The sequence below is a fragment of the Gigantopelta aegis genome, chromosome 9 (genome assembly GCF_016097555.1).
Source record: "Gigantopelta aegis isolate Gae_Host chromosome 9, Gae_host_genome, whole genome shotgun sequence".
NCBI lineage: Eukaryota > Metazoa > Mollusca > Gastropoda > Neomphalida > Peltospiridae > Gigantopelta > Gigantopelta aegis.
In genome coordinates this window covers 37,475,586-37,619,764 of record NC_054707.1, presented here as the reverse complement: position 1 = coordinate 37,619,764, position 144,179 = coordinate 37,475,586, and the positions used below count along the sequence as shown (strand labels likewise).

Sequence of the window (144,179 nt, the reverse complement as noted above, 5' to 3'; positions counted from 1 at the left end):
GTTAACGTCAGCGAAGCGCTCCCCAGGACGTCTGTAGACACGAACCCGACCGTCGTTGAACTGGAGACTAAACCTGGACTCATCAGTGAACATCACTCGACCCCACTGAACACGTTGCCACCGCAGATGAAGCGTGCACCAGTGACGTCTGGTCGTTCTGTGACGTGGTAGGAGTGGTGGTCGAACAGCCTGGCGACGGCAGCGTAGATTATTGGCTCTCAGACGATTGCGTATGGTTTGATCAGACACTCGAGTTCCAGTCGCAGTCCGCAGATTGTCACGTAATCGGCGTGCAGCGGTTGTGCGTTGACGTAGAGCCATATTGGTGATGTAGCGGTCCTATCTATTTGTAGTGCTTCGGGGTCTTCCCGAACGTGGATGATTTCGAACAGAATTCGTTGCTTGGTACCGTTGCCGTTACCGACACCAAGTCTCAGAGCAACATTTCTTTGCGTATTGCCATCCTGAAGCCAAGCAATAGCCCTTCCTCGATCTTCGATAGTCAGTTGAAGTCGTACCATTGTCGAATTTGGAGTGTGCACCGTACACGAACGCAAGCTCCAATTATATGGAAATTCAGCATTGGGAACATGGAATACACGTGCAAAGCGTGCAAATGAAGCGCTTTGTGAAAAAGCAAGTTATGGGCACTTAGCAGACCTTTCGCTTTCGCCCTAATTTACGTGCAAATGTAAGCATGTTTTCGCCATTAGAACTAGTCGACAGTGTCAATGACAGTGGATTTTAATTCATTTATGGGTTGCTTAGACCCACTTTCGTCAAAATGGAACAATACCATGCGTGACATTATGGTCTAGCTAATATAATTGACATTCAGAAAATAATGTCGAAAATATCGTCTGACCCTTAAATTCTTTTGAGTAGTATATATATACATAAATTTTACGACAGTAATGTATTTTTGTAATTTAAATATGAACAGAAATAAATATTAAAAGAGAAAGAAGAAAGAATAAAAGAAACAGAAAAAAAGACGCACTATAATAAAACAGCAGGTTTGCTAAAGGAAAACACAAAACAAACAAGGCCTCGCAATGATTACGTAATGGCTACCAAAATAATAATAATAATAGCAATAAAATAAATAAATAGTAATAATTTTAAAGATCCATACTTTTTTTTACTAATTAAGGAAAACGTTTTGTTTCATTTATATACTTCTGCACATGAAGAAAAATCTTTATTGTCTTCTTCACTTAGAGCATTTTTACCATTTAGAACTAGTTGTAAATTTATTGGCTGAAATGTTTGCAATGAATTCCAAAGAGTGCGTCTTTGCCTTTCACAGAAAAAAAGATAATTGTTTTCAAAACTGCACGAAGAATCGGTGCTAAGACCACCTCGATATAAGTCTACTTTTAAATCACTACACCTGTGTCTTAACATGAAATGCAATACATTTTCTTTTCTGTTACCAAATGAATAGTATGGCGCAACGCATGGAACATCTGGTTTTATTGCTTTTTTAAACGAATATGTTTTTGGCAATTTCGAATTTCAGCTCGTAGGTTGTTCCAAACTTTTATTGTCGAGTTGATAAATGAAGATTGAAGTAAATTAGTCTAGCAGGGGGTAAAGAAATATCATTCCGATTTCTTATAAAAGTAAAGCGAAGTAAACAACACAAACTGGATGGGGGGGGGGGGGGTTACCTTACATTAAATTTATAATTTTTGTGAAGTCTTTAATCATGTAATTAGAATTAGATAATGTGTCCATGTATCTAATATATAGATTATCTCTATGTTTATCCATGCAGACTGACATATGCCGATATAAAGTGTATTGCGTACATTTTTATGGCATCGGACGTACACGTCGGAATTGGCAAATGGTTTCGTTAAAAACTATTAACGTTATGTCAAATATACATGATATCTATACAGTAAATATTAACTTACAATACAGTATGAACGTTGCAGAAGTACACATTCTTTGCAAAACGGTAATACATTTTTGATAATGGAAATGGAACAGTTAATTATAAACTTTATTAATTGTGGCACTATGTAAATGAAATTCGATTATTTTCAAAGTTGAAAGTGACCCTAACGTTACTAATACGCATCTCAACGGGAATTTTTTTTTTTTTTTTTTTTTTAAACCCTGACGTTTCTCGTGGTCCTTTGATTTACGCAACATGCAACACTAAAGTTTACCTCTCTAAACCAACACCTCTCTAAACTGAACACAGGAAAAATAATACTCACTCAAACTCTTTATTTAGTGCAAATTGTACCTCAGAATACCGGACGATCAGACCCATAACAATCATTATGCTGGCACTAATTGTTTCGTGGGGCGGGATGTAGCCAGTAGTAAAGCGCTCACCTGATGCGCGGACGGTCTAGGATCTATCCCCGTCAGTGGGCAGATTGGGCTATTTCTCGTCCAAGCCAGTGCACCACAACTTGTATACCAAAGGCCGTGCTATGTGCTATCTTTTCAGTCGAATAGTGCATATAAGAGATCCCTTGCAAAATGTCAGAATTACCAAAAGTTTGACATCCAATAGCCGATGATTAATAATCAATGTGTTCCATTTGTGTCGTTAAACAGAACAAACTATAACGTTTTTATGGTTTCGTTTTTGTCATCTCGCCATATTCGTTCCGATTACCTCACAGCAAACATAACTAGTACAATATACACATACTAACATTAGCCACTAGATATGTAAACACCGTTACATATGGCTGGATACGATTGGTAAAGTGTCCGAATCTAAAACGCAGCGTATATTTATATTTGCATTACTACAAATAAGCTATACAGGATTGCAAACAAATCATTTTACACTTTTACATGGATTACAACTAATATTGTGAATAGAATGATGGAAATACATGGTGAAGGTTTCACGCCAGCTAATTTTTCCCGACCGTATCCATCGTTTCTCCAACTCAGCACGGGGGGGGGGGGGGGGGGGGGGGGGGGTCCCCCCCCCCCCCCCCCCTAAACCCCATCCCAACCCCGTCTCGTACGCTTATGGTGTTTCCAACGACCAGGTATAATAATAGAGACCCTTTTCCCCCACTCGTCTCTTATGTCTATGATAGTCAAAACTGCCATAGGCAGTCAGTGATAATCAATTTCAAGTGATTTCATGCTATTTGTAATTGTACATCTGTAAAAGGCAATTTCTCATGCTTATGATACGTATTATTTTTATATTATAGTAACTGGACATTGTAGTACTAGTTATTAGTTCTAACTGCTAGAACGAAGTACAGTTTTCAAAGTTTTATTTCAGGGTTTTTCATGAATCATATGTAATAAGCAAAATAACAGGAATAAAATTCCAGCGGACTAGGGATACTAGGATTTAAAGTCCTGTGGACTAGGAGTACCAGCAATGAAAGTCCCAGGGACTAAAATTCCTAGGAATACAGGTCCCACAGATTTGAATTCCGAGGAATGGAAGTTCGATCGGACAAAGATCAAGAAAATCACAAGTTCATCGGATTGTGACTTACTGTCAAACTATAAATTTATAAAACATATTATTGAAAAATTATGTTGGTGTACTTAGAAATTGGTTTTTGATGTTCGGCAAATGGTATGTTTTTGGAGTTACCAGTTTACAACTTTGGGCTCCATGGTTTTTTTTTTAATGTTTCTTTGTGTTGAACGCATGGACATATAGCCTACTTTATATCTGTAGTTGCATCATATACTTTTGAAAAACAAGTTAGATACTCTTCTTATTTCAGTATTCCAACAAAAATGCAAGACAATTACAAAAATTCACTTACGAGTCTATGGCGTAAAAAATAATTAACTTGATACTCAAGCTGAAAATTTTGCAAATTGCAGAGTACAGCAAACGGACATCTATATTAATTTGCTGGACTAATATATTTACCTCACTACTGTAAAATAAATTTAATGGTAGGAATATAACCAGCTGTGAATGTTTGGGTAGGACTATGGTTCGTACGAAATGTTCCTGCGTTCCGCTTACACCGGCTCTCATATTTGAGCATTAATTTGGTATAAACACGAAAATAAATTTAAATGAATTAACATTTTTATCCCCAGTCTTGGACAGTTTTTGACGGGAAATCATACGGTGTGCTAAAACAGACTGCTTGAACATTTAGTGGATATATCAATGTGCTCTAGTCCTGTAGTTAAACAGAAAGCACTTGAACGTTTTAGTGGATGTAATCACGTGTCAGCTGGTTGATTGATTGCTTTTTTATTTTGTATTTTTTTCAACAGTGCAATCGATCCGATGTGTTCCTAGACCTACGGAGATTCAGAGTTGTGTTTTGCCTTAGTGGCTTTTGAACCAACGATCATCGTGATATTCCTCTACACACGAACATGCTGACTACTACACACAAACTGTATCCTAATGCAATATTTATCGTGCCACTTTGTCGCCTTCATATACAGATTAACATAGACTCGGTTGATATTTTCCATATAACAAATACTCGTGGCGAATCATGTAATATATAATAAAATATACACAATAAAAACAACAAAACACAGTAGAATAGCCCAAGCGATTTTAGTTATTCTTAATATATTCAGGGCAATAAAATATCATTAGAAAACTTTACATATGTACAATCAATATGACGTCAAGGATGTCTTCACTAGAATAAAATTGTAACATGCTGAGACTCATTATTTTGTACTATTTTGAGAAGGAATTAGTAAATGAATTCAACCGTTCTCTTTCCCCTCTACAATATTATTTTCAGAAAACACTTTGTAGAGAAGAAACACTACAAATTAGTTTTTGAAACAATAATGAAACTGTTAATGTTTGTGGATGGGTTTTTTTCTCCAGTTTTAAGGGTAAATGATTGACTTTCTTATATAATTTTGCAAGTAACACATTGACTAGTTTCGCATTTTGAGACTGTTTTATTGTTATTCAATTCAAACTTAGATGTGTATAAAAGTATTTGTTTGTGTACTTTTAATTTCCATTGTAAATTACAGAGAAGGATATAATAAAGTAAGTTCATTATTAAATGTACATACATCGACTGTGGATGTCCACATGATAAGGTAGTAAACGCATAATTTACAAATTTGTTTACAGCAGTTTAAATAATTATACTGATGGGAAGAAATATACAGGGGTTGAGATTGGCTGAAATTCCTGCTAGACGTTCGATCCGACAAGATGCTAATTTTCTCTGCTGAATAAAAATTTCCCTGATCAATCATGATTTTTTTTTAATAAATAAAAATTAAAAAAGAATAAAGAATATGTATAAACAATATTTCAACATATGCTACTAATAATGTGTGTTTTTTTAGAATTGTGGGTACATTGATTTTACACCGAGTACCATATACATGGATGGGGCGTAACGTTGGAAGTTACCCATAAGCCAACCTCTGTGTTTGGTATTTATGGGTTGAATGTGCACTAATGAACACGTCTATCATATGATAAACATTCCATGTTTAGTTTCGGAATTGTGGGTATATCGATTTTACACTGTGTACCTTATATATGCACGACGGAACACTTGTTCATCATATGATAAACATTGTATGTTAAGTTCCAGAATTGCGAGTCCAATCTAATTATTGAGCTGAAATCCGAATTTCGACCTTTAACAGGGCGTGACGTTCAGATTGAGCCCTAAGCCAACCTAGGTTCTTCTCTTTTCCAAAGAACAAGTACTAGAGTATGGATCTGTAGAATTTCATCAACTTTCTATGTTTAGTTCCTGTAAACGAGTGTCGTGTAGTTATACTGTGTACCATACATTTGACGGGGCGTTACCTTCGACGTTGCGCCTGAGCCACCAAGTGTTTGTTATATGTGGGTTGTATGTTCACCACTAAACACATCTCTATGATAAACATTTTATGTTGAGTTTCAGAATTGTGGATCTAATCTTAATATTGAGCGGTTATCGAATATCGATTTGTAGAATTTCATAAACTTTTTTAGTTCCAGAATTGTGTGTTTATAAACGAGCGTTTTTTAGTTCCAGAATTGTGTGTTTATAAACGAGCGTTTTTTAGTTCCAGAATTGTGTGTTTATAAACGAGCGTTTTTTAGTTCCAGAATTGTGTGTTTATAAACGAGCGTTTTTTAGTTCCAGAATGTCGATCTTTAGAATTTACTTTTATTTTGTTATCATTTACAAGTATGTATGTATACACAGCATCTAATACTAAAATGTAAATACCAGAATTCTGCTTAGTTTAGTAACTGGTTTAACGTGTCAATATACTACTAGGGTTTCGAACACGCCTATCCTGAGTCCGGCCTCCGATAGGATCGGGGGTCTGACTCGGGACAGGGATAACCTAACAAATACGGTCAATTTTGAAATTTTGAATATTAACACCAAAAGTATAAAAAGGGGAAAATTGGGGTTAATAAATTTTGACTCCCGCCCTCAAAGAGAAATATCAACATTCTTATCCTATATAAATTATTAATATAATATAATTTCGGCGCATAATATTATTAGGGGGCCGGGCGGCGGAATATATTCTAATATAAAATTAAATGTATAAATATAGGGTTATCTTAACGGTAAATATATAAACAAGTTAATTCTCTTATATGAAGCCAACAGCCAACGGCTGTGGCATAAATAACTACAGAGAAAAAAAAAATAATAATAATAATATTTAACAAATTAATTAATTATATACTATTTTAACAAATGAAATAATTTAACTAATTAAATTGATCAACATATATTATTTAACACAGTGGTAGTCAGGCCGCCGAGGCGAGTAATTGGATGAAAAGAAATATTATTACTATTATTATTAATATTAATTTAATATTGCCGCAACCGCAGCCACTGCACAGCGCAGCCCCTGTCGGTAGTTGCGCAATGGAACTACGGCAACGGCAGCAACTAATATAACATTTAATATAAAATTATTAATTTACATTAATCATTAACTCAATAGTTAATTAATAATAAATGAATATTTATAAATACCTTAAATTAAATTTAAAGGGACATTCCTGAGTTTGCCGCATTGTAAGATGTTTCCGACTAATAAAATAGTTCTACGATTAAACTTACATATTAAATATATTTTCTTGTTTAGAATATCGGTGTCTGTATATTCAATGTGTTTCTGGTCGTCTTAATATTTGTAACAAGCCAAACTGGATTCTGTCTTCAAATAATTTCGTACGTACGAAAAAACAATATTTTAGGAAATAAAATGAAATTTTATCTAGTACAAATATCAGAACGGTCAAAAACACGTTTAATATGAAGCCACTAATATTTTATGCAGAAAAATATATTTGATATCTAATTACAATCGTTAAAAAGTCTTTGTTAGTCGATAACATCTTAACAATTGCAGCAAACTCAGGAATGTCCCTTTAAATATTAGCAATCTGTCTGTAGCAGGTTTTAATTGTTTATTTGGTTTTAATAAATTATTTGGAGTAAATGGAATATTATGTTTATCAAAACATTTAATTAATTTAATTATATTGTTTTTATATTTATTGCAGAAGAATAAGTAATGACTTACATCTACCATGTTACAATGGGTGCAATTCGGGCTGTTAACTTTTCTTATTTTAAATTTTATTTGATTAAGTCCTACTGAAACACCCATTCTTAATCTTGCTATTACTTTAGTGGCTTTTATATTAAATGAGGTCGGACCCAGTGTGGAGACCTTTGGTTTAATATTAGCATGCCATGCTCTCGTCCTATGGTTTTAGTCTGTTTGCCACAGGCGATCAATGCATGTCACGATAATTGAATTTATTTCTTTATAATTATATTTGATATTTATTTTGACTTTATCATCCAATAAGGGTGTTTTAGCATATTGGTCAGCAGTCTGTTTCTGTATATGCCCACATGTGCTGGTACCCACTCAAAGACGACCTCAACTCCGCTTTGAATTATTTTATTATAGAAGCTAATTATATTTTTGAGTTCAGACCTGACATTGTGGGAGCTGTCAATAGCGTTAAGAGCACTAAGGCTGTCAGAAAGAATAATAAATTTATTTTGGTCGTCCATTTTTTAAAATAGTTATTTAGTATCCACACCAGGGCATATTGTATAGCCAATAGCTCCGTGGTGTAGACAGAAACAGTATCAGTCAGTCTGGCACTGAACTGACTATATCAATTTAATTCTTTGACGGCGAAGGCCATACCCGTCCTACCAGTTATGGGGTCTTTGGAGCCGTCGGTGAAAATGTGTAGATAACTTTGATACCTTTCCCCTATAATGATCCTAAATAAAGTATTTTTAAAAACTGGTAGGTCTATTTTAGATAGTTCATTCTTAACATAACAATTTACTTTTGGGGGTATAAGAGCCCATGGGGCTTTGAATCTAGCACTACAATCGCTTATAGGAAGATTCGCCACCCCAAAAGCATTTGCAAATCTCATTAAATAAGAATAAATGGATATATTAGAGTCCCTGACTGAGTGTAGAGGGAAATGAGGTTATTTATGGGATTATCTCTAACTAGATTTTTAGCTTTAAATAAATGTTTCAGTCCCTAATGTATACGTCTAAGGGTAAGTGGTACGACACCCAGCTCAGCCAAAACACTATGATGGGGCATGCACACAGAGGCCCTAGTCAAAATACATAGTGCCTTGTTGTACACGCTCTCAAGTTTTTTAAGCTGGGTGTTACTGGCACAGCCAAATGCCTGCGCCCCATATTGCAATTTTGAGACTATGAACGCCTCAAAAATCGTGAGCAGAGTTTTCCTATCGTTACCCCATAGCACAAGTGCCAACTACATTGGCTATATGCACCACAAAGGTGAGTTTCTGGTTGAAGGTTATTCCTAAAAAGCGGACTGATTTGACTTGTGTGATTAATTCATTATTATAAAACAGTTCTAATTTAGGTGCCGGTTGTCCGATACGGCCCAAGAAAGAAATGCAACAGGTTTTCGATTGGGAAATGGTAACACCCCCCCCCCCCCCCCCCCCCCCCCCCCCCCCCCCCCCCCCCCCCCCCCCCCCCCCCCCCCCCCCCCCCCCCCCCCCCCCCCCGTTAACTGACCAATTTTGTAATACATGTAAATCCGACTGGAGGTCTTTTTTAAACCAGATCAAAAGTATTTCCAACTCTCCAGTAGGCAGTATCATCTGTAAAGAGACCGATACTTAATTGTGAATCGTTAGATTTATCATTGTCAGTGAGTGCTTGTGCCAAATCGTTTATAAAAATTCCAAAAAGTGTCGGTGCGATCACGGACCCCTGGGGGATACCATTTTTGTTTCCAACCAGGGTGAAGAGTATCCTTTATAATTAACATTAAAACTTCTATTATTTATAAACCGATCGATAAAATAAAACATTTAACCTCTTACACCCATCTTATAAATGTTTTTGTAGTAGTCCATGCCTCCAAACCATGTCGTACGCCTTTTCGATATCCACAAATACACCCGCCACCTTGTGTTTCTTCTGATAGGCATTTTAAACTTCGGTTTGCAAACGTACAAGGTGGTCGGTTGTGGAGTGTTTTTTTCTAAACCCACTTTGAAACTTTGTAAATAATTTGTTTAATTCCAAAAAGTGGGAAAGGCGAGTGTTAACCATATACTCCATGGTTTTGCAGACGCTGGACGTAAGAGAAATCGGCCGGTAATTTTTGGGATCGGTAAGGTCCTCCCCCTCTTAGGGAGAGCAAACACTTCTGCATGTTTCCAATGAGGGAGAGATAACCCTGTTTCCAAATAAGATTGGATAACTCCAAGAAAAGCTCAAGTATTTTAGTGGGCATACTAGTATGTTTAAAAAAGAGATAACTAAATTTATCAGGGCCTGGAGCCGAGCCTTTACGGTGTTGAAAAGCTTTGAGCATTTCTTGGAGTGTAAATGGCATGTCATACTCATTGCCGCTTACACGGAAGTTAGAATCAAGGGACATTTTTTGATGTTTTTCTACAAATATTTTACGTTTTTGAAATTCTTTGGAAAAATTAGAGGTGGCCGAATTTTGTTTAAACGAAGCTCCAAGAATATCTTCTTTAGATTGATTAGTTTTATAAACTTTACTCTTTTTTAAAATATTTGTAATACTGCCCGGTTTCCCCTGTATTTTTTTTAATCTTCTACCAGACCTCCCATCCAGTGGTGCTTTCACCAATGGAGCTGACAGATTTTTCCCATGAAGCTCTTTTTTCTTTAGCTATTGTATAAACTAATTTATATTTAGCATGTTTAAAAATGTGTTATATTAATATCATTTCTGAATTCTGCTGTGAATGAATTGACAGAACAACTAAATTTGAGTGTTTCGTGTTTTAAACTTTTATTTACGGTTATATGGCGTCAGACATATGGTTAAGGACCACACAGATTTTAAGAGGAAACCCGCTGTCGCCACTACATGGGCTACTCTTCCGATTAGCAGCAAGGGATCTTTTATTTGTGCTTCCCACAGGCAGGATAGCACAAACCATGGCCTTTGTTGAACCAGTTATGGATCACTGGTCGGTGCAAGTGGTTTACACCTACCCATTAAGCCTTGCGGAGCACTCACTCAGGGTTTGGAGCCGGTATCTGGATTAAAAATCCCATGCCTCGACTGGGATCCGAACCCAGTACCTACCAGCCTGTAGACCGATGGCCTACCACGACGCCACCTAGGCCGGTTTGAAGAATCAATAATAGTTATAAGTGCCTTCAGTTACAAGGATAATGTATTCTTTCTCTTTTTATTTTCTGATGTATTCTGGTAGCCATTTGCTGTATGATGTTTACTTTTCGCATTTTACCTGCTATATTTATACTTAAATGTGCATAAATGAAAAAAAAAACCCCACATTGCATGATCAAAATCGTATCCCTACACAGGGTAGAGACGAAAGTATGTTAGGCAAAATCGTGATTGCTAGCATGATCCACTATCAGGTGCCTGTCCCTAGGAGGACCGCCACCTACTTAGGAGATGCGTAACATGTTTCATCCTCTCCACCGCGGGCGGAATGTAGCCCACTGGTAAAACGCTCGCTTGATCCGTGGTCGGTTTGGGATCGATCCCCGTCGGTGGGCCCATTGGACTATTTCTCGTCCCAGCCAATGCTCCACGACTGGTGTAAAAAGGCCGTGGTATGTACCATTCTGTCTGTGGGATGGTGTATATGAAAGATCCCTTGCTGCTAATCCAAAAGAGTAGCCCATGAAGTGGCGACAACGGGTTTCCTCTCTCAATATCTGTGTGGTCCATATGTTAAACATATGTCCGACACCATATAACCGTAAATATAATATGATGAGTGCGTCGTTAAAAAAACAATTCTTTCCTTCCCCTCCACCGCGTGTATGATGACTGCCACTCCCAACACTAGCTTAGAAATGTGTTTTGTTAAACGACACCACTAGAGCACATTGGTTAATTAAGCATCGACTATTGGATATCAGACATCATAGTAGTCATCAGAGGAAACCCGCTACACTTTTCCTAATGCACTTTTCCCACAGACATGAAACCACATGCCACGGCCTTGGACCAGTTGTGGTACACTGGCAGAATGAGAAAAACACAATAATCTGAATGGATCCACTGAGGTGGTTCGATCCTGCGACGCAAGCACCTCAAGCGAGCACTCGACCGACTGAGCTAAATCCCATAGAGAAGTGAACACCACACGTCCTGAGGTTGGTGATAAATGTGAGTGTGTTGGTTGTAAAAACAATAGTTTCATCTGGCAAAAAATGTATGCAATTTTATTGCATCTAGTACCACTGTGTCAAGTAGCCTTGTGCTTGAAACATGTATGGGGTACCTGTAAATATTTTATGCGGAACTAGGGTAGTCATAGACGCTACCCATCATCTAAAAAATGAGCAGCTTGACTACCAATTTTGTCGGATTCACGTTACGGGTGAGAGGTGGTAGTATTTATATCCGTGGCGTTGATGTCGATTGATAGGCTGCAGGTAGGAGTTTTAGCCACATATGTTACTATTGTCGTCTATGGGATTTGATTTGGTAGTATACACCCTATAGCACATGTTCAGTGTATAATATAAAATATTATGATTTTGTCATTTCATTTAATTAAACTATACTCTTGATTAATTAGCAGTCATTCGACCATGCAAGTTCACAATGACCTTGACCTTGAAAATAATCACTGTACATGACTCTGAATGGAGTTTGAATTAAAGTTAGCACTGAGGAAAAGTTGGTATTGGTCTATAATTCATACTGTAAAGATTTCAATAATTTCTTTTCACATGACATTTGACTGTTCTTAAATATGGTATTATATATAATCAACCTGAACTAAGATTTTAATAGAAATTTATTTTTATATTAAAAATAGCATGTGTCAATAGTGGGTTAATGTCTTTAGTTTCCATTAACATAGTTAATTTTTCACGTATGAAATTCTGAAAACTCAAATTTGTAAAGAACTTGATTTTTGACTCTTTTTTTTTGTAATTTAGACATATTTATAGGGTACTAAGTTGTATTTTAGACAAATTTGTAGTTTTATACAAAATTGTAAGTAAATTTGTAGAAAAACTTTACCAAAGACATAATTAAATTTGTTTTCACTAATGTGCCTTCTACTCTTATTTATACATAACAATAACTTTGTTAAATATATATTTAGATCTCCAGATAAATGTTTTAAAGAACATTTTAAGTTTATACTAGATTCAGAACCAATGTTTTTCAGATTTGATTATCTGCCTTGGAGTAAGTTGATAATTTATTTTATTGTTAAAGCAGTATTACCCAATGTGACTAGCTAAATAAAATGCTTGATTACAGATTGTAGGAATACATCCAGTGTACATATTGTAGTCATCTGGATTAAAAACTAATGCAAAAAAATAGATGTTCGGGTATTTATGTCATTTAAAAATAATATTAAAACATCCAACTACAGTTGACTATAAATAAAATATAGTCAGGAATATCGGTGGCTGCCAATGGTTTTGATGGTTCATTATGAAAAATCAGCATGACCGATGGATTTGAAATTCCCACACCTGGTATCTCGAAGACACCCACACCCAGCATACAGGATTTCCTGCCAACACTAATGGTCAGGACTTTAAATCATTTCTTCATTCAGGTACAGTCATGTTGTTGTTTCCTTCCTCAGACAGTGCATTTTATTAATACTGATATTTCTTTGATGTGCCCGTTAAGGTCTTCATAATCCAGGGTGAGTCAAGTGCTTGTGTCTTAATTGAATTCTTTATTGGGGTACAGGTACTCTGACTATATTTGTTGTCTCTACATATATACCTGAGAAAACAAACCACCTGACAGTAAATATCTTAAGGACTTTTATTTTAAAACATTTTGTTGTTTAACATGGCATATTGCATTTGTACAAAACTGTATGCAATATATATGCAGTATGAGATGTACATTATATTAGGTTGCACTGTAGAAACAACCGTTTCAGTGAGGTTGTCAGATTATGTCAGTATACAACAGATCCTGGTTGTCATAAAACACATAGCTAGACACTTTTTAAAAAATGTATGTTATTAGTATAGGTAGTACTAAACCAAATAACTTCCGGCTGGGTCAAAGTTCGAGGTGCATCGAACTTTTGATAGAGAAGTGAACACCACAAGTCCTGTGAGTGGTGATAACTGTGAGTGTGTTGGTTGTCAAGTGTGTCAAGTAGCCTTGTGCTTGAAACATGTATAGTGTACCTGTCAAAAAAAAGGTACTCAAATTTTGTGCGTAACTAGGATAGTCATAAACGCTACCCGTTATCTCAGAAATGAGCAGCTTGACCCCCAATTATTATTTTTTGATTCACTTTAAGGGTGAGGGGTGGTAGTATTTATATCCGTGGCGTTTATATCGACTGATACGCTGCAGATAGGAGATTTAGCCACATATTATATTATTGTCGTCTATGGGATTTGATTGGGTAGTATACACTCTTTACTGGATCCTTATAAATTATTCCTGCACCGCTCAATATAGCTCTGCCACTCCCAGGCTAGATGTCAGAACACGTATACCAATGCTTTCATCACTATAGTGTTTTCTTCTATGGCGGTAATTGCCTCATATACTAACTTCCAGAAAGGGTTCTGATATTTATAGTGTGGAGGAGACCCTGTGTGAGTGGTCCCTATCCATTATGTACCAAAAACTTTGTTTATTCGACTACTTACTGTACGGCAAAAATCAATTTTGGAAAATTCGGCCCCAAAATTATTTTTTTCACTTATTCACCAAATATCTGGGCCAAGGACTAAAATAAATGTGCCTATAATTTGCCCACGCTGTGCGTACATACCATACATGCATTTGCCTTTAGATGTACACATTTTATTTGAAGGGGTGGGGTGAAGTAGTAATGAATGAATGAATGTTTAATGACACCCCAGCACAAAAAATACATCGGCTATTGGGTGTCAAACTATGGTAAATGGGAAAAACTAAAGTGATGATCAACATCAATATAAAAAAAAATCAACAGTTAAATATAAACACAGTGTAAAGGACTGTAAAAATAGAAATATCACAGATAGATATAATTAAAATGTAGGATAAAACTCAGTATCACGTAAAAAATTACAATAAAGGTTCTGGATGGAATCGAAAGGATTCCATCACAGTTTGTGGTCCAAATATATCTTTTTGAATTTCTTTCAGAAACTGACACTCCACCAAAATGTGACGCACATTCCGAGTACACTGACAGTGCTCACACTGAGGTGGAGGATCTTTCTTTAAGATAAATAAATGGGTCAAGTAAGTATGACCGATCCGGGCACGACACAAGACTATTTCATCCTTCCTGCACTGTCTATAGGAGGACTGCCACTCTCCCAAGACTGGCTTGATAGCATGAAGCTTGTTTGCAACCTCACCGCCCCAATCACGTTGCCAAGTCCAAAAGATAAATTGATTGATACTATATTTAAAATCAGCATAAGGTACACCAACCTTGGCATGAGGCAAATCCAAAGCAGACTTGGCAGCACAATCTGCCTTTTCATTACCCCTGATGCCAACATGACTGGGCACCCAACAAAATACAACATCTTTATTGGCAATAGATAAAAATACCCACTTTCGTATTACGATCCCAATTAAGGGATGGTCCAGCTTCATATTGCGCAAGGCTTGGAGACACGAAAGTGAGTATGTAAAAATAATAAATTTGGGTGGTATTGAATCTTTGATTTCTTCTAAGGCTTTAATGACTGCCCAAACTTCAGCACTAAAGATTGATGCCGAGTCAGGCAGTCTCATGGAAATGATAGTGTCTGATGGAAAAACTGTAGCACAAGCCACAGAATTCCCATCCCGTGATCCATTTGTATACACAGGAATGTAATCACGGTTCTTGTCCTGCATTTCCAGGAAGAACTGTTTATACACAACAGCATCTGTACGATCTTTCTTTAGATGCGAAAGATCAAACACAATTTTAGGTGGTGTAACACACCATGGTGGTAAAACAAAATATGAAGGAGTTTCCAAAGTGTCTGATAAATCAATGTTGGAAAGCGACAAAAATCACTTAATGCGAAGACCAAATGTACGAATAGCATTTGGCCTTGCATGAAACAACCTCATATATTTGTTGTCAAACACCGCATTATGTGTAGGATGTTTTGGTAAAGATTTAATCTTGGTACGATACTGCAGAGAAAGTTTTGCACGTCTAGCGCCCAAACAAGGTTCGTGTACATCAACGTACAAGCTCTCTATAGGAGATGTTCTAAACGCACCATGACAAAGCCAAAGTCCCTGATTGTGTATAAGATCTAGCATCTTGAAGTAAGAATTGCGTGCCGACCCATACACAATGCATCCATAATCAAGTTTTGACCTCACAAGAGATCGATACAGACGGAACATAACCTTGCGGTCTGCTCCCCATTCTGTATTACCAATAACTTTTAAAATATTGAGAGCTTTTAAGCCCTTCTTTTTAACATATTTAAGATGGGGCACAAAAGATAGCTTCGTGTCAAATATAACCCCTATAACTCCTCCACAACCGGAATCGGATTTTTGTCCAAAAACAGCTGTGGATCTATGTGGAGACCTCTTTTCTGGCAGATATGCATACAAACCGTTTTTGCCTTTGAGAATCTAAAGCCATTGTCAGTTGCCCATTGATGAAGTTTATTCAAACAAAGCTGCAACTTACGTTCAGTGATACTCATATTGGACGATCTATAGCAAATCTGAAAATCATCGACATATAACGAGCAATCCACACCAGGAGTTAAACACTGGGTGATGCTGTTAATTTTCACAGAAAATAGAGTTACAGACAGGATACTACGTTGAGGCACACCCATCTCCTGTGGGTGAATGTCAGACAAAGTCGACCCCACCCGGACTTTAAAAGATCTATCTTTTAAAAATTGAGAAATAAAAACAGGAAGTCGACTTCTAAGGCCCATGCCATGGAGGTCGTTTAAAATCCCATACTTCCACGTGGTATCGTAAGCTTTCTCCAAATCAAAAAACACTGAAACCAAGTGCTGATTATGGATGAAACCTTCCCTACAAAACGTTTCAAAGCGAACAAGATGATCAACCATGCTACGTCTAGATCTGAACCTTCATTGTACGTTAGTAAGCAATTTGTGGGATTCAAGATATCAGACAAGTCTACGATTGATCATTCGTTCCACGGTTTTACAAATGCAACTTGTCAAAGCGAAAGGGCGATAACTAATAGGATTAGTTGGATCCTTACCAGGCTTGGGAATAGGAATAAAAATTGCTTTCCTCCAATCAGAAGGAAAGTCTCCAGAAAACCAGATGTTATTAAAAAATATTCAAAAGAACCATCAAAGATGATTCAGGTAAATGTTTTACTAACTGATAATGAATTTCATCTGGTCCTACTGAAGTATCATGGGCTCTACGAAGAGCATCCTGCAATTCCTCCATAGAGAAACGCCTGTTGTACACTTCAGCATTTTCAGATGAAAAATTAATGGACTGTTTTTCAGCTTTAGTTCTGACAGATGTAAAAGCATCTGTCCTGAAAGCAGAAGATGAGTTATGAGAAATGTTGTCTGCCAAGGCATTGGCAATATCACGATGAGACGTGACATCCGTATCATTGACAGACAAATGATGAACTGTATTACTGGATTCTTTACCTTTGATTTTACGGATTCTATTCCAGACAGATTTCACTGATGTTTGTGAATTCAACTTGGAGACAAAAGTTCTCCAAGATTATTTCTTACTCTGTCTAATCTCTCTGTGATCCTTAGCCCTATCAATACGAAATGCATCCAGGTTATCCCCAGTAGGTTCAAGGAGCCTGTTTCGCTCTTTGAATGCATCTTTGCACATATCATTAAACTATGGTTTATTGAAACGCTTTGGCACTGCCGAAGTCTTAGGAATAGTTTCATCTGCAATGTCCTTCAAGATGGAAGTAAACAAAGACATGGGATCATCAGCATCAGTAATGGCAAATTGTTGCAGTCGAGTGCTGCAGAGACGCTGAAACTGACAACAATTTGCCTTCGCCAACTTCCACCTTTGAACCCTTTCAAGTGATGGAGGTCCATCATTCTCCAAAATAATGGGAAAGTGGTCACTACCACAAGGATCTGAACCAACTTTCCAGGAGAAATCGAGAAAAAGTGAAGGACTACAAAGGGTTAAATCTATAGAAGTGAAAGAACCACTTGCAGAATGAAAATATGTACAACTTTTATCATTGAATGAAAGTAAGTCATTTTTGAGAATTAAGTCTTCTAATTGTTTTCATTCTCGCATCCCCACAAAGTGTGGTGACCGTTCAATCCCCCATTATGACAAAGGGAGTAGGGAGCTGGTCAAGAAGATCTTGAATGTCCCTAGAATTAAAATTAAAATTATTACGAGGAGGTAAATAAACTGAACACAGAGTAATAGTTTTATGAGCCGTGACTTTTAAAGCCACAGCTTGTAAATTTGTATTTAATGTTACTATACTTTGAGGAATGTTTTCATTAACAAGAATGGAAACACCCCCAGATGCACTATTTTCAGTTTCTTGAAACTTATGATAGAGGTTAAATCCTCTCATGGTAATATGATCAGTGTCCTTCAAGAAAGTTTCCTGAAGACACACTGCAAGAGGATTATGTTTTATAATTAAAATACTTAATTGATCAAAATTGGGCCTAAGCCCACGGCAGTTCCACTGAATGCCTGAATTAGTCATCAGGGGGACGTATGGGATTCATCTTTGTTTTTTTCCTTTGACTTAGATCGTGAGTGATTTTGAGGCAAATCATCCATCTCATCACCCACGTCCATCGCCAAATAATCAAACGAATTACTTATCGGGACAGAACGCATTTCAATTTTGTTCAAACGTCCCGAAGAGTACTCCTTATTGGCTTTCTTTCCTTTTACTGACTGAGGAGGACCACTAGGGCCTGGCACCATAGTAGTCGACCTACCTGATTGATTCTGCGAATCCAGTGACACTTGTGTAACTTTTGTAAATGTTTTAGGTGTTTGGGAAGCTTCCTGCTGCTTCTGTGAAACTTCATTGTGTTTCTGGGCTGCTTTATCAGCCTGTTTAGCAGCTTTTTCAATATCAGAAAGCTTTCGATATTTAGCCTCATCATATCTCCAAGTAATGTCAGTATTAGTTGAAATACCTCTTGTGGAAACCTTGACTGCCATAGCATACGATTTACTTGCTACGACAGGTGTTTCTGTTTCCACAAGTTTCCTAGCCTCAGGAAATGGCAAGTTTTTGTCAACTTTAATCTGTTGTACCCTTTTTGTCGAATTTCCATCTGACACATTCTCACGAATATGCGAAATGGTTCCCCTTACAGTTGATATAAAGAATGTGATTAGTACATGTTTTGCTGTCATGGTCAAACTGGCCACAACGAGCACATGTCAACTTGTTTCGACATGCAGTTTGACCATGACCAAACTTATGACACTTAAAACAGCGTAAGGGATTCGGTATAAATGGCACAACAGAATATGCTGAGATATCCGGTTTTGACTGATTGAGAAAGGACTGGTGTATTGAAAGTTAAGGTCAAAGTTAATCCTTTTCACCGATGTCTCTCCCTGTGATGACAAATTTTCAGTTATTTCATGTTCAGTGACTCGTTCCAGATCTCTTGACCGGATTACCCCCTTTGATGAATTAAGGGAGGCGTGAGGCGATACCTTTACTGGCACATTACACAATGAAGTGGACTTGAGAAGACACGATGGATCCTCTCAGTCATACATTCTACAAGTAGCGAACTACTTCTGAATAGCAAATGGAGATAATTTGCTCAAGGCCCCATCAACAGACGAACTGATGACCAGGAACCTCGGCCAGGATTCAGAAGTAATAACTTTTGACTTTTGACTTAGTCCTGGACTCATCAGATGACGAGGAATCCGCAACCTCGGTGTGGACCCTTTGCAGGGTCCCATCTGAAGTTTGAGAGTTATTTTTACCCATATGATAGAGACATGAATTCATCAACCATGCCCCCACCCATCACAAGTCCAACAAGGGGACATGAACCTGCGGATAACCACCAGACAATCATGCCAGGGATACATGGTTGATATACTCAGGCACAAAAACCACAAGAAATCACCTGATTGACCCTAGCCACAGCCCCAAGAGCAACATATGCACATGGTCATTCAAGGAATGGTTGTTCTTGGAAAGTATAACAAAAAATGTTTGTTTGATCTTGAGCATGGCGTGACCACCCGTCTGGCTGAATTCCAGGCGAAAGTGGTGTGCTGCCAGAAAACATACCCCTAGATATGCCCCCAATTCAACCACCAGGATCCCATCATCCAGCATTACGAGATGCACCTCACAGCTAACAAGGTGCCCCAAAAGGGGTGGGGTGAAGTACATGTCAGAACATGTATATCAATGCTTTCACCACTATAGTGCGTTCTTGTATACCGATAATTGCCTCATATACTGACTTCCAGAAAAGGTTCTCATATTTATAGAGAGGAGGAGACCCTGTGCGAGTGATCACTATCCATTATGTACCAAAAACTTTGTTTATTCGACTACTTATGACTCACCGTTCGGCAAAACTCAATTTTGGAAAATTCGGCCCCAAAAAAAAAAAATTCACTTATTCACCAAATATTTGGGCCAAGGACTAAAATAAATGTGCCTATAATTCACCCACGCAGTTCGTACATACGATACATACATTTGCCTTTAGATGTACACATTTTATTTCATGGGGTGGGGTGAAGAAGATGTCAGAACAGGTCAATCAATGCTTTCATCACTATAATGTTTTCATGTATGGCGGTAATTGCCTCATATACTGACTTCCAGAAAGGGTTCTGATATTTATAGTGTGGAGGAGACACTATTTGAGTGGTCCCTATCCATTATGTACCAAAAACTCTGTTTATTCGACTAGTTATGACTCACCGTTCGGCAAAAATCAATTTAGGAAAATTCGCCCCCAAAATTATTATTTTCTCTTATTCTCCAAATATTTGGGCCAAGGACTAAAATAAATGTCCGAATAATTCACCCACACACTGCGTACATACGATACATACATTTACCTTTAGATGTACATATTTTATTTGAAGGGGTGGGGTGAAGTAGATGTCAGAACACGTATATCAATTCTTTCAGCACTATAGTGCGTTGTTGTATGGCGGTAATTGCCTCACATACTGACTTCCAGAAAGGGTTCTGATATTTACAGAGTGGTGGAGAGCCTGTGCGAGTGATCCCTATCCATTATGTACCAAAAATATGTTTATTCGACTTCTTATGACTCATTGTTCGGCAAAATTCAATTTTAGAAAATTAGGCCCCAAAACAATTTGTTCACTTATTCACCAAATATTTGGGCCAAGGACTAAAATCAATGTTTCTATACTTTACCCACGCAGTCCGTGCATACGATACATACATTTGCCTTGAGATGTACACATTTTATTTGAAGGGGTGGGGTGAAGTAGATCTCAGAACACATATATCAATTCTTTCAGCACTATAGTTTGTTCTTGTATGGCGGTAATTGGCTCATATACTGACTTACACAAAGGGTTCTGATATTTACAGAGTGGAGGAGAACATGTGCGAGTGATCCCTATCCATTATGTACCAAAAACTTTGTTTATTCGACTACTTATGGCTCACCTTTCGACAAAAATCGATTTTGCAAACTTCGGCCCCAAAACACAAAAATTCACTTATTCACCAAATATTTGGGCCAAAAACTAAAATAAATGTCTCTATAATTTGCCCACGCCGTGCATACATACGATACATACACCTGCCTTTAGATGGACACATTTTGTTTCAAGGGGTGGGGTGAAGTAGATGTCAAAACACGTGTAACAATGCTTTCACTACTATAGTGCGTTCTGGAATGGCGGTAATTGCCTCATATACTGACTTCCTTAAAGGGTTCTGATATTTATAGTGCGGAGGAGAGCCTGTGCGAGTGATCCCTATCTATTATGTACCAATTTTTTTTTTATTCGACTACTTATGACTCAATGTTCGGCAAAAATCAATTTTGGAAAATTCGGCCCCAAAACTATTTTTTCATTTATTCACCAAATATTTGGGCCAAGGACTAAAATCAATGTGTCTATACTTTACCCACGCAGTGCGTACATACGATACATACATTTGCCTTGAGATGTACACATATTATTTGAAAGGGTGGGGTGAAGTAGATCTCAGAACACATATATCAATTCTTTCAGCACTATAGTTCCTTCTTGAATGGCGGTAATTGCCTCATATACTGACTTCCAGAAAGGGTTCTGATATTTACAGAGTGGAGGAGAAGCTGTGCGAGTGATCCATATCCATTATCTACCAAAAACTTAAATTTTTCGACTAATTATGACTCACAGTTCGGCAAAAATCTATTTTGGAAAACTTGGCCCTAAAAAACAAATTTCACTTATTCACCAAATATTTGGGCCAAGGACTAAAATAAATGTGCCTATAATTTGCCCACGGAGTGCGTACATACGATACATACATTTGCCTTTAGATGTACACATTTTATTTGAAGGGCTGGGGTGAAGTAGATGTTAAAACACGTATATCAATGATTTCACTACTATAGTGCCTTCTGGTATGGCGGTAATTGCCTCATATACTGACTTCCAGAAAGGGTTCCGATATTTATAGTGTGAAGGATACCCTGTCACTATCCATTATGTACCAAAAATATTGTTTATTCGACTACATATGACTAACCGTTCGGCAAAAATCAATTTTGGAAAATACGGCTCCAAAATTATTTTTTTCACTTATTCACCAAATATTTGGGCCAAGGACTAAAATAAATGTGCGTATAATTCACCCACGCAGTGCACACATATGATACATACATTTGCCTTTAGATGGACACATTTTGTTTCATGGGGTGGGGTGAAGTAGATGTCAGAACAAGTATATCAATGGTTTCACTACTATTGTGTGTTCTTGTATGGCGGTAATTGCCGCATATACAGACTTCCAGAAATGGTTCTGATATTTATAGTGTGGAGGAGACCCTGTGTGAGTGTTCCGTATCCATTATGTACCAAAAACTTTGTTTATTCGACTACTTATGGCCCCAAATTTATTTTGTTCACTTATTCACCAAATATTTGGGCCAAGGACTAAAATAAATGTGCCTATAATTCGCCCACGCATTGCGTATATACGATATATGCATTTGCCTTTAGATGTACTCATTTTATTTCATGGGGTGGGGTGAAGTAGATGTAAGAACACGTATATCAATGCTTTCACTACTATAGTGCCTCCTTTTATGGCGGTAATTGCCTCATATACTGACTTCCAGAAATTGTTCTGATATTTATAGAGCGGAGGAGACACTGTGCGAGTGATCCCTATCCATTATGTACCAAAAACTTTCTTTATTCGACTACTTATGACTCACCGTTCGGTAAAAATCGATTTTGGAAACTTCGGCCCCCCCCAAAAAAAATTCACTTATTCACCAAATATTTGGGCCAAGAACTAAAATAAATGTGTCTATAATTTGCCCACGCCGTGCATACATACGATACATACATCTGCCTTTAGATATACACATTTTGTTTGAATGGGTGGGGTGAAGTAGATGTCAAAACACGTGTAACAATGCTTTCACTACTATAGTGCGTTCTGGTATGGCTGTAGTTGCCTCATATACTGACTTCCTTAAAGGGTATTTATAGTGTGGAGGAGACGCTATATGAGTGTTCCCTATCCATTATGTACCAAAAACGTTGTTTATTCGACTACTTATGACTCAACGTTCGGTAAAAATCAACTTTGGAAAATTCGGCCCCAAAATTATTTTTTTCACTTATTCACCAAATATTTGGGCCAAGGACTAAAATAAATGTGCCTATAATTTGTCCACGCAGTGCGTACATACGATACATACATTTCCCTTTAGTTGTACACATTTTATTTCATGGGGTGGGATGAAGTAGATGTCAGAACACTTTCAGCACTATAGGTAGTTGTTGTATGGCGGTAATGGCCTCACATACTGACTTCCAGAAAGGGTTCTGATATTTACAGAGTGGATGAGAGCCTGTGCGAGTGATCCCTATCCATTATGTACCAAAAATTTGTTTATTCGACTACTTATAACTCACTGTTTGGTAAAAATCAATTTTGGAAAATTCGGCCCAAAAATTATTAAAAAAAATTATTCCTCAAATATTTGGGCCAAGGACTAAAATAAATGTCCCAATAATTCACCCACAAAGTGCGTACATACGATACATACATATACCTTAAGATGTACACATTTTATTTGAAGGGGTGGGGTGAGGTAGATGTCAGAACAAGCATACCAATGCTTTCACCACTATAGTGCGTTCTTGTATAGCGGTAATTACCTGATATACTGACTTCCAGAAAAGGTTCTGATATTTATAGAGAGGAGGAGGCCCTGTGCGAGTGATCCCTATCCGTTATGTACCAAAAACTTTGTTTATTCGACTACTTATGACTCACCGTTCGGGAAAAATCAATTTTGGAAAATTCGGCCACAACGTTATTTTTTTCACTTATTCACCAAATATTTGGTCCAATGACAAAAATAAATGTGCCTATAATTTGCCCACAAAAAGCGTACATACCATACATACATTTGCCTTTAGATGTACACATTTCATTTCATGGGGATGGGTGAAGTAGATGTCAGAACACGTATATCAATGCTTTCACTACTATAGTGTCTTCTGGTATGGCGGTAATTGCCTCATATACTGACTTCCAGAAAGGGTTCTGATATATATAGAGAGGAGGAGACCCTGTGCGAATGATCCCTATCCATTATGTACCAAAAATTTTGTTTATACGACTACTTATGACTCACCGTTCGGCAAAAATCAATTTTGGAAAATTCGGACCAAAAATTATTTGTTTCACTTATTCACCAAATATTTGGCCACGGACTAAAATAAATGTGCGTATAATTCACCCACGCAGTGCACACATACGATACATACATTTGCCTTTAGATGGACACATTTTGTTTGAAAGGGTGGGGTGAAGTAGATGTCAGAACACGTATATCAATGGTTTAACTACTATTGTGTGTTCTTGTATGGCGGTAATTGCCTCATATACTGACTTCCAGAAAGGGTTCTGATATATATAGAGAGGAGGAGACCCTGTGCGAATGATCCCTATCCATTATGTACCAAAAATTTTGTTTATACGACTACTTATGACTCACCGTTCGGCAAAAATCAATTTTGGAAAATTCGGACCAAAAATTATTTGTTTCACTTATTCACCAAATATTTGGCCACGGACTAAAATAAATGTGCGTATAATTCACCCACGCAGTGCACACATACGATACATACATTTGCCTTTAGATGGACACATTTTGTTTGAAAGGGTGGGGTGAAGTAGATGTCAGAACACGTATATCAATGGTTTAACTACTATTGTGTGTTCTTGTATGGCGGTAATTGCCGCATATACAGACTTCCAGAAATGGTTCTGATATTTATAGTGTGGAGGAGACCCTGTGTGAGTGTTCCCTATCCATTATGTACCAAAAACTTTGTTTATTCGACTACTTATGGCCCCAAATTTATTTGTTTCACTTATTCACCAAATATTTGACCACGGACTAAAATAAATGTGTCTATAATTTGCCCACGCAGTTCGTACATACGATACATACATTTGCCTTTAGATGTACTCATTTTATTTCATGGGGTGAGATGAAGTAGATGTCAGAACACGTATATCAATGCTTTCATTACTATAGTGTCTTCTGGTATGGCGGTAATTGCCTCATATACTGACTTCCAGAAAGGGTTCTGTTATTTATAGAGTAGAGGAGACCCTGTGGGAGTAATCTGTATCCATTATGTACCAAAAACATTGTTTATTCCACTACTTATGACTCACCGTTCGGCAAATATAAATTTTGGAAAATTCGGCTCCAAAATAAAACATTTCACTTATTCACCAAACATTTGGGCCAAGGACAAAAATAAATGTGCCTATAATTTGCCCACGGAGTGCGTACATACGATACATACATTTACCTTCAGATGTACACATGTTATTTGAAGGGGTGAGGTGAAGTAGATGTCAGAACATGTATATCAATTCTTTCACCACTATATTGCGTTCTTGTATGGCGGTAATTGCCTCATATACTGACTTCCAGAAAGGGTTCTGATATTTATAGTGTGGAGGAGACCCTATATGAGTGTTCCCTATCCATTATGTACCAAAAACTTTATTCGACTACTTATGACTCACAATTCGGCAAAAAATCAATTTTGGAAAATTCGGCCCCAAAATTATTTGTTTCACTTATTCACCAAATATTTGGGCCAAAAACTAAAATAAATGTCTCTATAATTTGCCCACGCCGTGCATACATACGATACATACACCTGCCTTTAGATGGACACATTTTGTTTCAAGGGGTGGGGTGAAGTAGATGTCAAAACACGTGTAACAATGCTTTCACTACTATAGTGCGTTCTGGAATGGCGGTAATTGCCTCATATACTGACTTCCTTAAAGGGTTCTGATATTTATAGTGCGGAGGAGAGCCTGTGCGAGTGATCCCTATCTATTATGTACCAATTTTTTTTTTATTCGACTACTTATGACTCAATGTTCGGCAAAAATCAATTTTGGAAAATTCGGCCCCAAAACTATTTTTTCATTTATTCACCAAATATGGGCCAAGGACTAAAATCAATGTGTCTATACTTTACCCACGCAGTGCGTACATACGATACATACATTTGCCTTGAGATGTACACATATTATTTGAAAGGGTGGGGTGAAGTAGATCTCAGAACACATATATCAATTCTTTCAGCACTATAGTTCCTTCTTGAATGGCGGTAATTGCCTCATATACTGACTTCCAGAAAGGGTTCTGATATTTACAGAGTGGAGGAGAAGCTGTGCGAGTGATCCATATCCATTATCTACCAAAAACTTAAATTTTTCGACTAATTATGACTCACAGTTCGGCAAAAATCTATTTTGGAAAACTTGGCCCTAAAAAACAAATTTCACTTATTCACCAAATATTTGGGCCAAGGACTAAAATAAATGTGCCTATAATTTGCCCACGGAGTGCGTACATACGATACATACATTTGCCTTTAGATGTACACATTTTATTTGAAGGGCTGGGGTGAAGTAGATGTTAAAACACGTATATCAATGATTTCACTACTATAGTGCCTTCTGGTATGGCGGTAATTGCCTCATATACTGACTTCCAGAAAGGGTTCCGATATTTATAGTGTGAAGGATACCCTGTCACTATCCATTATGTACCAAAAATATTGTATTCGACTACATATGACTAACCGTTCGGCAAAAATCAATTTTGGAAAATACGGCTCCAAAATTATTTTTTTCACTTATTCACCAAATATTTGGGCCAAGGACTAAAATATATGTGCGTATAATTCACCCACGCAGTGCACACATATGATACATACATTTGCCTTTAGATGGACACATTTTGTTTCATGGGGTGGGGTGAAGTAGATGTCAGAACAAGTATATCAATGGTTTCACTACTATTGTGTGTTCTTGTATGGCGGTAATTGCCGCATATACAGACTTCCAGAAATGGTTCTGATATTTATAGTGTGGAGGAGACCCTGTGTGAGTGTTCCGTATCCATTATGTACCAAAAACTTTGTTTATTCGACTACTTATGGCCCCAAATTTATTTTGTTCACTTATTCACCAAATATTTGGGCCAAGGACTAAAATAAATGTGCCTATAATTCGCCCACGCATTGCGTATATACGATATATGCATTTGCCTTTAGATGTACTCATTTTATTTCATGGGGTGGGGTGAAGTAGATGTAAGAACACGTATATCAATGCTTTCACTACTATAGTGCCTCCTTTTATGGCGGTAATTGCCTCATATACTGACTTCCAGAAACTGATATTTATAGAGCGGAGGAGACACTGTGCGAGTGATCCCTATCCATTATGTACCAAAAACTTTCTTTATTCGACTACTTATGACTCACCGTTCGGTAAAAATCGATTTTGGAAACTTCGGCCCCCCCCAAAAAAAAAATTCACTTATTCACCAAATATTTGGGCCAAGAACTAAAATAAATGTGTCTATAATTTGCCCACGCCGTGCATACATACGATACATACATCTGCCTTTAGATATACACATTTTGTTTGAAGGGGTGGGTGAAGTAGATGTCAAAACACGTGTAACAATGCTTTCACTACTATAGTGCGTTCTGGTATGGCTGTAGTTGCCTCATATACTGACTTCCTTAAAGGGTATTTATAGTGTGGAGGAGACGCTATATGAGTGTTCCCTATCCATTATGTACCAAAAACGTTGTTTATTCGACTACTTATGACTCAACGTTCGGTAAAAATCAACTTTGGAAAATTCGGCCCCAAAATTATTTTTTTCACTTATTCACCAAATATTTGGGCCAAGGACTAAAATAAATGTGCCTATAATTTGTCCAGTGCGCAGTGCGTACATACGATACATACATTTCCCTTTAGTTGTACACATTTTATTTCATGGGGTGGGATGAAGTAGATGTCAGAACACTTTCAGCACTATAGGTAGTTGTTGTATGGCGGTAATGGCCTCACATACTGACTTCCAGAAAGGGTTCTGATATTTACAGAGTGGATGAGAGCCTGTGCGAGTGATCCCTATCCATTATGTACCAAAATTTGTTTATTCGACTACTTATAACTCACTGTTTGGTAAAAATCAATTTTGGAAAATTCGGCCCAAAAATTATAAAAAAAATTATTCCTCAAATATTTGGGCCAAGGACTAAAATAAATGTCCCAATAATTCACCCACAAAGTGCGTACATACGATACATACATATACCTTAAGATGTACACATTTTATTTGAAGGGTGGGGTGAGGTAGATGTCAGAACAAGCATACCAATGCTTTCACCACTATAGTGCGTTCTTGTATAGCGGTAATTACCTGATATACTGACTTCCAGAAAAGGTTCTGATATTTATAGAGAGGAGGAGGCCCTGTGCGAGTGATCCCTATCCGTTATGTACCAAAAACTTTGTTATTCGACTACTTATGACTCACCGTTCGGGAAAAATCAATTTTGGAAAATTCGGCCACAACGTTATTTTTTTCACTTATTCACCAATATTTGGTCCAATGACAAAAATAAATGTGCCTATAATTTGCCCACAAAAAGCGTACATACCATACATACATTTGCCTTTAGATGTACACATTTCATTTCATGGGGATGGGTGAAGTAGATGTCAGAACACGTATATCAATGCTTTCACTACTATAGTGTCTTCTGGTATGGCGGTAATTGCCTCATATACTGACTTCCAGAAAGGGTTCTGATATATATAGAGAGGAGGAGACCCTGTGCGAATGATCCCTATCCATTATGTACCAAAAATTTTGTTTATACGACTACTTATGACTCACCGTTCGGCAAAAATCAATTTTGGAAAATTCGGACCAAAAATTATTTGTTTCACTTATTCACCAAATATTTGGCCACGGACTAAAATAAATGTGCGTATAATTCACCCACGCAGTGCACACATACGATACATACATTTGCCTTTAGATGGACACATTTTGTTTGAAAGGGTGGGGTGAAGTAGATGTCAGAACACGTATATCAATGGTTTAACTACTATTGTGTGTTCTTGTATGGCGGTAATTGCCTCATATACTGACTTCCAGAAAGGGTTCTGATATATATAGAGAGGAGGAGACCCTGTGCGAATGATCCCTATCCATTATGTACCAAAAATTTTGTTTATACGACTACTTATGACTCACCGTTCGGCAAAAATCAATTTTGGAAAATTCGGACCAAAAATTATTTGTTTCACTTATTCACCAAATATTTGGCCACGGACTAAAATAAATGTGCGTATAATTCACCCACGCAGTGCACACATACGATACATACATTTGCCTTTAGATGGACACATTTTGTTTGAAAGGGTGGGGTGAAGTAGATGTCAGAACACGTATATCAATGGTTTAACTACTATTGTGTGTTCTTGTATGGCGGTAATTGCCGCATATACAGACTTCCAGAAATGGTTCTGATATTTATAGTGTGGAGGAGACCCTGTGTGAGTGTTCCCTATCCATTATGTACCAAAAACTTTGTTTATTCGACTACTTATGGCCCCAAATTTATTTGTTTCACTTATTCACCAAATATTTGGCCACGGACTAAAATAAATGTGTCTATAATTTGCCCACGCAGTTCGTACATACGATACATACATTTGCCTTTAGATGTACACATGTTATTTCATGGGGTGAGATGAAGTAGATCTCAGAACACGTATATCAATGCTTTCATTACTATAGTGTCTTCTGGTATGGCGGTAATTGCCTCATATACTGACTTCCAGAAAGGGTTCTGTTATTTATAGAGTAGAGGAGACCCTGTGGGAGTAATCTGTATCCATTATGTACCAAAAACATTGTTTATTCCACTACTTATGACTCACCGTTCGGCAAATATAAATTTTGGAAAATTCGGCTCCAAAATAAAACATTTCACTTATTCACCAAACATTTGGGCCAAGGACAAAAATAAATGTGCCTATAATTTGCCCACGGAGTGCGTACATACGATACATACATTTACCTTCAGATGTACACATGTTATTTGAAGGGGTGAGGTGAAGTAGATGTCAGAACATGTATATCAATTCTTTCACCACTATATTGCGTTCTTGTATGGCGGTAATTGCCTCATATACTGACTTCCAGAAAGGGTTCTGATATTTATAGTGTGGAGGAGACCCTATATGAGTGTTCCCTATCCATTATGTACCAAAAACTTTATTCGACTACTTATGACTCACAATTCGGCAAAAAATCAATTTTGGAAAATTCGGCCCCAAAATTATTTGTTTCACTTATTCACCAAATATTTGGGCCAAGAACTAAAATAAATGTGCCTATAATTTTCCACGCAGTGGATACATACGATACATACATTTGCCTTTAGATGTACACATGTTATTTGAAGGCGTGAGGTGAAGTAGATGTCAGAACAAGTATATCAAAGCTTTCAGCACTATAGTACGTTCTGGTATAGCGGTAATTGCCTCATATACTGACTTCCAGAAAGGGTTCTGATATTTATAGAGTGGAGAATACCCTGTGCGAGTGATCACTATCCATTATGTACCAAAAATATTGTTTATTCGACTAAATATGACTAACCGTTCGGCAAAAATCAATTTTGGAAAATGCGGCTCCAAAATTATTTTTTTCACTTATTCACCAAATATTTGGGCCAAGGACTAAAATAAATGTGCGTATAATTCACCCACGCAGTGCACACATACGATACATACATTTGCCTTTAGATGGACACATTTTGTTTGAAAGGGTGGGGTGAAGTAGATGTCAGAACACGTATATCAATGGTTTAACTACTATTGTGTGTTCTTGTATGGCGGTAATTGCCGCATATACAGACTTCCAGAAATGGTTCTGATATTTATAGTGTGGAGGAGACCCTGTGTGAGTGTTCCCTATCCATTATGTACCAAAAACTTTGTTTATTCGACTACTTATGGCCCCAAATTTATTTGTTTCACTTATTCACCAAATATTTGGGCCAAGGACTAAAATAAATGTGCCTATAATTTGCCCACGCAGTGCGTACATACGATACATACATTTGCCTTTAGATGTACACATTTTATTTCATGGGGTGGGGTGAAGTAGATGTCAGAACACGTATATCAATGCTTTCACTACTATAGTGCCTTCTGGTATGGCGGTAATTGCCTCATATACTGACTTCCAGAAAGGGTTCTGATATTTATAGTGTAGAGGAGACCCTGTGGGAGTATCTGTATCCATTATGTACCAAAAACATTGTTTATTCGACTACTTATGACTCACCGTTCGGCAAATATAAATTTTGGAAAATTCGGCTCCAAAATAAAACATTTCACTTATTCACCAAACATTTGGGCCAAGGACAAAAATAAATGTGCCTATAATTTGCCCACGGAGTGCGTACATACGATACATACATTTACCTTTAGATGTACACATGTTATTTGAAGGCGTGAGGTGAAGTAGATGTCAGAACAAGTATATCAAAAGTTTTAAGCACTATAGTACGTTCTGGTGTAGCGGTAATTGCCTCATATACTGACTTCCAGAAAGGGTTCTGATATTTATAGAGTGGAGGAGACACTGTGCGAGTGATCCCTATCCATTATGTACCAAAAAAATTGTTTATTCGACTACTTATGACTCACCGTTCGGTAAAAATCGATTTTGGAAACTTCGGCCCCAAAATAAAAATGTTCACTTATTCACCAAAAATTTGGGCCAAGAACTAAAATAAATGTGTCTATAATTTGCCCACGCCGTGCATACATACGATACATACATCTGCCTTTAGATGTACACATTTTGTTTGAAGGGGTTCGGTGAAGTAGATGTCAAAACACGTGTAACAATGCTTTCACTACTATTGTGCGTTCTGGTATGGCGGTAATTGCCTCATATACTGACTTCCTTAAAGGGTTCTGATATATATAGTGTGGAGGAGACCCTATATGAGTGTTCCCTATCCATTATGTACCAAAAACTTTATTCGACTACTTATGACTCACCATTCGGCAAAAATCTATTTTGGAAAATTCGGCCCCAAAATTATTTGTTTTACTTATTCACCAAATATTTGGGCCAAGAACTAAAATAAATGTGCCTATAATTTTCCACGCAGTGGATACATACGATACATACATTTGCCTTTAGATGTACACATGTTATTTGAAGGCGTGAGGTGAAGTAGATGTCAGAACAAGTATATCAAAGCTTTCAGCACTATAGTACGTTCTGGTATAGCGGTAATTGCCTCATCTACTGACTTCCAGAAAGGGTTCTGATATTTATAGAGTGGATGATACCCTGTGCGAGTGATCACTATCCATTGTGTACCAAAAATATTGTTTATTCGACTAATATGACTCACCGTTCGGCAAAAATCAATTTTGGAAAATTCGGCTCCAAAATTATTTTTTCACTTATTCACCAAATATTTGGGCCAAGGACTAAAATAAATGTGCGTATAATTCACCCACGCAGTGCACACATACGATACATACATTTGCCTTTAGATGGACACATTTTGTTTGAAAGGGTGGGGTGAAGTAGATGTCAGAACACGTATATCAATGGTTTAACTAGTATTGTGTGTTCTTGTATGGCGGTAATTGCCGCATATACAGACTTCCAGAAATGGTTCTGATATTTATAGTGTGGAGGAGACCCTGTGTGAGTGTTCCCTATCCATTATGTACCAAAAACTTTGTTTATTCGACTACTTATGGCCCCAAATTTATTTGTTTCACTTATTCACCAAATATTTGGCCACGGACTAAAATAAATGTGTCTGTAATTTGCCCACGCAGTTCGTACATACGATACATACATTTGCCTTTAGATATACACATGTTATTTCATGGGGTGAGATGAAGTAGATCTCAGAACACGTATATCAATGCTTTCACTACTATAGTGTCTTCTGGTATGGCGGTAATTGCCTCATATACTGACTTCCAGAAAGGGTTCTGATATTTATAGAGTAGAGGAGACCCTGTGGGAGTAATCTGTATCCATTATGTACCAAAAACATTGTTTATTCCACTACTTATGACTCACCGTTCGGCAAATATCAATTTTGGAAAATTCGGCTCCAAAAAAAATTTTTCACTTATTCACCAAATATTTGGGCCAAGGACTAAAATAAATGTGCCTATAATTTGCCCACGGAGTGCGTACATACGATACATACATTTGCCTTTAGATGTACACATTTTATTTGAAAGGGTGGGGTGAAGTAGATGTCAGAACATGTATATCAATTCTTTCACCACTATATGTGCGTTCTTGTATGGCGGTAATTGCCTCATATACTGACTTCCAGAAAGGGTTCTGATATTTATAGAGAGGAGGAGACCCTGTGCGAATGATCCCTATCCATTATGTACCAAAATTTTGTTTATTCGACTACTTATGACTCACAATTCGGCAAAAATCAATTTTGGAAAATTCGGCCCCAAAATTATTTGTTTCACTTATTCACCAAATATTTGGCCACGGACTAAAATAAATGTGCGTATAATTCACCCACGCAGTGGACACATACGATACATACATTTGCCTTTAGATGGACACATTTTGTTTGAAAGGCGTGAGGTGAAGTAGATGTCAGAACAAGTATATCAAAGGTTTCAGCACTATAGTACGTTCTTGTATAGCGGTAATTGCCTCATATACTGACTTCCAGAAAGGGTTCTGATATTTATAGAGTGGAGGAGACCCTGTGCGAGTGATCCCTATCCATTATGTACCAAAAACTTTGTTTATTCGACTAAATATGACTAACCGTTCGGCAAAAATCAATTTTGGAAAATGCGGCCCAAAATTATTTTTTTCACTTATTCACCAAATATTTGGGCCAAGGACTAAAATAAATGTGCGTATAATTCACCCACGCAGTGCACACATACGATACATACATTTGCCTTTAGATGGACACATTTTGTTTGAAAGGGTGGGGTGAAGTAGATGTCAGAACACGTATATCAATGGTTTAACTACTATTGTGTGTTCTTGTATGGCGGTAATTGCCGCATATACAGACTTCCAGAAATGGTTCTGATATTTATAGTGTGGAGGAGACCCTGTGTGAGTGTTCCCTATCCATTATGTACCAAAAACTTTGTTTATTCGACTACTTATGGCCCCAAATTTATTTGTTTCACTTATTCACCAAATATTTGGCCACGGACTAAAATAAATGTGTCTATAATTTGCCCACGCAGTTCGTACATACGATACATACATTTGCCTTTAGATGTACACATGTTATTTCATGGGGTGAGATGAAGTAGATCTCAGAACACGTATATCAATGCTTTCATTACTATAGTGTCTTCTGGTATGGCGGTAATTGCCTCATATACTGACTTCCAGAAAGGGTTCTGTTATTTATAGAGTAGAGGAGACCCTGTGGGAGTAATCTGTATCCATTATGTACCAAAAACATTGTTTATTCCACTACTTATGACTCACCGTTCGGCAAATATAAATTTTGGAAAATTCGGCTCCAAAATAAAACATTTCACTTATTCACCAAACATTTGGGCCAAGGACAAAAATAAATGTGCCTATAATTTGCCCACGGAGTGCGTACATACGATACATACATTTACCTTTAGATGTACACATGTTATTTGAAGGCGTGAGGTGAAGTAGATGTCAGAACAAGTATATCAAAGCTTTCAGCACTATAGTACGTTCTGGTATAGCGGTAATTGCCTCATATACTGACTTCCAGAAAGGGTTCTGATATTTATAGAGTGGAGAATACCCTGTGCGAGTGATCACTATCCATTGTGTACCAAAAATATTGTTTATTCGACTAAATATGACTAACCGTTCGGCAAAAATCAATTTTGGAAAATGCGGCTCCAAAATTATTTTTTTCACTTATTCACCAAATATTTGGGCCAAGGACTAAACTAAATGTGCGTATAATTCACCCACGCAGTGCTCACATACGATACATACATTTGCCTTTAGATGGACACATTTTGTTTCATGGGGTGGGGTGAAGTAGATGTCAGAACAAGTATATCAATGCTTTCAGCTTTTTAATGTGTTCTTGTATGGCGGTAATTGCCTCATATACTGACTTCCAGAAAGGGTTCTGATATTTATAGAGTGGAGGAGACACTGTGCGAGTGATCCCTATCCATTATGTACCAAAAACTTTGTTTATTCGACTACTTATGACTCACCGTTCGGCAAAAATCAACTTTGGAAAATTCGGCCCAAACATTATTTTGTTCACTTATTAAACTAATATTTGGGCCAAGGATTAAAATAGATGTGCCTATAATTTGCTTACGCACTGCCTACATACGATACATACATTTGCCTTTAGATGTACACATTTTATTTGAAAGGGTGGGGTGAAGTAAATGTCAGAACACGTATATCAATGGTTTCACTACTATTGTGTGTTCTTGTATGGCGGTAATTGCCGCATATACAGACTTCCAGAAATCGTTCTGATATTTATAGTGTGGAGGAGACCCTGTGTGAGTGTTCCGTATCCATTATGTACCAAAAACTTTGTTTATTCGACTACTTATGACCCCAAATTTATTTTGTTCACTTATTCACCAAATATTTGGGCCAAGGACTAAAATAAATGTGCCTATAATTCGCCCACGCATTGCGTATATACGATATATGCATTTGCCTTTAGATGTACTCATTTTATTTCATGGGGTGGGGTGAAGTAGATGTAAGAACACGTATATCAATGCTTTCACTACTATAGTGCCTCCTTTTATGGCGGTAATTGCCTCATATACTGACTTCCAGAAAGGGTTCTGATATTTATAGAGTGGAGGAGACCCTGCGTGAGTGGTGCCCATGATTCACCCACGTAATGAGTACACACGATATATGCATTTTTGTTTATATGTGCACAGTGTATTTGAAGGGGTGGGGTGATCTATATGTCAAAATATATAAGTGTTTTCACGACTATAGTGATTTCTTATATTTCGGTCTTGCCTCATATTTTGACTTCCAAAAATAGTTCTGATATTGATAGAGTGGAGGATACCTTGCAGGAGTGGTCGCTACCCGTAATATACCAAAAACTGTGTTTATTCAGCTACTTATGACTCGCCATTCCTGAACAATCCTTCTGGGAGTATTCGGCCCCCAAAAAATAATTTCATTTATTTTCCAAATATTTGGGCCAAGGACTAAAATAAATGTGCCCATGATTCGCCCACGCAGTGAGTACGTACAATATATGCATTTGTATTTATATGTACACATTGTATTTGAAGGGGTGGGGTTATCTGTATGTCAGAACACATATATCAGTGTTTTCACCACTGTAATACTTTCTTGTATGGTGGTCATTGGCTCATATTTTGACTTCCATGAAGGGTTCTGATATTTACAGAGAGGTGGATACTTTGCAGAAGTGGTCCCTCTCCGTTTTGTACCAAACGATGTGTTTACTCGACTACTTATGACTCACCATGCGTCAAAACTCCTTCGGGGAGAATTCGGCCCCAAAATTACTTTGTTCGTTTATTTACCCAATTTTCTGCATTTGTGTTTATATGTACACATTGTATTTGAAGGGGTGGGGTGATGTAGATGTCACACATATCAGTGTTTTCACCACTATAGTGCTTGCTTGTATGGCGGTCATTGCTTTCCAGAAAGGGTTCTGATATTTATAGAGTGGAGGATACTCTGTGTATGTGGTCCCTATCCGTTATATACTAAAACCTGTGTTTAATCGACTAATTAGGACTCACCATTCGTCAGAAATGATTCAGGGGGGAATGTTTGCATCCTTCGGACTTTCGGCTCGGTTGCCTTTGATAGCCACCATATATTGAGCCTATAGATGATATAATGACATGCTGCGAATAATTTAGGTGCCCTTTTTCAACGTTGTATCCCTCTCTATAGGTAGTACTAAACCAAATAACTTCCGGCTGGGTCAAAGTGGTGTATCCAATTTTGATAGAGAAATTAGCACCACAAGTCCTGTGATTGGTTATAAATGTGAGTGTGTTTGTTGTAAAAAAAAAAAATACAGTTTCATCTGGGCAAAAAAATATATGCAATTTTATTTCATCTAGTACCACTGGGTCAAGTAGCCTTGTGCTTGAAACATGTATGGGGTACCTGTAAAAAAAAAGTACTTAAATGTTGTGCGGAACTAGTGTAGTCATAGACACTACCCTTTATCTCTAAAATGAGCAGCTTCATCCCCAATTTTTAATGATTCACTTTTAAGGGATAGTGGTGGTAGTTTTTATTTCCGTGGTGTTTATGTCGATTGATACACTGCAGGTAGGAGTTTTAGCCACATATAATTCCATTTTATAAGTACTGTTTTGTTATAGGCATCTGGATTGGTTAAAACCAACGTTCATTCCTCCATGAATGTGAAAACTACACTTTTTCGGTAAACAAATAAAAACAATGTTATTACCGGAACTACCTTTTATCAATTACGTCTACAACGAAATCCTCGAGGATTCCGTCGTTTCTATTTTTATATTCGAATGGCAGATACGAATGTTTTGGTGTAGACTTTACATTAAGCCAACGCAATTCAAGCTTTAATCGACTCCGGTTTTGAACTGAGACACATAAAGTATTTGACAGGCCACAAAAACGAAGAGAATGCTCAATAAATCAAAAGAGAGACATGAGCGCAGCTCTGTCACATTTGACAAAAACACCAAATCGACAACTTACACGCGCGAAAACACATACGCCTTCGTGCACGCACCTGTCCTTTCCGAGAATAATATCACACAAACTTCCTCTGAAATCCACATTCACTTTTCGTTAATTCAGCTATTGACAACTGCAATTTTAATATAGTAATTGATAAATCTTCTAAATAATTTGACGCTCTCCCTCATATTAATTCATACTCTAACCGCTTTAAAAACAAATCTTCCATTTAAGTATATAGACCGTTGAAGAAAGAAAAAAAGAAATGTTTTATTTGACGACGCACTCAACACATTTTATTTACGGTTATATGGCGTCAGACATATGGTTAAGGACCACACAGATATTGAGAGAGGAAACCCGCTGTCGCCACTTCATGGGCTACTCTTTTCGATTAGCAGCAAGGGATTTTTTTATATGTACCATACCACAGACAGGATAGTACATACCACGGTCTTTGATATACCAGTCGTGGTGCACTGGCTATAGATCGTTAAATTTTTAATTAATGATCGTTTGATATTTTTGAAAAAAATTGTTTGCGTTATCAGTTGATGTTCAGTTATTTTAAATTTTATAACTTTTTATCCGCATTTGATTCAGGAAATTAAAATTTATAAAACCTTATGTAAATCAGTATAATGAATCGGAGATTTGACGGGGAAAAAACCGAATGTAACTTTCTAAGGGAATTCCCTTATTTGTTTATTGATACTTTTGTAAATCATTGTGGAATATACCAGCCTCGGTGGCGTAGTGGTTAGGCCATCGATCTACAGGCTGGTAGGTACTGGGTTCGGATCCCAGTCGAGGCATGGAATTTTTAATCCAGATACCGACTCCAAATCCTGAGTGAGTGCTCCGCAAGGCTCAATGGGTAGGTGTAAACCACTTGTACCGACCAGTGATCCATAACTGGTTCAACAAAGGCCATGGTTTGTGCTATCCTGCCTGTGGGAAGCGCAAATAAAAGATCCCTTGCTGCTAATCGGAAAGAGTAGCCCATGTAGTGGCGACAGCGGGTTTCCTCTCAAACTGTGTAGTCCTTAACCATAAGTCTGACGCCATATAACCGTAAATAAAATGTGTTGAGTGCGTCGTTAAATAAAACATTTCTTTCTTTCATTGTGGAATAATGTTCGGTTGGGGTACCGTTTTTAATATAGTTTTGTATAATGTATAATGGCAATATTAATGCATTTGGAATTATAAGAATTGAACGTTATAGTTTGCCATTCATACAGTGTGTAAAACGGTTTTGGTCTTTATCATCGCATGAACGTCAAAAATATAACGTTCAATTCTTAAATGTTACTATTGATTTGATTTGGTAGTATACACTCTCTGGAGATGCTATTTTATTACGTTACACCTCCTAGACAAATCCCGTAGCAGCCCTTGGGGGTTTGTTTCTGAAACCATTCAATATTTATAAATGCGTGTTTAAAATGTTTATACGCAAGAACCCAGCTGATAGACATAGACAAATTGCGTGAACTGTAGTCGTAGATTACTTCTCGAGAATCTCCAGCTGTGACTGCATAATTCATTCTTGTGAACAATGTAGCCTGAATCTCAAAATTTCAGAAATACAAACGCCCATCACAATAGTTGATTGACTGATTGTAGTGTATCGAAGAAATACTGTAACAGCGAACGTTAGTGATCTCGAACTCCCCAACCCACCCCGATTTCACCCCACCCTTACCCCACTCCAACCTTATACGACCGGACCTCAGGAAGTTTCAACCTTTGGTCCGTCTTGTGGTGTTGAGCGCCAGCCTGCGAGGTTCATCACCGCACCGCAAAGAGTTTTACAAAATATATTAGGCCCTAATGCTCAAGTTGATGAAAGGAAAGCAAAAAGATATTTGTTTAACAACACATTAGTTCATTTTAAAGGGTTAAAGGGGACTATCCCGAGTCTGTATCCATTTTAAAAGTTAAAACAGTTAAGGCACATTGATTTCATCGACTATTGGATATCAAATATTTGCTAATTTTGACATATAGGCTTGGAGAGGAAACCGCTACATTTTTTTTATTAGGATCAAGGAATCTGTTATAAGCACCATACCACAGACATGATAGCACATAACCACGGTCTTTGATATATCAGTTGTGGTACACTGGCTGAAGCGAGAAATAGCCCAATGGGCCCACCGACGGGGATCGATCCCAGATCGACCGCGCATAAAGCGGACGCTTTACCACTGAGCTATGTCCCATCCCTATTTTAAAAGGTTTTCTTGAAATAAAATATTTTTGCATTATTAAAATTATTACCAATTTAGAGCTCAGAATATGAATATCTCTGTAACTAATGCATCTCTGGACATCGTAATTAATCTATTGCAGTGTCTCAGTATTGATTTTTGTCTAAAATAATTTCGTACGTATCTACCAACTTCTATACGCTTATTTTTGTGTTTATATCCAATTAAGATTCTATCCTGAGCTCACACCTAAGCTATCTGGGCAGTCTGTTCATGACAGTGGGTTAGATGTTAGTGGTTAGTGAGAGAGAAGAGGGTGTAGTGGTCTTGCACCTACCCACTGAGTCGTTAAAACTCGCTCTGGGTGGGAGCGGGTACCGGGCTGCGAACTCAGTACCTGCCAGCCTTATATGTGATGGCTTAACCACTATACCACCAAGGCCGGTGTTGAAAACTCAGGATAGTCCCTTTAAACTATAGAAGAAGAAGTTTGCTTTGTTTAACGACATCACTAGAGCACATTGATTTATTAATCATCGGCTATTGGATGTCAAACATTTGGTAATTCTGACATATAGTCTTAGAGGGGAAACCCACTTGTCACGGGGCCGGCACAAATAGGTGATATACTTTCTGGTATAATCACCGAATTAGTCTGGCTCTTCCCGTCAAGGGAATAGTTGCTTTTTGTGCCCCATAACAAGAACATTAAGGGAAGGTGTGGCATTAGTTTATATGACAATTTACTGGTATCCAAATAAAATAAACAACAAAAGACCAGGGTGAGTTTTAAAATGGTAATTATTAATATCACAATTACTCCCAATACATATATTACATTTAAATATTAATAGCAATGTCTTATAAATTTGTTGAGGTTTTTTGTTGTTTTTTTGGAGTTGCGTGGCAAGGAATGTATCGTTAAGTTAATGTTACCTTAACTTATTAGAACTCTGTTGAATAAAGTGATGTTAAGTAATAAATTATAGCTAACAGTAATTGTAGCCATATATTTATATAATATAGCTATTTAAGCTATTCAGTGAGTACAGGCTAAATACTTCAACACCAGAGCATAATAGAGAACACATTCTACTATCAAGAAACCCGCCTCTAATATTAACACATCTTAGGCACATCAACAACAATTATATTTACCAAAGTTTGATCCATGAATCCCTGCCACGTAACACCGCTTGTTTCCCAGTCACAATCGCAATCCCCCTCTGGCTAAGCACTCAGTCAATTTAAACAGAAGGTGATGCAATGAATCGGACGTCGCTGCGGGCACCCAAAGATATTCCCTGGAAAGGCTTGAAGAGCGCCTTTCTTACTTCTTTGGTGTTAATTAGCGACAGTAAATGGTTAATTACACCTATCATGACACTTAGTCGTTACATGAAGATAATTGATTCTAAGTTAAACTTGGCTGACTAAACCACTGGTAATAATGGATTAATCGACTGATGATCAGTTAAATCAGTATAATCAACTATACTCCAACAAGAGTAAATATGTTAGGTTTTTCTACAATATAATCATTAATATCATATAATATACCAGTCTTCATTACTAACCAGTAACAGGTACTGGTTCCCAGTGGCTGGCTGTACATATAAATCTTTCAATCAGTCAATAGATAGTGAAGTTATTTAGTAATAACTTCTTGTTACAAACACAGGTTGGTTAACTATATATCAAATGTCTGTTGCACAAATGAAGGCCCTAATTAGGTGCTGTTCATATGAACAACAATTGTAGGCAAGGGGTCCTTAATGGGTAAAAAATAAAAATAAGAGCTTGATGGAATCCCGTCATACCACTACATTTTCCCATTAGTAGCAAGGGATATTTTATATGCACCATCCCACAGACAGGATAGTACATACCACAGCCTTTGACGTGGTGCACTGGCTGGAACGATTAATAGCCCATTGAGCCCACCGACGGGGATCGATCCTAGACAAACCGCGCATCAGGCAAGCGTTTTACCACTGGGCTACATCCCGCCCCTTTAAGCTATAGCTGTTTGATGTCTCCAACACATGGTTATTTTGAAATCAGGTCGATAAAGAGAAAGAGAGAACCCGCTGCCGCCCCACTGGCTAAGTACTCCGATCGATGAATCGGCAAGTGATCTTTTATATATGCAGGGGCGGGACATAGCCCAGTGGTAAAGCGCTCGCTTGATGCGCGGTCGGTTTGGGATCGATTCCCGTCAGTGGGCCCATTGGGCTATTTCTCGCTCCAGCCAGTGCACCACGACTGGTACATCAAATGCCGTAATATGTGGTATCCTGTCTATGGGATGGTACATATAAAAGATCCCTTGATGCTAATCGAAAATAGCCCATGAAGTGGCGACAGCGGGTTTCTTCCCTCAGTATCTATGTGGTCCTTAACCAAATGTCCGACGCCATATAACCGTAAATAAAATGTGTTGAGTGCGTCGTTAAATAAACCATTTCCTTCCTTCCTTTTATATATGCACTTTATCATACACAGGGTAGTACAAACCACGACCTTTGATGTACTAGCCACGAGGCACTGGTTGGGATAGGAATCAAGTAAATGAAGACCAATCCAAAGATAGATTTCATAAGTCGTTTATAAATAAAATATATATGTTTAGTTGATAAATCAAAAACTGAAAGCCAGTTTTCCAAATGAGACATGGTTTATGACATATGACATTTTCAGCATTGTCAATGAAGATCAATTCAAATATCCATTTTATAAAGTAGCTTATAAACAAATAACTAGGGGGCGGGAAGTACAATTATAATGGGGGTACAGTATTATTTATGATATATTTTACACTTAGACAAAAAAGGATTGGGGGGGGGGGTGTATTTCCGGAGTTGGGGTAGGGTGGGGGCAACTATCCCCTTGCACATGCTAGGTACAACCCTGAAACAAATCATGTTTTAGTTGCAAATTCATAAACTAAAAGCCAATTTTCTAAATTAGACATTAAAAGGGTTTACGTTTTCCACACTATGTACTACGTACATGCCTGGATCTACTGTTAATGAGTCAATTAATTGCAGCGTTGTCTATGTCTCACTCCCAGACCATATTATTATCCAATAAACAATAGCACTTAGGGAAATTACAGATTAATATCGAGCTGGTTTGGAACTCATTCCAAACTCAAGTAATTAGATATATCTTAAGGGAACGAAATGTTCACATGTCCAAAGCCATGTTGGCATTATTTCTTGATCTCGAATTGTATTGGCTTCCCAGTAACCACGTGACCATCCCAGGGTTATTAATAACAGTACTGTATTCACAGCGGGTCTGTTTGATTCAACAAAAAAGAAAGAAGAAGATAGTGAAAGAGATTAGTATTTTCTTTGTAACCGAAGTGACGAAAAAAAAAAATACTGAAAAAAATACTGCTAACACTATTTACTCGTCCTTTCTCACTGGAACTCACTAACAGAATGGCACAATTGTCAAAGATTGTCTTCGCTATGGTTATATGCCTACTGTTTTTAACAGGTGAGCTGTTTCTATTGTTTTCAACATTTTAGATGTTATATGTTTTTTTTGAAATGTTGATTGTGGTTTTATGCAATTTGCTAAAAACAATTAGAATGTTCATTGAACCGCCGACATTCGACTATTATAACTATCTTAATAATGAAAAAATATTTATTTAACAACACCACATTGATTTATTAACTTCTATTGTTGATCTGGAGTATTATAGAAAAATGGTTATTACAAAAAGGTGATTATACGCAGTTGAATAGGAACACAGTCTTATTTGGAATTAGAAATAGTAAACATATATTTGTAAACTGGTTAATTGTTAACGTAAAATATTACATATACAAATCAAAATTACAAAAGAGTACACTAAACGAAACTAGTATCAACAATTTTATTAAAGATAAGTTACAAATAGAAAAATACATATATTACAAAAACTGTTTACATACAGAATTCGACGACAATTGGGAACCATGGTTAAAATTTCTAGAAGGCCACAACTGAGACACTTAGTACTTTTGTTATGTGTATAATTTTAAATATGACGCCAGTTTGGAAGTATATCTATAACTTCATTTTAAGTTTTCTCTTTTCAATCTTATTTTTATTTCCACTTTTGTCACTGCTTCTTTTTATATTGTTTGCTGTGTACTTTGTAAGATAGTGAAATCAGGGCCTCAACCCTGACACTATCATAACATATTTCTGGGGCAATAAACTATTAAAAAATATATATATAATAATAATAGATATATATATTATATCATTTATGCACATGAATAAAAACTTTATATAATCCATATTAAAACAAATACAAACAGCCATGCTTATAAATTTTATATAGCATATATGAACACAGCTTTAGTAAGTTTGTATCATGCATATGAATCGATATGAACACATATGGTACTTCTTTGTTGCGTGAAAGAGACAAATATACTTGTATGCAAAAAAAAAAACTTCTATTGTTGAGCTTAATTCAATATACCTTCCAGGGGAAGTGCAGAGGGTGTTCGCCGCTCCCCAAATATCCACTGCACTGACAACAATGTTTAATGTATGAATATGATGAATAACAAAATAGCTTAGTAGGTAGCAGGAGCGGTGAAGATCGTACGGCCGGTACAGACATGGTTAAATAGGTACAGCCGTACCACCTTTTTCTTCTTCTTTTTTTGTGTGGGTTATACGTGTTGTATAGATCTGTGAAAATGTCTTTCACAGGTAATTTGAAAGGAGAGTCTGGCAACCTCGACCCGTACCACCATTGTTTACACTGTGCCACCCCTGCGGTAGGGTGTATCTGTTTTGATACAACGCATGTTAATTTGTACTTTTGACACAGGAGTACTGCCTTCCATTTTAGTGTGCGTTTGGGCCTGGGTGATTGTTGCCGAATTTAGAGGTTTTAATTTTTTTTTATCGAATCTCCATAACGATAATAATTTATTCCTACTTGTATCACTACCAAACAGCTATAGACCTTTAGGGTTAAAAACGAATCAACACACAACGAAAGGTCTAATGAGTACATATCTATTCAATCTTACTACAGTGATAAAGGCCTTTTGAAGCCGGGTAATAAATTTATTATGTATCGCATATATCGCAACGTATTTGAAACATTATACAAGGCTGCCGCAGAGTATGATTCTTAACGTTAAATGAATTCATGAAAGGAGTTTTGATCATAGATTTAACAAAGTGACGTTAAATTTAAAACTCGTTTATTTTGCGAAAGAACATACCACTCGACCGCTACGCGGTCTCTTGGTATATATTTTTGCGCAAAATAAACTCGTGCAATAAATAGGAAGCGAAAACAACGTATGTGAAGTTCTATACATATATTGTTTCACAGTGTAACTAGTTCGGTCCACTTGGCCTTATTTTGGGGTTAGGGAGGCAGGGAGAATGGACATTACATACTAATTTGATTTATTTTAAACTAAGCTTAGTTCCAAAATTGTATATATATATATATGCATAAATGTGAATTCACACGGGTCAAATATTTCTCGAAACGTGTGGAAAGTCATAGAATTTTAATTTGAGCCAAGGATAGTCATTAAACTGATACAAAAATGTTTTTAGGCAATTCGGTCAACACATTATCACATTACTTGTATTGTCGAATAACACAGCAACAATCATTAAAAAGATATTGGGCGAACATCCTGATATTCGTTGAGAACATTTCATTTCAACTTATTTCTGTTCAAGCACGCTGTCCTGGACACACACCTGAGCTATCTGGGTTGTCTGTCTAGGACAGTGGGTTAGTTGTTAGTTGGTTAGTGGTTAGTGAGAGAGAAGAGGGTGTAGTGGCCTTAAAATTACCCATTGAGTCCTTAAGAACTCGCTCTGGGTTGGAGCCGTTACCGGGCTGCGAACCCTGTATCTACCAGCCTGTAGTCCGATGGCTTAACCACTGCGCCACCGAGGCCGTTGTTGAGAACAAAGACTATGGTAGTAATATACAGTTAGCTCCCTTGTTTACCCGCAAAGAGTTCGCTTGTTGGTTTTGCACAGGTCCATGTTTGAAGGCTAATTATTTGGAATAGGAAGCACATTCTTAAGATTAGTGATAGCCAAGGAGTAATTTTTAAAATGACAATTAGTTTTTCACCAGCAGTGCAAACGGTTGAGCTGTAATAAGGCATAGTATTCATACACCGGGATTTCCTTGTAACAAAAGTGGGCCGCGATCAATTTGGGTAATGTTCAAAGAAGAATATTTTGTGAAAAATTAAATAGCTAAACCTTTATTCAACTGAGGGTTTTTGTAAGGTTTGATGAGAAACGTTTCCATACATATATGGCTGTGGATTGTATGGGTGCGAACATTGTCAAAAATACACATTATGATGAAAGTAATACAAACATTTAACTAAAAATATTTAAAATAAGTCCTTTTTATAATTATGATCTTTTTAGTAATTTCAATGAGACTAAAAATACTTGACTTTTAAACCACTGGCTAAGTACTCCGATCGATGAATCGGCAAGTGATCTTTTATATATGCAGGGGCGGGACATAGCCCAGTGGTAAAGCGTTCGTTTGATGCGCGGTCAGTTTGGGATCGATCCCCGTCAGTTGGCCCATTGGGCTATTTCTCGCTCCAGCCAGTGCATCACAACTGGTACATCAAAGGCCGTGCTAATCGAAAAGAGTAGCCCATGAAGTGGCGACAGCGGGTTTCTTCCCTCCGACGCCATATAACCGTAAATAAAATGTGTTGAGTGCGTCGTTAAATAAACCATTTCCTTCTTTCCATAGGTGGGTCCTGCAAAGTATATGTATTATAGAATTAAGGTAAATGTTCGTGGGAGGAAGACTTAGGTTGGAACCAAAATAGTTACAAAAAAGTTAAAGTTTGTTTTCTTAAACAAAACAACAACACTAGAGCAGATTAATTAATTAACTCATCGTCTAATGGGTGTCAAACATTTGGTAATTCTGACATATAGTCGTCTCAGAGTAAACCTACTACATTTGTACATGAGCAGCAAGACATTTTTATATCAATTTCCCACAGAGAGGACAACACATACCACGTCCTTTTGTATAGCAGCCGTGAAGCACTGATTAGGACGAGGAAAAAAACAAAGAATCATAGAATGTTAAACAAAAATTAAAATTTGTTTTGTTTAACGACACCACTAGAGCACATTGTTTAATTAACCATCTGTTACTGGATGTCAAACGTTAGGTAATTCTGACACGTAGTCATCAGTAGAAACCCGCTACATTTTTCCTAATGCAGCAAGCGATCTTTTGTATGCACTTTCACAGAGACAGAACAGCACATACTACGGCCTTTGAACCAATTGTGGTGCACTGGTTGGAACGGGGGAAAAAACAACAATCAGTTGAATGGATCCACCGAGGTGGTTCGATCCTGCGACGCAAGCACCTCAACCTAGCAAAAATCAACTGAGCTAAATCCCGCCCCCTATTAGAATGGGACTACAGAGTGTGGAGTGGATCCTACGACACAATCCACCATACTGAAAGAAAACTGTCTAAAATTCATCCATATCCTACATATCTACGTGTCCTGAGAAATCAGCTAATGTACGGCTACATATCCATTCACTGATCTCTCCATTTTATGAGAATTGGGACCAATTCTACAGATGAACAGCATCAATCAATATATACCAGCACAAATCAAGATTGACAGTAATATAGAGAGATGCGGCCATGTGTGTAGATAAACGTGCATTTTTAAACGTACTTGTTCCTCTCTCCACACTATACGCTATTTCTGAAGAAGAAAAAATTGTTTTAATAATTTCTTGCTTTTAGAAAAAGGTTTATTTTTGTGTGTATAAATTCATCCGGAACACAAAATGTTTAAACATCTTATCTTGTGACGAATAAACGTTTGTGCTCTAAGTTGACGTTTCATTAAGATACATTTCTGAAACGTACTTTAAAATTTCAAGTTTGGTCGTGTCAAGGCACTGTATTGAGCTATCATAGCCATTATAATAACCGAGACCACAACTGGTGTACACGGATGAATTTTTAAGGCTCATAACACACCGGAGCCTGGTCTATGACTGAATACAGTGAGAATGGTACCAGACGAAAAAGAAACACACCGAATCGAATGTGACAAAACACACCGTGTCTATACTGGCGCGAACTACAGATCAGGGTCCCTTTTTACTAAGCGATCTTAACGCTGAGATCACCTTAAGTGAATAAGGTAGCTATGCACTTAAGGGACAGACCCTAGTATTTAAACACTAAGGCATATTTCTCACTATTTGAGCCGTTTTTGATCACTGAAATCAAACATTACTTATATTTTATTGTTTAGATTATCCATTTCCGTAAAACCGAAGTGTTTCTGGTCATCCTGGTGTTTCTAATACCACAAAATGAATTTTTTTTATTTTTAAAAACGCACGTGCGTCTGAGAAATAACGATTATGGAGTCGTGTTTTAGTCTGTTTTTAAGGGTATTTCAACGCCACAGACTCTTGTTTCACTCTGTTGTATCCAAATGTGTTACAGGTTTGTAAATTAACCATATTGAGTGTCCATTTTTACGGGTTGAAAATAGGGTCTAGGTGAAAAATATGCCTTAGGGTCTGCCCCTTTGTGGCTTTAAGGTGATGTTGTCCCTAAGATCACTTCGTAAAACGGGGCAACGGACGTCATAGAACATGCGCTATATTTTCACACTGCCAGACTGGCAGTTGTACAATGACCGAACATTATTGTTTAATTTTTGTTAATATAATCAAACCAGCTGACATAAAACTGACAGTATATGTCATGGATGGGCGTGGGATGGACGTGTCTGATCCTCATTTGGATATAGGCACGTTAATAAAGTGCCCATAACCATAACCACGCACCGCATACATACACACATACACACACACTAAATCATAAAATGGTATCTTAAATTAAACTTATTATGACAAAAGGAAAACATTTAATTGTCGTAATAGGTTACTTAAAACGAAAAAAAAAGGATTAGGGGCACATTTCGTTTGTCCGCAATCCGTATACATAATTCGTACTGCGTAACCCGCATCAATCACTTTCTATGCAAATAGGTTGAGTGGATTCCATGTATGCGCGTCCGTATACGCAAACGGATTGCGGACAAATGGATTTTGCGGCTTACCTGAATTGTTTTTGACTTAACCTATAAAAGGTTCTCGCAAATTTTCAAAAATGCCTGAATCTTTTTTGGAATAGTTAAAGTTTGTTTTATTTAATGACACCACTAGAGCACATTGATTTATTAATCATCGGCTATTGGATTACCACATGTTTGACATAGTCTTAGAGAGGAAAAGTTTGTTTTGTTTAACGACACCACTAGAAAACATTGATTTTATTAATCACCGGCTATTGGAAAGAAAGAAATGTTTTATTTAACGACGCACTCAGCACATTTTATTTACGGTTATATGGCGTCAGACATATGGTTAAGGACCACACAGATATCGAGAGAGAACACCCGCTGTCGCCACTTCATGGGCTAATCTTTTCGATTAGCAGCAAGGGATCTTTTATATGCGCCATCCCACAGACAGGGTAGTACATACCACAGGCTTTGATATACCAGTCGTGGTGCACTGGCCGGAACGAGAAATAGCCCAATGAACCCATCGATGGTGATCGATCCCAAACCGACCGTGCATCGAGCGAGCGCTTTCCCACTGGACTACGTCCCGCCCACTCTTAGAAGAAACGTAACCCGCAAGGGATCTTTTATATACACCATCCCACAGACAGGATAGCACATACCGCGAACTTTGATATACCATTCGTAGTGCACTGGCTGGAACGAATATTAACCCAATGGGCGCACCGACGGGGATCGATCCCAAACCGATCGCGCATCAAGCGAGCGCTTTACCACTGGGCTACGTCTCGTCCCTTTTTTTTTTTTTTCTTTTTTGATAGAGGCACGTCAATATAATTATCTAATTTTCAATACTCAGATGCCTGTATATGCTTTTCGATTTTGTACAGCGCACACATGATGACTAGTCATCAATAGTCATATGTTCTCGCTGTTGTCCCAAAAGGACGTGTATTGTCATTTGGAATTTTAGACAGACTTTACAGAACTGTTCCCTATGGAGAATAGTCAGTAATATCAATATGGTGTCGCCGGCTATCCCAAAAGGGCGTATACTGTCATTTGGAAAACAGACTTTACGGATGTGTTCTTTTTGGATCTTTGGCTTTCTTTGATAAATGAGCTGGAGTTAATTGGATTATAGTAACCAGCGTTGATGTCAGGACATTGCATATGCCTATATTCCTCATTTCGTAAACGTATTACAATACTGATTTGAAATAACAAACATATCTGTAAAGGTTTCATTTTTCTGATATATTTTTCAACTCATGCATATGGATAGTGACAGATAATCATGTATATAGTATGATACACAAGGGATTAAATGGAGTAAGCAGCCTATATATATATATATATATATATATATATATATATATATATATATATATATATATATATATATATATATATATATATATATATATGTGTGTGTGTGTGTGTGGTGTGGTGTGTGTGTGGTGTGGTGTGGTGTGGTGTGGTGTGGTGTGGTGTGGTGTGGTGTGTGTGTGTGTGTGTGTGTGTGTGTGTGTGTGTGTGTGTGTGTGTTAACATACATGAATCTGTCTGTCTGTCTGTCTATATCATATTGTCATACATATCCAAAGTGTACATTTATTATTTATTAAAGGGACATACCCTCGTTTTTAAACAGTAAGGCATAGTTTTGACTATTAGATACGGGTTTTTTTAATAACTGAAATCAAAATTTACTTAAATTTTATTGTTTAGATTATCAATTCCCGTACATTCGAAGTGTTTTTGGTTATCCTGGTGTTTTTAATATCACAAAATGCATTTCTCATATTTTTTAAAAACACATGTCCGTCTGAGAAGTAACACTTATGGAGTCGAGTTTGAGTCTAATTTTAGAGGGTATTTTACCATTTCAAAGTCACAGACTCATGTTTCACTCAGTTGTAACTTGATCCAGATGTGTTACAGGTTTGTAGATTAACTAAATTTAGTGTTAATTTTCATGGGCTGAAACTAGCGTCTGTCCCTTTAAGCATCGACTATTGGAAAAAAAGAAAGAATTGTTTTATTTAACGACGCACTCAACACATTTTATTTACGGTTATATGGCGTCAGACATATGGTTAAGGACCACATAGATTTTGAGAGGAAACCCGCTGTCGCCACTACATGGGCTACTCTTTCCGATTAGCAGCAAAGGATCTTTTATTTGCGCTTCCCACAGGCAGGATAGCACAAACCATGGCCTTTGTTGAACCAGTTATGGATCACTGGTCGCTGCAAGTGGTTTACACCTACCCATTGAGCCTTGCGGAGCACTCACTCAGGGTTTGGAGTCGGTATCTGGATTAAAAATTCCATGCCTGGACTGGGATTCGAACCCAGTACCTACCAGCCTGTAGACCGATGGCCTAACCACGATGCCACCGAGGCCGGTACATCGACTATTGGATGTCAAACATTTGATAATTTTGTCGCATACGGTCAAACAATAAGCTTCTCGTTTTACTGACTAGGTTTCCACAGTCAAGTGAATTACCAGTTATTATATAAATACAATCAAACGAATGGTCCACATAGTAGTATAATTAACGATTATAATTTTAACTTGAACAGCCAATTTATTAAACTCTCCGAATTGCTTTACAGTTCACAATTACAAGGAGACTTTCTAATTACTAGTTAATGTTAAATCTCTGTTATAACTAGTTCATATGTTTGCATTTTCTTTCTTTTAGTAAATGGGAATCTGCCCCCTTAACCAGTGTACTCATACAGTGGTTGCAACAAAGATTGTATTGTATTGTATTGTATTGTATTGTATTGTATTGTATTGTATTGTATTGTATTGTAATGTAATGTAATGTATTATACTGTATTGCATCTACAAAAGTACAGTCACCAGTTAGTATATGGTCCATACGTGTAATTTTATTTACGATTATCAGTTAACGATCAGTTCATTACAATCGCTTTATGGCTTCGAAAAACGCAGAAGACAAATTTACGATCGCGCCAAACTCCCACAAGAGCATCAGCAAAAAGGGTCGACCAATAACAGTGATATACCGGTTCTAATTACTGCGGTTACCACCACGCGAACTGTCCACGCGAGTGACGTAATTAAGAATATATATATGTAAAAGGATAAATTAATTCTCGGTTTATAGGAAGGCACTGTTGATATCTTGTCCGTATATAGACTAACGAGCACAGCCAATCAAGCGAACACGACACGATCCAGTACTAATGTGATCTGCTGATGGTCGGACGAAGACGTATCGGTCGGTTGGGAATAGCATTGCGTTGCGCATCTGGTACCTGGAACGGGGACTTGGTTTTATGAGATGGCGCCGCCAGAGCGATTGATGGGGAAGCAGAATATCCGCAGTGCTCCCTTGTCGATGCGCTCCCAAGTCCCGGCTCATTATCGCCGGTGTTTGGGGAGCAATGAGGGGTTTTTTCATTAACCGCGAGATGGTGTGTGTTAAAGGTGTATTGTCCTATTATTCACCAGTCTCCGTTCGCAACTTATGCTCTCACTTAACTGTTATAGAACTGTTTAAAGTATTGCACTTTTGAACAAAAAAAAAGATTTTAGATCTTGTTTGGAAACTGTAAAAGTCTTAAACATAATCAACCACACCTTAAACATCGAAACTGTTGAGTTTCCTGGCATTAACATACTTCCGGCTACATACTACAATCTATATAAAAACTGAAATTACACAATAATTTTTTTTTAGAAGATAGTCTCAGTTTCTTTACATTCAGTGTGATCGTCGTAATGCGTGTAATCGTCCAAACCATTGTTAATACCCTTTCAAGAATATAAACGGCTATGTATACGCCAGTGTATGTGCATCAGGTTGAAATATTTGCTATATAATATTTTAGGACTTAAAATAAATAGGGACAATAATGTTAATCCCGACACCGTATTAAATATAGGACTTTCTACACATAGATTAAAAAATATAACAATGTTAATCCCGACACCGTATTAAATATAGGACTTTCTACACAGATTAAAAAAATAACAATGTTAATCTCGACACAGTATGAAATATAGGACTTTCTACACATAGATTAAAATACAAATACATAACAATGTTAATCCCAACACAGTATTAAATATAGGACTTTCTACACAGATTAAAAAATAACAATGTTAATCCCGACACAGTATTAAATATAGGACTTTCTACACATAGATTAAAAAATAACAATGTTAATCCCGACACAGTATTAAATATAGGACTTTCTACACAGATTAAAAAACATAACAATGTTAATCCCGACACAGTATTAAATATAGGACTTTCTACACAGATTAAAAAAAATAACAATCTTAATCCCGACACAGTATTAAATATAGGACTTTCTACATAGATTAAAAAACATAACAATGTTAATCCCGACACAGTATTAAACATAGGACTTTCTACACAGATTAAAAAACATAATAATGTTAAACTCGACACAGTATTAAATATAGGACTTTCTACACATAAATTAATAAAATAACACTGTTAATCCCGACACAGTATTAAATATAGGACTTTCTCCACATAGGTTAAAAAATAAAACAACACTTTTACCACCCTCATTTCACCCAATCATTTTCTATATAGAGAATACTACATGAGTGGCCGTTAGATACCATTTATCTTACAATGAGTTGTAAAACGTATCTAACGAGCGAAAGCGAGTTGGATACGTTTTTAAACAACAAGTTTTTAAGATAAATGGTATCTAACGGGCACGAATGTTATATTCCATTTCTCAAAAAAAAACCTGTTTTAAAATAATTTAAATGTCTTTTCCAACGAAAACCTATTTACGGCCCTTGCCCATATAGTTAACTTGTGCGTCACAGACAAGTCAATTTCAGGTTAACTTGTACGTCACGGAGTGATCAATTCGGCCGTTGTTGTTTTTGGGTTGTTGTTTGTTTGTTTGTTTGTTTGTTTTTTTATTGGATGGTATGGCATTGGTGACCTGGGCATCACCTAGGAGCAGCTAGTCGTTTGTCACACGTACATATGTGTTAACAAGTATGTATAAAAATAACGAATGATGTTCTTGTTACCGAAGGCTCTATATAGCACAGAAGACCTCAGTTGGGGTTTAAGGTCTTTATTCAGGGATCACCTGGAGGGATGTGAAGATCCCGATGTATATAAAACATACATCAACACACATGTATATATAACGACCCTAGACTAACAAAAGGACATAAAATCAGTTACGTTTTCCAGGTCACTAGATATATTATTACTAATGTACATTTAAAGGGACATTCCTGAGTTTGCTGCATTGTAAGATGTTTCCGATTAATAAAATATTTCTACGATTAAACATACATATTAAATATATTTTCTTGTTTAGAATATCAGTGTCTGTATATTCAATGTGTTTCTGGTCGTCTTAATAGTTGTAAGAAGCCCAAACTTGATTTTGTCTTCAAATAATTTCGTACGTACGAAAACATATTTTAGGAAATAAAATTAAATTTAACCTAGTACAAATATTAGAACGATCAGAAACACGTTTAATATGCAGCCACTAATATTTTATCCAGAAAAATATATTTGATATATAATTGCAATCGTTAAAAAGTCTGCTAGTCGATAACATCTTAAAAATTGCAGCAAACTCGGGATGTCCCTTTAACACACAGACATTTCAATTCAGACTCAAATCAAATATAATTATAATTCAAAGGTTAATTTAATTATCACATCATTGCTATAAGCATGTGTTAAGCACGTTATAAAATAACTATACAAATAAACACTTCTGTGTATTCCATAGCACACATAAACATAAACATCACATACACATATAAGTAAATATTTAACCTACCGACTGTGGGTCAGGTCGTTTGAATAATGATGCTGGTTGAGTTACATCATTGATAACCTGTCAACAAAATACCACTTATAAATAGGTGCTCATAAAATATACACATAGAATATATAGAATTAAAGAACATAGAATTAATAATAAAATAGATTAATAACTGATTTAGTTATTTACTTAATTTTATTATCATCAAACCTAATCACATATTCGTCTTAGAAAACAAATATCCCAATATAATTATAAACATTATTAAGCACTACTTTAACTTTAAATTAATAACTGATTAATTATTTACTTAATTTTATTATCATCAAACCTAATCACATATTCGTCTTAGAAGACAAATATCCCAATATAATTATAAACATTATTAAGCACTACTTTAACCCATTCGCTACAGACTAAGTTTAATCAACTACCTACACATGCTAAGTTCCAATTTAAGGTTTATCATAAAATATACATACACTAATCTTTTTTACAACTTAAAACATATGGTTATAACTTAAAATATATGTTTGTATTTACCTGTGCTGTTAATAATTGTGCTGTGCAGAACTTGATCACATATAAACTTGCAACGCAGAAAAACACCTGACTCCAGAGAACACCAGGTAACAAAAGAAACAATAGATGAGCTTACTACTGAACGATTACCTGGCCTGAACACTGAGTTGAGGGTGAACACAACCCAAGCTGACAATACCAAAGACACAGGAAAACAATAGAAACAAAATAAGAGACAGCTTTGTACTATTAGAGTTAGAAAGAATAAAATATATGTAAACTGTTTTAAAATTGTAGTTTATGTGAAATGCAATTTAAAACATCCGGTTACATTCTCACCAACTGGTGTGTATGAAATATTATTATTACATCCATATGCAATAAAATATTACGCTTTTAATCAGATATAACCTTGGATTGACCTAATATTCTTTCTTCTTCTTTTTTTTGCGTCTTTCCCAGTAAACCTGTACGTGGAAGCGGACGAAGTGAGGTCTCGGCGGGACGCGGGCGACCTCTCCGACGGCGAGATGGTCCTAACGCCGGACGACATCGCGGTCCTGCAGAAACTCCTCGCCATCCCCTCTCCATCCAAGCGACGTCTCTGCAAGTCTGGATACACATTCAACCCTGTCGTCGGCAGATGTCAGGTACGTGTGGACCAGTCAGTGTTTTGTTAACAAGCGCCAATGATAGCCGGGCCGGTTACATGTCATGCATGTAGTCGTCAAGGCCCTGATGCCGCATCCTAAAAAATTATCAAACATGGACATATCTTTGTTTCATGTTTAAATCTGTCTTCTCTTCAACGAGCCAGCCAGTGCTTCACAACTGGTGTAACAAAGGCCGTGGTATGTACTGTCCTGTCTGTGGGGTGGTGCATATAAAAGATCCCTTGCTGCTAATCGAAAAGAGTAGCACATAAAGTGGCGACAGCGGGATTCCTCCTTCAATATCTGTTTGTGTCCTTAACCATATGCCTGACGCCATATAACCGTAAATAAAATATGTTGAGTGTGTCGTTAAATAAAACATTTCCTTCCTTCCTCTTCAAAGACGCAGTTATTACTAACTCATATTACGAATCTTATCCCCATGGGCATGTTTATGCGTATAAAACATTATAGTTTATATATCGCATATACACACCACGCTAAATACAGGTTTCACTATGTATGATTTTTATATAGGCCCATGTATACGTTGAATATATATGTACATATGCGTGAATTGTAAAGCACACTGGGATTACCATATGTTGGGGGGGGGGGGGGGGGGGGGTATTGGATTTTTTATAAAGATTTATTGTCCCCAGATCATAGGCAGAGATGGTCATATTGGTTTGGGCCACTAAAATCATGTATTTACACACCGACCAAAAAACACCGACCAAACAAACAAAATAATAAATAACAAAGAAACAATCAAAACAAAACAAGCAAGCAGAAAAAGGAAAAGAAAGAAAAGAAAAGAAAGAAAGAATACTCGTATTAATACAAAACAGGAATACAGATAGCATGAACAGTGAATATAGTCAACAGTATAAAATCGTACACGTCTCGTCGCCATTTTAAACACGTCCAACTAAACACGTTAAATCGTCAATTTGGCCAAACACAGCATTTGCACGTGGCCAAGGCTACACATAACGTACAATGGAAATCCAGTGGGGTTTTTTAAAGAAATACAAAAACAAAATGTATTTACTGTTAGTGAGGGGCACGTAATATCTTGGTGGCCTTGGTGCTTGAGGGAAAAATGGTCAATGCTATTTTAATGTACTTTTGAATAGTGTGGGTGCCCTTTTTGAACGTTGAACCCCGTCCTTAGAAAAAACGCCTGCATCCGCCTCTGACCTAACTTAGCACATTACTAAATAGAGAAAGAGCAACATGCAGGTTATATTTGTTTGTTGTTATACAACACATTTGTATGATGAATTGTTAAGATTTGGAAAATGGCACAGAGGAGGACAACTGTTTCTAAGCTAGTCTTAGGAGTGGCAGTCCAACGGGCGATACAGGAGGGATAAAACATTATATTACGAATCTCCTAGGGGAGTGGCGGTCCTCCTAAAGGCAAGCACGTGATAGTGGATCATGAAAGCAATCACGACTTTCCTAACATATTTTCGACTCTGCCTTGTGCAGAGATACGATTTTGATATGGGAATATGGTTTTGTCTTTCAGTTTCATTGCACCCCATCCTACTATGATCTATTCAACCCTCTCTCACCATCAAATCATATTGTTCGAGAAGTTTTATTCCTACGTCGGCTCCGAATGTAACAGATAAAAATTAACCTCCACTGAGGGGATTCGAATCACAGACTATCAGTACGAAAGTCTAGCACTTTAACAACTCAGCTAATACTTGGGTGTGTGTATAAAATAGTGTTGTTATAAAGTGTTATCCTGTCTGTGGGATGGTGCATATAAAAGATCCCTTGCTGCTAATCGAAAAGGAGTAGCCCACGAAATGGCGATAGCGTGTTTCCTACCTCAGTATCAGTATATGTGTGGTCCTTAACCATATGTCCGACGCCATATAACCGTAAATATGTGTTGAGTGCGTCGTTAAATAAAACATTTCCTTTCTTCTTTTCCTTCCTTTATACCGGCAGTAGCTATTCGGAATATCCCTATTAGCTCAGTTGGTAGAGCGCTGGAGTCGTACTGAACGTCTGTGGTTCGAATCCCCTCAGTGGAGGTTGAATTTGGAGCCGACGTAGGGACTCGAACAGTACTGTCTTCAGATGTCCATGGATACTGTGAACGCTTGACCAATTTGCATTTGACAAAATGTGTTGCTTTTTGTTTCAGTTCTCCAAAGGATGGGCACGAAGATATAAGAAAAGCAAGATGTACTGAAGACGGAACCACCCCAAAATACACACAGACCACACGTTTCGCCTGATCACCAACCCACGTTTACACTTTACTTACAGCGTGTTGATTTCGCCAATAGCATGGGATATTATGTCACAGTATGGTATTCGACATCTAAAACCTACACCAAACACTGTGCTTTGTAATTAAATATCAAGAGTAAAAAACGCAATAAAAAAAGCCATTTTAACCAAAAAAACAAAAATCAAACACTTCATCGCTTTCATTATCAGAGGAAAGCAATTCTTTGAAATGTCTACTAATTTCCATCTTTACATAGGAATAGTCACTTCTCCTTTTTTCAGTTCTAGATTAGGGGCTGCATAGCCCCTTTAATATACTACCACGTACTACTATTCTCTAGCTACAGTACGGTCTGAGGAAAGCCAATGACTTTGTATACGCAAGGCCCTTATTAGTTTTTCATCTATCTGACCGCTTTTCCTTTTTTGATTTGTACTGTCGACTGCCTTCTTTGTACTTGCTCGATGCCGCATTTCGTAAGGATCATTTTGTACTCATATATATTATACAGCTAATTCCTGAGTAAAGATAGTCATTGCGTAGGCAGTTCAGTTGAGAGAATTGCAATGCTTTTGTGGTCACATTACGACTTTGTCAAAGAATCGTTCAGACCAATCGTACAGCAAACATTTAATAATGATGAATGGTTTTGAAAACTGTATTTTAATCATTTGGACCGCTGTATCGTAGAAATTTATGTTTGTTATCTTAAGAACGAAAATCACATCAGTGAGTTTTGTTGTCATATGTAAGGGCTCTTGCACTTTGTGTTATACAGCTAAATATACGATCATCGTTTTGTTGTCATATGTAAGGGCACTTGCACTTTCTTTTATACAGTTAAATATATACGATCATCGTTTTGTCGTAGTGATTTCATTGTCAGGATTAAACCAAATTTCTTAACCTTTTAGAAAACCTTGCAGGGCAACTTGAGAATGTTATGTAAAGGTGTTTGTTTAAACAAATTTCATTAACAAAAAATTGAAAACCTTGTTGGGCAACTTGTGAATGTTACGTAAAGCTGTTTGTTTAAACAAATTTCACTAAACTTAAACAAACAAATTGTTGGGCAATTTGTGAATGTTATGTAAAGGTGTTTGCTCACACAAACTTCCCTAAACCGTTTTAAAACATTGTTGGACAACATCTGGATGTTCGTAAAAGTGTTTGTTTTGTTATTTCCAAACCATATCAATGAATATATCTTCATTGTGGACGTGCTCTTAGTAATAAAGTAAATCGCGACTTTATATTAATTAAAGTACATGTAACTATTAAATCTGTAAAGGTCTCTTGGAGTACTTTCTAAAAGGAGGTGGGTGTGTATATACTATAGTCGGGTCAAAGACATGTTTAACTTGTTTTTAATCTTTTAACATTTTAGAGGTCAAGATACTATGGTAGAAATGTCAAAACATGATAGATCTTATTATGTTGTTGATGAATTAATTTTGTTTTACGTTTATTGTTTTTAGTATCATGTAAATGTATTTATGCATATTTCAGTGTTCAGTTTTATAGTATTTTCAATCAGGACAACTTAATTTGTCACCGGATGGTACTCAAGGTATGAACTATATCAACAAATCTACTGCGTCATTGGTGTATTTTGTCTTCTAACTGATCCTTTCCCAAGCATGTTGCTTGAAGACATATTAAATCGTTGCCGAACACAGTGTGTTGTTGTTTTGTTCAGTATACGTCCACTTTTATCTAAATTTTAAAACGCACTAAGTGTCGTGTGTTAATGGGTTCGTATCCCACCTGAGGCAAAGAGGGAATTTTAATTCCAGTACCTGCTCCAACCCAGAGTGAGTGCACCGCTAGGCTCAGTGCGGAGGTGTAAGGCTACATACACAGGGTTTCACCCACTTCACGGATGTAATTATGGGTGTGTCTCCTGAATGTATTAGCCCAAATAACGGATGATTACCTGGCAGGCACTGCAGGTCCCGTGTACCCAGGGCTCGGATGATGCCGAGACAGCTCAACTGACGGCAAGATTCACTGCAGAACACAACCCTGTCAGGTAGTCCCATAACAATAGAGAAATATCAATATCATCACCCATATACTAGTCCGTTCCATCATTCTGTTAAAATGGGGGGGGGGGGGGTCAGTTTGGTTTGACGTAATAAGAAAAGTAAAAGTGTTTTGGAAATAACCAATAAATACTATTTGTGTATGCAATTTACAAATCAATCGGCTCATAAATAAATCAATTCTAGTTAATTCCATAGTATGAAAAAAAGGCGTTCCCTGTGGGACGAACTATAGTATTTGTGATGTCCTAACAAATAAAAAAAAAGTAATTTTCCCTGTGTTGTATGTCTGTGGTGTCTTTATATAAAAAAAACGTGTCTTTATATAAAAACAGTGAGACAGCTGCAGGCTGAACTTGGTATCTACATGTTAGTAAGACACACACTGACGTAGGAGAACGTTTATCGTTCTTATTTGGTCAGGGTAAGGGTACTTTGACATGTCAATATCCACTGAAGGTTCAGGCATGCCCACCTCGGGTCAAACTACTGATAAAAAATAAATAAAAAAAAAGGGTTAGCAGAGGTTGGCACTGTTCACGGAGATAAGAGTGCTGGCGAAAGTTGATCGATGGGTAGCATCGCCTTCAGTTTGATGGATCGTCAGTAACACCTTGGTCAGTCTTTGAATGGTGAGACTGTCCATTAATTTCCGGAACCAGAACGTGTTTCTGAAACTTCCGGTTACGTCATTCGATTGCTGCAAATTGATCACCGGCCTTGGAATCGGCCTCAAGGCTGGTAGATAGGTTCCAGGTTCGCATCCCGGTACCGGCCCACACCCAGAGCATGTTTCAACCACTCAGTGGGTAAGTGAATGGCCATTTACTGCACTGATTTCTCTCTCACTAACAACTAACCATTAAACCATGTCCTGGACAAAAACAACAGCAACAATAACGACAACAATAACCAAACAACACACACAAATCCCCAACAAAACAACCACAGCTGATGTTTGTTTCTAGGATAGCTTGGACCTTCATTGGATACAAGCAGCAAAATCAGATTAAAATAACTTAATAAAATGCTAAATGACAAGTTCTAAAAGGAAAGGAAAATAATGTTTACTTAACGACATGGTTAAATATCAAGTGTTCACAGTGACGTAGCGGGGCTGGGGGTTAAACCTTTAACCCCAAGTAAACCTTTTTTCTTTACTGTATTAAATTTTATAAAATCATACATACAGACATAGTGTGTTGCCCTTCCCCTGGTGCGTCCCCCCCCCCCCCCCCGTTACAAAATCTTGACTACGCATACACATACACATATATATGGGGGGGGGGCGGGGTATTTACAGGATAGTAATACCGGTATCATTATATATATATATATATATATATACAGTCATATATATATATATATATATATATATATATATATATATATATATATATATATATATACAGTCATATATATATGGATCAATAAAGTAGTATAAGTTACATTTATTACATCAACTATCATCCTGCATTAACCGATCTCTAATTGCAGTCGCTTGCACTAAATAGTTCCCTAGTTTATTCAATTCCTTATTGTTACCGGTGGTTAATAACTGTATAAAACGATAAACGCTTGGCCGCTTATAATAATACATTTTTATATATTTACAGAGAAAATCTTTGTGTTGTGGACAGTCTATTATAAAGTGATATTCATCTTCTATAACATTAGCATTACACAGAGTACATATTCTTTCTGATCTTTCGATGTTGCGATAGGCCTGCCTGCTAGATTCTACATTTAATTTATGAGCGCATATTCTAATCTTACATATTTTATATAACGCGTTTCTATTGGCAATTTTAACTATTTTGTAATCTAAATTCATGTAATAAATGTTGATATAAAAGAAAGTCCTTTAGGCATTGTCACTGTTTTACTATAACATAATTGCTTAAAGGTATCTAGTATCCTTTCTTTGATTATAATGTGGATACTATTGTCAACATACGATAAATTTCATGTATAGTTTAATCCAAGTGAATACAGTTCCTACCAAATGTTCATTAACCAATTATCGTTATATTGTGCCATTTCTTCATATATACCCCTTCATATATACAATTTGTAGTGATACGTAATTTATCCAATATTTAAAAATCTTAGTTTTCTTGTTAACTGAAGTGGAAACCGTCCAAGTTCTCAATAAACACATTCGTTACACGTTCCTTTTCTTACACCCAATAATCTTTTACAAAACTGTATTTGTACTTTTTCCACATCATAACCCGAGTGGAAGTTCCAACTTTCAACACCATAACTAAGAATATAATTAATATATAATTAATATATATATATATATATATATATATATATATATATATATATATATATATATATATATATATATATATATATATATATATAAACAGCAAGCATTGCTTCGATAGTGAAGAAATTGTTCCTGCATACTTTCAATATTGAAAATAATGCCTTGCGTCCTTGTTCTGCAAACCGTTTCTATGTACTTTCAAATTTACCATTATAGAAAAATAAAACGCCAAGATAAATAACTTCATTTACAACTTCTAGTTCACACACATTAAAGTACCATTTCTCATTATCTCGTAATTTACCTCCGTTTCTAAAAACAATAATTTTAGTTTTATTTGTACTGACAGTTAAATTCCAGTTTTGGGTATATAACAGAGAATTAATCCTCTTTTTTTTGTAACCCTTCTTCTTTTTGAGCTAACAAAGCCATGTCATCAGCGTACATTATCAGAAATATGTTTAACATTTGTATATCGATATAAGGACTGTTGTCTGATATTAGCTGCATTTCACAGTCATTGACATACATGGAAATAATATTAGTGACAATACGTCTCCTTGAAATAAACCATTTTTACATATAAAGAAATCAGAAATTAAATTATTATATTTTACACAACATTTAACATTTTGATATAGTGACCTTATTATAGCAAGCATTGTCCCACTTACGCTTTTTTTAATTCATTTATACCATAAATATTGTCTATTTACAAAGTCAAATGCTTTTTTGTAGTCAACAAAACAGCAATAAAGCCATGCACAGTGGAGATATGTTTTCTAAAATCAAATTGGGCGTCAGTGATATTATTTTCCATGTCGAAATTACATAATCTTTCATTTAGTATATTGGTGAACAATTTACCTAGGCAGCTAACTAGAGTAATATCTCTATAATTATCCGCGTCGGGACTTCCCTTTTTAGAAACAGGCATTATACATCCAACTGACCAACTATGAGGAAAATGACCCATCATAACCAAATTCTTTGTTTTTCTTTTCGATATTTCACTCTCGGTGGTGTTACTATCTAATATGCTATCCACTGAGTCATCAGTATAAAGAGTATCATAATTGGTTAAAACGTTATCTACTTCACTGTTACTTGTTGGTATTTCCGCAAACAATTCAGCTTGTTACCTTGTTGAGACGTGTACTGTCTTTTTAGTCTGCGTTCTAAATGTCTGTATGCATTTTTTCGAATTAACAAGTTCCATACGATGTTCTCTTGTTTTATTTCGATTAAACACTTTAATTGCCTTTCTTTATTGAGCGTATCATTCTTTAGATATATTATGAAACCATGGTTTCCAGTCAAATTTGTTTTACGAGTTTTAACAGTACAATGATGTAAGATGTAGGGTGTATACTACCAAATCAAATCCCATGGACGACAATAGTAACATGTGGCTAAAACTCCTACCTGCAGCGTATCAATGGACATAAACGTCACGGATATAAGTACTACCACCCCTCACCCTTAAAGTGAATCAGAAAAAAATGGGAGTGAAGCTGCTCATTTCAGAGATAACGGGTAGCATCTATGACTACCCTAGTTCCGCACAAAATTCCAGTACTTTTTTTACGTTTCAAGCAAAAGGCTACTTAACACAGTAGTACTAGATGAAATAAAATTGCATACATATTTTGCCCAGATGAAACTTTTTTTTTAAACCAACACACTCACATTTATCACCAGTCACAGGACTTGTGGTGTTCACTTCTCTATCAAAAGTCGGTGCACCTCCAACTTTGACCCAGCTGGAAGTTATTTGGTTTAGTACTACCTGTAAGGCGTCTATGTATATCGATTTCTTTCTCACTAACCACGAACAATCACAATCGCTACCGTTAACCCCTGTCCTGGGGTGTGTGCTCTGGACAGCGTGCTTGAACTGGCGTGTGTGCTCTGGACAGCGTGCTTGAACTGGCGTGTGTGCTCTGGACAGCGTGCTTGAACTGGCGTGTGTGCACGGGGGAGGCGTAGGGGTGTAAAAAAACAACCTTTCCCACTTAAAGAATTGTTTTCTTGTTTTCAATATATTTTCCGGGGGAGCATGACCCGACTCTCCCGAAAAACTTCGCTCGCCACAATCTAGAACCCCGATAGAATTATCTGCACACGCGCCTGTTGAATCTTAATTTGGTTTAAGTACGAAAATGAAGTTAAAATAAAACAAATGCTACATTATAGTCATTATAAAATTAATTAGATTAATTTAATAAAATTAATTTAAAGAGATATAAATGAAAGAAGCAATTATTTTATCGGTTTTGTTTTTTGTTTTTGTTGTCCAGGGTAAAAATGTAACAATGTGAAATAGAAAATAAAAATAGTAGTAGTAGTGCATCCTATTCTGTTGGGGTGTGCCTGATGCGCGATCAGTTTGGTATCGATCCCCGTCGGTGGGCCCATTGGGCTTCTTTTTTTTTCTTCTTTTTTTGTTTGTTTGTTCCAGCCAGAAATCCACAACTGGTGTAACAAAGAATGTGATATGTACTGCCCTATCTGTGGGAAAGGGCATATAAAATACCCCTTGATGCTAATCGAAAAGAGAAGCCCGTTATGTGGTAGCAGCGAGTTTCCTCTCTCCTTATTAACCATACATCCGACGCCATATAAGTGCGGCTTTAACTTTTTCCTTTATTTATTTTTGGGGCGAGACGTAGCCTGATGCGCGGTCGGTGTTGAATCGATCCCCGTCGGTGGGCCCATTGGACTATCTCACGTTCCAGCCAGTGCACCACGACTGGTATATAAAAGACCTTGGTATGTGCTATCCTGTCTGTGGGATGGTGCATATAAAAGAGCCATTGCTACTAATGGAAAAATGTAGCAGGTTTCCTTTCAAAGATTAAGTTACCAAATGTTTGACATCCATTAGCCGGTGATTAATAAATAAATGTGCTCTAGCGATGTTGTTAAATAAAACAAACATTTTTCTTTCTTTTTTTTTTGTTTCCTATTCTGTATTTTGTTATGATCAGAATTAGGAAGCTGAAAACATAGATTCTCTACCTTCCATCCCTCTCTCTCTCTCTCTCTCTCTCTCTCTCTCTCTCTCTCTCTCTCTCTCTCTCTCTCTCTCTCTCTCTCTCTCTCTCTCTCTCTCTCTCTCTCTTGACATTTCTGAGCCAATTAAAAAACATAAAAAAAAAAAAACATTGTACACACTCGATTTCGTGTTTTCAAAGCCGGTAGGCTACATTATCGACGTTCGATGACCCGTATTCTGCCAAATACAAGTTCAGACAAAATTGTAAGTATGAGTTACTGTTATTACACGTCATTAAATTTAAATAATTAATGAGTTTACTGTTTGAAATACAGAATCTTGAATTATAATTACCCGTTATCAGGCACAGGAGACCAAACTAATTAGAGAACAGCAGACGGAACAGATCTCTTTTCGTGGGAGATGTGTAGGTAATTAATCTTCGCTGCTTTGGGGATTTCTCCGATGGTTTTGATTGATGAAAGGTTTTAGACAATCCAGAAGTGAAATCAAAAACAGTGTGCATTCACACTATGGTACCTGCCTTGAGGAAGCAAACAAAAACAACACATATAACTGTAAGCATGTTGTTCCCACACATTATACTTTGTTTCCGTTTCTCTCCAGTTTCTCTCTCTCTCTCTCTCTCTCTCTCTCTCTCTCTCTCTCTCTCTCTCTCTCTCTCTCTCTCTCTCTCTCTCTCTCTCTCTCTCTCTCTCTCTCTCTCTCTCTCTCTCAAACACACATGTATCCCTTCCATCTCTTAATGTCTATCCAACTCTCTCTCAGAAAAACACATGTACACTATGAGTCTCTAGCTTCTCTCCCTTCCTTTTCTTACACACACACTCTCTCTCTCTCTGTCTCTCTCTCTCTCTCTCTCTCTCTCTCTCTCTCTCTCTCTCTCTCTCTCTCTCTCTCTCTCTCTCTCTCTCTCTCTCTCTCTCTCTCTAACACGCGCGCATACACACTCCCCTTTCTTTTGTGCTTATATCCAATTAAGGTTCAAGCACGATGTCCTGGGCACATACCTCAGCTGTCTGTCCAGGACAGTGGGTTAGTTATTAGTGGTTAGTGAGAGAGAAGAGGGTGAGTCGTTACAACTCGCTCTGGGTGGAAGCCGGTACCGGGATGCGAACCCTTATCTACCAGCCTTATGTCCGATGGTTTAACCATACCACCACACATGTACACGTACTATTTTGCACCAGATATTATATGTGTGTTACAGGTTTGTAGTAAAAACTAAAACTTTTAAGAATGCACAAAACTTGTGAAAGCTGATTATTTTACTCGCAAAGTTGATCCATGTGTCCCCGTCCTGTTCAAACACTGACCCCAGGCTGTTGTTGATCCATTGTCCTTACTCGTCTTGGAAAAATAAGTTACAGAACTAATTAAGTCTTTAAAGGGGCAGTCTTTAAAGGGGCAGTCAGGTCAAATATGAGCCTCGTGAGTTGAAAAGATGCATACCGTGATCACCAACACATACTGACAGTTTAAGAAATAAAAAACCGCGTAATTTTAGAATAAATATATATATATATTTTTGTTTTTTTTAAACATGATTATTCTTGCTAACTGGAGACAGCCATTTTGTTTGTGTGTGTGTGTGTGGGGGGGGGGGGGGGGGTTCGTCGCATCTGGTACTCTAACATGAAAGGGAAGTGACACCAGCTCCTGTCAATGCCTGTATGCACATAGTAAACAAACGCAGTATATTTTACGGCTTTGATTAGCCATTTTGCTCCTAATCCATTCACATCAGTGATAGATTTGTTACCCTCTCAGTACATTTTTAGAGATTTTCCAGTGAAAATAGTCGAAACATAACCTAACATGCACCTACATTTGGTGGCATCTGACTATCATAATGTTATCATAGTCAGATACAGACCAGCACACACGATACCGGCATTATAAATTGTGACAAGAAAATGTTAATTCTGTCACTCTTTGTAAGACAGACTAGGATCGAACCCCATCAGTGGACCCATTAGGCTATGTCTCGTTCCAACCAGTGTTCCACGACTGGTGTAATAAGGGCCGTGGTATGTACTATCTTGTTTGTCGGATAAAAGATCCCTTGCTGCTAATTAATGAAAAAGAGTAGCTCATGGAGTGGTGGCAGCGGGTTTCTTCTCTAATTATCGTTGTGGTCCTTAACCATATGTGGTGAGTGCATTGTTAAATAAAACACTTCTTATTTTGTTTCTATTTTGTTTGTAATACATTAAAGTAGCATCTTTCAACTTTTTTTTACCACAAATAGGCAATACCCACATGATACTAGGTGCAAAACATTAATATCTAGGTATAAATGCTTTCCACGTTATTATTCAGTAAGAAGGGCTATAGTTGTTTGTTGTTTTATTTAATTTTTGTAGTGTGTTTTTGTGTGTGTTGTTTTGTTTTGTTTTGTTTTTTGTTTTGTATTTGTTATTTGTTGGGTTTTTTGTGGGGTTTTTTGTTGTTTTTTGTGGGGGTGTTGTTGGGGTTGTTTGTTTTTGGGGGTTGGGTTTTTTTTTGTGTGTTTTTTTTGGGGGGGGCTGGGGGACGCGGGTGGCACCTGATATATAACAGATTATTGGTACGTCTTGTCTGTATAAACATTTTTTTTAAATTTTGCTTTCTTTAACGACACCACTAGAGTACATTAATTTATTGATAATCGGCTATTAATTAGATGTTAAACATTTGGTGATTTTGACATATAGTCTCAGAGAGAAAACCCGCTATATTTTCAATTAGTAGCAAGGGATCTTTTATATGCACATTTCCCGCAGACAGGGCAGCATATATCACGGTCTTTGATATACCAATCGTGATGCACTGGCTGGAACGAGATAAATAAAAACCCAATCAGAGAATGGATCGACTGAGGTGATTCGATCCTACGACGCAAGTACCTCAGGCGAGCGCCCTACCAGTTAAGCTAGATCCCGCCCTGACACACACACCCAACCCCTCCCCCGGTTGTATCGAAAACCATGAGTCACAATATAAAGACGTGTTTATTTACAGCGTAATAACCGCTCATTAAAAACAATGTCATTACGCAGACATCATTTTCCTTGGGTTATACAGACAGACAGCCAGACAGCCCAGAAGTATGGACGGTTCGTGATGCGTACACTGACCCAAGAACTCCTGGTGCAATTAATATAATCTCTACCTAGAATTACGAACCTGGGTATCGTCAAACGGATGTTCTTAGTCAGATTATGTACTGGGATACACACGAAACCGTACTCATCTGAATAACAGTCTGACTCTAATTAGTGTGCGTACCGAACGCTTAGCAAGATAATATGGCAAAACAGTCCCACGAGTGTAAACATGAAAGAAATTATTTATGACGCAGTGAAGTTCAAAACGTCCGGCTAATTGTCACGTCTAGCCTTGTCACATACGAGGGGGCAGAGTGAATATCATTTAGATTTTGTTTTTCTTTGGAATCTCATTATATTTATATAAACTGTAATGGGACGTAGAAAGCGTAACGACATGAAACGGAACAAGAAATTAATGTGCGTACCAATTATAATAATGTTGTGTGAATGCTATTTACAGTAATTGTGTTTTACACTGAAAGGTTTCTTGGTTTTAGGGAAACGTGGATAGCATTAATTGTTTCAAATATCGTGATCACATTAGTTAATGTGCTGATGGCCTGATCTGCTACAATACATATATTATATGTATGCACACTGTATGGGTTCTGTGCAGGAACAATGTGTGTGATGTACGTGTTTGTGTGTGCGTATGTGTGTGTGTGTGTTATGTTTGAGAAAAATAGTGAGAGGGAGAGAAAGAATAGTTGGAAGGAAGGAGAGAAAGATAGAGAAAGAAAACGAATGCGTGTATGTGACAATGTGTGTACTGTGTCTATGAGAGAGAATGTGTGCGTGTGTGTGTGTGTGTGTGCGTGTGTGTGTGTGTGTGTGTGTGTCTGCATATGCATGTATTGATGTACTGATGTATGAATATCTATATATTGTATGTATGTATGTATGTATTGATGTATGAATATCCATATATTGTATGTACATGTATGTCGAGGTTGACTGTTGCATACATATATATCAAAACACAGACGCAGGGGATGTATGTATGTATAAAGGTGTATGTGTGTATGGATGGATGTATGGATGGATGGATGGATGGATGGATGGATGAATGAATGAATGAAATGAATGAAATGAATTAATTAATGTATATAATATGTGTGTATGTTTGTGTATGTGCGCGTGCGTGCGTGCGTGTGTGTGTGTGTGTGCGTGCGTGCGTGCGTGCGTGTGGGTATGCATGATAAACAAGAGGAAATAACAGATCAAAGAAATCGTTAAAAAGATCAGTGAGAACATGATATACAAAATCTGCAACGGACATCAAGACTAAAAATCCAAACAGAACGATTAAGCATTCACACAAAACAAAGTGGAATAAATCAATAATGAGCAACATACAACACAGGTGAAGCTAAATGAAACAGAACAAAGAGCAGCCTACCACAAAGAGCAGCCTACCACAAAGAGCAGAACAAAGTCAAATAGAAGAATACTAATACATTAGAATGCAAAACAAAAGGGTTTTAAAAAGGTTTGGGTTTGTTGGTGTGTTTTTTTAAAACATCAACCAAAAAAAAAAGAAAAAAAAAGGAAAGAACATTTTCTTAGTTTTACTCGTATACTCGTTTCGTTCTTCTGTGTTTTCAAAGCTCCCAGCATTTATAGGCCTACTGAACTACTGAAGGAAGGAAGGAAATGTTTTATTTAACGACGCACTCAACACATTTTATTTACGGTTATATGGCGTCAGACATATGGTTAAGGACCACACAGATAGGGTTGAGAGAGGAAACCCGCTGTCGCCACTTCATGGGCTACTCCTTTCGATTAACAGCAAGGGGATCTTTTATATGGAACAGGAAAAATAAAGACAGGATAGTAAATACCAAAAGGAAAGGAAGGACAGTTGTGGAGCACTGGCTGGAACGAAAAATACCCGATGGGGATCGACGAGGATCGATCCTAGACCGACCGCGCATCAAGGTAACGCTTTACCACTGGGTTACGTCCCGCACCTTTATGGGCCTTGTGAAAATGAACTGACAAAACGGAAAGGAAGGTGGTGATGAAGGAGGCGGGGGAGGAGGGGGGGGGGGGGGGGGGGGGGGGGGGGAGGAGAAAGTGGAAGAAACAGAAAAAACAAAAGTGAGGGGGGAGATCAAAATAGATTGAAATAAGAGTTCCTGTCGCTGGAACGGAGAAATAAGGGAAAAAGTAGACTGGAAGCTAATCTTGATAGGAAAGTTATGAAGAGGGATTTAGCTCAGTCGGTTAAGTGCTCACCTGAAGAGCTTGCGTCGCAGGATCGAAGATGGAGAAATTGAATCCAGGAAAAAAGATTGGGTTTTTTTTCTTGGGAAGTACACCACAAATGGTCAAAGTTTAGGGCATGTGCGTTCCTGTCTGTGGGAAAGTGCATATAATAAATTCCTTTCTGCATAGAAAAGAGGTAGCGGGTTTCCTCTAATGAAGGGGAGTCAGAAAGGAACCAATTGTTTGAGAATCCAATAGCCGATGAGGAATTAAATAGATAAGCTACAAATGGTGGGGAAGGAGAAAACAAAAAATAACTGATACTTCGCACAAGTAAAACGTGCGTTTTTTCAAAAATGGATTAAAGTGATTAGCCCAAAGAAAAATAAAAGAGTTGGTGAGGGTCCCCGCCCGTACCTGAAAAAGAGGGCTAGAGAAGAAAATGAATGAAATTTTTTTTTTTTTTTTTGAAGAAAAAAACTTTAAATGCGTCGAGATAGCAGCAAGAAAGCTTTCGTAAAAGTGAAAGTGTGTTAAGGGTTAAACCATCACCAGGGGGGGAAGGAAAAAGGGGGGGAAGGGACGACAACAAGAGGCGCATGCGCGTTGGCTACTAGAAGAAAAAACAAATGGTCTCCAGGGTTTTATAAGGTTTTTCGAAAGAAAGAGAATCAAGCCCCCCATAGGTGATGTGTGATCAAAAGGAGGATCACCAAAAAGAAAGAGATAAGATCTTTTTTTAAGGGAAGCCCTAGAAAACTAGAATGACGAGGAAACAAAGGTTTTGTGCGGAAATGGATAATGTAAAAAAAGAATATATATGAAGTATTTGAATTAAGGGCATAAGGATTTTAAGGGGAAAAATGGCACTATAGTGAAAATAGAAGAAAAGGGGGAAAAACTAGGTCTGTCCACTCTAAGACGAAAAAAGAAAGATGGATGGGTTAAACTAGGAAATTTGGAAAGGCAGAAACAGTTTTTTTTATTATTAAGGAAAAAGGGACGCAGAAAAACGTATTTTTATTTATTGTTATATGGCGTCGAGGAAGAAAGGGCTAAGAACCACACAGAATATGAGAGAAACCTTCTGCCGCCATTAGGAGCCAAATCTAAGAATAAGCACCATGAACAGGCCCATTGGTAAGGATTTCTCGTTCCAGCCAGTGCACCAACGACTGGTATGGGGAAAAAAAAGGTAAGTGCTATCCTGGGCTTAAAAAGGGATGGTGAGGAAAAAATCCTTGATGTTAATCGAGGAAAGAGTAGGGAATGAAGAGGTGACAACGGGAAAAAGAAAGAGAAGAAAGGTGGGTATAAAATAATGTTTGGTATAAAGTGCCATCCTGTCTGTGGATGGTGGATATAAAAGATCCCATTGCTGCTAATCGAAAGAGTAGAAAGATGAAATGGCGACAGGGGAAAGGAAGGGAAAAAATCGTGTGGTCCTTAACCACATGAGAATTCATTATTGGGAACAGGAAATAAAAGTGATGAGTAGGTCGTTAAATAAACCATTTCCTCAAGAGGACAAATATATAGACAGAGAGGACAAGTAGGGAGGATGGGATAGATGAGTGGACAACCAGTTGTGCACAGCGACCAACGACGGGAATCGATCCAAATCGTAAAAGCATTCAATCACAAAAGTTACTGAGAATGAACAGCAGGAAAGAGTTTTTATATGAACTGCCGCATAAACAAGACATCACATAAAGATTTAAATATATAAACCCCCCCCAAAAGGGGAGTCCTAGGAATGGGATATTAATAAATAGATATCTATATATAAGGATAATGGGTGAGGAGGAAAAGGTTTTGGGTCCATTGCGGAGGAGGGGGGGGGGGGACCTCCCAGCCCCGGGGGGGGGTACCTGTTAACAGAAGGAAAACCTCACCAGAAAGGCATATGGAGGGGAAGGTGTAAGAATTAAAACAAACAAGGGGAAAAAAAAAAAAATAAGAAAGGATAAGAACAAAAAAAGGGGATCAAAAAAAACAAAGAAAGCAAACAAAGAAATAAAAAAAAAAAGAAATAATAAGAAGAGAAAAAGAGTAAGAAAACAGAGAAAAAAAAAAAAAAAAAAATTAAAATAAAAAAAAAAATAAAAAAGTAATCAAGGAAAAAGTGAAAAAAAAACAAAAAAGAAACAGCAAACAAAAAGGAAGAAAAGAAAAAGAAAAAAAGGAAAAAGAAAAAAGGAGGGATTTCCAACGAAAAGAAGAAGAAGGAAGATAAGGGGAAAAGAGATAGGAAACAGAGCAACTGGGGGGAAAAACAAAGGGGAGGAAGAAGAAGAAGAAGAAAGGAGGAAGAAGAAGAAGAAAAGAAGAAGAAGAGGAAGAAGAAGAAGAAAAAGGGGAAGAAGAAAAGAGGAAAAAGATTAAAGAAGAAGAAGAAAAAAGAGGAAGAAAAGAAGAAGAAGAAGATGTATGAAGAAGAAAGGAGAAGGGAGAAGAAGAAGATGAAGAGGAAGAAAATGAAAGATGAAAAAGAAGAAAAAGGGAAGAAGAGGGAAGAAGAAAAAGAAGAAATGAAGAAAGAAGAAAAGAAAAGAAGAAGTAGAAGAAGAAGAAGAAAAGGGGAAGAGGAAGGAGAAGAAGAAAGGAAAGAAAGGGAAGAGGGGGAAGGGAAAGAGAAGATGGAAGAAAGGGAAGAAAAGGGGAAGGGGAAAAAGAAAAGGAGAGGAAGAGAAGAAGAAGAAGGGGGGAAGAAAAGAAGATGAAAGAAAGAAAAGAAGAAGAGAAGAAGAAGAAGAAAGGAAGAAGATGGAAGGGGAAGAAAGAAGAAGAAGAAGAAGAAGAAGATGAAGGGAAGATGAAGAAGAAGAAGAAGAAGAAGAAAAGAAGAAGAAGATGAGATAAGAAGAAGAAGATGAAAAGGGAATGAAGAAGAACAGAAGAAGAAGAAGAAAGAAGATGAAGAAAAAGGGGGAAGAAGAAAATGAAGAAGATGAAAGAAGAAGAAGAAGAAAGAAGAAGAGGAAGAAGGAAGGAAGGAAAGAAGAAGGAAAAGAGGAAGAAAGAAGAGGAAGAAGAGAAGAGGAAAAGAAGAAGAGGGAAGATGAAGAAGAAGAAAGGAAGAAGAAGAAGCATGAAGGGAAGGGAAGAGAAGAAGAAGAAGAAGAAGAAGAAGAAGAAGAAGAAGATGAAGAAGAAGAAGAAGAAGATGAAGAAGAAGATGAAGAAGAAGATGAAGAAGAAGAAGATGAAGAAGATGAAGAAGAAGAAGAAGAAGAAGATGAAGAAGAAGAAGAAGAAGAAGATGAAACAGAAACAGAAGGGGAACAAAACAAAAGTGTTAATAATGACCAAAACAAACACATATTATATACAACAAAAACCCACCCCCAAACCATCAAACAAAACAACAAACATAGCAAATCATCTTATCTATGGTGACATAGACATATATCTGCCATCAGCATAACGACATGATTTAGGGCTAGGGTTAGTTTTTACAATATGATGTGATACATTTTCCCATTGTGTTGGCTTTATTATATTGACAAAACGCACAGAACACACTAAAATGGAATATAGTTAACTGCAACTGAAAATCAAAAGCGAGAATAGGACGGAACACAGTTAACAACGCAAGTCAACAATAAGAACAAAGCAGATGCAGATCAAACTGAATAAAATAAAATAGAAGAAAATGAAAGAAATCGATAGCCAAAAACAAAACCTAAGACATTCAAACTGGAATTTTGTTTTACAAAAATAAGAATTAAAACAGTACCTTAAAATAATAATAATAATAATAATATAATAATAATAATAATAATAACAATAAGCAAGTAAAACAAAAGAAAACATGCAAGCAATAACAAACAAACAAACAAACAAACAAAAAACGAACAAAAAGCGACACTATACATATGTCAGAATTACCTGACGTTTGACATCCAGTAGCCGATTATTAATAAATTATTAATGTGCTATTAATGTGTACCTTTCATTTTCTGTTAATATTCGATTATATTCGTTCATATGTTTGGATTCAGTAAACATAACTATTAATTATTAATTACCACTTTGTCTGGTTCGTCTTTGAAATCTTTTTGTTTTATTTTGAATTTGAACCTATTTTGTTCGAATAATTAATGCTCAGCTTTTGTTTTAGTATTTCCTCATGTTATATTTGCTTTATTATATTTTTCTTTATTCAGCTGTGCTTAAAGACAAAGAATCCAAACATGTGAACGAATATAATCGAATATTAACAAAAAATGAAACAAACACATTAATAATTTATTAATCATCGGCTATTGGATATCAAACGTTTTGTAATGTTGACATATACGAGTAGTCTTAGAGATGAAACACGCTACATTTTGTTTATTGGTAACAAGGGACCTTTTATATGCACAATCCCACAGACAGGATAGCACATTCCACGGCCTTTGATATACCAGTCTTGGTACATTGGATGGAACGACAAAAGCCCAATGCCCAACGACGTGAATCGACCTTAGACGGACCGTGCATCAAGCGAGCGCTTTACCACTGTATGAATAATAAAATACTAAACTTTTTTGGGCGTATTTACGTAGACCAAGCGAGCTGACAATTTGAATGGCACCATCGTCTTCTATCATACAAGGTTAGGCACCAAACATGTAGCCCCCCCCCCCCCCCCCCCCCCCAACTCTTCCTTTAATAAGACAAACGATATACCGGTAATAGTAATAATAATTAAAAAAAAAAAAATTAAATTAAAAAACCTTACCGTACCGACATGATAACTATAACAGTCATATGACGTCATTAGCATTGATGACGTGAACAGTTGCTGTTGCCAAGAATGAAATGTATAGAACATTAAACAGAGAGAGAGAGAGAGAGAGAGAGAGAGAGAGAGAGAGAGAGAGAGAGAGAGAGAGAGAGAGAGAGAGAGAGAGAGAGAGAGAGAGAGAGAGAGAGAGAGAGAGGGGGCACAGAGAGACAGACAGACAGACAGAGATATTGTTTGGATGTTTTATTTATATACTAACAACTGATATATCAATGGCCGTTCTATATGCTGTCATGTCTGTGGGGAAGCGCATGTAAAAGATATCATGTTCAGGCCTCCCAGAACTCCTATATTTCCTATATATTTTATAGGATCCTATAAAACTCCTATACTGAGATTCATTTCCTATATTTGACTCAATTGCTTTGCCAAAATGCCATGAATAAAATAAATATGTTACTGAGTTATATTCGCTGTGAAAGGCAGCCAGCCTGTCAGAAATTCTGAAGATGCTTTGAATGTGCATCAACTTTCAAATTATCCTGGATATCGGCACGGACTGCTGGCAAGCCTTGGTATATATTTGTTGAGGTAGTACATGGTATCTTGTGTACATATGCAAGGTAAGAACGTACCATTAGTAATGTAAATGTCTTTTAAAAATGTGTGTAAAATGCCTATAATCATGATAATCGGTTCACATTTTCCTATAAAACTCCTATATTTGACCTCAAAATACTTATAAAACTCCCATATTTTGGTAATCAAATTCCCATATTTCCTATATTTTAATATGTACAAGTGGCTGGGAGGCGTGCATGTTGTTAATGGACAAATGTAGCGCTCACTGTATCAGAATTATCAAATGTTTGACATCCAATAGCCGATGGTTAATAAATGTGCTCTAGTGGTGTCATTAAACAAACTATTTGCAGAAGTATTGTCTCAACTTTGTCATAGCAATTCATGAAATTGGTTACCTTTCATTCATTCATTCCCGTCGGCAGGAATGGGCTATTTCTCATTCCAGCTAGTGCACCTTGACTCGTACAAAGGCCGTGGTATGCGCTATCCTGTCTGGGATAGTGCATATAAATGATCGCTTGGCAGTTGCTACTAATGGAAAAACGTAGCGGGTTCACTCCTTAAGACTTTATGTCAAAATTACCAAATGTTTGACATCCAATAGCCTATGATTGGTTAATCAATATACTCTGCTGATGATAAAAAAAAGTAACTGTTTATCTATCATTCATTTATTCATTTGGGGCGGGACGTAGCCCAATGGTACAGCGCTCGCTCGGTGCGCGGTCGGTCTGGGGTCGATCCCCATCGGTGGGCCCATTGGGCTATTTCTCGTTCCAGCCAGTGCACCCCGACTGGTATATCAAAGGTCGTGGTATGTACTACCCTGTCTGTGGGATGGTGCATATAGATCACTTGCTGTTAATCGGAAAGAGTAGAGCCCATGAAGGGGCAACAGCAGGTTTCCTCTCTCAATATCTGTGTGGTCCTAACATATGTCTGACCACGGCCGTAGCTCCTCCCCCCCCCCCCCCCCCCCCCCCCGAAAAAATCCAGAAAGGATTATAGAAACTTAAAGAAAATTCTCTTCTTAACTGTTTAAGGAGTTTAGATTATTAACTACTCAGTTGCCCCCCCCCCCCCCCCCCCCCACCCCCCAAACAAACAATCCTAGCTACGGCCCTGCTGACGCCATATAACCGTAAATAAAATGTGTTGAGTGCGTCGTTAAATAAAACATTTCCTTCATTCATTAATTTGTGTGCCTTTTTGTTTTTAATGTTCAAGCACGCAGTCCTGGAAACAAGCATCAGATATTTGGGTTGTCTTTCTATAAAAGTGGCTTAATGCTTACTTTTAGTGGCCATTACAATTCACTTTGAGGCCACTGCTGGGATCCGAACCTATATACTCGTAATAGCTAGCGTATGCCTGTGTATTGCTCCAAGTAAAAGTACAAGGTATGACGCCGCTTACATCCGAGTCTAATTTAATTGATACCTGTGGCATGTCCAAGAGGGAGAGCGCTCATAGCAGCGCTACACCATGGGCGTACATAGTGGGGGTTCAATGGGTTCGACCGACCCCCCCCCCCCCCGCAATCGCTTTTTTCTATAATTTAATATATCTGACATTGATATCTGACATTATTATATTTACTCAACATAGAAATATATGCCCAATATCTCTGCAATCTATTTTGGAACCCCCCTTTTCAAAATCCTCTATTTTGGAACCCCCCTTTTCAAAATCCTATGTACGCCCATGTACACTAGTTTTTGACGATAGTAGATCTATCGGTCAAATTGGTTCGCGGGCGTTCGGCTTCCTGAACACTGACGGAGACAACGCGTTTTCGGCAGAAGACTGGTCGCCACCACTGTTCTTTGCTGAAACAACAAAGCGTAGTAAAGTGAAGAAACACAGTGTGCAAAGCATATTTTGTCAATGGAGTTGCTTTCGCTTTCAATTTCAAATCTAGGATGTTATAGGCTTTTTGTAAGTTAATTTATTGTCGGACATATTGAGCTCAGTTTCCAAATTTCAGCCTGGATATTTCATACTTTGTCTCTGGTGCTAATGGCTCACGGGTCTGTAGTTTATCGATCACTTCCGGGATGAAATGCTAGTATTGAATTTCAATTGGGCGTGTTCGTCAGTATGTCCGTAGTCCGAGTCGGTGCGACGATTTACCCAATACTACCCAATACTACCCAATACTTACCCAATACGTAGCCAATACCCAATATCACTACTAACTATTATATCATCACTAAATTCAAACAATACTGGGATAGCTTAAAACCTATGTCATGGAACCTCTCAGACGAAATATTATCTCAACTCTTTGGACAAACAATAACTCTGAATCAATAAATCACCGACTAAAACAGGTTTCAGAATGGAAACAACACAAACTACCAGAACTCGTGGATAAATTCTCCTTAGTGTCGCAAATACAAATGCTTGATTTAAGACGTTGTTTACACAATACAGGTAATTTTTAATTGACCGAACGCACCAAATCATTTGAAATAGCGTCGGGTTGTTGGTTGAAAAAACAGCAGGCGAAAACGAAAGACTGTTTAAAACATTCTTGGCAAAAAAGAAAAATCAATTGATCGACCACTTCGTGCGTGCTACACAAGCTGCCGATTTTGTGTCCTAGGCCCAAACTGTCATGTGGAAAAAAAAACCATGCCAAAAAAAACCTATCAAAATATGAAAAATCTAAAACTTTGACAATTCACTGCAAACAACACTTGTAACTAATATCCAGGTTTAGGGGTTCTTGCGTGATGATATAATAGTTAGTAGTGGTATTGGGTAAGTATTGGGTAAGTATTGGGTAGTATTGGGTAAATCGTCGCACCTGTCCGAGTAGCCTACTCTGTCGTTAGAGAGCTAGACGAACATTTGGATGGCTGTAAGAGACTCGAGAGCAATCATAACCGTCCAAATGTACGTCCATCCGTTTAGCTCTTGAACTGCAGAGTACTCAGTGCACGGGGCACGTTAAGTCAACACTTACTATGTCCCTCCGGACTAATCTGTATCTGGCACGGTATTTATTATTGTGATGTTTATTGCTGTGCCATAACAATAATGTCAAAATATTTTTAAAACCGGACCGTAGTCTTAGGTGTCTACCTTGTGAACTAACCTGTAGCTTGCTCAAAATAATTAATTTTTCAGTTGACTCTATTTATGGACTCTAGACTATCTATGGATAATTTGTATTTACAATATCAATGTCATCATATTATAAAGTGGCATAGCCTATTAGGAACAGTTGTTAGGCATCGGATGCAGGTGAGGGCAGGAGAGCACTGCCCCATTCGCCAAGCCTGGAGAGGCCAGGCTAATTGCGTTGCCACTCCCCCAACCTTCCTCATTGAAAGACAAATATGGTTTGGATAAATTAAATAACAACTGTGTGAGTGAAACACACATTTCAATTTGAAACCTTGCTTTTTTTGCTTACTTGTTTTATTTCTAATGTAAAAATCCTATGATGTAGTCAACAGTTATTTTGTAATCACCAATGAAAATTATTCCATACAGCAAACAGGGGTGCATAGCCCTATCATTTATAAAAATGTTATTTGTTTTCCTAGCACAAAATAAATCAAAACAAATGCATGTCATACAGTAATTTATGACACTAATCAGTTACGTATTTTAGAATGTGTCCAGTGTTCAAGATTAACGGTATCCTGATATCCCGGGGATACCAGATTTTAATTTTGGATACCAGACTTTAAGAATTCAGTATCCCGCCAGGATACCATATAATGTTGTGTTTTTTTAATCCTGAGTGTTTATTTTTTGTTGAAACAATGTAAGTCGTCATTTATGGATGAAGTTAAGTCACAGTATTTTCAAGTTTGTACCCAGTCAATGCTACACTGGAGCAATAGCGGCATAGCAAAAGACTGTGAACTGCTAAGCCGCTATTGTTTTTATTGGGATGTTTCCTTCTAGCCTAATTTTTCCTTAATTAGGCCTAGTAATTCCAAAGTCGATAAAAACACTGAAGAGGCAAGTAGCCATGATGAAATGTTTTCAACCAATACAGCCTTTTGTTTTATTTATTAAAATTAAAATTGGCTTGCTTGCTACATTGTATATTTGAATGTCAGGTATACTAAATTCTCAGGTTTGATACCAGATTTTGAAATGTTAGTATCCAGCTGGGATACTGCTCCAAATGTTTAAATCTTGAACACTGGTGTCTATTTTTTATAAATTGCTTCACATTATATCATGCATAGTGCAAAAAACCCAAATACACATAAAACAATATCTTTTTTTTTAACAAAATATAAATAGTAAAATTAGAAGGTTTTTGATGGTGATAATATATACATTGTACTAAAAAATTCAACTAGATTTTACAAAAAGATATTGGTACTAGTAAACATTTTGAATTACGATAACGTAATATACATATATTTGCAGATATGGACACTAATTCTGATGCACTTATGCTTGCAAGATGGGCTGAGCATCCAAGAAGTAAATGCAACCAGCATTAAAAAAGTTCATCTCATCTTCATGAACCATTTGGGTTTGATATTGTTGTTTTTCATAATAAACATATTTAAAAAAGTGCTTACAATTAAGTTCCATTATTTCTAAAAATGCCATGGTGTGTGAGGAACTTCTTAGGCCCATATTAACATAGCAAGGGAGTACTGACCTGTACACCCCTCCTGCCCTTGAGGCCCAATATGCATGTACCGGTATATATATAAATCAAAACAAGTGTGCTAGTCCCCATGCCCCCAACTTCAGAGTAGCTGCTGCTAAATACCTCTTTTTTTAAAATTCTGAATATAAAATGTACATCATTGTTTTACATAGAGGTGTTGCCGCATGATGTAAATAAAAAAAAAACATTTTAAAAATTAATATGCGTTTTGAACATTACAAATACAGTCTATATATACCAGTAGAGGTTTGAAGTTTAAAACGGTTGATGTTAAAACTTCACAATATTTGTCAGTTTTGTTTTGTTCATAAATTTGTTTTGTCACAGATGTTGGTTTTGCGGATGGATATTCTCATAAGCTTGGTTTTGTGAACAATGTTTTGAACAAGTACTTCTCGGAGTTCTTTCCCCGAGCTGCTGACATTTCACAGGAGCTGCGTAAAGGGCAGTACGTGGAAACGATGGTGTACACCACCCACCCCTGGCTTGTCAGTCTCTACATCAACTGTCCACCAAACCTAACACTTGCTGGAATTAAATTAAAGGTTTGTTTGAATTTCTCAATTGAAATATATCTTATTAGTATTAAGTGTCTTAATTTGTAGTAAAAGGTGCATATTTGTATTCATTTGTTTAGAATTGATCTCTCTCACTAACAAATAACAGCTAATTACTAACCAACTGTCCTGAACAGACAGCCCAGATAGCTGAGGTGTGTGCTCAGACAGCGTGCTTCAACCTTAATTGGATATAAGCACGAAAATAATTTAAAAGAAATAAATAAAGAATTGATCATACATACAACTATTTATGTCACATATATATAGTTGTTGGAAGACTAAGCATTGGTCTTCCCTGTTGAAAGACCAAACTAATATACCTATCCATCTACCCAACCGGCCTCGGTGGCGTCGTGGTTAGGCCATCGGTCTACAGGCTGATAGGCACGGTACTGGGTTCGGATCCCAGTCGAGACATGGGATTTTTAATTCAGATACCGACTCCAAACCCTGAGTGAGTGCTCCGCAAGGCTCAGTGGTTAGGTATAAACCACTTGCACCGACCAGTGATCCATAACTGGTTCAACAAAGGCCATGGTTTGTGCTATCCTGCCTGTGGGAAGCGCAAATAAAAGATCCCTTGCTGCCTGTCGTAAAAGAGTAGCCTACATGTATGTGGCGATAGCGGGTTTCCTCTAAAAACAGTGCCAGAATGACCATATATTTGACGTCCAATAGCCGATGATAAGATAAAAAATCAATGTGCTCTAGTGGCGTCGTTAAATAAAACAAACTTTACTTTCTATCCATCTTCCCCTACTAACCAGCTGTTGGCATCTTCCAACTCCTATGATAGCCATATAAATTATTATGGTGAGGTGTGAAAGTAACTTTGAAGATTAAACAGTTAAATTGCTCACATACAATGTAGTTTACCTCTTCAAAGCAGTCAAATCGTAAGATCAGCCTTCAATTTTTTTTAATTTTTTTTTTTAAATTATAATTTAAATGATTCATGCATGTAAATAGTGCCTTAGCTCACCTTTTTTATACATGTACCTTTTTTTTTTTTAGCAAATTAAATAATTTAAAAAAATCAGATATCTGCAAAATTAAATATCTTCAAAGCAAGTCCATTCTCCTGCTGAAATAATGACTCTGGTTTCAGTAATATAAATGTTGTCACATTTATTAAAAATGGCAGAACTGGTAGTATTTACTGCACTATCAAAAGTTTGGGTCACTTGAAACGTTTACCTTATTATTGTTATTTGGCTTAGTGCTACTATTAGACTTGTTTGGCTAAAGATTTTGTACATACATGTACATTAAATATGTGTTCGAATGTTTCATTACTTATTTTGTTCGTTTGGTTACAGTGTCCAAAGAGGACAGAGGTTAAGAGGTTTGAGGCAGCAGTCCACCGCGGTGACATCACATGGCATGCTGGACCAATGAACATGCAGTTTGAGATGATTGACACGTCCCTTGTGGAGATGGCTATTCAGCTTGGACTCGACCTTGATAAACATTTTGGAATTCAGAGATCTTACCGCACTCTTAGTCAGAGGGATGTTCCAGGTTAGAATTTTTTAATTTTTTTTTAAAGGTATATCTTACCCCATATGGCTGGATTTAGCTCAGCTGGTAGAGTATTTACCTGAGATGCCCATCCCAACCAGTGCTCCATAACTAGTACATTAAAAGCCATGGTATGTGCTGTGCTCTCTGTGGGATAGTGCATATAAAAGATCCCTTTCTGCAAATGGAACAGTGTAGCAGGTTTCCTCCAAATTTACGACGTCTAATTAATGAATTTTCTCTCGTGTTGTTAAGGCAAAGCAAATTTTATCTTCCCCTGATGCAAGTCATTACTACAATTTTCAGTGACAAAATGCACCTCGAAATCTGAAGTCTAAATTCTCCATTTTATTACATTGCAAAATAAAACTCAGCTCCTGTTTTAATAAATTTTCATGTTTTCTCTGTTCATTTTATGTAATCAGTTGTCTTGTGACAGACTCAATGCAGACTTCAGCATATATCCCATCTTTCAGTTGCTCATGTCAAGTTAACACATTTTAACATGACCTACATTGTAGATCTAACACTGCATTTAAATAATATTGAAGAAAGGCATATTCTGATAAAAAAAAAAAAAAAAAATAGATTATATAATTTAAATAATTCAATTATAAAAATATTCATGAGTATGAAGCTTTAATTAAGCCTCACTCTGAAGATAAATGTGTAGTCATTTGGAAAGTGGTATCTCTTGGGTGACATTATTTGTGTGATTAACATTTCCAAGATGACTTGAAAGTCGCGTTGTGAATTTGATGAAATGTTGTGATCAATTCTCACTTTGCATCAACGGATTAATGATCAATTAATAATCCATTAAATGTACACTGTGCTTTGGGGAACCTAAATCAGCTGCTTTGTTGTAAATAAAAACAAGAAAGACAATTTTTTTATTTTATTATATACATGCATAGCAATGAAATATATAGATCTACGGAAAGTGAAAAGTCATATTTTCACTGTATTTTAGCTACAGTGAAAATATAGAAATCGTATTTACTTTTTTGTAAAAGTGCATGATTAAATTATCTCCCTTTGTCTGTTTCTTCGTATTTAAATTTGATGATTACCAATGCATCTGATCATATTTGAAAAAAAGTAATTTAAACAACGGTACCTATAAAAAAGAGGATACGAAGTGCAATTACGATAAAATATCTAAAACAAATTGAATACGAAGCTAAATAATGATGACACAATGTAGTGTCATCGAGTGTAAGTGTAAGAATTTAACGGCGTTCAACTCATTTTGTTTTTGTGGGAGTTTTTGGAGGATCACTTTGTCAGGTATGTTTGCACTACAGTATTGTTAAATAAATGTTAATAATGATAACTTTTATTCAGATATCTATTTAAAAGTCTATGGTCAAGTAAATTTTCTGGCAAAGTTCCATAGCCTAGGAAGAAATACATATATATCGATCATGACGTTATTACAGTTATGTGTTTTCGATAGGATAAGCGAAAGATATTACCAAAATGCGAAAGATATTGTCAACAATTAGAAAATATGTATATAATAAATAGACCATTTCATGGTGTTTTTTCCAAATATGATTTTTATGTCAACTCGTGATGTGTGAAAGCCATATTTTCACTCATTGCTTCGCAGTTCATGAAAATATGGTTTTCACACATCACTCGTTGACATAAAAATCGTATTTTCGAGAAAACCCATGAAATAGCCTCTATATATTTTTGTTGGACAAACTGCTTCAAAACAGCATTTCATTTCTTCATGGAGATAGTATACACAGTAATTAACCTTTGAATTAAGAACAAATGCAAACTGCATATCATAGAAAATTTATTCAATGTTGCCCCAAAGACCACAAAACTGGTAACTGATCTGTATGTATTACGATTTCCTCAATTATAAAATTTTATTCAATTAATTGGTGAAGTGGCTGAAGTAACATTCAAAGTGGTACTTTATTCTTCAAAACTGTATTAAAAATATAACATTTTAATTTTGGTTTGGAGAATGGTACATTTTGTAAGATGAATAATAAAACTCTAGGGCTATTTTTGGTCCCTTACTGGAGCAGACTATAGGTTTCAACTCTGTCCTTGTCTGTCTGTATATCTGTCCGGACATTTTTTTTCCGCACTGCCTCAAGATATACTTTTATAGAACACATTTGACTTTCATGGCAATTTACCCATTTTTCACAGAGTTATGGCCCTAGAACTTAGGAAATACAAAAATTGATGGACATGGTAGCTAGGGGACATGTATTTCTTTAACAATACTCTCAGTAAGCTTGTTTACATAATATTGATATTTGAAATCATTTTATGCATGTTTACCTTTTTAAGGTATGTCTCAAGCACTGCTGCCGGTGTTTGCCAAACTCGGAGTGGCAGCTGTGTCTGTTGGTGTCAATGGTGCGACGGCTCCTCCAGCCGTGCCAAAAATATTTCACTGGAAATTCCAGAACGTCAGTCTTATTGGAATGTGGACACCTTGTAAGTGGATATTTTGTATACTGTTAACTTGTACTACTAGGCCTCTGAAAATTGTGAGAATGATAGTTTCGTTCACGTGTTAATTCTTCACGAAAATCTTAATTTAGCATAACCTATTTTTTGTTCACGCATTAAATTTAGCACATTATTTACATGGACGTAACAGGTATTCAAAAAGAAAATGGATTACCTGAATTTATTTTTGCATAACCCATAAATGGTTTACGCAGATATTCAATTCTCAGAAGCCTTACCAGGCTACACCATATAAAACCCCATAGACATTGTCAGTGTATGTGTTTAAAAACAATATATACATGCAGTGGCGTAGCGTGGGTTGCCAGCGACCGGGGCAAGGCAAGTATTGCGCCCCCTAAACAGTGGACCGTTAGCACTCCCCGAGTCCCTTCCACCAGTCCAGAATTTTGCACCGGTGGCCCCGCCCATACTACATCACTGTATACATGCTCTTCTGTATGTCAACCAAAGTGTGACTTATAAATGTGAGTACTACAACCCTTACTCAAAATATTAACTAAAAAAAGTGGAAACTTTTGTGACTCTTTTTTGGATAAAATTGAATAGTCTTACAACACCTCAAATGTCAAACCTGTACCCCGTACATGTTTCAAGCACAAGTGTACTTGACCGATGTGGTACTGGGTGAATTGAAATTGCATACATTTATTGCCCAAATAAAACAACTATTTAACAACAAACACTGTTGTATTTATTACAAATGACAGAACTGGTAGTATTTACTGCACTATCAAAACTTAGAGTCACTTAAAAATTTGACCCAGTCTGGTGCTATTTGGCTTAAGACTATAATTAGTCTAGCTTGACTAAAATTTTGTACATACATACATAAATATATATATGTGTGTGTGTGTGTGTGTGTCTGTCCATTAGAGAACATCCATCATCAATGATAAACAGAAATAAATAATTTAATATTTACAGCCCATTGACGTACATGTAGTTCCTGTTTGTATGTGAATATACAGGAATGGAATACGGAACTATAGTCCGTCCCACAGGGAACGCTTTTTTTTCATACTATGGAATTTACTACAAGTTATTTATTTCTGAGCTGATGGATTTGTAAATTACACACAAAAATAGTATTTTTTTGCTATTTCCAAAAGAGTTTTGCTTTTCTTCTTACGTCAAACCAAACTGATATTACAAACAAAAACACATTTTAATAGAATGATGGGACAGACTATAGGTGTATTTTTATACTGTTTGTCTTAATGCATGTCAGTACATGCTTTATGTAGTTTTTACCTTTAACTCTCAATCCTCAACTGACTTCCCAAGATGACCGGTTTGCATGCCCAGAACAGATCAGGTGCTAGAATACGCTTGGGGATGAGCATGTGAGCTCAATAATTGATCAAACTAATTTGAATCTAATGTCACTGACCACTCTGACTTCAGGTCTTAGTAGATCTCAACGTGGCAGGATTTAGCTATTTAGCTCAGTCGGTAGAGAGGTTACCTGAGGTGCTTGGGTTTGTAGGATCAAACCACTTTGACAGACCGATTGGGTTTCTTCCTACCTCATAACTGACCAGTGTATAAATAAACAGAACCACATACCAGTTGTTTTGTCATGTTATTGGTTGCATGAGTTTATAGTGTGAATAAGAATATTATACCATGAGATCTTATGCACTATAAACGAGTGCAATAAATAACATGGCAAAACAACTGCTATGTGGTTCTGTATTTATTACATACCACCTTTCTATATGATGATTAACAAAATTTTAATTAAATAACACAATTTACTTCGTCTGGAAAGTTTGTTGACTTTTATGGAATGCACGGAATGCTAGGTGTCCTGGCTAGAAACATGATGTCATTCCTGGCTTGAAACATGATGTCATTCCTGGCTTGGGACATGATGTCATTCCTGGCTGGGGACATGATGTCATTCCTGGCTGGGGACATGATGTCATTCCTGGCTGGGGACATGATGTCATTCCTGGCTGGGGACATGATGTCATTCCTGGCTGGGGACATGATGTCATTCCTGGCTGGGGACATGATGTCATTCCTGGCTGGGGACATGATGTCATTCCTGGCTGGGGACATGATGTCATTCCTGGCTGGGGACATGATGTCATTCCTGGCTGGGGACATGATGTCATTCCTGGCTTGGGACATGATGTCATTCCTGGCTTGGGACATGATGTCATTCCTGGCTGGGGACATGATGTCATTCCTGGCTTGGGACATGATGTCATTCCTGGCTTGGGACATGATGTCATTCATGGCTTGGGACATGATGTCATTCATGGCTAAGGACATGACATCATTCATGGCTAGGGACATGACGTCATTCCTGGCTGGGGACATGACGTCATTCCTGGCTGGGGACATGACGTCATTCATGGCTAAGGACATGACGTCATTCATGGCTAGGGACATGACGTCATTCCTGGCTGGGGACATGACGTCATTCCTGACTCGGGACATGACATCATTCCTGGCTGGGGACATGACGTCATTCCTGGCTTGGGACATGATGTCATTCCTGGCTGGGGACATGACGTCATTCCTGACTCGGGACATGACATCATTCCTGGCTGGGGACATGACGTCATTCCTGGCTTGGGACATGATGTCATTCCTGGCTTGGGACATGATGTCATTCATGGCTTGGGACATGATGTCATTCCTGGCTTGGGACATGATGTCATTCATGGCTTGGGACATGATGTCATTCATGGCTTGGGACATGATGTCATTCCTGGCTTGGAACATGATGTCATTCCTGGCTGGGGACATGATGTCATTCCTGGCTGGGGACATGATGTCATTCCTGGCTGGGGACATGATGTCATTCATGGCTTGGGACATGATGTCATTCCTGGCTAAGGACATGACATCATTCATGGCTAGGGACATGATGTCATTCCTGGCTAAGGACATGACATCATTCATGGCTAGGGACATGATGTCATTCCTGGCTAAGGACATGACATCATTCATGGCTAGGGACATGATGTCATTCCTGGCTAAGGACATGACATCATTCATGGCTAGGGGCATGACGTCATTCCTGGCTGGGGACATGACGTCATTCCTGACTCGGGACATGACATCATTCAAGTGAACACGTACTATGCGTGCAAGATTTTGTATTACAAAGTGTATATTTTCAACAATTTTTTTTTTTATTGCTTGGTCAGAAATGCCTTTATTACTATAGTAAGATTAAATAGGTATGTAATAAAAGGCTTAGGTATATGCTTTATTATCTGTGAGAAAGTGCATATAAAAGATCCTTTGATGCTAATGAATAATAAAGCAGGTTTCCTGTTTGTCAGAATTATCAAATGTTTGACATCCAGTAGCCAATCATTAACACATCAATGTGCTCTAGTGGTGTCATTAAACAAAACAAAATTTTAACTTTAATAGATCTGAACAGTCATCCCAGTGCATAAACGTTAGTTAGTTTTATACCAGTAGGGATATTTTTTATTGGTCTAGACTTTTAAAGTGTTGTATAAGCACAAGCCATCCCTTGCTACCAATGGAACAATATAACAGTTAATATTTCCTCTTAAGACTATACCAGATCTTTCACATCCAATAGCCGATAAGGAATAAATCAATATGCTCTAGTAGTGTTGTTAAACAAAACAAACTAATTAACTAAGCACAAGCCTAATTTCATTCAGATTTTCTATATACAGAGAATACTACAAGAGTGGTCATTAGATACCACTGATAAGAGTTGTTTTGATATGTATTTAATGAGTGAAAGTGAGATGGATAGATTTTAAATGAGTTTGTAAGATAAATGTTAACCAATGGACTCTAGTATAGTATTCTGTGTCTTCCATGTGTAAATGTCTTTTCCATCTGAAACTTATTGATTGCAGGGTGCTTGCAGTTAACTTATGCATCACAGAGCAATCAGTTTCAGATTAACTTATGCATCACAGAGCAATCAGTTTCAGATTAACCACTGCATCACAGAGCAATCAGTTTCAGATTAACTTATGCATCACAGAGCAATCAGTTTCAGATTAACATATGCAACACAGAGCAATCAGTTTCAGATTAACTTATACATCACAGTGCAATCTGTTTCAGATTAACTTATGCATGACAGAGCAATCAGTTTCAGATTAACTTATAGGTCAAAGAACAATCAATTTTAATCATGCTTATTTCATTAGATGGTGTAGCAGTTGCAACTGGGTCATATCACCTAGGAGCAGCCAATTGGGTCTTTAAAATAAAAAACACATGTTATTGCTGCGTGATACAATAAATACTGTATGATGTTCTCACCAATGGATGTGAATGAAAATCTAGATCTGACATGCCATTGATTTATTGCTTAACAGTGTAAAGTAATTCTGTTTCAGGGGGTTATCCCAATAACCCAGGCTCAGACCCGGCCCACCCAGAGGGACTGTCTAAAGAAAACTGTATTACTTTCCCTGGTTTAACTCATGCCCTTTGTTTTGCATTCCGGACCGACAACACTGGACCCCCAGAGAGTGTTCAGGTTTGTAGTAAAACTGCATTTTCAGAGGTCGAATTTTACACTATTCCGCAAATAGTAAATTTCGAAACGGAATAGTAAAACAATTCTTCCAATATTCAGTCATGAAAGTGAAAATAATGCACGGAATACCGAAAATCGCCTGCGACTATTCCGCTTACGCTTTTTCTTTAGCTACATGTTTTTCGCAGAACAAATCCTCGCGCTACTAAGACCTTTCTCATGCACTTACCGGTACAAAATAAACGTCTTTTTGATCGAGACAAATGTTTGGAGTGAGTTCGTTTGTAATTCCAGCAAGTATGCAGCAATGCATAGACTGGTACATAAACAATTGTTCGTTACGCAATGTTGTACAGGGCGATGTATCACAGTCAGGAAAACTAGTGGTACATTAATAATTGAAGTCATAGTACATTTTTAGACGGAATAGTGTTTTCTGAAATTCACTATTCCTTTGGGATAGTGGTAAAAAACCCACATTTCAACCCCTGATTTTTATATATGTTTACAGTGAAATCCTTCTAAATAGGACACACATAGGATCCAGTAAAGAGTCTGAGTTTAAGGGGTATTTGGTTTAAAAAGAGTTTACATCTATGTTTTGTATTTATATTTTAAAAATGACTGTGAAAAAACATGTTTCTCTATGCCATTTTAAGGATTTTGGGGCCACAGTAACATGTTTTGGCGTGTATAATACTGTTATTTTTCACATACACACTGTAGTTAAATCATTCTTTGTAGGTTCCATGACACTGTAACTCTTTGAATATTAAAAACTAAAACTTAGTGTACCAAATAGTTTATATTTATTTTCATTTCAGTTGCTGGAAGCTCCTTTTTAAAGACATTTTATGAAATTATTTATCGGTAACATTCGTTACCACACTTTTAGCTTTTTTATTTATAAAATTTATGATCTGCTATAGCCAGCTATGAGTTTTGTTGTTGGTCACAGAAATATTATTTTTCTTTTCTTTTTTTATTTTATTGCCTTTTTTTTAGGAAGTTCTGTCATACTATGAGATTCTTCGAGTCCAGTTCCCAAATGCGAAACTGGAAGCGTCAACTTTTGAAAAATTTGTTGCTGCTGCACAAGCAGTTAAATCTCAGTTGCCAGTGGTTACCACAGAAATCGGAGATACATGGATACAGGGTGCAGGCTCTGACCCACGTAAGGTTGCCGCGATGAGGGCGTTTTTCAGGGCACGGTCAGCCTGTTTGAAGACAGGTGATGTTGAAATTTATCTTTCCATACTATAACATGACCTATCAGCCTTACTTCACAGTGATTTTCATTCATTCATTTCAACTTATTTTCGTGCTTATATCCAAGCACGCTGTCCTGGGCACACACCTCAGCTATCTGGCCTGTCTGTCCAGGACAGTGGGTTAGTTGTTAGTTGGTTAGTGGTGAGTGAGAGACAAGAGTGGTCTTACACCTACCCATTGAGCCCTTAAGAACTCGCTCTGGGTTGGAGCTGGTACCGGGCTGTGAACCCTGTACCTACCAGCCTGTAGTCCAATGGGTTAACCACTGCGCCACCGAGGCCGGTCACAATGACACAATGTAAGATTCAAACTAATGATCAGCTGTTGGGATGTTCGGACCAGTTCATTGAAAAATGTGGTGGGGGGGGGGGGGGGGGGGGGGGGGAGAGGTTAAAATAAAGTTGAGAGGTTCTACTGATGAAAAGAGAAAAGTTAAACATTTACCTTATATTGCACTTTGCTATATTATGTTAACCTCTAATCATCTTTTGATTATGAAAAGTTTGTTTTGTTTAATGACGCCACTAGAATTAATTAATCATCAACTATCAGATGTCAATCATTTGGTAATTCTGACATCAGAGGAAACCCGCTACATTTTTCCTAATGCAGCAAGGGATTTTTTATATGCACTTTCCCACAGATAGGAAAGCATATACCACGGCCTTTGGCCAGTTGTGGTGCACTGGTTGGAACAAGAAAAAACCCAATCAGTTGAATGAATCCACCGAGGTGTTTCGATCCTGCGACACAAACACCTCAAGTGAGCACTCAACTGACTTAGCTAAATCCCACCTTTTTTTCTATTATGAAATTAGTTAATTAAACTTCTAAGCAGCATAATATAATTCAATGTAGGGTGTTTGCCTGAGGTATGATGGATCATGGGATCAATCCCCTTTAGTGGACTCTTAGGTTATTTGATCTCCGTCAGTCGGCCCATTGGGCTATTTCTTGTTACAGCCAGTGCTCCACAACTGGCATAACAAAGATGGTGTTATGTACTATTCTGTCTCTGTGATGGTGCATTTAAATTATCTCTTACTGCTAATCAAAAAGAGTAGCCAATGAAGTAGTGGTAACAGGTGTCCTCTTTAAATATATATTCAGGGCTCACGCAACCGGGCGAAGTGAGCCCAAACTTCGTTCTGACCAGCCTGACTTCACCGTGCCAGTCACTGTAAGGCGAAATCTGTGTCGCCTTTTTAAAAAATGTTCATCACATGCAATGTACACATCACGGATGAATGGTGAAGAACTTGAGGAACACCTATTGGTAGATAATAATTAAGTGTCAAGTGTCTGAGAGTTTGAAGAGAGACTAGCGCCACAAAATCATGTGACAGGCTCACAGATACCAGTAGTCTGTCTAGCTCTGACAACACCCATGTCTGGCACTAATAATTGGCCTAAACATGCTACTGACTGTTGAAGCGTATTGTCAAGCGAATGTGCTGGAAATTGTACAAGTGTGGGGATCTAGACTATGGCGAATGAATTTTTCATATCCATCAATTAGCAGTACAGACAGTAAAAAAAAAGAAAGAAAACAAAATTGCACCTGTATTAAGATAACTTCTTTTTGCGTATTTTATTTTTTTGATTAAAAATTAAAGTCTCCCTGCTGTTAAAAACTTCGTCCTCTCTAAAAATTTGAGAGAGAAGTGACTTCGCTCTATGATTTTGACCTCGCCTGTATATTAACACCATATAACCGTAATTAAAATGAGTTGAATGTATCGTTAAATAAAACATTTTTTCTTCTTTCTTATGTCAGTGTCAGAAGTATTATAATAAAAGACTCCTAACAGATGCTGCTAAAATCATGTGCTAGGGTGTTAAAGTAACATACCTTTCATTCTTCGTTTCCTTTAGGTTCTTGCAATATGGCTGACCCTGCCTTCTACAATGCCAGTAGATTCCTTCTGAAGCTAGGAGAACACACATGTGGACTGAGTAATGTGTATGACACTGTGAACTACACCAACGACAAGTTCCGACCCCTGCTCAGAAAGAAAGGTACTGGTACAAGAATTTTTCTGATTTTACCACGGAATCAAATGCGGGTATTAATATTACAAAGAGTATGTGAGATGATGATATGTAATCTTTACAGCACTGTGAACACAGTGAAACTTTAAACATATACATTTTAAGAAATGTATATTGAATGGGTTATTATGTGTCAAAAACACTGACTGGTCCTCTTTAAACCAATGAGAAAACAGAATTAATAATACAAATATGAGTATCATATTTTCGTTCTGAGTTACTACAAAATTGTCTACTTGAATATCATGGTTTTATTAAAGTGTTCTTTCGGTAAAAAATATAAGACTGTAGATTAATGTTTGTAATTTATTTTGCAGCAAAGAATCTAATGGCAGCTGTTTCTTCTTGGATTGAACAACGAGAGTTCCTTTCTCTTGCTCTGGATGCTCTGGGTGATCTCCCTTTGGCAAAAGAGGTACAGCAAGCATGGAAAGAACTGGAAGCCTCACCTCCAGATTTGTCAGGTTTAATATTTAACTTATAAATTATAAACTGTTTATACTAAATAATGATTAAAACATACTTAGAACCATTCTTTCTTGAATTACGTTACATTGAAATATTTGTTACAAACATATATTTTTCTTGAATATTTTTTTGGTTAGTACCATTGTGTTTTTACTGCAGTTTAATATTAAACACATCATTTCCAAATACATATTTGTTTCAGTATGGTTGAATTAGGATTCATTGAATATATGAAAGTGGAAGGACAATCAAGTCATTATGGAACTTGGGGCAGGACGTAGCCCAGTGGTAAAGCGTTCGCTCGATGTGTGGTCAGTATGGGATCGATCCCAGTCGGTAGGCCTATTGGGCTATTTCTCGTTCCAGCCAGTGCACCACGATTGGTATATCAAAGGCCGTGGTATGTACTACCCTGTCTGTAGGATAGTGCATATAAAAGATCCCTTGCTGCTAATCGGAAAGAGTAGCCCATGAAGTGGCGACAGTGTGTTTCCTCTCTCAATATATGTGTGGTCCTTAACCATATGTCTGATGCCATATAACCGTAAATAAAATGTGTTGAGTGCATCGTTAAATAAAACATGTCTTTATTTTTTTTATTAGAACTGATACTGAAAAAATATATCTTGGTGATCATAGAATATGTAGAACTGATTGTTTATTCAATCAACCCCCCCCCCCCCCCCCCCCCCTCCGATATTTATAGAACTTTTAATGTCTGAACTTAGGCTTCCACAAATAAAGTCATGGTAAGGACATACAACATTTCAAACTTTACTGAATTTTCTATCAATTTTAAAACTTTTATAAATGTGGGCCAATGGTAACATTAATTTCATTTGAAGGGTATTCTTGTATTTGTAAAGATTGTACCTTTTTTTCTTTTAGATTATCAGTTAGTTACTAATCCAAGAAGTATCCAGTCATGTTCATCAGGATTTTTGTTTGGTTTTTCTCGTGATGGCTCAATCAACACACTCAAGGATCCCATCACTGGGGTAACATTGATTGACTATTTTCTGTCTTCTGCCGTTATAGCAACTGTCTTTATAGTCATGTTTGAAGATCAAATCCTTTGCACTCAACTACTGTCAGATATTTACTTTGTGGAGAGATAAAACTGAAAACAAAATGTAAAATGTATCTGCTTTAGATCATAATCATGAATTTCAGATGGTCATAATAAGCATTTATTATTAATAAGTTGATAGGAAGCCGACAGTGAAACCCCTAAAAAGTAGTCTCAGATGTTTTACTTGTTCCCATGGGTGTCTGGTTTAGAGGGGTTTCACTGTATTTACTATATGATTTCATTAATTTATATTTATAGAGGTTAAGTTGAGGTAATTCATGTATAGTTACTCATGGACTGAAGTGTTTATATTATAGATAAGCAGGACCATGCACACCCATCTGAAAGCAAACAACTGCCATTTTTATCTGCATGTTGTATGAGAAGACACTGTATAAATTTCCTAATTAATTCTTTGTTTTACTAAACATCTCCTCCATCCCTCGTTTTAAGCCTCTGAAAAGATTTTATATAGAACATTTAAGAAATTTAAAAAACCTAAATCTTTAATTTGTTATTTGTTATTTAATTTGGTATTTTCAGATTAACTGGGCATCTAAAAACAACAAATTAGGACAGTTTGTTTATCAGACGTACAATCAGACAGACTTTGACACGTTTTTCAAAGAGTATCAAACAGGAGCATTCTTTCTTGGGATTGGAAAACCAAACATGACAAATAATTCTGTCGCTGAAAGCAAAATTTGGGAAACATCTCTAGTTGAACTGTACAAGGCAAAAGGTTTGTCAGACTGTAAAGTATTATTTAAGGTAGTAATATATTCCAGTCATCTTATTGTTAGGTCAAAGATCAAAGCACCCTTAACTTTTAAACAGAGCACGGAATACTGATATGTTGGCATAACAGACACAGCGGAAGCAAGTAGACATGGGCGGGGGGGTGTGTGTGACTGAGATCCAGGGCCCAAAGCAAAGTTTCTAGTGGGTTTCGGAGTATTCTCCCCTGTAAAATTTTGAAAACTAGATATCCTAAAATGCAATTTCCTGCATTCTACAAGTAAAATTCATTTCTGCGTAATTACTACCAATAATATTTTTAATTCAGAATTATTGGAGGGGCTATAGTGTATCTGTAATAGTGATTAGTATTTTCAACTTTAATAACTTTGGAATGATCAATGATATTTTTATGGCTGCACAGAGGCTATGCAAATGTGTAAAATGCACAGTGCCAGGTAGTATAAAGCTATGCAAATATGTAAAACGCACAGTACCAGGTAGTATAAGGCTATGCAAATATGTAAAACGCACAGTATCAGGTAGTATAAGGCTATGCAAATATGTAAAACGCACAGTACCAGGTAGTATAAGGCTATGCAAATATGTAAAACGCACAGTACCACGTACCGGTAGTATAATTGTGTTTGAAAATATTTTAAGAGATTAATTTTAATTTTGTTTTATTTTTTTATTTTTTGTTTTTACCACAGGTGATAAATGCAGTTTTCAGGTTTATTTAAAAATGACCGATACAGTTACAAATAAATACTATGGTGCTCCTCTCGATGTCTGGGTAACTTACACTACTACTGAAAAACAAAGGCCACCTGGTAAGTAAATTGGCCTTTTACAAAGGATTATATATTTTTTACTTTGACTGTTAAAACGTATCTGTCAAAATACTCATCTCTGCACATTGATAACCTTCCAAACTGGAAATGCACCCATAGGGCCAAGTAAAAAGTCTGGATCCATATTCAGAAAACATTGTAAGCCTAGTTTTACACGTAAACGTAAATCTACGACTGAAGAGCTATTCACGAAAACGTAAATTATGTGTAAAGTTGGACGTAAATATAAGAGTGCCTCCGGTTACAACTAACACTGCACGTAAGTCGTGTACATATAATAAATCAAGCACGATCGCCGTTATTTACTATTATTTACGGAAACTGGAAGCATTTCCAATAATTGAAGCAGTTTGTGATGACAAACACCCATGGATTGAACAGATTTTTGTTGGTGATCGAACAGATGTTTTCTCCTGAGTTATCTTTTCCTTTTTAAGAAAAGTCCTCAAGTTCATACCAAAACGCGGATCCTCACCAATACCAAAATGCCATGGTTCGCCGTTCGCGATGTTATTGTTAGCAGACGACAAACGAAATTCCGTTTTGCGCATCTGTTATTTACCCGGTAGCCATTATTTCTAATGGGGTTTTTTATTATTATTTTTCCGGTGAGAGTGTTAAATTGTATATTTACGTCCAACTAAGTTACGTTTACATTTACGACCGTCTTTGAGAATAAGGTGGTTCTTGCACGTAAACGTAAATCTACGGCAGACGTAAGTGCTAGTTGTAGACTTAAATTGACACCTTTTTGTGAATATGGGTCCTGGTTTTAAGAGGCATTCAGTTTAGAGAAGTTCTGGTGCCAATTTCACAAAACATCATGTGTCAAATTTACAAAGCCTGTTTTTAAGTCTTACATACGTGTAACTACATACATTTATAATGTTTAAACACATGCATTTAAGAAAAACAAGCTTCGTAAATTCGTGTTTGACATCTATTTCCTGATATTAATTTTTTAAAATTAATTTTGTATTTTATTTGTTGCTCCCTCAGGTCTGTCTGTGACTCTTCAGTGGTTTAACAAATATCCAACTCGACTACCAGAAGCGTTACTGTTTGTTTTTCAACCTGTCATACAAGACGGTTACCACTGGCAACTGCATAAATTAGGTCAGCTGATTAATCCTCTGAATGTGGTACTGAATGGCAGTCAAAGACAGCATGGTAAATATTATAATACAGGACACACCAGATCATATTGATTCTTTATATTTTACATTTATTACCCCAGCAGGCACTCATAATGGGGGGGGGGGGGGGGGGGGGGGGGGGAAATTACTATTGGACGATTTTACGCCGTCAAACCAATCACCTTGTCGGTACTAAATATGACGTCATCACGATTTGGCAAAGCACACACAATGACATCACGTAGTTTGTAGTTTAAAGAATTTGAGTTTATGTCTTTCTGGTTTCAGTGTTAAACTTGTAATAAAATGGTAGTTTAATGTAATTCATTACAGATTTATTTTTTTACAGAATATATAGAACTTTGGGTTTTGAAAATTATCTGTGAACCGTGAATAAAATACAAAGTTAAAGCAATACCCATAACAGTAAAGTAGTTTACGTTGTTTCTATATACATGGACGTGTAGCCGATGTATGCTGTATCGAAAATAAAGGCTTTTAAAAACCCCAATTAGCTCTAGGGTAATAAATAGAATAACAATCGAGTTACCAGTTATTATCAAATTTATGTCCCGAGTGAAATAATTTTCACTTGGCACGAGCTTTAGTTTTAAATTTGATAATAACTGGTAACTCGTTAATTATCATCTATGTATTTCTCTAGTCTTTATTATATATTACTTAAATTGTTGAGATAGAGAGTTTCTCATTTTTCTTTCATGCTATGGGGGCGGGACGTAGCCCAGTGGTAAAGCGCTCGCTTGATACGCGGTCAGTTTGGGATCGATCCCAGTTGGTGGGCCCATTGGGCTATTTCTCGTTTCAGCCAGTGCACCACGACTGGTATATCAAAGGTGGTGGTATGTGCTATCCTGTCTGTGGCAAAGTGCATATAAAAGATTCCTTGCTGCATTAGAATTTTTTTTAGCGGGTTTCCTCTGATGACTATATGTCAAAATTACCAAATATTTGACATCCAATAGCCGATGATTAATGAATCAATGTGTTCTAGTGGTGTCGTTAAACAAACCAAACTTTTTTTTTAACGTGCTACTGGCTCCGTGCTTTAGAGGGCCCCGTAGTGATGTGTAAATTTATTTTTCCCATGTCATTTTTCCCCTTTTCCTGAGGGAGTTGCAAAATATATATCCTGGGAAGGGGGCCTTGCTATTATTTGTGCTACAGGCCCCGTGGATCCTTAAACCGGCTCTGCGCCGACATTAAAATACTTCTTGCTATTATTGCTTTTTCACTATTAACCTAGAAATTGTTTACTACTCTGTTCAAATTATTTTGGGTTGGCAAATCCAACCTGTTTTGGTGGTCCTGGTGTTTGTAGTAGATCAAAATTAGTCCTAATATTATGTGAAACATAAAAAAATGTATGTACCCTGGAAACTAGGTCAGCAGATTTACAGAAAACAGCTGCTGCAAACAATGAAAATATAATTAGTTTTCACCGTTTTTCTTCTTTGTGTTTAACCACGAACACTGAAGTAAAAGATTGTTGGAAAATTGTGATATTAAAATTAATTCAATTCCAACTATCGGCAAAACATTTATTACCAAAAGAAATATTCAAGTTACCTAGGTCATTTTTATTTGGCATAATTCTAATAATCTTCAATCCCTACTTTCCAAAGTATGTACCTTAATTTTCTGTTTTACATAAAATTAATTTTGAGCGACAACAAACAACATGGTGAAACAAAATATTTTATGGTTGATTTGCCAAAATTTTATCATTTAGACAACAAGTTACTCCTACCTAAGTAAAAATTTATATTTAATAATACAATTACTGTAATAGTTGAAAACATTTTACAGCACCTAATAATTCGGATCAATTAATGGTGTCAGTTAATATTTTTTTTAATTGCTTTTGACAATGTATTTATTACCCAAAGATGAAATATATAATTTTGTCATTTCTTTTGTTTTCAGCTGTTGACAAGGGTGTTTATTACAAGAAGAAGGATAACTCTCAGGGTCTGGAGATCCTCTCACTAGATGCCGCTGTGGTTACCTTGACGACATCCAGGGATGGCATCTCAACAATACCACTTCCGCTAACACCAATAGCTGATGTGACAGGGGCCGCGTTTCAACTGTACAACAATATATGGGATGTTAATTTTATATTCTGGTATCCATACCTAGCTCAAGATTCCAATCAAAAATTTAGATTTCAGATTAACTTTTTAAATTATAGTAAATGATTTTTAAATTAATGTGGGACACCTGTAGCGCCAATCTTGCATAGTTAGAATAAATAAATTATGAAATTTTTAATTTTTTTTATTTATTTCGGTCCGTGCTATATGAAGTGTTACATTATAGATTAGAATATAGAATTTGCATTCAGAAATAAATACTTTCTGTAAAAGATGCATGTTATAACATATCCATTCAGGTCACAGTGTCAGTATCGTTTCAAATCTGCCTGATCAGTAAGATTTAATATACAATTAGTGGTCTATTTTGTACATGCATGTACTTTTCATCTGTAGCTATATCATTTATATAATGACAGACAAAAAAGATTTTTAGAAATGCTGTTGGTTGCTATAATTTATTTGTAGTTATGCTAGTGTTTGGCAGGTAGAATATAAATACCATATACATAAAAAGTTGAGGGAGGGTCAAAAGGCACTGGTGCACCCAACTTTCAAACTGAGGTGGTCAGATTGTGTGTTGCTCCCCACTCCCTTACTGAAAGGTGAATTAAAATAACTGGCCCATCATGTTGCTTCATTCATTCATTTCAACTTATTTTCGTGCTTATATCCAATTAAGGTTCAAGCACGCTGTCCTGGGCACACACACCTCAGCTATCTGGGCTGTCTGTTCAGGACAGTGGGTTAGTTATTAGTTGGTTAGTGAGAGAAATGGAGGGTGGTGTAGTGGTGTTACACCTACCCATTGAGCCCTTAAGAACTCGCTCTGGGTGGGAGCCGGCACTGGGCTGCGAACCCTGTACCTACCAGCCTGTAGTCTGATGGCTTAGCCACTGTGCCACCGAGGCCGGTATCATGTTGCTGGCATCTTCAAACACCTGAGTAAGCAGTCAGAAGGGAATTTCAGTAGACAAAGGGAGATAACTTCATATCATAATTGGATATTTGATGTACATAGCCTAAAGTGAATGTGTGCTTGTATATATGTGTGCGTGTGTGAAAAAAAGAAAAAGAACATTAATAATAAATGATTTATTTTAAACAAAATGGTTGTGTTATTATTATTATTAAAATAATATTAATCTGCTGGTATTTTACCTGTTAATATTATAATGGCTTACAGAAACATTATTTGGGATGGTGTTCTGGTATCGGGACCAGTGCTTACCATCGTGTCACACACATCATCATGACATACAGTTTGTATGGAACTGCAATGGGGTTAAAGTCTCAGTCTATATATAGTCTTGAGTCTAAACTCTTTTTATAGGGGTAAGACATGCATACCCCAGTTGTAAAGGGCTCGCCTGATGCACAGTCAGTCTAGGATCGATCCCCGTCAGTGGGCCCATTGGGATATATCAGGTTCCAATCAGTGCTCCACAAATAATGTAACAAAAGCTGTGGGATGTACTACCATATCCTGTTTGTCAAGGAGAAAAAAGAAATGTTTTATGTAACGATGCGCTCAACACATTTTATTTACGGTTATATGGCGTCGGACCACACAGATATTGAGAGAGGAAACCCGCTGTCGCCACTTCATGGACTACTCTTTTCAATTAGCAGCAAGAGATCTTTTATATGCACCATCCCACAGACAGGGTAGTACATACCATGGCTTTTGATATACCAGTCATGGTGCACTGGCTGGAACGAGAAATAGCCAAATGGGCCCACCGACGGGGATCAATCCCAGACCGACCGTGCATCGAGCGAGCACTTTACCACTGGGCTATGTCCCGCCCCTGTTTGTCAAGGAATGGCACTGCTTATTAAACATCCCTTGCTGTTAATCGGAAGGAGTAGTACATTGTTTGGTGACAGTAGGTTTCCTCTCATTATCTGTATGGTCTTTGACAATATGTCTGATGCCATATAACCGTGTTGGCATCTACTTTACACAGAAAAATATATCATTTACGAAAGTGAAGTATTTTAAGGACAAAAAAGAATAAAGAAATAGATTTACTTCCAAAGTATATTTGTTGACTTGTTAATGGTTTAGTCGTAGATTTACGTGAAATTTGGTCCGGGCTCATAGAAACTTAAAACCAAAAATATGTGTGTTTTGTTTTATTTATTCTACCACACTTCTAGAGATTGCCACCCCCAACTCCTACCAGGTCCAAGGGAACGGTATCTGTAGTGGGGGTGGGGGTCACTGGCACACCCTCTTAGTGTAATGGGTTATATAGTAAAAGATACGTAGTGTAGCACTAGTTTAGCATGCGCATGGCTCCATTACACGGTTAGCTATTCTTCAATGTTCATGGAACGGTAGCTCGAGTCTCTCCTATAACATATAAAACGGGGAGGACTAGAAGTCACGCGAGGTAGCCGAACGGCCGCGTGGCGGGATTCTGGGTCGTGTCGCCCTAAAACAGTTTCGAATTCCGTGCTATTTCGGCCTTAGTCCCGTTCAAGCAGGTATGGTTCGCCCTAAATCGGTGTTTGTTTCAGGTGTCCATCTACCGATCACATGTACTGGACATGTACCCCATATCAGTGTCCTTAAATCACGTGGCAGTATCGTGAAACAGAAATATGTACCAGGACCCCAAATGCCGTATGCACTAAGGTGTACTTAGAGCTAAGGTCGCTTCGTGGAACGAGGCCCAGTACGTCGCTATGCTATTAACGAAAACAAAACCTGCTTTACTAAATTAGTTTTTTGTTGGTGTACGCGTTTACTGAGATATCAACATATATAAACATTATACACATCATAGAATTATTGGACAACGCACCTATTATTTTTCTGTACGTGATCAAAACGACGACAGTGTAAAATAATTGTACGAAATTAAACAAAACTAAAATAAACATATATATATATATATATATATATATATATATATATATATATATATATATATATATATATATATATATATATATATATAAATATATATATATATATATATATACATACATACTGAACAAAATAAGAAACTTCCGCTAACTTTCCTTGAACATAACTTGATGAAAATAAACCGGGGGGATAATTGTTATATATGCGTTTAAAGAGTGTTCCATGATGCATCGTTTGGTGCAAAAATCATGGCCATAGGTTAACAAACTGGGAGAAATTTTGACCAAGTGTGGTAGGGGTTAAAAATAAAAACACGCACTAAATAACGGGTATGACCACCTCTTGAATTGACCACTGCAGTGCATCGCAGGCGCATAGAATTGACTAAAGTGTTGATTTCTGCCTGTGGAATATTGTTCCATTCCTGAATGAGCGCTTGACGAAGTTCGTTGACGTTAGCGGGTGGGTTGGGACGACGCCTCAATCGTCTGTCCAGACTATCCCAGACATGCTCGATGGGGTTGAGATCAGGACTTTTAGCGGGCTAGTCATCAATGAAATCAATGTTATTTGTCCTAAGAAAATTTACAGTGTCTCTAGGTGTATGAGAGGTGGCATTATCATGCTGAAAAATCGAGATGTTGGCGTTGTTATGGAACAGAGGAATGACGTGATGAGCGAGAATGTCATCGCGGTAACGTTGAGCATTTAAATTGCCATTAATGACGACTAGTGGTGAACGATAACCATGGGCAATGGCTGCCCAGACCATGACAGAACCCCGACCCCCGAAACGATCTCGTTCAAGAACACAACAGTCAGCATAGCGTTCATTTCTCCTACGGTAGACGCGCACCCTGCCATCACCACGTTGTAAAGAAAATCTGGATTCATCCGAAAAAAGAACGGTATTCCAGCGTCGCCGTATCCAAAGAGTGTGTACACGTGCCCAATTAAGACGATTTAGACGATGACGTTGCGTTAAAACGCATCCGACGTAAGGACGTCGTGCATGTAAACCGTTCTCCCGCAGACGATTACGAACAGTTTGCCCACTGATTCGGTTATTATGAAGCCTAGGTGTGTTAGCAGCAGTAGCAGTGGCAGTTTGGAGTCGATTGCGCAAATGCGTGTTCATGATATAGCGGTCTTGTCCACGCGTTGTAACACGCGGACGTCCACGACGTGGCAAGTCGTTGGTGCTTCCTGTCGTTCGAAATCTTACGCGAAGATTTCGTATCGCTCGACTAGAACTCCCAACATGCCTTGCAACGTCTTCTGTCGACACGCCAGCATCAAGCATGCCAATCGCCCGTTCGCGTAAATTATTGGGTATTCTTGGCATACTAAAAATGCTACAATGTAAAAAACGTAATTTTTTTTACAAATTTTGAAGCGTTTTCGTTCACTTGACAACAATGTCAGTAAGACAAGTAAAACAAATTGACCGAATACTACACGGGACATGTCGAACCATGCATGCACGAAACAAGCCTGTCATGTAGAGATAAACATACACTTTTAACGATATATAATATATATATATATATATATATATATATTATACTTTTGAAGTCTTTTTTTTTTTTTCGTCTTCTGTTCATTCATTATTAATTATCAAAGCGACATACCCTAGTTTTTACAAACGTACGTTCGTCTAAGAAGTAATGGTTAATGAGACAAACTCCAGTTATTTTTGACGGTATTTCCCCTGTTTAAAAATCGCAGACTTTGGCTTCTCTCTGTTATAACCATATCCAAATGTGTGTTGCAGGTTTGTAGATTAGTAACTTAGTGTCCATTTTCACGGGCTGAAACTAGGATCTGCGCCTTTAATTTTCCTGGGCAAAAATCGACATACTCGGCCTTTGAACCTTTGCCGGTTAAAGCTGGTCGAAATCGCCAGTGCCGGATTTATAAGGGGGAAACTGCCCCGGGTCCCCTGCTAGAGGGGCCACCCAGACTAGGGTCTCCACGAGTACTCGAGTACTCGGGACGGGTCGAGTCTAGCAAGATTCGAGTCCATTCACAGGACTCGAGTACCCGTGCAAGGAATATGATGGGATAACATTCTAACGTACCTATATGCGTACGGTATGTAGTGTATGCAGCCTAATTTGAAACCACAGCACATCAGTAATATAATATGCAGTGTGACTGTTCTTAAAGATACATTCTCTGGTTACCATATTATAACATCATGTACAAATGTGAAATACATGCTCAAATGCATTTTTAAAAACAGTCGTGTGTGTTCGCTATGAACGGATATCGTCAAACGTATACGTTTGATTCGTCGCCTGTGACCCCATAGCTCGGCAAAGCACAGACGACAGCCTGTTGTCAGTTTCAGTTAACACGTGTGTTTGCCGATTTCAAATTGTAGGGTTCGTCTCAAAAATTAAAAGAGAAATCTTGCACTGTACGAAGAACGTTCGGTTGAGGATACGGTACTAGAGTCTTTAGTTAAAACCGGTTTGATCTTGACAACGTATTATCGACAGTCGTACCTTCCTATTTTATAAAGTGTTAGTAGAATTTTCAAAGTTTAGTTTGTATACTAGTAACACATTAATCATGTATATATTTTTAAAATAAAATATACTAAAGTAGACGATGAACGTTTTCACTTCTTAATTTTACGTGTTAAAATCGACAAATTCAAATAAATATTATTTCGTTTGGAAAGGGTAAAGTTGGGGGGGGGGGTTAACGACATCAAAGATAAAGCATATTGATTTAATAATCATCCGACCCCATACAACCGTAAATAAAATGTGTTGAGTGCGTCGTTAAATAAAACATATCCTATCCTTCCTTCCATCTGCTGTTGGATGTCTAACATTTGGTAATTTTGACATATAATCTTAGAGGAATCGGGTGCATGTGCAGGGGGAAGGTATTGGAGGTCGAAACCCTTACTTGCCCAAGCTTAAACATTTATTTTTGGGGGGAGCTTGGCCCCATATAAACTTCGCTTAACACAGTCTATAACCCCAACCCCGCTGAAATCCCTGCACACGCGCCTTGGAAACCCGCTACATTTTTTTTTAGCAAAGGATTGTTTATATGTACCATCCCACAGACAGGATATCACATACCATGGTCTTTTTGTATACCCGCTGATGGGGATCGATCCTAGACTGACCGCGCATTTCCAAAAAAACTCCACCTTTTTAGGTCTAAGTAATGAATAAAAATAGCATATAGTCTTGAAAAATGTTACGTAAATCGAACACAGTACCCTCTTCCTCTACCCCTAGAGCGTTACGTAATTAGTAACACCCCCTTACATGTAACGCGTATGCCAACAGCTGGCCACTGTCAAAATTTCAAGTCAAATCCCCCACTCACCGACCCCTGGAAAGGCGTTGTACCATACCTCTATGGATATAAATATGTTTTGGAGATATGAGACGACCCCTCAATCAAGACAGTTAAATTTGTTCAAAAATTGCGAAATCTCACGTGATCTCTTGTTGGGGAATTCTATACTTGTGATAAGCCAATGAAAACCGAGATCGATACGAGCCCGTCAAAAGTGTTCCACTTTCAAAATCATGGCTTTGTTTTTGACCTGGCCAGCGTAGTAAAACCAATGCGGAGTGCGGCGTCATATATGCACCAAACGTAATTGGATTTTCTGTTCTATATGCTTAAATAATAAAAGTATTCCAGGGAATGTAGTTTTAAATTAAATTATTAATTTAGTTTTTAATTAACCTATTTATATATTTTCACCTGTTTTATGTCTATGTTGTGAGTATGTACTGTCTGTTTTGTCTATGTTGTGAGTATACTGTCTGTATACATGTATTTCGTAACTGATACCCACTAGGGCCTACTATAAAAAGATGGAATAAATATTGTTTAAAACAAAAACAAAATGTAGACCTATGGAACTGTTTTATTTCCGGTGGTCCCCCAGTAATTTCTCCCTAGTCTATGCCTGTTGACCAACATAAGCCTAAATAAATAATTTCTCCCTATTATTATACTCAGTAGCCAGAGTACTCTGCCGCTCTGCGATTATAACCGTCCAAACGTCCGTCCTATCCTCCTACAAAAATGTTTTTTGTAAATAATTTAGTTTGGTTGGACGTAATAAAAAAAGAGTATTTTGAAAAAAAAGAAAGAAAAAAAACAACAACTATTTTTGTGTGCAATTTCGAAAACAATCGGCTCAAAAGTAGGCTAATTCAGTCTTGCACTTGTAGTAAATTCCGTAAGTCTAAGAAAACGAGTTCCCTGTGGGCGCTCTAGTACGGCAGGGTTGGCGGGTTATGTGCTCAAAAGGCTGAAAATGCTGTATTCCAACACCTTCAAGTTGAAATAATCTTTTGGGGAGCAGGTCCCCGAACCAGTTTGAACTTAAAGTGTTCCCTTCTCCAACTGCGGGCTCTGTTCGATAAAGGCTATTTTTTGAACCAAAGGAAGACTACTTCATTGTTCTAACACCGGGACAGTAGAGTAGTATTTGTGTTTAATAAGGCGTAATCATGCCGGAAATAATATAGAGTCATAAAATATTCTAAATTAAAATCAAATCTAGTGAAAAAAATAAAAAATAAAAATAAAGAAATGTTATAATTTTGGCGCCAAAATGATTTCTAACATTGATAGTATTGTGTATTTCAGACATTTTCATTCGTGCCCGGCTAGCTCAGTCGGTAGAGCACGAGACTCTTAATCTCGGGGTCGTGGGTTCGAGCCCCACGTTGGGCGTTATTTTTTTATTTTTTTTTTATTATTATTATATTAATATCGCTTTTAAGTGGTTTTCTTAAATCTTGCCTGTGATATAGTGTAACTGTCCTTAATTAATTTATTTCCAATTAACCAATTTATGAATTTTCACCTATTTTGTATGTATGTTCTCAGTCTGTTGTATATAACTTTTCTTATGTGTATCGTGTGCTCTGTCGATATAATTGTTGATATAATACAATTTTCTTTTTAAGGTAATAAAGTATTCTAATTTGTTTTCATCTCATAACAACGTGTCAGAATTACCAAATGTTTGACATCTAGTAGTCCATAATTAATTAATCAATGTACTCCAGGGCCATACCCTGATCAAAATCCGGGGGGGGGGGGGGGGGGGGGGGGGGGGGGGGGGGGGGGGGGGGGGTGGGGGTGGGGGGGGGGTGGGGGGGGGGGGGGGGGGGGATTTCACTACTTTTTATACACAAATGTACTCTAGTGGTATCATTAAACAAAACAAACTAACTTTATTATATTTTTATCATCATGGTTGAAATTCCTGCTGGATATTCAGTCCTGCAGGTTACAAATTCTGCCAGACCGAATCAAAACCTGCCAAAATAATTGCCGGTGGTCCTATGGGACGGCATACAAAATAATATCTATCGGCCTGTGGTGGCGCTGACCGATCCGGAGGTATATTTTAACAAATGGTGTGTGCGTGCGCGTGCGCGGTGGCGTCGTGGTTAAGCCATCGGACATAAGGCTGGTAGGTACAGGGTTCGCAGCTCGGTACTGGCTCCCACCCAGAGCGAGTTTAAACGACTCGATGGGTAGGTGTAAGGCTACTACACCCTCTTCTCTCTCTCTCTCTCTCTCTCTCTCTCTCTCTCTCTCTCTCTCTCTCTCTCTCTCTCTCTCTCTCTCTCTCTCTCTCTCTCTCTCTCTCTCTCTCTCTCTCGCTAACCACTAACAATAATTAATAACTAACCCATTGTCCTGAACAGACAGCCCAGATAGCTGAGGTATCTGCCCAGGACAGCGTGCTTGAACCTTAATTGGATATAAGCATGAAAATAAGTTGAAATGAAATGAATGAAGAAAAATTAATGGATTATAAAGGGAAAACGGAATATATAGTACAATGTCCACATGATTTTTATTTTTAAATTATATAGGCGTGCCTAAGAAGATACAGATACTATTAAAGAAGGACGCATTTTAATAAAGAATAAAACAAAACTGAAAGTGAAACTTTTGATAATGAAATATCGATTGAAGTATTAACTAATACAGTAAAAGGTATGAATAGAAATAAATCTTGCATGGATGGTCTTGCTGTCAAAGCTTTGTTTCGTAAAGTTGTCAAAAATAAAAGTTATCATGCACGTATAAAACAAAGGATTTTCTTCATACCTCTCTCTCTCTCTCTCTCTCCTCTCTCTCTCTCTCTCTCTCTCTCTCTCTCTCTCTCTCCTCCCCCCCCCCCCTCTCTCTCTCTCTCTCTCTCTCTCTCTCTCTCTCTCTCTCTCTCTCTCTCTCGTTCATTCCGTCCGTCTCTCTTTCTCCCTCTCCCTCTCTGATTTAAGAATGGATTTATGGGATGCAGCCTCTATAATAAGCCCTAACTCTCTTCAATTATTACCACTGGACCAGTTTAAATCACTTTCCGTGTTAAACCGTTGGCCGCTACTTTTTTAATCATGCTCAAGAGAAAAAACATACTTAGTGTATAGTAAGTTTACTTTAGTTGGTGGAGGCTAAAGTTTTTGGTTAGCTGTTTATGCTTTAAAATAATTAATGGAATCAAAACCTGTTTAGAACTTTAATTGCTCAATGATAATTTTGAAAGTGAATGAATGAATATACCCTGCTTTAAATTTGTCCGTCTGAAGGATATGATAATAATAAAGTTAAATTTAAAGTTTGTTTTGTTTAACGACGCTACTAGAGCACGTTGATGTATTTAACATCGGCTATTGGATGTCAAATATTTGGTAATCTTGATATATTGTCATAGCGAGGAAACCCGCTACATTTTTCCATTAGTAGCAATGGATCTTTTATATCCACCATACCACAGACAGGATAGCACATACCACGGCCTTTGATATACCAGTCGTGGTGCACTGGCTGGAACGAGAAATAGCCCAATGGGTCCACCGACGGGGATCGATCTTAGACTGACCACCCATCAAGCGAGCGCTTTACCACTGGGTTACATTCCGCCCCTGATAATAATATTGAAAATGTGTACATCGGTGTAAGACCGGCCTCGGTGGCGTCGTGGCAGGCCATCTGTCTACAGGCTGGTAGGTACTGGGTTCGGATCCCAGTCGAGGCATGGGATTTTTAATCCAGATACTGACTCCAAACCCTGATTGAGTGCTCCGCAAGGCTCAGTGGGTAGGTGTAAACCACTTGCACCGACCAGTGATCCATAACTGGTTCAACAAAGGCCATGGTTTGTGCTATCCTGCTTGTGGGAAGCGCAAATAAAAGATCCCTTGCTGCTAATCGGAAGAGTAGCCCATGTAGTGGCGACAGCGGGTTTCCTCTCAAAATCTGTGTGGTCCTTAACCATATATCTGACGCCATATAACCGTAAATAAAATGTGTTGAGTGCGTCGTTAAATAAAACATTTCTTTCTTTCTTTATTTCGTGGATACAAAACTGGAATGAATGTTGTGTGTATACAGAGGCTATTGAAAAAGACTGTCGTTACACCAATATATAATGTAGTATAGGCGAGAAGACAGAATCCGTAAATATGGAAATTAAATATAGACCTGGGTTCACACTGATGTGTTTAAAAGTATAATATAATCTATCTTGCCAAAAAATGTTTTTTTTCTAGCTCCAAGTTTCAACCGTTAAATATTGCTTTCACGGTCTAAACTTTATAATAGTAGTTCATAACTTTTGTGAGATAAAAAATACCGTAGCCCGTATCTAAACAGTTAAAGTTTGTTTTGTTTGACGACACCACTAGAGCACATTGATTTATTAATCAACGGCTATTGGATGTCAGATATTTGGTAATTCTGACAGTCATGGAGAGGAAACCCGCTACATTTTTCTATTAGTAGCAAGTAATCTTTCATATGCACCATCCCACAGACAGGATAACACATACCACGGCCTTTGCTATACCAGTCGTAGTGCACTGGCTGGAAGGAGAAATGGCCTAAAGGGCCACCGACAGGGGTCGATCCTAGAGCGACATCGCATCACGCGAGCGCTTTACCACTGAGTTATGTCCCGCCCCTGTATCTAAGCAGTAACTCGGCATATTTTACTACCTTAGAATCCATGGTTTTTTTTAAGGTGATACACAGTGGTCAGTGCTAGTCGCAGTTGTAATTTTACGATGTTTTATGAAATGGGCCCCAGTGGAGCTGATTTCAATCAAACTGACCAAATACAGAACTTGTTAGGAGGTTAGCAGAGGGGGAGGGGGAGGCGGGGGGGGGGGGGGGGGGGGGGGGGCGGAACTGACATTACTGATCCTATTGGGGGATCAAAACCTGTTTCGATCTTTAATGTTTCAATTATTAAAAAGCAAACACTTTAGAATTGAAAGAAAATACCTGATCCTATTGGGGGTATAATCACTGTTGATTAAAGATTGTGTAAGATACTTTTAAGCATCAATTCCGTTCATTAGATCCATTAGGATGGGTTTTTTAATGACGACACCACAGCACATTTTAATCACGGTTATTTATTAAAGCCCCAAACGAATGCAAAAAATTTACTCCCACGTGCAAGTTTGCTCAAGAGTAAATTTACACGAAAGTAAAAGGAAAATTGCTAAGCGTTCTCATATTCCTGAGTTTACTGCGCTTTTTAAGATGTTATCGACTAACAGAGACTTTTTAACGATTATAATTACATATCAAATATATTTTTCTGCATAAAATATTAGTGGCTGTATATTAAACGTGTTTCTCATCGTTCTAATATTTGTACTACGGTAGGTTAAATTTCATTTTATTTCCTAAAATATTATTTACGAAATTATTTGAAGACAAAATCCAGTTTGGTCTTCTTAGAAATATTAAGACGACCAGAAACACATTGAATATACAGACACTGATATTCTAAACAAGAAAATATATTTAATATGTAAGTTTAATCGTAGAAATATTTTATTAGTCGGAAACATCTTACAATGGAGCAAACTCAGGAATGTCCCTTTAATGAAAGATCAGTGTTTTATTAATTAAACAAAAATCCAAATACATTTTATCTGCTTGTGTAGACCATAAGATGGAAAAGTTATTAAACCAAAGAAAATAAAGCTAAATACAGTGTACGGTTGTGCTCAGCTTGGGGACAACTGACCCTCACCGCACCCCCAACCCCACCCCAACCCCACCCCAACCCCACCCCATCCCCACCCCAACCCCACCCCATCCCCACCCCATCCCCACCCCAACCCCACCCCATCCCCACCCCAACCCCACCCCAACCCCACCCCAACCCCACCCCAACCCCACCCCATCCCCACCCCAACCCCACCCCATCCCCACCCCATCCCCACCCCATCCCCACCCCAACCCCCACCCCATACACATACACATACACATACAGAATAAATGAATAGTTCCAGCTTCATATTTCGTAAAGCTTGGAGACACAAAAGTGAATCTGGGAAAATTATAAATCTGAATGTAATAGAATCCTTTATTTCCTCCAATGCTGTAAGGACTGCCCAAACTTTAGCACTAAAGATTGATGCTGAATCAGACAGTCTCATGGAAAGTATTGTGTCTGGTGGAAAAAAACTGTAGCACATGCAATAGCATTCCCATCCTGTGATCCGTCTGTAAAAAACAGGAATTTAATCACGGTAGGGGTCTTGAATTTCAACGAAGAATTATTTGTATATAACAGCATCTGTAGGATCTTTCTTCAGATGCACACGATCAAATACAGTTTTGCGTGTCTTGATTCACCAAGGTGGTAAAACAAAATATGAAAGAGTTTCCAAAGTGTCTGTTAAATCAATGTTGGAAACCGACAAAAAAACGTTTAATGCGAAAACCAAAGGTCAGGATAGCAATCGGCCTTGCATCAAACAACTTCATATATTTGTTATCAAACACCGAATTATGCGTAGGATGTTTCGGTAACAATTTAAATTTTAGTGGCATACTGCAGAGTAAGCTTTGTGCATCAACGTTATAAACGCACCAAAACAAATCCTTTAAAAGTCTCTGGTTATGTATAGGATTGAGCATCTGCAAGTAAAACTTGCGTGCCGAACCACACAATGCATCCATAATCAAGCTTGGACCTCACAAGAAATCTATACAGACGGCTTTCGGCCTGCTCCCCATTCTGTATTATAGATAACTTTTAAAATAGTTTTCAAGCCCTTCTTTTTAACATATTTAAAATGGGACACAAACGATAGCTTCCTGTTAAATATAACCCACAGAAATTTGGTTTCCTCTACAATTGGAATCGGATTTATGTTTGTGTTAAATCGAGAAAATCTAAATGTGTGCCCAAGACAATCGTGCTTGAATTTCTAGTGGATGTAAGTTTGGGTCAAATGGTTTGGTGATTGATAACAGCGGTTCTGTGGTATAGTGGTTATCACGTCTGCTTTACACGCAGAAGGCCGCGAGTTCGAGCCTCGCCAGAACCTTCAGTTATTTTCGATAATTTTTGTATTTGTTTGTCATTATTATATAACACGATACCATTTATTAATGTAAAATGCAGCATTCATTATTCTATATTGTTTTTTTTACATGTATATATATATATATATATATATATATATAATATATATATATATCTATAATATATATATATATATAAGACGCAATTCATAAGTGGCAAATATCACAATATCGATATATAATATTCTTAAAAGTACCACGAGTTTCTGTTTGACTGAATAAGACTGCAACTGAACTTGTCTGAAGCAAAATGCATTGTATGTTGGGGATGTGGAACTCCTCACATCCACTACAAACAATGCTATTACGTCACGTCATCTCCAGTTGATCACGTGTTTAAATGTCTGCTTGAATTAACTATTAAATAGAGAACTAGTTATTGACGTCGGATGTCTACTTTATCCTGTGAAGGTAAGAATGGGAAATTTCTCATTCGGCCTGAACAGGATAAAGTAGATATCCGACGTCAGTAACCAGTTATTATTTTTATTCTGCAGACCATAAAAAGTTATGGGGAAAAGCTATTATTTCTGTTATTTCTGTACGGTGACCTAGGGGTAGAGGTCAAATGAACAATTTTGTAATGTAGCTATGCGTGTGACGTCATATGAGTGACGTCAAAGGTCATAATCTGCTAGTATACGTTTATGACTGCTTTAATCGGTCATCATAATTGAATCTGCAATAGTGGTTGCAGGATACATTGTTTTAAATCAGCAACTAAAATTGGACTGGTAAACTTCCCCAACTTGTTGGCTAGGAAGTGTAATAGGAAGTGTAAAATAGTTCAATGTTAAATACATTTTTACTGCCAAATTAAATATTATCTATCGTCAACGTCCCTAACTGCGTTATGCTTCAAATTCCGTTCACTTTGTTTTCTCGTGCACGGTTCGCGCAATCAGCATCCGATTTGTTGTCATCGGCATGTCGTTCATTTATGAGGTTTTTCTTCACAGTTCAGGAAATGTTTTATAAACAATAAAGTTGAGAAAAGTCAGTATCTAAATACAAAACCATTAATTTTACTTAGTCGTTTTTATTTATTCCTTAAAATTACCGATATCGGGTCCACATGACTCGTAGAAATTGACTAAAAATGGAGAAAGATGAATTAACTTTCGGTGCGCATCACATGACCTCACATGTGCCAGATCAACAAGGCCAAAGAATTAAATTTTTACGATTTTTAAGACCCCTGTTGTTAGAATTTGTTTTCAGTTATTATATTCGATCTGCAAAATATATGCTACATTTTTGTGCCTCTATTGTAGTGAATAGTATTCATAATCCATTCATAACAGTTGTAAATAATTTTGAGTATATAAATTGTGTTAATTTAGAATCAATTCATTAAAAATTTTATATTTACAAACTATTCGCAGGTATGAACGTAATGCCTATCAGTATTGACATCAAGTGTGAGCGATGTGTGATTGATTAAAACGCGGAACCGGGCCAGAACGCTTGAATAACTTGATAAATTGAATTTTTCCTTTAATGTTTTTTTTTATAAATTAAGTGTTCCGCAACTGTACATAATTAAAAAACATATATTTTTTCATGTAGTTGCCTTAAACATTGAAAATGACGAACCGTACATGCGCAGTACGATACTTTTTGCAAACGCATGCGCCTGAACGCAGTTAGAAACGTCGAACCCTTTCCTGTTTAACGGAGGGTGTTTCACTTTTTTTTTATTAGAATGGATTTGTTTTACGTCCACATTGTTGATTTTTTACGTTACTTGATTGCAATTTATTTTGTTTCACGTTATTGTAGTTGAAAAATGTAGAATAGTATTTCCGTAAATATCGTATTCGTGTTTTTGTCGTTAGGTGAACGCAGTTTGGGACGTCGATGGTACTCTAAATAACAATTTACAATTTATATTTATTATGTCATACAATAATGGTGACATTGAAATTCTTAACCATGTATTAACATTTATTGACGGGTCTATTTCTAAACGTAAAGTTCTTGTTCCAGCTATCAGTGGGGGCAGTAATATAATTTAATTATTTCCCAGTACTTTAACCATTTATTTTTATAACAAACTTTATTTCTACAAATATAATACAAACTTTGTTTCTGCGTCTGGCATGTACATTAATATTGTTATTATTATTATTATTATTATTATTATTATTATTAATTGTTATTGTTGTTATAGATGTTGTATGTTTGTTTGGGGTTTTTTAATCTGTTTCCTGACACCAGCTTGTTTGAGAATTTGCAATAAACTGAATTGAATTGAATTATCTACAACTTGTTGATTAAATGATCAACTATGACAAATCCAGTATACGTGCGTCTGGTCAACCTGGAGTTTGTAGGAGTAAAACAGAACAGATATTATGAACCTCGTAATTAAGCTAGAGTTGAACGAACAATTTGGATGGCCTACCTCATGGGCGTCGATCGGTGGGGGGACGCGTCCTCCTCACTTTTCAACGCCGGGGGATAATCTATATAAATGTCCCCCCACTTTTCCGTGTTTCGTTTAGCAAAAGCAACAACAACAAAAAGAAAAAAGAAAAAAAGCGACACACGACGTATAGTTTTTGGTAGGTTTTAAAATATAGACAACTATTTTGTTAAACTGTCAGACAGCAACGTTTTGATGCAATTTGGATTTGTTTTCTTGAATTAAAAGTTTATCTACTAATGTTCTTTTATCACACACACACACACACACACACACACACACACACGCCCCCCCCCCCCCCCCCCCCACACACACACACTTTTAAAGCCGGATTGACGCCCATGGCCTACCTAGATTTCTTGTGTCCCAAAAACTGTGGGGAACCACGTATATAAAACGTATGTAAACAGTTGGCAGTATAGTCGAGTATGTAAACATGGCAGCTTAAATTTGCAACCATTTAGGGTTCTGTGGTGTAAAGGTTATCAAGTCTGTTTAACACGCAGAAGGTCGCGAGTTCGAGCCTCGCCATAACCTCTTTCTTTTTATTTAATATTTATTATTCGAACAATTTAGTATAAAATTATAAAATATATTTGAAGTTGTTCACCTTAGTTTTCGCATTCCGACTCAAGATTTCATTGAAGCTGGATTTGATGCCATGCTATCTGGATTTAACCCGTCCCCCCCCCCCCACACACACACCTGGGGGGTTAATACAGTCTTACGGAAAGCTAATAGAGTACCGCGTTGCGTACACTGGAAAAGAAGACAGGAAGGTGGAGGAAGACGAAACGTGCGCCAGGGGCGGCACGGGGGAGACCAAAGCAGGTGGCTCAACCATCGGCGGCGGTCCCTTCTGCATCGCCGCCCCAAGTCCCACCTGACATGCCAGCGGAGCGGACCCAACCCATCGACGCTTCCAAGTCATCAACGCCAGGTTCCATAGGCAGAAATGCGCGAGGAGCCATCGCGGACCCCTACACCTCGTCCTGACTTTGAGATTCCGGTGTTGCCTCCTGCCCCAAGGGAGGCTCCCGTTGCCAGAACTTGTGAAGAGGAAGGCCGCCACACAACCGAGTGGGTAACCAGCCAAGTCACGGCCTCCCTCTTCACAATTTACTTCTGAATCTTCGCCGTGGACGATGCAGGTGAACAAGAGTTCATGAAGGACCTCGTGAATGACACTAGGAACACCTCCAAGCTACTCGGTGGTTTCGTGGGAGATAGCGTTTTCAAACTACCGGGCCAGGCTGGCGAGTATGCCCTGTACAACATCAAGACGCAAACTAGGAGAACTGGGATATCCATGACATTTAGACAAGATGGCATCTACAGACAAGGGATCCTGTTCCGCACATGGATAGCCATACCAAGCCCAGGGCACAACACCATATTTCAAGACCCCCACCACCCACCCCCCACCCCACCCCAGAGTTCGCAAGCAGGAAGGAAATGTTTTATTTGACGACATACTCAAGACATTTTAGTTACGGTTATATGGCATCAGATATATGGTTAAGGACCACACATATATTGAGAGAGGACACCCGCTGTCGTCACTTCATGGGATACTCTTTTTTGATTGGCAGCATCCCACAGACAGGATAACACATACCACGACCTTTGATATACCAGTCGTGGTGCACTGGCTGGAGCAAGAAATAGCCCAAATGGGCCCACCGACGGGGATCGATCTCAGACCGACCGCGCATCGAGCGGGCGCTTTGCCACTGGGCTACGTCCCGCCCTTGAGTTCGCCAGCAGTCACCCACTTTCATCACCATAGATGACAATCTTCTACCAACCTCCTTTGTCTCCCGTGAGTATGGACTTAGACTTTAAATATATTTGGCCGTCATCTCAATTTGTTTTGGGTTTTTTTATTGTTTTTTGTTTTGTTTTTGTGTGTGTGTGTGTGTGTGTGTGTGTGGTGTGTGTGTGTGTGTGTGTGTGTGTGTTTTGTAAACAGTCTGACAAACTTTATTTTTGGCAGTCCGTTTAAATTGCTCCAATCACTAGAATATTTTCGGCCGAGCACTCAAAGTTTATTTTTGGATCTAACTTTTTCCGGACATGAATACAGTGTATTCTCTTTTGGTCTTAAGTATTTTTGACCTTAGTCTAAATTTTATTGCAAATTCCACCCACTTCAAACTTACCACCACCACCAAAATGTACTGTAGTTAACACGTCATTTATTATACTACTGACTCGAATCATAGCACACCCAATCAACCACAAAAAACAAAAAAAACAATTAAAATAACCATTAACATTACTAAAATAACAATATATATTATATATATTTTTATATATATTCTATACACGAGCTTCGTTTTTAAAAAAAATCAGGAATGCTAAAAGTCGCACTCCTTAAATAAAACCAAGAAACTGTACTGTTTTTCTCTATTAAGATATGTTTTGGCCATCACTGTAGTTTTTATATGTTGTGTTTTGGATAATGAAATTAAGCGCCAAAGTATAACATTAGATTAATAACTGAAATTTGAAACACGCTATTCTAACATAAAATTACATTAAAACTTTTACTGTTATGAACTTCTGACATCGGGTCTATTATTGTTCAACTACACCAATGTTCATGCAGTTACCTGCACATTTGCAAGCACCAATGCATGACATTTGTTGCAGGTTGATTACTTAGAAGGAATGTATCTGTCTGAAGCCAAAAACTGGTTTCATAATGAGCCCTTTGTGTGAAGGGTTTTTAAAGCATTACTGGTTGCATGCAACTGATTGCAGTTGGTCAAATTCAGATCGCCAACGGCTCTACTGTAGTAGAGAGAGCGTAAGTGTTAGCTGTTGGCGGTTGAATACTTAGAAGGGAATGTAGTTGCCTGAAAGCCCCAACAACTAGATGATACTTAATCGATGTGTCAGTGTGTGGATGTTATTAAGCATCACTTTTTACAATGAGCATTTATATGTTACAAATGAATGACTCCGCATTAGCATTGTGTGTTCTGTCACAAGGATTCTTTGCCTTTTTCTTGTTTCTTTTGTTCCTTTGAGAGTGTCCCCAGAAATATTTTGCAGTGTCAGGTTGTTGTGTGTTTTTTTTTGTGGTTTTTTAAAAAAAAAAAATTGCCCAGTCCCATCTGCCCATGTCGGTTGAGGGAGCCTGAGACTCAACTGACTTACAACATATTTTAAAATATATTTCAGAGAGGAGAGAGAGGAGGAGAGAGAGGAGAGAGAGGAGGAGAGAGATGAGAGAGAGAGAGGAGAAGAGAGAGAGAGAGAGATCGACAGACCAGACACAGTAGGAGAGAGAGACAGAGAGAGACAGAGAGAGAGAGAGAGAGAGAGACAGACAGAACAGACGACAGACAGACAGAGAGAGAGAGAGAGGAAGAGAGAGGAGAAGAGAGGCGAAGCGACAGAGAGAGAGGAGAAGAGAGAGAGAGAGAGCATAGAGAGAGACAGACAGAGCCAGACAGACAGACGACAGACAGAGAGAGAGAGAGACAGAGAGAGAGGAGAGAGAGAGAGAGAGAGAGGAGAGAGAGAGAGTCCCGAACTATTACATGTACACAGTGTTTCAGGTTTTAAACATTACTGGCTTAAAAAAAACTCTCATCAACTCCCCTCGCACTCGTATTCACCGTTTTTAAGCAGAATACACCTTTGAATTTCTAATTTGTTTTTAATTGTCCGTTGTAATGATCTTAAGGTCAATTTTTGTTTTTGCATTTTTATAGAATAAATATAATATTTTATATTAATAATCATCCAATTTACTACACTGCTGTTTGGTTCATTAGGTAAACCTAAGATAACTATATGTTTATCAAAAGTAATATGTTCACCCATAGTATTTGTTATCCAATTTGCAATAGATTTCCATAGGTTTTTTTAACAAAATGGCAGCAGATTACAGAAAGTACATTTATTGGTATCTATATAGTGAATAGTATATAAACAACGGTTAGTTGCGAGTATTCGATGCAATATTCTGTACTGAAACCACCGCAAAGTTGTATCTCTAGTACATTTAAAGGGTATGCTATAATATATTTTCCATTCCCTTAATGAATAGTTAAAACCTTTTTCCTGATATTTTAATTGTGATTTTGGAATTTGTGATGTTTTGCATAGCAGTTTATATTGTTCCTTGCAACCTTGTTTCTCTTTTAAAATCTGCTTTAACTTTTGTGGATAAACTGGTTTATAATTAGGGAAACAATTCAGAGTTAATTTTCCATATTTTTCAATGAAACATTTTACTGCTTTAATTAAAGACGTATAATCTAAACAATTCGTTATTATATTATACTTCACCTTAAATTCGTCAACAGTTAGAAAGCCACCATGTACACCAATTAAATGATTTATAAAAATAATTCCCTTTTCGGCATACTTTTTTTTAAATAGAAAATAGGTTTCTTATCTTTTAATATTTTACTGTTGTGCCACATATTGACACCAACTATGTCGTCTATACTTTCAATGATTTCTTCACATTGAATTTTTCTCCAGCTTTCAAGAACATCTTTCCAAAAAGGATTACTTATATTTTGCATTTTCTTGCTAACAAATTGATCCCCATATATAATTAAATCATGTATTGATGCATTTGTAATAGATGAAAAAAGATGTATCCATTTTTAATCATTTGTAAGTAGTCTTCTTATCCATGTTGATTGTAAAGCTGTTATATAGATTGAAATATTAATCATTCTTAATCCTCCGTTTTGATCATCTTTAATTATAATTTCACGCTTTATTTTTTCTGGTTTATTTTCCCATATAAAACTATAAACAATTTTTTTAACTTTTGGACTAATTGTTCAGTAAATTTATTATTTTGGGTATTATTAATGTTTTTAAAACAGTGAGTCTGCCTAATAACGTCAATTTTCGTGCACTCCAGTATCATCTGCATACTGCGAAATAAGATATTCTTCTCCATCAATATAAATTCCCTTAATATTCTTGTTATTGTGTATTAAAATGGCAAGTATTTCTGTACATATTATAAAAATGTAGGGCGATAACGGATCGCCTTGTCTTCTGTCACAGAGTCTTTGCCAAGGCTGATGGCAGTTCTATCAAGAGCTGTTTTCGTGGTGTGAACAGACGGGTATAAATGAAATTGTATCACAACCTGTTAGCGCATGAAAGTGAAGTAGAAGTTCAGCTTTTGGGGGATGGGGGTGAGGGGTCTAAACCATGTGCAACAACAAAGTTTGTTTTGTTTAACGACATCACTGGAGCACATTTATTTATTAATCATCGGTATGGTTCTTCTTGTTCTGTTCTTTAAAAGATGACCTTGACCTTTCTTGTAAATATATAACGTTTTATCATACATATTTGAATTAGCTTTCATTAAACTGCTGGGTGCTTCAAATGTCAAAAACAAACCTGAGATGATTATAAAATTTCAGTTATATTAGAAGTAATGAAATCTTATAGAACATATGGCGGCCATCTTGTTTTGGGCTTTAGGGCGGTTAAAAACACAGAATTCAGTTTGGTATACAGCATTTTTGGAATCAGCAGGTCCAAATCATATGAAAACAACGGTATACCATATTCTACCCCAAAAATGCCTTAAAATTAACAACCATTTTCCAGAGCTCTTTTCCAGATTTGGGCCTAGACTACGTAATAGTATATCTGTTTCTGTGTATTTTTGTCAGCGATAGTTTATGTTCAGCGTGGAATACAGCCACACACTCCACCAATTAGAAGCAGCCTTGGTTCATTTCTGTAACCATCTGCCACAAATGTTTTCCCAGAGACTTGTTAACTCAACGAAGTGACGCTGTACATCATGTATAGCCTCAAATGGGGGATATACACATTAGTTGCATTCAATTCCATAGCGTCATACCCAAAAATTTCTTTCTGGCAGAAACACTGACCTCATAACTGGTCTTTCTGCTATGAATTTCGTTATAATCAATATTTACATTACATGGAATAAAATGTATTGAATTTCTATGTTATACTTATCTAGCATTATATAAGCTAAAATATCATAGTGCCTTTTATATGCGGGTCAGCATATAAAGGCTACAGCCATTACCAATAATACAAATGTTTACTGTTTTGCTTGACAAGTTTTTCGCCAAGGATTCTTTTTAGCAGGGCCGACAACGTAACAGTTAAACACTTTCAACCTGGTTTCAATACACATCGGCGACCTACACAGGTCGATACAGACTAAAAACAGTTTTATGGTTCCAGTCGATCTACGTCTGTAGCAGATCTCCTACATATTTTATGGAAACCATACTTTATATTTAATTAATGTTAAAAAAACAAATGTTTTATTTAACAACGCACTCAGCACATTTTATTTACGGTTATATGGCGTCAGACATATGGCTAAGGACCACACAGATATTGAGAGAGGAGACCCGCTGTCGCCACTTCATGGGCTACTCTTTTCGATTAGCAGCAAGGGATCGTTTATATGCACCATCCCACAGATAGGATAGTACGTACCACGGCCTTTGATATACCAGTCGTGGTGCACTGGCTGGAACGAGAAATAGCCCAAATGGGCCCACCGACAGGGATCGATCCCAGACGGACCGCACATCGAGCGAACGCTTTACCACTGGGCTACGTCCCGTCCCTGTTCAAACAAGGTATCCTATATGGGCTGTTTGTCAAGTACAGTAGGTTAATGGTTAGTTGTTTGTGTTTAGTGAGAGAGAAGTCGGTGTAGTTGTTGTTGTAATCCTACATCATATGTTAAGCCGGTAAAACTTCATCAGAATGGGAGCTGGTACCAGGACGCGAACCCATTACCTATCAGCACTAAGTACGATGCATAAAACATAATTCACCATCGAAGGCCATATTGTTTATAGATATTGATTACAATTATAGCCTCGCCCATTCTGTAGAAGATGCTACTGAAGGTGTTTAGGTCAGTTTATTATTGAAATTAATAGAGATGTGTGTGTGTGTGGGGGGGGGGGGGGGGGGGGGGGGGGGTAATTACGGTTTCGGGTTACGTGATTCCTGGATTGCAATTTTAAAGTTTTTTATGCTATGAATTTGTGTTACATGGTTGGTTTTATTTTTTTATTATTTATATTATTTCTGGTTAAGAGTTTAATCAGTTTAGATTATAGAAGACTCTGATGCATTTGATTAAAATAGCTACGCTTTTACCCACAATACATTAACAATAATAGTGAAAAAAAGTAATTTATCTATGTCAAAAATTAGTACCCCCACCCTGAATAGTTTCAAGTGATGATCTTGTATTACAAAATGCATAGAAACCTTCTGTAGCTTTCCATGTCAGGTGTACCTCAACAATGGGTTTTTGAGGCCACCTAATTTTCCTGCTCACACTCACCCCAGGTCTTGTGTTTGAGTAAACCTGCGATTGAAAAATAACCAGGCCAAGGGATATTCACATTACATCTATCGCTAAGTGTCAACATTAATATTATGTAACGTCAATGGTCTTGTGTTTGAGTAAACCTGCGAATGAAACATAACAAGGCCAAGGACTACTCACATTACATCTATCGCTAAGTGCCAACATTGATATTACATAACGTCATCATGCCTTGATCGTGTATTCCACGTGATCCAGAGACCATCCAGACGTTCAACGTTCAATGTTCATATTTGTATAAATATTTAGTAAAATAGCTTATTTTACAAAATTTATCTGATGAAATCTATCCCAAGTTTATACCCAAAAAAATGCATCACAAAGATAATATTATCATCACATAGCTTAGCTACTGAACTTGGTCACTATTATAGCATAAGTAGATCTAACAGATTGTGTGACTTGTGTAACTTAGGTGAAATTGAGGACGAGTTTCATGCTATATTATGTTGTCCTTTTTTAGCGACTATAGAGTTTTATATATCAAGAAATATTAAAGAATCCATCCATCTATGTTTAAATTGACAAAATTACTATCAACTAACAATGTAAAAGAATTTGGGAAATTAGGGAAATATACTCTGTCAAAAAAGAAACGCATAGGTGATAGGGAAAGAAGAAAAGTGTTTGATTAAAAAAAAATATCTTTTTTTTTTTTTTACAATGTTGCTGAATGACCATGTTTGTTAATGTTCCTGGAATGGGACAGCATGCCCAAATGCACCCTAAAACAAATTTAACGCACGTTGTGGCACGTTGTGCGACAATTGCAGGAAATCGGCGTGAAATGGTCAGATTTCGGCGAATGCACTTGAAACTCGGGGAAAAGATTGGGGTAGTGATGGGTATTTAAAGCTGCAATGCTCGCAATAATGCCTCATTTCCATTTCGACGTAGACGAGTTACAAGATGCCAAGACTAAGCCTGCCGAATCGAAACATTGCAATAGGCCGCCTCCAGTTAGGTGAATCGCAGTCAGCAGTCGCACGCCACATGAACGTCCATCAGAGCAGTTGAATTGAATTTCTATGTTATACTTATCTAGCATTATATAAGCTAAAATATCATAGTGCGTTTTATATGCGGGTCAGCATATAAAGGTTACAGCCATTACCAATAATACAAATGTTTACTGTTTTGCTTGACAAGTTTTTCGCCAAGGATTCTTTTTTTAGCAAGGCCGACAACGTAACAGTTAAACACTTTCAACCTGGTTTCAATACATTTCGGCGACCTACACAGATCGATACAGACCAAAAACATTTTATGGTTACCGTCGATCTGCGTCTGTAGCAGACCTGTTACATATTTTATGGAAACCATATTTATATTTAACGAAAAATAGCCCAATGGGTCCACCGACGGGGATCAATCCTAGACCGACCGCGCATCAAGCGAACGCTTTGCCACTGGGCTACGTCCCGCCCCTTAATATTTAATAAATGCATTGAAAGTTATATGCTTGATGGGTAGGGAGAAGCAACTTAATCACCCGACGAACTCATTTCTTCATCACTGTCTTCGTTAAGGGAGACTACCACACGTGGTATTTTATTTCTTATAAAACTATTCTGCTTTCTGAAATCGTCTTCTATCTTTATTACATTTTTAACAGCGTCAGAGAAGTTTGTAGGTGTGACAGAATTCAAACCAAGTGCCAGTTCGTTCCTTACCATGGTCATTTTATCATTATTATGACGAGCTATGTGCCCTTTTACTTTACTCCAAATCAGTTCTATTGGATTCAGTTCCGAATGTCTTGGCAGCAGTCTTAGGCATAAGTGTCCATGACGTTCGGCAATAACAAACGGCGGTACACATTTGTTACTTTTCACAAGATCATAAAGAACTGGTTTTGTCATTTTATTTTCAAAAGGTGTTTTTTATTCGTAGCCACAACTGTATGTCGTCCTTCTTGGCGTTACGTGTAGGACATCGGGTTATCTCAGTTATTTTGTTGTGGTAGCTAGCATTATTCATGACGATGACAGAAGGCTCTGGTAAAGAAGGCATAAGTTGTTCTTCAAACCATTTAATAACATTTGCATGATTCATCTCACCATGGTAGTCTCCGTCTGTTCTTTTAGCTTCAAATACCAAGTCGCAACAATCTATCAGTCCATATTTATCACAGCCAGCATGATAGACAATAAGTCGTTTTCCCTTCCCAGTCATCGAACAGAGCTTAGGAACTCGATGAGTAGCGTCTAATTTAGGCAGGTGATTGGTGGTGCTTGTGCCCGGATGGATATTTGCCCAGTGCTGGGATGTTGTATGGTTAACGTTCACCCACGTCTCATCTTCATATACTATTAAATAGCCATGTTCTCGTAAACTGGATACTTCATGGAGGTAGGAGAGTCTCCTGTCTGATATATTGGCGTCCTCAAAAATCACTTACCCAGTTGTAGAAATATGTTGATATATAAAATCGAGGTCGTGAAGTGTTCTATGTAATGTTGATATTGATATGTTGATTCGGCATTCCTCCCTCAAAGCCAAATTAATCTTATGTAATGTAGGTAATTCGCCCTCTCTATAAAATCGGTATACTCGTCGTCTAATAACATCTTTATCAAACAAATCGATAAGTTTTCGGTCAGGTTCTTTAACAATGCATTCTGTTCTCGGATTGGTAGCGTGGGGATTTTTTATAGTTCTTTTGACTGTTGAAACCAAAACTTTAAGTGCAGCGGCAACTCGTTCGACAATTCGATAAGCGGCATATCTAGGTCTACCACGCTGATATTCGTCTTCAAAATAATCAAAAACGTTCTTAATACAAGATTTTACATCAAACTGAAATGCTTTTTGATTTACCCATATTTTAGTCAAATAACAATAATGTCTGGAATGTCCAGTAATACATTTTCTGTGAACTTATATATCCTTCTATACTTGTATTCCATGTGATTTACACAATGCTACAACAACACGTGCAATCATAGATTATACTTCGAAAACAATATGTTATTGACCATCGACTTGATATGTATAAGCAGTGTTATCGTATTTGTGATATTCAGGGCCGTGTCTAGGGGATGGGCAAGTGGTGGAACCCCTGAAAAATAACTTTTTGGTTTACAAAATTGCTTTGCGTATTATAAAAGTACACAACGCCCCCCCCCCCCCCCCCCCCCCCCCACCAAGCACCACCATTAATACTATAGATCTGACCACGACGGATCCCAATTAAAAGAAACAATTTGTGGAAAGGGGAAGAAGGCCTACCAGACCTAACACTGTGGACTCTGTAATACCCCGACCTTGTGACCGGTGGCGTCGTGGCAGGCCATCGGTCTACAGGCTGGTAGGTACTGGGTTCGGATCCCAGTCGAGGCATGGGATTTTTAAACCAAATACCGACTCCAAACCCTCAGTGAGTGCTCCGCAAGGCTCAATGGGTAGGTGTAAACCACTTGCACCGACCAGTGATCCATAACTGGTTCAACAAAGGCCATGGTTTGTGCTATCCTGCCTGTGGGAAGCGCAAATAAAAGATCCCTTGCTGCTAATCGGAAGAGTAGCCCATGTAGTGGCGACAGCGGGTTTCCTCTCAAAATCTGTGTGGTCCTTAACCATATATCTGACACCATATAACCGTAAATAATATGTGTTGAGTGCGTCGTTAAATAAAACATTTCTTTCTTTCTTTCCGACCTTGTGTAAGCTGGTTTTTGCTTGTTGCTACGCCTCAGTTGTGTTAGGTTAGGTACGGACGGTATGTAATTATAAAATTTATAAAATAAAAATCAAATAAATAATGTATTGGCAAAATTGATTCAATATACTGCAAGTACATGGAATGGTTACATATATTTTTACGTATATGTTTTACGTATATGTTTAAAGAAAAGGTTGGACAAAGCTGGTACACATTTTACATTCCAAAACATACATATAACCCTGATTCAGTGAAACAAGCTATAATGGCCTTCATGTAGCCTCGTATCCTAGTCCTTTGTTATACAAATAGCCTTAGTTATTAATAGGAGAAAGAACCTGAATTCAAAACATACAGAGAATTTTGTAAAACGGAAATACGTCAACTTCGTGCATTTTAGATGATGAATTGTATATAAAACCTGTCGGGGTTTGGGTTTGTTTTCATGCAAATGTAAAGAAAACAAGAATTGAATAGGAGTTAAACGTAACCTTTGCAAAAACCTTGGGGTCTAAACAATTGACAGGACTATAGTCGCAGACATAAATTTACAATGTTTTGTTTAATTCAGGCAAACGTCAACCATGCCTCTACAAAAATTGGAACCCATACGCCTAAGGGTTTTTGTTTTTAAATGGCGACTAATAGGTGACCTATAATGCTTGCTAACCTTCCCCTAGTTATTGGCTAGGGTTTAACAGTCCAGATGTCCCCACTTACTCTACTGTTACCTGACTGCATATATAAGAATTTTTACCGGCCTCGGTGGCGTTGTGGTTAGGCCATCAGTCTACAGGCTGGTAGGTACTGGGTTCGGATCCCAATCGAGGCATGGGATTTTTAATCCAGATACCGACTCCAAACCCTGAGTGAGTGCTCCGCAAGGCTCAATGGGTAGGTGTAAACCACTTGCACCGACTAGTGACCCATAACTGGTTCAACAAAGGCCATGGTTTGTGCTATCCTGCCTGTGGGAAGCGCAAATAAAAGATCCCTTGCTGCCTGTCGTAAAAGAGTAGCATATGTGGCGACAGCGGGTTTCCTCTAAAAACAGTGTCAGAATGACCATATGTTTGATGTCCAATAGCCGATGATAAGATAAAAAAAATCAATGTGCTCTAGTGGCGTCGTTAAATAAAACAAACTTTACTTTTACTTTATATAAGAATTTATTATACGAAACGTATGTAAACAGTTGGCAGCTTTCTGTGGTGTAGTGGTTATTACGTCTGTTTTACACGCAGAAGGTCGCGAGTTCGAGCCTTGCCAGAACCTTGATTTATTTTTATTTTTGTTTTAAGTATGTAATTAGAGTACACGATTAATGTGACCTGTAATATTTGACGAGTTTTATTCTATATAATGTTATATATAAGACGTACTTCAAAGTAACAAGTGGCAAATAGGTAAATATTGACTTTATATATTTTTTCTTATCTGAAAGTATGACTAGTTTTTGCAGGAATGCAGGCGTACGGGCTCCCATTTTTGTAGGGAGAAGGCTGGTATTTTTGCCTGAATTAATAGGATTTGTCCGAATCTGGATAATATAGGGTTGTAAACGAATCACCAGGCATTTTTACTTGGATTACTGCTAATATTGTGTCGCCAACCCTAACACACACACACACACACACACACACACAGACACACACACACACACAGACACACACACACAGACACACACACACACATACACAGACACACACACATACATACACACACAGACACACACACACAGACACACACACACACACATACACACACACACACAAATACATACACACACAGACACACACACACACACACACATACATACACACACAGACACACACACACACATACATACACACACACACACACACACACATACATACATACACACACAGACACACACACACACATACATACACACACACATACACACACACACATACATACACACACACAGACACACACACACACATACACACACAGCCACACAGAAACACACACAGACACACACACAGACACACACACAGACACACAGACAGACAGACACACACACAGACACACAGACACACACACAGACACACAGACACACACACACACACAGACACACACACACAGACACACACACATACACACACAGACACACACACACAGACACACACACAGACACACAGACACACGCACACAGACAGACACACAGACACACACACACACACACACACACACACACACACACAGACACACACACACACACACATACACACACACACAGACACAGACACACATACAGACACACACACACACACAGACACACACACACACAGACACACACACACACACACACACACACACACACAGACACACACTAGAGGTGCAACGATACGGTCAAAACCGTATTGCGATATATTGCGATATAAGAAACCGTATTGCAATATGTATTGCAATATAGTTGATATTATTTAAATGTAATATTTATGGGTTGTTTTTTTAATGAAAGCAGAAGGCATACACTTTTTAATGATCTTTAGTTTCAGCTGTTAGGCTAAATGTTTTAGGCCATATGGTTTTTTTCAAGAAAATCAGCATATCTACTACTTCGGGATTGAGTGCTGTTACAATGTCCCCAGCTGTCTGTGCTGTTACAATGTACTCAGCTGTACTGAATACACGTTCTGATGGTACCGATGTTGCTGGAATACACAACCGTTTCCTTGCTAACTGGGAGATAATGGGAGACTGCCACTGGTGTCCTTTCCACCATACCAATGGGTCTTCTGACATTGGTATTAGAGCCTCTCCCTTGAACACATCAATCTCAAATATAGCCTGTTCCATATTTGACTTCTGGGGTAACATCTCCTCCTTTACAAAAGCAATATCACCCAAAATGGAGGCTATCGGGCTTTTCCGTTGCTGCTCGCTTGACACGGAAATATACGTATTGAGTCGCAATGTTTCGGCAGATCGACTGAACCGGATATTATTGGGCGAGGTGTTTTGAACGATCAGCCGTAGTATTCCGAGTTCAGGGAAAAACAGCGAAGTGCGATTCTCACTTGTTGGTTTATTTCTTTAAAGATTATAGCCATAGCTGTATTCCAACGTAAATGAACAATGACTAATAATGTGTAAGTAACAAAACATTTATTTGTAATTACCGTCTACTGGGGCTTTTTTTTCGGACTTTTAACACGTTTTGTTTAGAAGTTAGAACCAAGTATAATCGACCTATCATTTCGTATCTTACATATACCAACAAGTAACCCGACTACGCTTGACGTGATTGTTACATTTCCTGTCATCACCAATTAATAAAATGATGGGGGTTTTGTTTGTTTGTTTGTTTGCCTATTTCAAGTCAAATAAGATATAAGTAAAAAAATAGCTTGTAAAAATCGCGATACGCAAAACTGTACCGCGGTTCGTATCGAGCTGATCAGTTATCGCGGTATACCGGTATACCGGTTTATCGTTGCAGCACTAACACACACACACAGACACACACAGACACACACACAGAGACACACACACTCACACACACACACACACACACACACACACACACACACACACACACACACACACACCGTTCCGTACGCTTATGCATTTGAGTAGATTCACATTGCATCTACATTATATCCAGTGTATATAGATCTACGATCTCGTTATATATTAAGAAATATTATTGGTTCAAAGCATCGGTGTATAAAATTGTAGAATTATTATCTGTTCAAAACAAAAAAGAACTCTGTAATCTTTACGCTCTCAACTCATTTTAACGTCCATCCTCCAAACACACAATCGTTTATGTATCTATTTCAGTGTATTATAACGTGACGTCATTGTCAGCGAATCACGTGGTATTTCCGATCAAACGCGACGGAGAGAAATATTAAATTATTTACATGGGTTCACCCCAACTATATTGTTTTAAATCAGCAGCTAATAGGTGACCGGTTATTGGCTAGGAAGTGTAAAATAGTTCGACCAAAAATCTCAGATTGCGTACTGCCAAATTACACAGTATGGTTAAATTTGTAAAATTCAGTGTGCTTCTGGCCTCGTGCTTATAAACCTTAAAGTCTAGACTTTAATAAAGTCCAGACTGCAACGTCATGGCAACGCCATTCAAATAGCATTACGTTAAAGTCTGGACTTTATTAAAGTCTAGACTTTAAGTTTTATAAGCACGAGCCCTGGTCGATCTAGTGTTTGTGAAACAATCAGAACCTAGTTATTGGCTAGGACGTGTAAAATAGTTCATCCTTTAATTACTGTTTTTTATTATTGCCAAATTACACATTATATACACCTTCTTGCTTAAATGATGCGCGGTCGGTTTGGGATCGATCCCCGTCGGTGAGCCCATTGGGCTATTTCTCGTTCCAGCCAGTGCACCACGACTGGTATATCAAAGGTTGTGGCATGTGCTATCCTGTCTGTCGGATGATGCTTATAAAAGATTCCTTGCTACTAACAAACAAAAAATGTAGCGGGTTTTATAAGACTAAATGTCAAAATTACCAAATGTTTGACATCCAATAGCCGATTATTAATAAATCAATGTGCTCTAGTGGTGTCGTTAAACAAAACAAACTTAAACTTTTCTTGCCTAAATGATCAATTTAGACTAATCCAGTGTGCTTCTGTTTGCAGCAGATCAGAATGTATTCCGTGTGAGGGCGGGACGTAGCCCAGTGGTAAAGCGCTCGCACGATGCGCGATCGGTCTGGGATCGATCCCCGTCGGTGGGCTGATTGGGCTATTTCTCTTTCCAACCAGTGCACCACGACTGGTATATCAAAGGCCGTAGTATGTACTACCCTGTCTGTGAGATAGTGCATATAAAAGATCCCTTGCTGCTAATCGAAAAAGAGTAGCCCATGAAGTGGCGACAGCGGGTTTTTTCTCTCAATATCTGTGTGGTCCTTAACCATATGTTTGACGTCATATAACCGTAAATAAAATGTGTTGAGTGCGTCGTTAAATAAAACATTTCTTTCTTTCTTTCGTATTCCATGTGAAACAGAACAGGTACGGAAGAAGGTTGGGGGTGGGGAGAAATGCTTTATTTAACGACGCACACCACACATTTTAATTTTTACGTCAAACATATAGTTGAGGACCACATAGATGAGGGAGGAAACCCGCTGCCACTACGCCGTGGTCTACTCGTTTCGATTAGAAGCAAGATAGTTTAATATGCACCATCCCGGATAGCGCATATCACGGCCTTTGTTACACCTATTGTAGAGCAATGGCTGGAACAAGAAATAACCATATGGGCCCACCGACGTGGATCGACCCTAGACCGACCGCGCATTAGGCGAGCGCATTACCATTTGTCTACGTCCGACCCCAAAGAGGGTTTAACAATAATCCGGATGTCCTCACTTAGTTTAATAGCAACATAAGGCACAATGATTTCTTGTGTTTTGTTACCAAAAACGATACCGTACTACGTATGTAAACAGTTGTTGTCACCAAGGGTTCTATGTGTAGTGTTATCACGTCTGCTTAACACGCAGAAGGGCGCGAGTTCGAGCCTCGCCAGAACCTCTTTCTTTTTATTCAATGTTTATCAATTACTGTCAGTCAGCTACGGAAGCCAGTTAGTGCCACTTGAAATTCAAATTTTTATCTCGTAATAACTAACTCACAATTACGAGATAACTTCACACTAACCTTCACATATACTCTTTAAAAAAGTAGGGGAACTCTAATAAGAATTTACAATTGTCAAAATTGTAAGGATAATTAACTGTGGGGAATGGTTATATGATAATAGTGAATTAATTGGGAAAACATTACAACCGGTGTAGCATTTAATTTCCACTCCTCTAGAATATGCACTCCCCAGTCATTATTATACGTATAATTTGCATTCCCCCAGTTATTATTATACATATAATATACACTCCCCTTCAATTATTTGCACTCTCCTGGTTATTATTACAAATATAATATGCACTCATCACTACTATGTTTAAATATTGAATACATCAATTGTTGCTTAAAAGAACTTGTGATTGATAATAATTTTAGTGATATTCAATGAATATAATCTACATTCATTATTAGACCACTATCGGTCCAACTGGAGGGGGTTGTAGGTTTCATCTTCGTATTTCAGTCTTTCCATCTGTCCCACATAAAGGTTTCTGGATGGGGTTTTTTTTCTCCACAATTCCTAGAGATATTGAGCTAAAATTTTGTATATAATTTTATCATATACCATTACATATCAAGTTTGACTTTCATGACGATTTACACATTTTGACTCAATTGTGATCCTTGAACTTAGTATACGGAAATTTGTTTGCCAGACTCCTCCCCCACCCTACCAATGCCTCAGTGTACTTAGTTGAAATTTTGCGTTTTGCTTTATAGTGTACCATTACAGATCAAGTTTGACGTTCTTGGTGATTTACCTATTTCTGACAGAGATATGGCCCTTGAAATTAGGAAATACGACAATTCTTGATCTTTAATAGTACATGATAAAGATATAAACCAAATTTCAGCTCAATATATTGAGGCATTGTAAAACGAATTGATAACATCTTAAAAACTGTAGCAAACTCAGGAATGTCCTTTTAATTATAATAGAAAAAAAAACTATCAACAGCAAAGCAATGGGAAAAACCCTAACATAAAAGAAATAATTAAATTAGATAATATCTCAAAGAATAGCAGTAATATATGTTTTAATCTGTCTCTGAAACCATTATATGGCGGGATTTAGCTCAGTTGGTTGAGTGCTCGCCTGAGGTGCTTGCGTCACAGGATCGCACCACTTCGGCGGATCCACTCAATTGACTTGGATTTTTCTCGTTCCAACCAGTGCACCACAACTGTTCAAATTCCGTGGTATGTGTTTCTCTGTCTGTGGGAAAGTGCATATAAAAGCTCCCATGCTACTAATGGAAAAATGTGGCGGGTTTCCTCTGATGACTACGTGTCAGAATTAACGTATGTTTAACATCCAGTAGCCGATGATTAGTTAATCAGTGTGCAAAAACAAACAGTCTGTACCGTATACGTAATCGTACGCGTACGCGTAGACCCTGGCAGTCTTAGAGTATTAACATTATATATACTATAATTTATTATGCAAAACGTAGGAACGACATCTGGAGTGTGTGTGGGGGGGGGGGGGGGGAGGGTGCCACAGCTTCTAGTGAGTCAGGTCAGGTCAGAGTGTTTAACGTGCACATTCAGAGCAAGCTGTTGTAGCGCACGCCTGTCCTGGGAACAAGTGCCGGCCTCGACCGGGGGACCGTCTGCACTGGCGACTGGGGCCGGTAACAGGCGGAGGGTGGTTTGGTGTTATGGAATTTGGAATGTCCCGTAGGATTATAGCCAAAGAGAAATGGTGCGCATTTTTATGAAGGAAGTTAGGCGCAATTTTGAACGGTCCGTCAACCCCTCCATCAAAGTCCATTATCAGGGCGGTTTGACCTCCAATAGGCATATCGGCATCGTAGGTTACAGCGCACCAAATCAATGGCTTCCGTGTGGTAGATATATGGACACCTTAAATGCATATGTTATCTATGCAGTTACGGTGATCTTAGGGCTAAGATCGCTTCGTGGAACGGGGCCCTGGGCGTTATGAAGCAGGTTTTTTTTAGGGAGAGAGTGTAACGTTTAAACGACGATCTATAGTATTCATGGAGGCGATGCATAGTGTAGAAACGGTATCTATACTCTTCAAAAAAAGTTGGGGAACTCTAATAAGAATTTACAGTTGCCAAAATTGTAAGATATATTAGCTGTCGGGAATGGTTATATGATAATAGTGAATTAATTGGGCAAACATTGCAACCGGTAGTTCAGTATTACAATAGGTTTTATGACCACCAAAGATCTTGAAGGACGATTGGGGTCAGAAGTGAAATTTGAAAGTAGACGTTTTTTTTATCAGTAAATCGCAAATTCAAACAATAAAAATGACTAAAAATAGAACAGTAACAACTGTATGATCAACAGAATGAAAAAGATTGACAGAAATAATGTTCCACAGTGATTAATAGACCTTCCTTGAAATTGTCAAAATCGAGAATGACGCCCCACGCACGTGATGCATGTGCATACTATGGAATGTGTTTCGGGGTGTTGATAAACAAACCTGAATGTTCTTTACTATTTCAAGTTCAAGTTCTTTATTGCGTTAAGTTTTCCAATTTATCAGCATTATAACAATGAAATACAATATTATGTACAATAGTGCGGAACAATGGTGGAGAATGACTTACATAAATACATACACATATACCGATAAAACAATCCATATATATCTATATATAAACAATCGGCAATAAGGGTCACACAAATATAGATATATTAAGTTGTTTGTAGTAATAGCATATCCCTCATTTTGTTCGCCTGTAGTAAGTATTTGCCAAGGTTATTTATCTCCTTATTGTTTGTAGTTGACAATAGCTGTATTAGTTTAAAAGCTCTGGGGTTCTTGGAGTAGTATTTCTTAATAAATATATTTCTTAAAGTTTCGTATGGTGGACACTGAAGAATAAAATGAAACTCATCCTCAATCTCATTAATATTACATAATGTACATACTATTTGTGTTCTCTCAATATTTTTGTACCTACCAGCTTCAATATTTAGCCTGTGTGCACAAATTCTCATTTTCGTTATCTTTTATATTACGTGAATCATTTGGCTTCGTCAGATATGTTTGTAATTGATATTCCTTTATTAAGTGTTTATATAGTGATCCTTTTGGCGACGCTGTTATTAAACTGTAGAACTTTTGTTTATATACATCAAATATTCTTTCTTTAATTATGTTATAAAAACAGATATGGGTATGGGTCGATTTCCACATATAACTTAGCCCAAGCGTATCTAATTCCTGCTTAATATTCGTTAGCCAAATATCTCCATACTTATACATTTCCTCGTACACAGCTTTTAAAATGCAATTACTGGTACTACCAAGGTTTATCCAATATTTAAAAATTCTCACATTTCTTATAATAGCTAGTGGAAATCGTCCCAATTCTCAATAAGGCCATTATTTTTTTATTATTCGGTTTACGAACCCGCCGACGTAAATTTTGCTCAATTTTTTTTTTTTTAAATCGTATTTTTCACTTTTATTTTTAATTATTTTGCCGCCGATTTCCACAAATAGCTCTATAGAAAAAAAGATTTACCATTCTAGTCTATTGTGGCGCATTTCGTAAGGTAACAGTGAGAGAAAAAAATCACCCCTACTGATACACCCCAAACAGGTTTGATCCAGTAGTGTTCTTTACGTCCTTGTTCTGCCAGTCTTTTCTGTGCCCAATTAAATTTACCATTATAACTTAGTAACAATCCAAGATAGTTAAATTCGTCTACAACCTCCAACTGGTGACCCTCATAATCCCATCTCTCGTTATCTTTAAGTTTACCCCCATTTCTAAAGACTACTATTTTCGTTTTAGTTGTATTAACGGTTAGATCCCATTTTGTGGTGTAATATTCTAGGGTATTTAACATAGACTGTAACCCTTCTGGCGTCTTAGGATGTATGAGGTCTACTAGTTGATATTAATACTTCAGAAGAGTATATGATATTCAAAAGTATACTATATATTATCATCGCTTATTGGATATACCACCCCCCCCCCCCCCAGTACATAGTCGACGAAAATATTACGTCCCACTAAACACAAATAAATTCATTCTAATCGGGGTTTTTTTTTTTTTGGGGGGGGGGGGTTGAGGAGGGTGCGTATTTATTTACTTATTTATTTATTTTCATTTATTATTATTATATATCATTATATGTGCATATACTGTTATCTATATTCTGTAACTTTTCGGCTCAAAATTGATACGGAGCAAGGGGCAATTGTTATTCGAAATACACGGGGCGGGATTTAGCCCAGTCGGTTGAGTGCTCGCCTGAGGTGCTTGCATCGCAGGATCCAACCACCCCACTGGATCCGTTCAACTGATTGGGGGTTTTCTCGTTCCAACCAGTTCACCATAACTGGCCAAAAGCCGCGGTATGTGCTTTTCTGTCTGTGGGAAAGTGCATATAAAAGATCCCTTGCTGTATTAGGAAAAATATAGCAGGTTTCCTCAGTTGACTACGAATCAGAATTATCAAATGTTTGACATCCAATAGCCGATGATTAATTAATCAATGTGCTCTAGTGGTGTCGTTAAACAAAGCAAACTTTAACTCAAAAGACACAAAATTATTTCTGATAATCAGATAGATAGATATCTAGTTTAACGTGCCCATATACCACTAGGGTTTCGAACACGCCCATCCCGAGTCCTGCCTCCGATACGATCGGTAGTCCGACTCGGGATGGAGGGGTGGGGAGGGTAGAGTTGAAAATGTCTATTCAGTAACATGCCTTTCATGTTATCTACGGTGGCTGCCATTCTGGACATGTCAAACTTTCTATGAAGTTAGGGTATTTATAGCCATATACCGTATAACCGGAAATTTTCGAGGATTTTTATTTTCGTGGGTTTCGAGGGTAAGTAGTCAGCATCGAAAATATAAATCCTTGAAAATATTTGAAAAAATCAACAAATTCTAACTAAAATATTTATTGTGAAAACCATAACACACTGACAATTTACCGGAACATTTTATTTCCTGTCATGCGCAATCCACCGGATACGACAAGAGAATAGTATAGTCAAAACAACAAGTTAGAATTTTTTAAAAGTTATTGCGTGAATCTCACTGTTTGTAGAATATAATGAAATATTTTTAAATTTCGTATATTGTTTTTGTCAATGTCCGCCCGCACTGCATCAGAGGTTCTGGGTGGATGAATGCAGATTTCAACATTTCCTGGCGTATTTTTAATTCTGCCATAACTTTCATAATCCACCTTGCAAGAATTGGTTTTATCGCCGAAGTACGCATTTCGATCTTGATGTCCGTTACAACTTCGCCGTGTTTCATAGCCAGGGAAAACTGTGGTAAAATTAGACTTCATGGCTTTGTTCACACATACGTCGTAATTGGCTTTACACAAAATCAAAGACTGTGATCAGTTGTCTGTCGAATAGCATACCAGGTATCACAGTGGCCAATTAGGCTACAGGTGACTGTTCTATTGTTTAACTTTACACGTCGGTAGTATCGAACAACTGGCAGCCGATGTGGAACTTTAATCAACAATAGCAAGTATTCTCGGAACTAGACTTGCTAAAACTCGAAAATAAAATCACTTTCAGTTTAGATTTGGCAAACAACGAAAATAAGAAACCTTGAAATGTGTTTATACCCCAAACCACGAAAAATTAAGACCACGAAAATTTCCGGTTATACGGTATTACGAAAGCATATTGTGAAAATAGTGATCCAGTAAAATCACGGTATTTCGTGCATACCACCGTAGGAAATGTATTGCAATTTATGAGAAAAAACAACAAGCCAATGTCATATATCAGTGTGAAACAGCATATAACGAAATTAACAATTATTGGTTTCAGTGATGAATATAACTGTGAAAACAGACCCGACCATTAAAAATAACTAACATGTAAATGTTTCAACACAAATAATTTCCAACTGCTCATCTTTGAAACAAAGACTAGGCATGTGTAATTAATGACATTTCTAAATAGATGAAATTAAAAAATATAAATTATTGCATTCATTGTACTATGCCTAATAATAATAATTAAAACAAACAATTCTGAAATAAGAAAGATTTATATCGTAATAGTATATTGTACATAATGTTTTAAATAAAGTTTATTATGTTTTAAAATGTATTAATAAATTACATTTAATCTTTGTTATTTTTCCTAGAGTAAAGTATATATAAATTAATTAATAAACGAAATCGTCAGTGGATCGCAGGAACGCATTGCAGGTAGGCGCACACGAGACGCATCCGTCTGCGTTGAGTCTGCGTTTTTTTTTAACGCAGACGCATGCGTTAAAAAACGCTCGTCTGCGCCGGGCATTACCGCGTCGAGCTCCAGACTGGGAATGTCTGATAATCAGTTTACATGTAACTTTTGAGCAAATCCGTTCGCATGACTTATGTGAGTAAATATAATTACGTGTAAATAAACTGGTGTATGTGTAGCCCAATGGTGCATGCGATTCCCAGGGGTGAGCGAGCCATTGGGCTATTATTTCTCGTTTCAATCAGTGCACCACGACTGGTATATCAAAGTCCGTGGTATGTGCTATACTGTCTGTCGGATGGTGCATATGAAAGATCTCTTGCTACTAATATAAAAATAAGGCGAGTTTTTCCTCTAAGACTATATGTCCGAATTACCGAATGTTTGACATCAAATAGCCGAACAAACTTTAACTTTTCAACTGGTATCTTAAAAAAGTAAAGTTTGTTTTATTTAACGACGCCGCAAGAGCACATTGATTTTTTATCTTATCATCGGCTATTGGACGTCAAACATATGGTCATTCTGACACTGTTTTTAGAGGAAACCCGCTGTCGCCACATAGGCTACTCTTTTTACGACAGGCAGCAAGGGATCTTTTATTTGAGCTTCCCACAGGCAGGATAGCACAAACCATGGCCTTTGTTGAACCAGTTATTGATCACTGGTCGGTGCAAGTGGTTTACACCTACCCATTGAGCCTTGCGGAGCACTCACTCAGGGTTTGGAGTCGGTATCTCGATTAAAAATCCCATGCCTCGACTGGGATCCGAACCCAGTACCTACCAGCCTGTAACTGGTATCTTAAAGCTGTTTGGAATAAGAGATTAGTGCCAACAAAGTCGACGTTTGAACGACCAATTCTAATTTAGATATTGTTTTGAAAAATCATCCATAAAGTACGTACGCTAAGAGAGGGGTGGGATAGGGATCGGGCATTACGTACGAAGTGTGTTACGGGAGGGGGGAGATGGAGGGGGAGGGGGAGGGGGATGACAGAGTACAAACGCCGATGTGTTAATTTGAAAACTACTGCTGTGTTATAAAATATTGATTCACGGATGATCAAACACATCTTAATTTATATATTTTTACAAAAATGTCTCAAAATTATTGATGTAAACTATATTCAATTCATGCTCCTAATTGTATACGATGTACTTTTCAGCGTGGAAGATCATGTACACCAGTAAATGGGTGCGTGCGTGCGTGCGTGTATGTGTGTGTGTGTGAGAGAGAGAGAGAGAGAGAGAGAGAGAGAGAGAGAGAGAGAGAGAGAGAGAGAGAGAGAGAGAGAGAGAGAGAGAGAGAGAGAGAGAGAGAGAGAGAGAGAGAGAGAGAGAGAGGGGGGGGGGGGGAGGGTTAATAATCAAACGTACAAAATGTTGTATGGGGTGGTGGTATAAAAATCCCAGATTTTACGCACGCAAATTTTATGTATGGCCCCTAATAAAAATACACCGAGAGTAAAGGTTGTGTAAATACATGTGGTTTAGAAATGCTTTTCAGTTGCTAACATTTGCTTCCAAATTAACGTTTTATAAATTTACCTGAGACACCCACTTGCAACACTAGTGTTGTAACATTCATTTATTTATTGTACATTTATTAATTATTTAAGTTTTATATTATTTTGACTCATATACATTTACCTCAGACACACGTTAGCAACAGTGGTGTTTAAAAAAAACAATTACTTATTGCAAATTTAATAATTATTTTTTATTTTGATGTTGAATCATGTAAATTTACCTCAGACACCGTCCCACTGATGATATAAAATATTCATTTATTTATTGTAAATTTATTAATTATTAAAAAAAACTCATATTGATATTGAATCATATAAATTTACCTCGTTCACACATATGCATCATTTGTATTGTAAAATATTCAATTATTTATTGTAAATTTATTATTAAGTTTTATTGATGATAAAATAAATCTAACCCAGACACCCGTTTGTATCATTGATGTTGTAAAAGATTCATAATTTATTGTAAATTGATTATTTAAGTTTGATATTGATATTGATCATATAAATTTACCTCAGACACCCATTTGCCGATATATTTTTAATACAGGAGAGTTGTTAAAGATCTTAAAGGGACTGTCTCGAGTTTGCTTCCATTGTATGGTGATTCCGACTAACAGATCTTTTTTGATAGCTAAAATTACATATTAAATATATTTTCTTGTCTGGAATATAAGTGTGTGTATAAATAAGGAGTTTGTTGTCGTCCTAATTTCTGTATTAACTTAAATCAGATTTTCTCAATCATTCTGTACGTACTAAAACAAAGTATATATTTCGAAGTAAAATATAAAATGTCTGCCTTTATAAGCAAGTTGTTTAATGTCTGCCACGGGGCGAGACATAGCCAAATGGTAAAGTGCTCGCTTGATGCGCGGTCGGTTTGGGATCGATCCCCGTCAGTGGGCCCATTGGGCTATTTCTCGCTCCAGTCAGTGCAGCACGACTGGTACATCAAAGGCCGTGGCATGTGCTATCCTGTCTATGGGATGGTGCATATAAAATATCCCTTGCTGCTAATCGAAAAGAGTAGCCCATGAAGTGGCGACAGCGGGTTTCCTCTCTCTATATCTGTGTGGTCCTTAACCATGTCTGACGCCATATAACCGTAAATGAAATGTGTTGAGTGCGTCGTTAAATACTCTATTTCCTTTCCTCTCCTTTTAATGTCTGCCACGAACATGAGCAGACGATTACAAGCACACTGGATATATAGTCACCGGTATTCTAAACTTGAAAGTGTGCTGAATATGCCATTTTAGTTGATAGAAAGACTTTGTTAGTCGGAAACATCTTACAGTGACTGCACACTTAGGACAGTCCCTTTAATGCACGCTGAGACACATTAAATTAGCTAATACATGTACTCTTAAACCTGGAATGGATATATAAGCGACCTCGTTGGTGTAGTAGCTAAGCCATCGGACTTTCGGCTAGTAGATATTGAGCTCGATTCCCGTTAGAGGTGTCACATATAATTTGCAATCCCTGGATCTGCACTCCCCAGTCTATATCATAGGTATAATATGCACTCCCTCTGAAGATGGCACTTGAATTATTATCAATTCAAAGTTGTTTTAAGAGATAATGTTTTTAGTATTCAAAGATAGTAATGGGGAGTGCATATTATATGCATAATGATAACTTGGGGAGTGGAGATAATTCAATGTAAGTGCGTATTATACGTATAATAGTAACTGGGGGGAGTGCAAATTATGCGTATGATAATAACCGAGGAGTATATTATTCTGAGGGAGTGCACATTAAAAGCTACACCGGCTCCCACCCAGAGCGAGTTTAACGACTCAGTGGGTAGGTGTAAGACCACTACACCGACTTCTTTCTCACTATCCACTAACAACTAACACTGTCTCCCACCCAGAGCGAGTTTAACGACTCAGTGGGTAGGTGTAAGACCACTACACCGACTTCTCTCTCACTATCCACTAACAACTAACACTGTCTCCCACCCAGAACGAGTTTAACGACTCAGTGGGTAGGTGTAAGATCACTACACCGACTTCTCTCTCACCAATAACAACTAACACTGTCTCCCACCCAGAGCGAGTTTAACGACTCAGTGGGTAGGTGTAAGACCACTACACCGACTTCACTCTCACTATCCACTAACAACTAACATTGTCTCCCACCCAGAACGAGTTTAACGACTCAGTGGATAGGTGTAAGACCACTACACCGACTTCTTTCTCACCAATAACAATAGCCCGAGTACTCTGACTGTAAGAGAGCTAGACGGTCATTTAGACATAAATACGCTCTCATTACTGTCAGAGACCAACCTATGTATATTTTTGGCAATTCCTGACTACCAAACGGTAGGCAAAGATTCCCGCTCTAATACCACAATAATCCTATGTTTGACGTCAAATACCCTTAAATCGATCATTTTCGAGTTAACTGATACAAAAAAATTCACATATTAATCACTAATACACATACTACAGAACGAAACCCGACAGCACCCAGCAACAATTACAAAGCTCGGCGATCTATTTCGAGACGTAGATCACGTGATCGCCACTGGGCGATTCCGCCTTGTGCAGCAGTTACAGGGGCCGTCTCATACCAAGCGACGTTACAACATGGATTAGTTTCTTTTTGTGTTTCTGCGATGGAATGTGCATGCTGTAAAGAATGTTTCGAGGATAAAAGTGGACGGCTGCGTAGAACAGGAATTTGTACACGGCATTAGCCAAATCTTCCATGTTGTAACGTCGCTTGGTATGAGACGGCCCCTGTAACTGCTGCACAAGGCAGAATCGCCCAGTGTGCGATCACGTGATTTACGTCTCGAAATAGATCGCCGAGCTTTGTAATTATGGCGACGGAGTGTCACGAAGTGTAGCTGAATGTGGGTGCTGTCGGGTTTCTTTCTGTAGTATGTGTATTAGTGATTAATATGTGGATTTTTTTGTATCAGTTAACTCGAAAATGATCGATGTAAAGGTATTTGACGTCAAACATAGGATTGTTGTGGTATTAGAGCGGGAATCTTTGCCTACCGTTTGGTAGTCAGGAATTGCCAAAAATATACATAGGTTGGTCTCTGACTGTAATGAGAGCGTATTTATGTCCAAATGTCCGTCTAGCTCTCTTACAGTCAGAGTACTCGGGCTAAATAACAACTAACCCACTGCCACGGACACAGCCCAGACAACCGAGATGTTTGACCAGAACAGCGTGCTTAAACCTTAATTGGATAGAAGCACGAAAATAAGTATAATCAATAAAAGTTAAAAGTTTGTTTTGTTTAACGACACAACTAGAGCACATTGATTTATTAATCATCGGTTATTGGATGTCAAACATTTGTTAATTTTGATATATAGACTTAGAGAGGAAACCCGCTACAAGTAGGTTCAAGGGAATTTGTATATGCACCATCCCATACAGGATAGCACATACCACATAGTCTTTGATATACCAGTCGTGATGTACTGGCTGAAACGAGAAATAGCCCAATGGGCCCACAAACGGGGATCGATCTCAGACCGACCACACACCAAGCGAGGGCTTTATCACTGGGCTACGAGAATGGATAACAAATAGGGTCTATGCCCTTTGATCCCCTTGTTTTTCCTCCGAAATTTTAGAACTGTTCCTAAGAGAGGGAAAGAGAAAAATATAAAACTTTTTCTTACACACCCGTTGGTGAGAACACCATGCATTATTTTTGGTAACACATGGGTTGTTAACACACGAATGTGTATTAACAATTTCATGACATACGACTGGCTGCTCCTAGGTGATGACCAGGTCACCAGTGCCAAGCAGCCAGTGAAAAGCAACACGGTGGAAATATATTACATTGTGACGTATAGTTAACCTGACAATCATGTGTCTGTGACGTGTAAGTTCGCTACAAATGCAACGGCTGTAAATAACTTTTAGTCCAAAAAGATGTTAAAACCTGGTATTTGCGGATATGTAAGAAATAGAATAATACATTCGTGTCCGTTAGATACCATTTATCTCACAACTTGTTGTTTAAAAAAGTATCAAACTCGCTTTCGCTCGTTAGATACATTTTAAAACAACTCGTTGTGAGATAAATGGTATCTAACGGTCACTCATGTATTATTCTCTATATATCAATACCTGATATTGAAATGAAATATATATCGACACAAACAGTAATCGGAT

General features: G+C 37.5%; 2 protein-coding genes and 2 non-coding genes across 4 annotated transcripts; all 4 read left to right on the top strand.

Moving 5' to 3' along the window:
• The first annotated feature begins 43,354 nt into the window (after window positions 1–43,354).
• LOC121381198 (O2 contryphan Vc1-like) lies at window positions 43,355–60,083 on the top strand. The gene is made up of 3 exons (XM_041510391.1): window positions 43,355–43,531; window positions 55,957–56,144; window positions 58,318–60,083. Exons 1-3 carry the CDS (start codon window positions 43,474–43,476, stop codon window positions 58,363–58,365), a joined length of 294 nt encoding a protein of 97 aa, XP_041366325.1. The 5' UTR covers window positions 43,355–43,473; the 3' UTR covers window positions 58,366–60,083.
• Window positions 60,084–78,248: 18,165 nt separating this feature from the next.
• Window positions 78,249–100,584, top strand: LOC121382209. The gene is made up of 14 exons (XM_041511734.1): window positions 78,249–78,310; window positions 80,774–80,882; window positions 81,354–81,571; window positions 82,906–83,107; window positions 85,430–85,579; window positions 89,974–90,116; window positions 91,122–91,347; window positions 93,264–93,407; window positions 93,758–93,904; window positions 94,797–94,906; window positions 95,524–95,722; window positions 96,432–96,551; window positions 97,572–97,742; window positions 99,653–100,584. The coding sequence occupies exons 1-14, from the start codon at window positions 78,260–78,262 to the stop codon at window positions 99,925–99,927; spliced, it is 2,265 nt and encodes a 754-aa protein (XP_041367668.1). The 5' UTR covers window positions 78,249–78,259; the 3' UTR covers window positions 99,928–100,584.
• A 6,768-nt stretch (window positions 100,585–107,352) lies between these two features.
• On the top strand, window positions 107,353–107,425 carry Trnak-cuu. The gene has a single exon. It is a non-coding gene; the product is annotated as a tRNA-Lys (tRNA).
• Window positions 107,426–112,991: 5,566 nt separating this feature from the next.
• Window positions 112,992–113,064, top strand: Trnav-uac. The gene has a single exon. It is a non-coding gene; the product is annotated as a tRNA-Val (tRNA).
• Window positions 113,065–144,179: the final 31,115 nt, after the last annotated feature.

Excerpts from the sequence above, each read along its gene's own strand:
- LOC121382209 (XM_041511734.1), top strand. The coding sequence starts at position 78,260 with ATGGAGTTGCTTTCGCTTTCAATTTCAAATCTAGGATGTTATAGGCTT. Across the intron at positions 80,883-81,353 it reads CATCTTCATGAACCATTTGG|ATGTTGGTTTTGCGGATGGA; the intron begins GTTTGATATTGT and ends GTTTTGTCACAG. Across the intron at positions 93,408-93,757 it reads ACCCCTGCTCAGAAAGAAAG|CAAAGAATCTAATGGCAGCT; the intron begins GTACTGGTACAA and ends TTTATTTTGCAG.
- LOC121381198 (XM_041510391.1), top strand. The coding sequence starts at position 43,474 with ATGGCACAATTGTCAAAGATTGTCTTCGCTATGGTTATATGCCTACTG. Across the intron at positions 43,532-55,956 it reads ATGCCTACTGTTTTTAACAG|TAAACCTGTACGTGGAAGCG; the intron begins GTGAGCTGTTTC and ends CGTCTTTCCCAG. Across the intron at positions 56,145-58,317 it reads CTGTCGTCGGCAGATGTCAG|TTCTCCAAAGGATGGGCACG; the intron begins GTACGTGTGGAC and ends TTTTTGTTTCAG.